Here is a 144179-nt window from a genome sequence, read left to right as displayed (position 1 = left end):
ATGTAAATTTCCATGTTACTCTTTTCATACATCTCACCCTCTCTGCCCCTCTCCCTATGTCCATAAATCTATTCTCTCTGTCTGTTTCTCCATTGTTACCTGTAAATAAATTCTTCAGTATCATTTTTCTAGATTCCATATATATGCATTAGAATACGATTTTTATCTTTCTCTTTCTAACTCATTTTACTCTGTATAATAGGTTCTAGGTTCATCCACCTCATCAGAACTAACTCAAATGTGTTCCTTTTTATGGCTAAGTAATATTTCATTGTGTATATGTACCACTTCTTTATCCATTCATCTGTTGATGGACATCTAGGTTGCTTCCATGTTCTAGCTATTGGAAATAGTGCTGCAATGAACAATGGGATACAGGTGTCTCTTTCAATTTTGGTTTCCTCAGGGTATATGCCTAGGAGTGGGATTGCTGGGTCATATGGTGGTTTTATTCCTAGTTTTTTAAGGAATCTCCATACCATCCTCCATAGTGCCTGTATCAATTTACATTCCTACCAACAGTGCAAGAGTGTTCCCTTTCCTGCACATCCTCTCCAGCATTTATTGTTTATACCCTCTTTGATGAGGGCCATTCTGACTGGTGTGAGGTGATATCTCATCGCAGTTTTGATTTGCATTTCTCTAATAATGAGCAATGTTGAGCATCTTAATATTTAGCAGTTTTCATTGCTCAGTATTGAACCTACCTTCCAGTTTAAAGAGATTCATTGTTTTGTGATGTTAATCTCCAAATGGATAATTACTTATTTTATCGTTCGAGACACATGATCAATAATTTAAAAACAGAACCACGAAGAGGTAGAATGTGCTCTAGTATGCACAACCCTGTTGTAATTTTTTTTACTTTGGAAAAAGTATCAAATGTTCCCACGAATATTAGAGAACAGTAAATATCAGTTTAGGAAACACCTTTTGAAATACATGTCACCAATTTAAAAACTAATGATGCCTCAATTCTGGAAATGACAACCAAATGAAAGGTATTTTCAGGTCCTTGGAAGCACAACACCATGAGAGGGAGGGAAGGAAAATAGCTTCTTTGGGCAAACACAGGCACATCCACACACACATGGACATCTACACAGTAACCCATGACAATCCACCCATGTTCCTTCACACGTGTGTATTTGTGCCTCTGAATGTTCTCATTGCTAAGTTTAGCTTTGTATTTTCTACGGGCCTATTCATTTAGCTATTTTTCTAAGTCAATAATTAATGCAAAGCATTTCACTCTGTCTCTAACACCCAGACCAAACCTCTAGAGCACAGAACATTCACAATTAATGGGCTTCATGTACTTTTGTTTCCACGTATTGAGTTGTGTCTTGACTGAGGTTCATTTTTACTTGTCTCAAACCTGTAATTACAAACATTACAAGTGAAGCAAGCGTAACAAGGAAGAAATTTGCTATGTCTATGAAAATTCAGTTTAAAGTTTTAATATGTTTTAAGAAGTGGAATCATTAAAAAAATGCTTTTGAATTAATTGTGGGCAGAAAAGTTGTTACAAGAGATCAGGGAATAAAATGTTAACATTTTATGGAGATTCTGCACTCTGCTTTCCTTAGAAGTGTCTCTGAGTTCTTACTCCATTTTTTTAAAAAATGGGGCTAGTAGTTAATCACAGATATGAGAAATATAAGAAAGATAGTGACAAGCTCTATCAGTTGATCTATTTCTAAGAAAAAGGGCTTGACTTTATATCAGAAGATCAATTAAAAGATGTATAATTTTTATGTTTTTAGTTAAAATAAAAATTTTAAGATGTGTATACATCATGTTTTCAGAAAAGTTCACATTTAATTGGATATTTCAACTAATCAATTACCTATTAGCCTGAATCTCATCATAGAAAAGTGCTTTTAATGTAATTAATTGATGCTGGTCCCATTCCACAAAGTATTTGAATCACCTTTACAAAAATACAGATGTTTTTATAAAGTTATATAAAACATATATATGTAAAATGTGCAAAATATTATGTAAAAGTATAATGTCAAAGCTGAGATTTTAAGGAGAAAGGGAAAAAAGGAGGGAAAAAAATAAAGCTAGTTTTATTTCGTTTTTGAGATTAAGTTCTTGATTTCAGACACATTAGTTTTTGAGTGGCCTAAACAAAGAGAGAGATCAACCGCAAAATTCATAGCATCCACATTAAAATAAAAGAGAAAAATGAAAGCAGACTAGTTGCTTAGGCAAAATGCAGCTTTTTCTGATATTGAGAAAAATCTGATAAATAGCCGGTCAATCTGACATGGTTGTTTGAATTCTAAAATAGAGCTGAAATAAAATACAATTGAAAAATTCCAGAAGACTTTATGGCATGGCAGTATTTCAGTGTAAACTTCCAAGACAAGCTTTTATGAATATCAGGTCATTTCTGTGTATTCACATTTATCAGAAACAGTTCATGGCTTGCATGAATTATCTCATTATTTGTCACTGCAATCAGAGTGTAGGTGGCATCATAATACCATTTTAAAAACAAGAATGTGATGCCAGAGGCCAGGGTTGGAGGGTTAGCAAGCAGGAGACCAAGTCCCAGGATGCCACACCCCTGCCCAACATCAGGCTGACACTTACTTCTCAAGTATTTTTATTCCATTCTACTGAACCTAGTCCTTGGACAGTTTCCCTGAATTGGTTTTGCTTATATTTATAATCAAAACTGCTGGCCTATTAGAATCACCTGGTTTTAAAATATACTTTCGGGCTTCACACTCTAGCCAGAGATTCTGATTCAGTCATTCTAGGGAGGGACTTGGCATCAGTATTTTTTTTAAATCACCCTAGATTGAGACCTGTGGACGTGAGATAAGCATTTCTTTATTCTTAATGATAAATGATGCTTTGAAAAATAAGATCCTGATCTGTATCTTCTGGGTTTACTGTCCCCTCAGGATGTATCATAATCTTTTTTCTCCTCCTTTCCCTACCTCCTTCCCATCCCAAACACCTCTGTGCCTTTTTATGACTGAGTAGTATTCGATTGTATATGTATGTGTACCATAACTTCTTTATCCATTCCTCTGTCAATGGACATTTATGTTGCCTCCGTGTCCTGGCTATTGTAAATAGTGCTGCAGTGAACATTGACATGCATGTATCTTTTTGAATTATGGTTTTCTCAGGGTACATGCCCAGAAGTGAGATTTCTGAGTCATATGGCAGCTCTATTTCTGGTCTTTTAAAGAGTCTCTGTACTGTTCTCCATTGTGGCTGCACCAATTTATATTCCCTGCAACAGGGTTCTCTTTTCTCCACACACTCTCCAGCATTTATTGTTTGTAGATTTTGTCATGATGGTCATTATGACCAGGGGAGGTGATACCTCATTGTAGTTTTGATCTGCATTTCTCTAATAATTAGTGATGTTGAGCATCTTTTTCTGTGCCTTCTGGCCATCTGTATGTCTTCTTTGGAGAAGTGTCTATTTAGATCTTCCACCCATGTTTTTGATTGGGTTGTTGTTTTCTTGGTATTGAGCTGCATGAGCTGTTTGTATATTTTGGAGATTAATCCTTTGTCAGTTGCTTTATTTGCAAATATTTTCTCCCATTGTGAGGGTTGTCCTTTCATCTTATTTACGGTTTCCTTTGCTGTACAAAACTTTTAAATTTAATTAGGTCCCACTTGTTTATTTTGATTTTTCATTAGTCTAGGAGGTGGGTTAAAAAATCTTGCTGTGATTTATGTCAAAGACTGTTCTTCCTATATTGTCCTCTGAGAGGAAATATTAATGCATGTATGTGGAATTAAAAAAAAAGAAACAACAAGAAATAGGTAAAGACAATGAAAACAAAATCAATAACAGTAATTTGGGTACTTATCACTTCGTTTTTCCTCTAGAATTAATTATTTGATTATATTTATATTCATTGATAAATGCTTTGATAATATCAAAGAAAATTTTCAAGAAAATAAAAAAGATCACCCAAATCTCATATCCTAATACAGCTATTTTGATTCTGATTCATACCCACACGTATATATATATTTCAATTGTAAACTCTTAATAAATGTAGGCTATTATTATAATTCAAAAAAAAAACTTAGTGGTGTAAAACACCACCATCTCACAATCCCCTCAGATTCCAGGGGTCAGGGATCTATCTGGACAGGGATGGCTTATCTCTGGTCCATGGTGTAGGTTCACATGGCTGCAGGGGACTTGAATGGCAGTGGGTGGGAATCATCCAGAGTTATCTTCCCTCGGGTCTCTGGGGCCTGGGCTGCAATGACAAGAAGGCTGGCTGCAGCTGAGACTCACTGGTGCCTTCCACATGCACTCTCCATGTACTCGGGGCGTCTCCACAGCTCTGCCTTATATGGCAGCTTAAGGCTCTGAGAACAAAGGTTCTACCTGACATTCAGTGGCCTTTCCAGCTTTGGATGGTCACTCTGCCTCCCATCTGGTGAACTCTATTGACTGAAGCAGACACAGACCTGTTCAGAGCCCAGAGGAGACCAACATCCCACAGGTGCTTTAGTCTCAAGAATAAAGTCTCTTTATGTCTCCCTCAAAGTACATAGGGCATCCCAGATGGCTCAGTGGTAAAGAACCCACCTCCCAATGCAGGAGATGTGAGTTCATTCCCTGGGTCGGGAAGATCCCCTGGAGATGGGGATGGCAACCTACTTCAGTATTCTTGCCTGGGAAATCCCATGTACTGAGGAGCCTGGCAGGCTACAGTCCATGGGGTCGCAGAGTCGGACATGACTGAAGTAACCTAGCATGCAAAGTATATAATATCTACCTTAATGAGAACTATATCTAAATATTTTTTGAGCTAGTACAGCTGTTATACCATTGTTTACAATGATTTTTACACCTACTGGAAAATAATAAAAGTGAATTCTTTAAAGTGCACTTTACTTAGCAAGCAAACTGTCTAAGTGAGCTCCCCCACGTAGTCAGAGCAGAGTATCAATGAAAAGATAGCTACACTATGATCTCAAATCCTTTTTTATAGATGTGAAACATCAATTATAAATGGGATCTAGATAAAAAGAATGGTTCAAATAAAGCTAATCTAGAAGACAGATTAAAACCCAGGATTCTATGATATTGTTACTTAGCAGTATCTTTGATAAAACACAGGGCAAAATTCAGGATTTTTAGGGATCATTTTTTAGTTTTCGTTTCATTTCCATGAAACAAGTTACAATTACAGGGCATCTCAATAATCTTTTCAGGAAGCCTGGCTCCTGGTTTTAATACAACAATGAAAAGTCCCAGATTTGTATCAGTGCGTTGGATTAAAATTAATCAGTCAATGAATTTTTTCCAGACCTATTCCCTATTTACTATAACTGGTTTAGGTAATTAGTTGGCTCCCTACCAATTTTTAACTAAGTTTAGTTTGAAGTTTGTTTTAACATTGCAACACAGTGAATAATACCCCTCTCCCCAAAATCCTAATCCCTAGAACCCATGAATATGTTACTTTACATGATAAGAGACTTTGCAGATGTGATTAAATTAAGGAATTTGGGATGGAGAGATTATCCGAATGGGCCCAATGTCATCACGGAAGTCTTTATTAGACACAGACAGGAGATTAGATGAGTAGCAGTAAACAGAAGCCAGAGGTTGGAGTGATATGAAGAAGTCATGAGCCAAAGAATGCAGGTGGCTTCTAGAAACTGACAAAGGCAAGAAATTCATTTCTCCTCCAGTTCCAGAAGCAACTAGTCCCGTTTACACCTTGGCTTTAGCCCAGTGAGCTGATTTTTGGGCTTCTGACCTCTGGAACGATAAGATAATAAATTTGTGTTGTTTTAAGATATTAAGTTTATGGCAATTGGTTATAATAGCAACAGAAAACTAATAAAAACATTCAGGATAGACATCTGTACCTTCCATTAGATTGGTCCAAATACTGGTGTTAATATTGATTCCTACACCATCTACTTCATCACTGTAAAAATATTAATGTCAGCTTTTTTTGGTTTAGGTTTCATTAACTACTTGAGAAAATACTGTATATGGCCATCTTGGACAAAATTTTAAAGTCAAAATCCAGGATTAAAAAATCAGATAAAGGCTGGCCCTTTTACCAAAGGATGCTTTGTTTAATCAAGGGCAGACTTATTGCATGAGTCTTAAATATTGAGCCATACTAAAACTTTCTAAAATGAGTCAGCTTAGAAAATTGCAGCTTGCTTCCCAAATTTGGGAGCATTTCTACTGCATAAAGAAATCAAGCAAGGAAGGAAGTGATAAACAAAGATAAAAATAAAAAGTAGAAAAATTTTAAAAATGAATGTAGTTTCTTTTTGAGCACACAGAACTCTACAATAGGCTTGGCATTATTAACCTTTATGCTTTCCTTATATTCCTGAAATATACTGAGTTGTAAAAATTAAGATAAATGATGTGGTGATGCCTGGCTTAGCATCTGGCTCATGATGGATGTATAAGTAATATTAGTAGAGTGTGAACAGAGGTGGTGTGGCAGCTACAGGGCAACAGGCTATTTATTGGAAGGTGATGGCTGTCATCCCCAGCTTAGAGCAGAGAGAGAGAGAGAGACACCAGCTTTTCCTTTTCCTTTTCAGAAAGGAGAGGGGAAATAGGGCCCCTTTAATCTGGCCCTGTGCCAGGGCCTTAAGCTATTAATATTAGCAACCATAAATAATTTGTGTTGACACTGACACACTTCTCAACCATCCTGCTTTCATAATGTTAGTGAATCCACAAACATGAAGTGAGTTTTTAAGTATTTGACCTATGTGTTTTACTTCAGAGCTCTCATAACAGTGAGCTAACAAATGGAGTAACAAGTGGTGCCTTTAGTAGACCATTGTTGTTCAGCATTTGCCAAAAGGCAAATGTCCGATTAATTGCTCTCTTTTTCTCTTGCTGTCTCTTTTGTCAATAGAGTATTAGTAAAAACATTTTTCACCAATACTGCAGTGAGAAAGTTTTTCTCAGAATCCTGTGGTGTCTGTTGTAAGCTGACCTACTGTCGCTGAGTGTAAACGCAAGCTATTCCAGAATTTAGCTAGCTAACTAGAGGGTTGAGAAGCTGTGCGTAGTGGGTGAGGAATTTTATCTCGAAGTGATGTTTGTACATTTGCACTTTATGGAAGACAGAAGACACACCCTAGCTGGATACTTCCTGATCTGGGGACATGTTGGTGCTTCCTCACAGTTCAGGTCTCACCTTTTCTAAGCTTGTACTGATGATGGTGAAGACAAGTACCGATTCCTCCCCACCCCCCACCACAACAGCAAAGACTCCATCTTGACCTGGATTCTGAGATTTTGCTTAACTGAAGTTTGAACCATTGAAAAATGGAATATTGACAGTACTTCACTCTTGGAACAGAAAGAAATGTGTCCAATAGTAATAAGGGTCTTTCTGACTTATATTCAGTGTATGACTTCAAGATGCAGGAAGAGCTCTAAGATTCCTTTTAGATCTAAATGTGTATGATTTTATGTTTTAAATTAGTTTTAAATGTTAGTCATCTTTTCTAACACAGTACTATTACTTTTTAAAGCAGTGGTTTCCAGCTTGGGGTGATTTTGCCTCCTACAGAACATTTGGCAATTTCTGGAGACACTTGTGGTTGTCATGACTGGTGGTGTGGTGCTACTGGCATCTAGTGGGTTGCAGCAGACTGTTAGTGGCCCCCTCATTCATATGTTTGCATACCTTATTTATTCATTCACGTAACTGATGTGATAGTATTGGAGATGGAGCCTTTGGGAGGTAATTAGGTCATGAACCCCTATGATGAAATGACTGTCCTTGTAAAAAGAGGAAGAGTGCTAACTCTTGATCTCTTTTTACCAAGTGAGGATCTGAAAAGACAGCTCTCTATAAACCAGGAAGAAAACCTTCACCAAGAACTTAATCATGCTGGCACCCTGGTTGTGATCTTTTAGCCCCCAGAACTATGAGAAATAAATGCATAGTGTTTCAGCCACCCCGTCTGTTATATAGAGTATAATGTGTGTGTGTGTGTGTGTGTGTGTGTGTGTGTGTGTGTGTGTGTGTTAGTTGCTCAGTTGTGTCTGACTCTTTGCAACCCCATGGACTGTAGTTCACTAGGCTCCTCTGTCCATGGAATTCTCCAGGCAAGACTACTGGAATGGGTTGCCATTTCTTTCTCCAGGGGATCTTCCTGACCCAGGTATTGAACCTGGGTCTCCTGCATTGCAGGCGAATGCTTTACCATTGAGCTACTAGGGAAGCCCCAAGGTATAATATAGGGTATTATAATATATAATATAGGGTGTTCTAGTCTAGCAGCCTGAGCTAAGACATGACCAGAGCCCAGAGATGCTGCTGAAGAATTTTGCAGGGCACAGGACAGCTCCCCACAACTAAGATCAATCAGTCCACAAATGGCAGTTGTGCTGAAGCTGAGAAACCCATGAACGAGAGTCTGCAGGAGAAGGTTAAGGAACGCAGCTTGTTATGAGCAAAAACTCACAGTTGTATTTCCTGGGAACATTTTGCTAGTTGCCTAGTTGCAAGTTTTGCAATGTTGATTATTACTTAAGAGGAAGCAAAGCATGCTCCAAATGAGTGGGAGAGACAGACGCGAACTTTCTGAATTACGAGGTTCCTCTGCCAAGGACACTCAGAAGTACAATTTGGGTGCTTACACAAATAGAAGACATTTAAATGTATCCACCCTCTTAATTTTACTTTTTTTCTGAAAAGAGCACTCACAAGAAATTCCATTTACCTTAGGCACAGCAAAATAATTTTCTGATGGGAACTCCTTACCATTACCAGGAAAGAATGAATTCTCAGTGGGAAGTCTTGCATACCTTTCAGATGGAGGCTGAGATCCATTCCCACAAGACCAGGGTGTTGCCTAATACACACTTGATATTTGAAACTGTAGGCGAGCTACATGGGTGCCACCTGGGAGCTTGTTAGCAGTGCAGAATCTCAGGCCCAGTCTTGATTTCCTGAATCAGAATCTGCATTGTCCCAAGATGTGGGTGGGAGGTGGAGGTAGATGGCTAAGCATGTTCATGATCAGGATGCACTGCTAGATGATCTTCATTCTATGGTAATCAAGCCTTAGTTTTTGAGCCTGTGAATGAAATGCATTTCACTCTTCTCAAAATATGTGGGCATTTATTTATGACCAGTTCTGGGCTTCCCTGTTGGTTTAAATAGTAAAGAATCTGCCTGCAATACAGGAGACTCGGGTTTGATCCCTGGGTCAGGAAGATCCCCTGAAGAAGAAAACGGCAACCCACTCCAGTATTCTTGCCTGGGAAATCCCATGGATGGAAGAGCCTGGTGGGTTACAATATATGGGGTCTCAAAGAGTTGGACACAACTGAGACTAACGTTTTCTCTTTCTGTTGTATTGGGCAAATCAGTTCACCTTTTGGGCTTCAGTAGTCTCATTTTTTGAAAAGAGGGAGTGACGTTTAAAGGATCTCTAAGTTCTATTCCACTTCTAACATTGTAGGAATAAATATAACTTTTTCATCCAAAATAAATATCATTTATAACCACTAGAGTTATCCTGGTGAATGTAAACTTAAAGAGAAGGTCTCTGGCCAGTACATACAACCAATGCACATAGAAAGAGACCCATGTCAATTCACAGCCACTGAATTTTCATGTAAAATATTCTACCTCCCACCTACTGAAGTCAGGGTGTGCCTCCTCTTGACTGACACTTGGATCTGCTCTCTATAGGAGCATTCCTTGCCCCCCTGGTTACCTGCATCCTGTGTAAATGAACCATGACCAAACACCCACCTTGGTGGGCTAGGACACTAAACAATCTGCATGCAGTGCAGGAGACCCAGGTTTGATACCTGGGTCAGGAAGATCACTCGAAGAAAGAAATGGCTACCCACTGTAGTATTCTTGGCTGGAGAATTCCATGGACAGAGGAGCCTGATGGGCTACAGTCCATAGGGTCGCAAAGAGTGGGATACAATGAGCGACTAACACTTCAAGTAACAGCCTTGTCTGTACAAGCAGGTTCCACCTGGTTGTGCCACGTGGCCCCCTGTGCAATGCCTACTTGTTCCTGGCCACCCTACTTAAATCCCAAAGCATAAGTCACCCAGCTGCTTTCTTCCAGCCTGTTCCACTTGAAAACAGGAAGCCTGAGTTTAGGAAGATCTTTCAAGACAACTCACAAAGAAGAAAAGTGTTTGCAATCAGGCTTCTTTCAAGAGCTGCTACTGGTGGGTGATTTCGGAGATGCTAGTTCGGCTTTTTGGTTTTGCACAATCCAAGAGACCACAAGATCACAGACACCGGCCCAACCACAGACACCACCACATCTCTAAAGCACAGGCAGGGCAATCAGAGTTCTTTTTCCTCTGGAAAAGATCGAATAATTAGGCAGAAGGGTGAGATTTCTTCTTACCATAAACCAGAGCATAGAAAAATATAATGGTTTATTATTGTTTAGGTAGCCAGTGCAAACTGCTCCATGATCTATAGTTGGAAATAATGTCACATTTCTTCATTTCCCAAATCAAATTAGAATTGGGCCCAACTACCAGCCATTCAGTTCAGTTCCGTTCAGTTCAGTCTCTCAGTCGTGTTCAATTCTTTGTGACCCCATGAACTGCAGCATGCCAGGCGTCCCTGTCCATCACCAGCTCCCAGAGTTTACCCAAACTCATGTCCACTGAGTCAGTAATGCCATCCAACCATCTCATCCTCTGTCATCCCCTTCTCCTCCTGCCTTCAATGTTCCCCAACATCAGGGTCTTTTCAAATGAGTCAGCTCTTTGCATCAGGTAGCCCAAATATTGGAGCTTCAGCTTCAACACCAGTCCCTCCAATCAACACCCAGGACTGATTTCCTTTAGGATGGACTGGTTGGATCTCCTTGCAGTCCAAGGGACTCTCAAGAGTCTTCTCCAACACCACAGTTCAAAAGCATCAATTCTTCTGTGCTCAGCTTTCTTTATAGTCCCACTCTCACATCCATACATGACTACTGGAAAAACCATAGCCTTGACTAGATGAATCTTTGTTGGCAAAGTAACGTCTCTGCTTTTTCATATGCTGTCTAGGATGGTCATAACTTTCCTTCCAAGAAGTAAGCATCTTTTTATTTCATGGCTGCAGTCACCATCTGCAGTGATTTTGGAGCCCAAAGAAATAAAGTCAGCCACCATTTCCACTGTTTGCCCATCTATTTGCTATGAAGTGATGGGACTGGATGCCATGATCTTAGTTTTCTGAATATTGAGCTTTAAGCCAACTTTTTCACTCTCCTCTTTCACTTTCATCAAGAGGCTCTTTAGTTCTTCTTCACTTTCTGCCATAAGGGTGGTGTCATCTGCATATCTGAGGTTATTGATATTTCTCCCAGCAATCTTGATTCCAGCTTGTGTTTCTTCCAGCCCAGCATTTCTCATGATGTACTCTGCATATAAATTAAATAAGCAGGGTGACAATATACAGCCTTGATATACAGTACTGTATATCAATATACAGTACTCCTTTTCCTATTTGGAACCAGTCTGTTGTTCCATGTCCAGTTCTAACTGTTGCTTCCTGACCTGCATACAGGTTTCTCAAGAGACAGGTCAGATGGTCTGGTATTCCCATCTCTTAAAAAATTTTCCACAGTTTATTGTGATCCACACAGTCAAAGGCTTTGGCATAGTCAATAAAGCAGAAATAGATGTTTTTCTGGAACTCTCTTGCTTTTCCGATGATCCATCGGATGTTGACAATTTGATCTTCGGTTCCTCTGCCTTTTGTAAAACCAGGTTGAACATCTGGAAGTTCACGGTTCGTGTATTGCTGAAGCCTGGCTTGGAGAATTTTAAGCATTACTTTACTAGTGTGTGAGATGAGTGCAATTGTGTGGTAGTTTGAGCATTGTTTGGCATTGTCTTTCTTTGGGATTGGAATGAAAACTGACCTTTACTAGTCCTGTGGCCACTGCTGAGTTTTCCAAATTTGCCGATATATTGAGTGTAGCACTTTCACAGCATCATCTTTTAGGATTTGAAATAGCTTATCTGAAATTCCATCACCTCCACTAGCTTTGTTCCTAGTGATACTTCCTAAGGCCCACTTGACTTCACGTTCCAGGATGTCTGGCTCTAGGTGAGTGATCACACCATCATGATTATCTGGGTCGTGAAGATCTTTTTTGTATAGTTCTTCTGTGTATTCTTGCCACCTCTTCTTAGTATCTTCTGCTAGGTCCATACCATTTCTGTCCTTTTTTGAGCCCTTCTTTGCATGAAATGTTCCCTTGGTATCTCTAATTCCCTATCTTTTTGCCTTTTCATACCAGCCATTAGATGAGCAAAACATCCACAGTTAATGTCCTTGCCCAAGGGTATTTAAGAACTCAGAGAGCCTTTGCAGGTGGCAAGGTGGGAGACTTGGAGGGGTGGGCATCTGGACTGTGGCTCCTGCAGACCTAATGGTGGTCCTCACATCAGGCTTTGCTCACACACAGTCCACCTAGCCTTGCAGCCGCATCCATGTGCAGTTTTCTGCCCAGGCCTGTGGGGTCTCCTCAGATGGGATAACCCACTTCCCCTGTCCCTTAGAAAGATGTCAGACCTTAGAGAAGTCGAGCTCTTCTACACCTCAAGCAGGAGAAAATGTATCTTTCCTTCATTCCTTGACATGTTCCAGTCTGCCTTCTATCATAATTGTAGGAATTATAAGATGATTATTAATATTTGGTGTACTTTTGAACACTGTAGTAGGATTTACATTGCTACAATCTTTTCAGAGGGCACTTTGGCTGTTATCTTTCAATATTTTAAATGTTCATATATTTTGTGTTGGATATTCCAATATGAAGAATTTAATAAATATCTCAAAGTATACAAAGATATACATATAAAGATGATTATTCCTTCCTTGTTTGTAAAATAGTTAGAAAAAATTGTAAACAACCTAAGCTTCCATTAATAGGGGATAGTTGGATAATTTGTGGCATGTGCATACAGTAAATCACTACCCAAACTCCTAGTAAGGAAAAACTGAATTATAGGCACAATCATTCCATAGAAAATATGTTAAGTGAAAAAGCTTCGTACACCCACACACAAATGAAACAGTGAAATGATTACATGTAGAGTATAATAGTATATACATCAATGCAGCAGGCCATTAAAGTTTTGCAATTTAAAAATGGTAAATTCTGGAAAATGGTTTGAAAAAGATGAAATTTTGACTTTTTGTTTTATGCATTTCTCTAAACACTTTGCAACAGCAGGAACTACACTTGCAAATATAGGTTTATATTTGGCTGTTTACATTGAAAATATATTGCACCTGTAATCTGAAACAAATAATAAAGATGAACATTTTTTCATTATATAGTATTAGCAATCCCACCACTGTTATGTAATGAGCGTACTATCAGCCCTTACTCATTATGCATAATTTATTATGTCAAAGGCCTCTCTTCTCGGTCACTGTGTGAATAACTGTCTCCTTTCCAAGTGACCCAACCTGCTTGGTGATCTTTTACAACTAGGCTCCACAGAGTGAAGAACTATTTACTTATTTCAAGCGGCTGTTGGAAAAGAGAAAGATACAGGAATTAGATGTGCTCAGTGGTGTCTGATTCTTTGCAACCCTGTGGACTGTAGCCCACCAGGCTCCTCTGTCCATAGGATTCTCCAGGCAAGAATACTTTCATCTTGGGGGAAAAAAAAACAATTCTCTGATTCCTTCCTCCATTTTTTAATTGAGCATTTGTGGGTTTTTTTTTTTTTTAACTATTGGGTTTCTATATATGAAATTTGATGAATCTCATGAAAATTTTTCATGAAATTTTTTTACTATTAGGTTACTATACATGAGTTCCATGTATAGCTTGGATATTAACTTTTTATTGGATATGGGGTTTGACTTTTAGTTTCTTGATTGTTTCCTTTGCTGAGCAGAAGCTTTGTAGTTTGCTGCAGTCCCACTTGCTGATTTTTACATTTGTTGCCTTTGCTTTTGGTGTCGAATTCAAAAAAATCATTACTAAGGCCAAAGTCAAAGACCTTAACCACTTCCATTTTCTTTTAGGATTTTAAGAATTTCAGATATTACTTTCAAGTATTTAATTCTTGTGTATGGTGTACGATGGAGGTCCAGTTTCATTCATTTCATTTAGTTGTCCAGTTTTCTCAATAACTTTTATTTAAGAGACTATCTTTTCCCACTGAGTATTTTTGGGTCCCTTGAAAAATATTTGTTGACCATATATGAAAGGGTTTATTTCAGGGCTCTCTATCCTGTACCATTCATCAATATGGCTGTTTTTATACCAACACCACACTGTTTTATTTACAATAGCTTTGTAATATAGTTTGAAATCAGGGAGTGTGATATCTTCAACTTTGTATTTAATCTCAGGATGACTTTGGCTACCTGGGGTCTTTTGTGGTTGCATACATATTTTAAGGTTTTCTTTTTTTTTTCTATTTCTGTGAAAAATGACATTTGAATGTTAGAGATATTGTATTGAATCCAGAGATTGCTTTGGGTAGTATGGCCTTCTTAACAAAATTCTTCTAATTCATGAGAGCAGAATATCTTTCTGTTGTGTCTTCTTCATTTTTTTCATCAATATCTTATAGTTTTCAGTGTATACATCTTTCACCCTCTTGGTTAAATTTATTCCTAAGTAGTGTATTATTTTTTGATGCTATTGTAAATGGGTTTGTTAATTTCTCTGATAATTCATTGTTAGAATGTAAAAACGTAACTGATTTTTGTACATTGTGTTTGTATCCTGCAACTTTACTGCATTTATTAGTTCTAACCATTATTTAGTGGAGGCTTTTGAACTTTCTTTTTCTAAAAAAAATTAATTGCTTTATAGTTGCTTTACAATGTTGTGTTAGTTTCTGCTGTACAGCAGAGTGACTCTGCTATATATATATACACACACATATATATACACACACACATATATATACACATATGTATCTCCTCCTTTTTGGGTTTCCTTCCCATTTAGGTCACCACAGAGCACTGAGTAGCATTTTCTGTGCTATATAGTAGGTTCTCATTAGTGATCTATTTTATACATAGTATCAATAGTGTATATATTTCAATCCTAATCCTCCAGTTCACTCACCTTTCCCCTTGGTATCCATACATTTGTTCTCTACATCTGTATCTGTATTCTGTATTTCTGATTTTTAAATAAGATAGTCTATACCAAATATTTTTCAGATTCCACAATATGAGCTAATATGACATTTGTTTTTCTGATGTCACTCTGTATGACAGTCTCTAGATTCATCCACGTCTCTACAAATGACCCAATTTCATTCCTTTTTATGGTTGAGAAATATTCCATTGTATAGATGTACCACGTCTTCTTGATCCATTCCTCTACTGATGGATATTTAGGTTGCTTTCATGTCCTGACTACTGTAAACAGTGCTGCAGTGAACATTGGAGTGTGTGTGTCTCTTTGAGTTATGGTTCTATCAGGGTGTATGCCCAGTAGTGGGATTTCTGGGTCAATGGTAGCTCTGAGTTTTCCTTTCTGAGGAATCTCCATACTATTTTCCATAGTACCTGTATCAATTTACATTCCCATCAACAGTACAAGAGTGTTCCCTTTTCTCCACACCCTCTCCAATTTATTGTTAGTAGATTTTTTGACGATGGCCATTCTGACTGGTGTGACGTGATATTTCATTGTAGTTTTGAGTTGCATTTCTCTAATGATTAGTGGACATTTCATGCAAAGATGGATACAATAAAGGACAGAAACAGTATGGACCTAACAGAAGCAGAAGATATTAAGAAAAGGTAGCAAGAACACACAGATGAACTATACAAAAAAGATCTTAATGACCCAGATAACCACCATGGTGTTATCACTCACCTAGAGACAGACATCCTGGAGTGTGAAGTCACGTGGAACTTAGGAAGAAGCATCACTATGAACAAAGATACTGGAGGTGATAGAATTCCAGCTAAACTATTTCAAATCCCCAAAGATGATGCTGTGAAAGTGCTGCACTCAGTATGCCAGCAAATTTGGAAAACTCAGCAGTGGCCACAGGGCTGGAAAAGGTCAGTTTTCACTCCAATCCCAAAGAAAGGCAATGCCAAAGAATGTCCAAACTACTGCACAATTGCACTCATCTCACATGCTAGCAAAGTAATGCTCAAAATTCTCCAAGCCAGGCTTCAACAGTATGTGAACCAAGAAATTCCAGATGTGCAAGCTGGATTTAGAAAAGGCAGCGGAACCAGAGATCAAATTGCCAACATCCGTTGGATCATACAACAAACGAGAATTCCAGAAAAGTATCTACTTCTGCTTCATTAACTATGCTAAAGACTTTAACTCTGTGGTTCACAACAAAGTGTGGAAAATTCTTCAAGAGATAGGAATACCAGACCATTTTACCTGCCTCCTGGGAAATCTGTATGCAGGTCAAGAAGCGACAGTTAGAACCAAATATGGGACAGTGGACTGGTTCCAAATTGGGAAAGAAGTACATCAAGGCCATATGTTGTCACCCTACCTGACTATTTAACTTGCATGCAGAGAACCTCATGAGAAATGCTGGTCTGGATGAAGCACAATCTGTAATCAGGATTGCCAGGAGAAATAGCAATAACCTCAGATATGCAGATGACACCACCCTCGTGGGAGAAAGTGAAGAGGAACTAAAGAGTCTCTTGATGAAACTGAAGGAGGCAAGTGGAAAAGTTGTCTTAAAACTCAGCATTATAAAAACTAAGATCATGGCATTGGTCGCATCACTTCGTGGCAAATAGATGGGGAAACAGTGGAAACAGTGACAGACTTTATTTTCTTGGGCTCCAAAATCACTTCAGATGGTGACTGCAGCCATGAAATTAAAAGGTGCTTGCTCCTTGGAAGAAAAGCTATGACAAAGCTAGATAGCATATTAAAAACCCGAGATATTACTTTGCTAACAAAGGTCCATCTAGTCAAAGCTATGGTTTTCCCAGTAGTCATATATGCATATGAGATTTGGACCATAAAGAAAGCTGAGTGCCAAAGAATTGATGATTTTGAACTGTGGTGCTGGAAAAGACTCTTCAGAGTACCTTGGACAGCAAGATGATCAAACTAGTCAATCCTAAAGGAAATCAGCCCTGAATATTCATTGGAAGGACTGATGCTGAAGCTGAAACGCCAATATTTTGACTACCTGATGTGAAGAACTGACTCATTTGAAAAGACCCTGATGCTGGGAAAGATGGGAGGCAGGAGGAGAAGGGGACGACAGAGGATGCGATGGTTGGATGGCATCACTAACTCGATGGACATGAGTTTAAGCAAGCTCTGGGAGTTGGTGATGGACAGAGAAGCCTAGCATGATGCAGTCCATGGCATCCCTAAGAGTTGGACATGACTGAATGACTGAACTGAATGATTAGTGATGCTGACGATCTTTTCAAGTGCCTCTTGGCCATGTATCTCTGTGTCTCTGTAGAAATGTCTATTTAAGTCTACCCATTTTTTGATTGGGTTTTTGTTTTTTGGTTTTTTTGGTATTGAGCTGCATGGGTTATTTGTATATTTTGGAGATTAATCCTTTGTCAGTTGCTTTATGTGCAAATATTTCTCCCATTCTGAGGGTTGTCCTTTCATCTTGTTTATGGTTTCCTTTGCTGAGCAAAAACTTTTAAGTTTAATTATATCCCATTTGTTTATTTTTGTTTTTATTTTCATTACTCTAGGGAGGTGGGTCAAAAAAGATCTTGCTGTGATTTATGTCAAAGAGTGTTCTGTGTTTTCAAAACTCTGTGACACAGCTGATCTGTGACAGATTGAGTTTTCTTTATGAAATAGCACAGCATCTGCAAATAGAGACAATTTTATCCTTTCTGATTTTGATGGCCTTTATTTATTTACTTGGCCTGATTGGTCTGACTAGGATTTCCAGTACTATATTGAATAGAAGTAACAAGAGTGAGCATCCTTGTATTGTTCCAGATCTTAGAGGAAAAGTTTCAGCTTTTCACCATTGAGTGTGGTATTAGCTGTGGGCTTATCATATATGGATTTTTTTATGTTGTGGTACATTCCCTCTCCAGCAAGATGTTTGGAAAATTTTATCATGAAAAGATGTGAAATTTTGTGGAATGCTTTCTCTATGTTTACTGAGATGATTATGTGATTTTTTTTCTCCATTTTGCTAATGTGGTGTATCACAATATTTGATTTGTGCATGTTGAACCAACTTTGCTTTACTGGAGTAAATTCCAATTGATTATGGTATATGATCCTTCTAATGTATTGTTGAATTCAGTCTGCTAACATTTTGTTGATGGTTTTTACATCTATGTTTATTGAAGAAATTGTCCTGTAATTTTCTTTTCATTTCAGTGTCTTTGGCTTTGGTATGATATTAACGCTACCCTTGTAAAATGAGTTTAGAAGTGTTCTTTCAACTTTTTTTTCTTAACAGTTTGAGGAGGATTGGTATTAATTCTTATTTAAATGTTTGGTTGAATTTGCAAGTGGCTATTTGCTGGAAGGTTTTTGATTTGTGATTCAATCTCAGTAGCAATTAGTCTATTAAGATTTTCTATTTTTTCATGAATCAGTCTTGGTAATTTGCATGTTTCTAAGAATATATCCATTTCTTATAGGTTGTCTAATTTGTTAGCATAATAATTGTTCATAGTCCTCTCTTATGATTTTTTGTATTTTTTGGTATTAATTACAATACTTCCTCTTTCATTTCTAATTTTATTTATTTGAGCACACTCTCTTTTTTTCTGGGTTAGTCTGCCTAAAGTTTCAGCAATTTTGTTTATCGTTTCAAAGAACTAGCTCTTAGTTTCACTGATTTTTTCCCATTTTTTTTAGCCTCTATTTCTTTAATTTCATCTTTGTATTTCCTTCCTTCTTTTGACTTTGGGCTTTGTTCTTTTTTCTAGTTCCTTATATTGTAAAGTTAGGCTGTTTATTTGAGATCTTTCTTGTTTCTTAATCTAGACATTTATCACTATGAAATTTCTCTTAGAACTGCTTTTTCTGCATAGCATAATTTGGTATGTGTGCTTTCATTTTCATTTATTTCAGGATATTTTTATTGCACTTTGATTATGTCTTTGATCCATTGGTTGTTCAGAAGTATAGTGTTTAATTTCCACATACTTGTGAACTTTTCCAGTTTTCTTCTTGTAATTGACTTCTTGTTTCTTATTATTGTGGTTGAAAAAGATGCTTGATATGATTTCAGTCTCCTTAAATTCATTAAAACTGAGAAGAATGTGTTCTGCTTTCAATAGAAATGTAGTGTAACCGTCTGTTAGGTCCATCTCTAACATAGCTTGGGTTCATTTTCTTATTGATTTTCTGTCGATGAGAACCTTTCACTGTTGAAAGTGGGATACTGAAGTCCCTTAGTACTTTTGTATTGAAATTTATTTCTCTCTTCAGATAAGTTAATATTTTCTTTAAAGATATAGTGTTCCTATAAAGGGTGCATGCATATTTATTGACATAATATCCTCCAGATGAATGGACTCCTTTATCATTATGCAATAGCTTTCTTTGTCTCTTGTTTAAGTTTTTTGGTTAAAAATCTATATTTTCTGATATAAGTATAACTACCCCTGCTTTCTCTTGGCTTCCATTTCCATTTTCCATCCCTTAAGTTTCAGTCTATGTGTGTCCTTAAATCTAAAATGAGTCTCTTATAGGTAGCATATAGCTGGTTCTTGTTTTTTGTATCCATTCTGTAACTCTGTGTCTTTTGATTGGAAACTTTAGTTCATTTCTATTTGACTATTGACAGATATGGACTTATTACCATTTTGTAAATTGTTTTCTGGTTGTTTGATAAATTCTTTGTTCCTTTCTTCCTCTCTTGTTCTCTTCCTTTGTGATTTGATAATTTTCTCTACTGGTATTCTTAGATTCCTTTTTCTTTACCTTTTGTGTATCTACTATAAGTTTTTACTTTGTGGTTAACATGAGTCTTAAATAAAACATGTTATATTTATAACAGTCTATTTTAAGCTGATAACATTTTCAGGTGCACACAAAAGCTCTGAATTTTAACTCTCTCTGCATTTTGTGTCTTGATGTCAAAATTTACATATTTTAACTTTATATACGGGCTTCCCTCATGGCTCAGCTGGTAAAGAATCCATCTGCAGTGCAGGAGACCTGGATTCGATCTCTGTATTGGCAAGGGCATGGCAGCTCACTCCAGTATTCTTGCCTAGAGAACCTGGCGGGCTACAATCCATGTGGTTGCACAAAGTCAGACACGATGGAGCGACTAAGCACAGCACAGCAGCCCTGTGTATATAAGTTAACAAATTATTGAAATTATAGTCATTTTAATGGATTTGTCTTTTAATCTTTGTACTGAAATTATAAGTGATTTTCCCACCCCCTTTACCATATTAAAGTATTCTGATGTAAATTGTATATTTATTTTTTACCAGTGAGTTTTATACTATCATCTGTTTTCATGTTATTAATTAGCATCCTTTTGTTTCAGCTTGTAAAATCCTCTGTAACTTTTCTTGTAAGACTGGTCTAGTCATGATGAACTCCTTTAGCTTGTGTTTGTTTAGAAAACTTTTTGTTTTTCCTTCAGTTTTGAAAGGCAGTTTTGCAATAGAATATTCTTGTTGGCAGGTTGTTTTCTTTCACCATTCTAATTAAGTCATGCCACTCCCTTCTGCCTTGCAAGTTTCTGCTGAAGATTTTGATCATAGGGTTCCCTTACATGTAAAAAGTTAGTTTTGTCTTGCTGCTTTTTTTCTTGTTTTTAACTTTTGACTATTTAATTATGATGTATCTTGGTGTGGTCTCTTTGGATTCCTTTTATTTGGAATTCTGTTGCTTCCTGAATCTGAAAGTCTGTTCATTTCTGCAGGTTAGGGAAGTTTTCCGTCATTATTTCTTTGAATAAGCTTTCTGCTCCTTTCCCTCTCCTTCTGGGATCCCTTATGGTTTGAATATTGGTCTGCCTATTGGTGTCGCATAAGTTCCTTTAGCTATCTTCATTTTTTTCATTCATTTTTCCTTTTACTCCTTGATTGGATGAATTCCACTGCCTGTTGTTGAGTTTCCCTATCTTTTCTTTTAATTGATCTAGTCTGCTGCTAAACCCCTCTGTTGAATTTTTCAGCTGAATTATAGTCTCAGCTCTGTGATTTTTCACTATTTTAAAATAGTTTCTGTCTCTTTGTTGAAATTCTTCCTTTCTTCATGCATTGTTGTCCTAACCTTGATGAGCATCTTTATGATCATATTTTAAACTGTCTATCAGGTTAGTTACTAATATCTGTGTCATTAAGATCTGTTTCTGGAGGTTTATCTTGCTCTTTTGTTTGAAAAACATTTTCCTGTTTCTTCATTTTTCTTGACTGTCTGTGTTGGTTTCTATGCATGAGATAAAGCAGCCCTTTTCCAAGTCTTGACCGAATGGTCTCATGAAAGAGATGAAACTCATCAATCAGTCCAGCCTGACATCTTGGTTTTCTCTCAAGACTTTGTAGTTAACCAAGTTGCCCTCTTTGTTCTTAGGGATTCCCATGAGCTGAGGGCATGCCAAAACCTGTCAGTGTCCCTAGAAGGAGGATCATGCTCAGGGCCTAGAATGTAGACCCTCAGGTGGAAGGGAATGTATGGAGTTAAGTCCCTCTCAAGGAGAAACCAGAGATGGGCACTTTTTTCCCCTGCTTCCCCTGTATTGGATCCAGGCATATAGTTGCAGGGATTTACCTGAGATTGTCACAGTCTTGTTGGACATGTGAAGGGAGGCCCCTGGTATGTCAGGCAGTGACATACCAGGGACTTGCCCCTTGGGCAGCAGTTGCAAAACCTGGGGCATAGACGTATGTATAAGCTCCTGCCAGGGAGATACTGGTGACTTGGAGCAAGCTACCAGGAGCCAATGAGAGAGGTGTTAGTTAGTTTCCATGGTTTCTGAGAACTTTCAGCTATCCCCTACATGTGTGCTAAATTAAAAGTCTACATTTTAGGCAGCAGTTTTCAAAGTATACAGATGGACTCCTTTGGGGGGAAGACTAGGAGATGCACAACTTTGTCTGCTCTCTCTGTACCAAAACCTGGGAGAAAAACTCTATTGCAAGCACTTGCACACTTGTTAACAACTATTTCTTTATTTGCTATAGTCTTGTGGATCCAAGCCTCATTGGCTTTAAGAATTAGAAGTTTTAGGGAGTGTATACCTCAGTTGAGAGTTTTAAAAGTTGGGGTATTAAATGTTGGACAAACTCTTTGCTCCTCAAGGAGAATCTGGAAGTTAGGAGTTCCCTTGCAATTGTATGGTGCTGTGTCAGATTATGGCAAGCATGTATCTCAGCTTTTCCTAGCCTTTTGATGCAGGCTATTTTCTGATTTGCCTGATACATGGGGCTTATTCCCTAGTTTCAGATTTCTTTCAGAGGTAATTGCTCTTTGTGTAGCCATAGATTCAGTGTGTACATAGGAAGATGCGAATTCAAGAGGCTCCTCTGTTGCCATCTTGGCTTACCTCCCTGTTCATAATTATCTTAGTGATTTATATCAAACCATTAGATACTTACGGATTTTTAAATGAATCAATTAAGGAGGATTGAAGAATTTGGCTCCTCTATTTTGTATGATGGCACCATTATAAAACCAGAAAAAAATCTGCTATCATGAACTTTGCCGACATGCATTCCAAATTGAACGATGAATGCTAACTATTCACCCAGTATCAGTTAAGTCTGGTACCACAGCTTCTAGTAATCAAGAATTATTAGAACCAGAATTATTTTTCTTGATTTTTTTGCATGCTTTCTTTTGTCACTTTATCAAATTACTCCAAAAAGAATAAAATAAATTTGATTAAAATGAGAACACATAAAATAGTATAACATGAGCAGAAAAACAAATGCAAAATGACAGCAGAGAAATAAATTGGAGTGAAAAGTTAATACAAGTTAGGGAGAGATGAAAATAGAACACAAATGTGCAGTCTGTAGGAGCATAAATCATTGATCTAGTTGTGCCCTGACTTGGCTTTATGCTTCTTGGTGTTCAGAATAAAAAGAGACTCCATTATAATTTGATGAGGTGAAAACCTGCTGTTTTCCTAGTTCTAATATTTAAAAAGGCAAATGGATCTTTTTTGAAGGGACTTAACTACAATCTCTACAGTAATTACCATAATATATCTCATAAGACTGCTTCTCCTACTACCTCTCAAAAAAAACTAAAATCAAGACCTCCCAAGATAAGCTCAGTGAAACTCTTTCTGCATATGGTTCAAAGTAATAAGGCTAAACGGCAAAGTTTTTTGATGGTCAAGCTGGATCAAAAGAAAAGTTTGTGATATTTTTATAGGTGATATAGAGAAGAGCTCCTATAGTGAGTACTTAAGATGTAGAAATAACATTCAACTTTCCACATAGTAAAAAGCTGGATTGAACAAATCTGTGTGCTTAGACAGAAATGACAGATAATTTCAACGTGGATAGGTGCATCATAGGTCTTCCAAGTCGTATTTATAAAGGACTCTGAGCCATAGGTACAATCCAAGAGAAGAACCTGAGATCTTTTACCATAGGTCATATTTTTCTCGAAGTACTTTCCTTGGCACACTAACAATCATGTAATAATGAGGTCTGAAAATGGTTCCAGTGTCAAATAAGTTTGGTAAATATTGCACATCAGTTCCATTTCTTGGAAAAGTAGTAGTAGTAATACCCAGTAGTACTACACACAAAAAAATATGACACAGCACAGTAATAAATTAGAGAACCATAATGAAGGAATCTGATTAACTTTTCTTTCCTGAGTGTTTCTCAAACTTATTTGATCATCAAATCCACATGTTAATATTTGGTGTGACTAATATTCTATAAAACAGACCCTGAAAAACATCTCATAGTTTCTGATGACATTAACTCAATGTGTTATTAAGATTAAAACCACTTTAAAAAACATCATTGTGGAGAACATTCTAGGAAACAAAACTGTAGACATTGGTGCAGAGCTCCTGCATACAGGCAGCCAGAATAGGATTCTAGTACATCTACTTCAAACAAGTATAAAATGGACATAGGGCTTCCTCAAAACCCCAGAAGGCTAATGAAAATTTATATACTGGATATTTAGAACATGGAAGGTAGTGAGAAGTCAAAATTCTTCTATATGATAAAATCTTTTTGGTAACTTGATTTTTAAATGAATTTTAAATTCTGTAGTTAGTGAATTCAGGGCAAATATGTAAATCTATTATCTCAGTGTTGTCATATTTTTTTCAGACTAATTTTATTTATTTATTTTTTTAAAATTAGTTTATTTATCTATTTTTTAACTTTACAATATTGTATTTGTTTTGCCATACATTGACATGAATCCACCATGGGTGTACATGTTTTCCCCTTCCAGAACCCCCCTCAAACCTCCCTCCCCATCCCATCCCTCCAGGTCATTCTGGTGCACCAGCCCCGAGTGCCCTATATCATACATCGAACCTGGACTGGCAATTCGTTTCACATATGATAATTTACATGCTTCAATCCCATTCTCCCATAGCATCCCGCCCTTGCCTTCTCCCACAGAGTCCATAATACTGTTCTATTTATCTGTGTCTCTTTTGATGTCTCACATACAGGGTTATCTTTACCGATTAACTAAACACCATATATATGTGTTAGTATACTGTATTGGTGTTTTTCTTTCTGGCTTACTTGACTCAGTATAATAGGCTCCAGTTTCATCCACCTCATTAGAACTGATTCGAATGTATTCTTTTTAATGGCTGAGTAATATTCCATTGTGTATATGTACTACAGCTTCCTTATCCATTTGTCTGCTGATGGGCATCTAGGCTGCTTCCATGTCCTGGCTATTATAAACAATGCTGCGATGAACATTGGGGTACATGTGTCTCTTTCAATTCTGGTTTCCTCAGTGTGTATGCCCAGCAGTGGGATTGCTGGGTCATATGGCAGTTCTATTTCCAGTTTTTTGAGGAATCTCCACACTGTTCTCCATAGTGGCTATACTAGTTTGCATTCCCACCAACAGTGTAAGAAGGTTCCCTTTTCTCCACACCCTCTCCAGCATTTATTGCTTATAGTCTTTTGGATAGCAGCCATCCTGATGGGTGTGAAATAGTACCTCATTGTGTTTTGATTTGCATTTCTCTGATAACGAGTGATGTTGAGCATCTTTTCACGTGTTTGTTAGCCATCTGTATGTCTTCTTTGGAGAAGTGTCTGTTTAGTTCTTTGGCCCACTTTTTGAATGGGTCGTTTATTTTTCTGGAATTGAGCTGCAGGAGTTGCTTGTATATTTTTGAGATTAATTGTTTGTCTGTTGCTTCGTTTGCCATTATTTTCTCCCATTCTGAAGGCTGTCTTTTCACCTTGCTTATATTTTCCTTTGTTGTGCAAAAGCTTTTAATTTTAATTAGGTCCCATTTGTTTATTTTTGCTTTTATTTCCAACATTCTGGGAGGTGGGTCATGGAGGATCCTGCCGGAGAGTGTTTTGCCTATGTTTTCTTCTAGGAGTTTTATAGTTTCTGGTCTTACATTTAGATCTTTAATCCATTTTGAGTTTATTTTTGTGTATGGTGTTAGAAAGTGTTCTAGTTTCATTCTTTTACAAGTGGTTGACCAGTTTTCTCAGCACCACTTGTTAAAGAGATTGTCGTTTCTCCATTGTACATTCTTGCCTCCTTTGTCGAACATAAGGTGTCCATAGGTGCGTGGATTTATCTCTGGGCTTTCTATTTTGTTCCATTGATCTATATTTCTGTCCTTGTGCCAGTACCATACTGTCTTGATGACTGTGGCTTTGTAGTAGAGCCTGAAGTCAGGCAGGTTGATTCCTCCAGTTCCATTCTTCTTCCTCAAGATTGCTTTGGCTATTCGAGGTTTTTTGTATTTCCATACAAATTGTGAAATTATTTGTTCTAGTTCTCTGAAGAATACCATTGGTAGCTTGATATGGATTGCATTGAATCTGTAGATTGCTGTGGGTAGTATACTCATTTTCACTATATTGATTCTTCCGATCCATGAACACGGTATATTTCTCCATCTGTTTGTGTCCTCTTTGATTTCTTTCACCAGTGTTTTATAGTTTTCTATATATAGGTCTTTTTTTTTCTTTAGGTAGATATATTCCTAAGTATTTAATTCTTTTCGTTGCGATGGTGAATGGAGTTGTTTCCTTAATTTCTCTTTCTGTTTTCTCGTTGTTAGTGTATAGGAATGCAGGGGATTTCTGTGTGTTAATTTTATATCCTGCAACTTTACTATATTCATTGATTAGCTCTAGTAATTTTCTGGTGGAGTCTTTAGGGTTTTCTATGTAGAAGATCATGTCATCTGCAAACAGTCAGTTTTACTTCTTCTTTTCCAATCTGGATTCCTTTTATTTCTTTTTCTGCTCTGATTGCTGTGGCCAAAACTTCCAAAACTATGTTGAATAATAGTGGTGAGAGTGGGCACCCTTGTCTTGTTCCTGACTTTAGGGGAAATGCTTTCAAGTTTTCACAATTTAGGATAATGTTTGCTGTGGGTTGAACTCCCCAGGTCAGTAGGTGCCCAATATGCTAATGGAGATCAGTGGAGAAATAACTCCAGAAAGAATGATGGGATGGAGCCAAAGCAAAAACGACACCCAACTGTGGATGTGACTGGTGATAGACGCAAAGTCCGATGCTGTAAAGAGCAATATTGCATAGGAACCTGGAATGTTAGGTCCATGAATCAAGGCAAACTGGAAGTGGTCAAACAGGAGATGGCAAGAGTGAATGTTGACATTCTAGGAATCAGCGAACTAAGATGGACTGGAATGGGTGAATTTAACTCAGATGACCATTATATCTACTACTGTGGGCAAGAATCCCTTAGAAGAAATGGAGTAGCCATCATGGTCAACAAAAGAGTCCAAAATGCAGTACTTGGATGCAATCTCAAAAACGACAGAATGATCTCTGTTCGTTTCCAAGGCAAACCATTCAATATCACGGTAATCCAAGTCTATGCCCCGACCAGTAACGCCGAAGAAGCTGAAGTTGAACGGTTCTATGAAGACCTACAAGACCTTCTAGAACTAACACCCAAAAAAGATGTCCTTTCCATTATAGGGGACTGGAATGCAAAAGTAGGAAGTCAAGAAACACCTGGCATAACAGGCAAGTTTGGCCTTGGAGTACAGAATGAAGCAGGGCAAAGGCTAATAGAGTTTTGCCACGAGAATGCACTGGTAATAGCAAACACCCTATTCCAACAACACAAGAGAAGACTCTACATGTGGACATCACCAGATGGTCAACACCGAAATCAGATTGATTATATTCTTTGCAGCCAAAGATGGAGAAGCTCTATACAGTCAGCAAAAACAAGACCAGGAGCAGACTGTGGCTCAGATCATGAACTGCTTATTGCCAAATTCAGACTTAAATTGAAGAAAGTAGGGAAAACCACTAGACCATTCAGGTATGACCTAGATCAAATCCCTTATGAGTATACAGTGGAAGTGACAAATAGATTTAAGGGACTAGACCTGATAGACGGAGTGCCTGATGAACTATGGACAGAGGTTCGTGACATTGTACAGGAGACAGGGATCAAGAAAATCCCCATGGAAAAGAAATGCAAAAAAGCAAAATGGCTGTCTGAGGAGGCTGTACAGATAGCTGGGAAGAGAAGAGAAGCAAAAAGCAAAGGAGAAAAGAAAAAATATTCCCATCTGAATGCAGAGTTCCAAAAAATAACAAGGAGAGATAAGAAAGCCTTCCTCAGCGATCAGTGCAAACAAATAGAGGAAAACAACAGATTGGGAAAGACTAGAGACCTCTTCAAGAAAATTAGAGATACCAAAGGAACATTTCATGCAAAGATGGGCTCGATAAAGGACAGAAATGGTATGGACCTAACAGAAGCAGAAGATATTAAGAAGAGATGGCAAGAATACACAGAAGAACTGTAAAAAAAGATCTTCACGACACAGATAATCACGATGGTGTGATCACTTACCTAGAGCCAGACATCCTGGAATGTGAAGTCAAGTGGGCCTTAGAAAGCATCACTACGAACAAAGCTAGTGGAGGTGATGGAATTCCAGTTGAGCTATTTCAAATCCTCAAAGGTGATACTGTGAAAGTGCTGCACTCGATATGCCAGCAAATATGGAAAACTCAGCAGTGGCCACAGGACTGGAAAAGGTCAGTTTTCGTTCCAATCCCAAAGAAAGGCAATGCCAAAGAATGCTCAAACTACCACACAATTGCACTCATCTCACATGCTAGTAAAGTAATGCTCAAAATTCTCCAAGCCAGGCTTCAGCAATACGTGAACTGTGAACTTCCAGATGTTCAAGCTGGTTTTAGAAAAGACAGAGGAACCAGAGATCAAATTGCCAATATCCGCTGGATCATCGAAAAAGCAAGAGAGTTCCAGGAAAACATCTATTTTCTGCTTTATTGACTATGCCAAGGCCTTTGACTGTGTGGATCACAATAAACTGTGGACAATTCTTCAAGAGATGGGAATACCAGGCCATCTGACCTGTCTCTTGAGAAACCTGTATGCAGGTCAGGAAGCAACAGTTAGAACTAGACATGGAACAACAGACTGGTTCCAAATAGGAAAAGGAGTATGTCAAGGCTGTATATTGTCACCCTGCTTATTTAACTTATATGCAGAGTACATCATGAGAAACGCTGGGCTGGAAGAAACACAAGCTGGAATCAAGATTTCCGGGAGAAATATCCATAACCTCAGATATGCGGATGACACCACCCTTATGGCAGAAAGTGAAGAAGAACTAAAGAGCCTCTTGATGAAGGTGAAGGAGGAGAGTGAAAAAGTTGGCTTAAAGCTCAACGTTCAGAAAACTAAGATTATGGCATCTGGTCCCATCACTTCATGGGGAATAGATGGGGAAACAGTGGAAACAGTGTCAGACTTTACTTTTTTGGGCTCCAGAATCACTGCTGATGGTGACTGCAGCCATGAAATTAAAAGACGCTTACTCCTTGGAAGGAAGGTTATGGCCAACCTAGATAGCATGTTTAAAAGCAGAGACATTACTTTGCCAACAAAAGTCCGTCTAGTCAAGGCTATGGTTTTTCCAGTGGTCATGTATGGATGTGAGAGTTGGACGGTGAAGAAAGCTGAGTGCCGAAGAATTGATGCCTCTGAACTGTGGTGTTGGAGAAGACTCTTGAGAGTCCCTTGGACTGCAAGGAGATCTAATCAATCCATCCTAAAAGAGATCAATCCTGGGTGTTCATTGGAAGGTCTGATGTTGAAGCTGAAGCTCCAATACTTTGGCCACCTCATGCGAAGGGTTTACTCCTTGGAAAAGACCCTAATGCTGAGTAGGATTGGGTGCGGGAGGAGAAGGGGACGACAGAGGATGAGATGGTTTGATGGCATCACCGACTCGATGAACATGGGTTTGGGTAGACTCCGGGAGTTGGTGATGGACAGAGAGGCCTGGCGTGCTGCAATTCATGGGGTTGCAGAGAGTCGGACACGACTGAGCGACTGAATTGAACTGAACTTGCTGTGGGTTTGTCATATATAGCTTTTATTATGTTGAGGTATGTTCCTTCTATTCCTGCTTTTTGGAGGGGTTTTTTTTTAATCATAAATTGATGTTGAATTTTGTCAAAGGCTTTCTCTGCATCTATTGAAATAATCATATGGTTTTTATTTTTCAATTTGTTGTTGTGGTGTATTACATTGATTGATTTGCGGATGTTGAAGAATCCTTGCATCCCTGGGATAAAGCCCACTTGGTCATGATGTATGGTCTTTTTAATATGTTGTTGGATTCTGTTTGCTAGGATTTTGTTAAGGATTTTTGCATCTATGTTCATCAGTGATATTGGCCTGTAGTTTTCTTTTTTTGTGGCATCTCTGTCAGGTTTTGGTATTAGTGTGATGGTGGCCTCATAAAATGAGTTTGGAAGTTTACGTTCCTCTGCAATTTTTTGGAAGATTTCGAGTAGGATAGGTGTTAGCTCTTCTCTAAATTTTTGGTAGAATTCAGCTGTGAAGCCGTCTGGTCCTGGGCTTTTGTTTGCTGGAAGATTTCTGATTACAGTTTCAATTTCCGTGCTTGTGATGGGTCTGCTGAGATTTTTTATTTCTTCCTGGTTCAGTTTTGGGAAGTTGTACTTTTCTAAGAATTTATCCATTTCTTCCAAGTTGTCCATTTTATTTGCATATAGTTGCAGGTAATAGTCTCTTATGATCCTTTGTATTTCTGTGTTGTCTGTTGTGATCTCTCCATTTTCATTTCTAACTTTGTTGATTTGATTGTTCTCCCTTTGTTTCTTGATGAGTCTGGCTAATGGCTTGTCAATTCTATTTATCTTCTCAATGAACCAACTTTTGGCTTTGTTGATTTTTGCTATGGTCTCTTTTGTTTCTTTTGCATTTATTTCTGCCCTAATTTTTATGATTTCTTTCCTTCTACTAACCTTGGAGTTCTTCATTTCTTCCTTTTCTAGTTGCTTTAGGTGTAGAGTTAGGTTATTTATTTGACTTTTTTCTTGTTTCTTGAGGTACACCTATATTGCTATGTATCTTCCCCTTGGCCCTGCTTTTACAGTGTCCCATAGGCTTTGGGTTGTTGTGTTTTCATTTTTGTTCATTTATATGCATATTTTGATTTCTTTTTTGATTTCTTCTGTGATTTGTTGGTTATTCAGCAGTGTGTTGTTCAGCCTCCATACGTTGGAGTTTTTAATGGTGTTTCTCCTGTAATTTACATCTAATCTTACTTCATTGTGGTCAGAAAAGATGCTTGGAATGATTTCAATTTTTTGAATTTACCAAGACTAGATTTATGGCCCAGGATGTGATCTATTCTGGAGAAGATTCCGTGTGCACTTGAGAAAAAGGTGAAATTCATTGTTTTGGGGTGAAATGACCTATAGATATCAATTAGGTCTAACTGGTCTATTGTATCACTTAAAGTTTGTGTTTCCTTGTTAATTTTCTGTTTAGTTGATCTGTCCATAGGTGTGAGTGGGGTATTAAAGTCTCCCACTATTATTGTGTTATTGTTAATTTCCCCTTTCATACTTGTTAGCGTTTGCCTTACATATTGCAGTGCTCCTATGTTGGGTGCATATATATTTATAATTGTTATATCTTCTTCTTGGATTGATCCTTTGATCATTATGTTGTGTCCATCTTTGTCTCTTTTTACCGCCTAAAGTCTATTTTATCTGATATGAGTATTGCTACTCCTGCTTTCTTTTGGTCTCTATTTGCATGAAATATCTTTTTCCAGCCCTTCACTTTCAGTCTGTATGTGTCCCTTGTTTCGAGGTGGGTCTCTTGTAGACAACATATATAGGGGTCTTGTTTTTGTATCCATTCAGCCAGTCTTTGTCTTTTGGTTGGGGTATTCAACCCATTTACATTTAAGGTAATTATTGATAAGTATGATCCCATTGCCATTTACTTTTTTGTTATGGGTTCAAGATTATACACCCTTTCTGTGTTTCTTGTCTAGAGAAGATCCTTTAGCATTTGTTGGAGAGCTGGTTTGGTGGTGCTGAATTCTCTGAGCTTTTGCTTGTCTGTAAAGCTTTTGATTTCACCTTCGTATTTGAATGAGATTCTTGCAGGATGCAGTAATCTAGGCTGTAGATTATTTTCTTTCATCACTTTAAGTATGTCCAGCCATTCCCTTCTGGCCTGTAGAGTTTCTATTGAAAGGTCAGTTGTTATCCTTATGGGAATCCCCTTGTGTGTTATTTGTTGTTTTTCCCTTGCTGCTTTTAATATTTGTTCTTTGTGTTTGATCTTTGTTAATTTGATTATTATGTGTCTTGGGGTGTTTCGCCTTGGGTTTATCCTGTTTGGGACTCTCTGGGTTTCTTGGACTTGGGTGATTATTTCCTTCCCCACTTTAGGGAAGTTTTCAACTATTATCTCCTCGAGTATTTTCTCATGGTCTTTCTTTTTGTCTTTCTCTTCTGAGACTCCTATGATTCGTATGTTGGTGCGTTTAACGTTGTCCCAGAGGTCTCTGAGGTTGTCCTCATTTCTTTTAATTCTTTTTTTTTCCCCTCTCTGTTTCATTTATTTCTATCATTCTATCTTCTACCTCACTTATCCTATCTTCTGCCTCCATTATTCTACTGCTGGTTCCCTCCAGAGTGTTTTTGATCTCATTTGTTGCATTGTTCATTATATATTGATTCTTTTTTATTTCTTCTCAGTCCTTGTTAAGCCTTTCTTGCATCTTCTCGATCCTTGTCTCCAGGTTATTTATCTGTAACTCCAATTTGTTTTCCAGATTTTGGATCATTTTCACTATCATTATTTGGAGTTCTTTATCAGGTAGTTTCCCTATCTCTTTCTCTTTTGTTTGATTTGGAGGGCATTTATCCTGTTCCTTTACCGCTGGGTATTTCTCTGCCTTTTCATCTTGTTTATATTGCTGTGTTTGGGGTGGCCTTTCTGTTTTCTGGCAGTTTGTTGTTCCTCTTTATTGTGGAGATTCCTCGCTGTGGGTGGGGTTAGATGGGTGGCTTGTCAAGGTTTCCTGGTTAGGGAAGCTTGTGTCGGTGTTCTGGTGGGTGGAGCTTGATTTCTTCTCTCTGGAGTGCGATGAAGTGTCCAGTAATGAGTTTTGAGATGTCACTGGGTTTGGTGTGACTTTGGGCAGCCTGTATATTGAAGCTCAGGGCTATGTTCCTGTGTTGCTGGAGAATTTGCATGGTATATCTTACTCTGGAACTTGTTGGCCCTTGGCTGGTGCTCGGTTTCAGTGTAGGTATGGAGGCGTTTGATGAGCTCCTATCCTTTTATTCTTCCTGGATTCAGGAGTTCTGTGGTGTTCTCAAGATTTGGACTTAAGTCTCCTGTCTCTGGTTTTCAGTCTTATTCTTACAGTAGCCTCAAGACTTCTCCATCTATACAGCATCAATGATAAAACATCTAGGTTAATGATGAAAAGTTTCTCCACAGTGAGGGACACCCAGAGAGGTTCACAGAGTTACATGGAGAAGAGGAGAGGGAGGAGGGAGATAGAGGTGGCCAGGAGGAGAAGAGGGGAATCAAAAGGAGAGAGAGCAAGCTAGCCAGTAATCACTTCCCTATGTGCTCTACACCGTCTGGATCTCTCAGAGATGTTCACGGAGTTACACAGGGCAGAGAAGAGGGAGGAAGGAGACAGAGTTGGCCAGGAGGAGAAAAGGGGGAATCAGAAGGGGAGAGACAGATCCAGCCAGTAATCAGTTCTCTAAGTGTTCTCCACAGCCCGGAACACACAAAGAGATTCACAGAGTTAGGTTGAGAAGAAAAAGAGGAGTGGGGAGATGGAGGCGACCTGGTGGAGAAAAAGGAGAGTTAAAAGGGGGAGAGAGCAATCAAGCCAGTGATCTCGCTCCCAAGTAAAAATGGGTGCTGAAGATTGGGTTCTTGAAGATACAAAGTTGATAACAAATACTAAAAGCAAAGATTGAAAATCTAGCGTAGAGGTTAGGTTCTCAAAAATACCATATTAAAAAAAGAGAAAAAAAGAAAAAAAGAAAAAACCCACCAGAGTCACAAAAATTATAAAATATATATATATATGAAGTTTGCTTTAAAAATAAGGTCTTAAAAAATAAATAAATATAGGGTCTTATTTTTTTGCAAGGTTATAAAAATGAAAATTGAAGGAGTAATAGGGGATTTAAAAATAAAAATAAAAAAATAAAATAAAAATTTAAAAAATAATAAAAAGTTTTAAAAATTAAAAAAACTGATAATAGTAAACATATATCTAAGACTTTCTCTGGAGCTCTTATGGACAGTGTGGGGTCAGTTCATTTTCAGATAGTTCCTTGGTCCAGCTTGTACTTCTCAGGGTCTCTAGGCCCCTTCCTATGTAGTTGGTGCTAACTACAGGGTTTTAATCTGTTGCATCTGTCACTTCCAAAGCAGTTCCCTCTGTTTCTTTTAGCTTCTGTTTGCTGGTCTCTTCAGTGTCTAATTTCCGCCATGACACAAGGGGGGCAGTGGTGGCCACTTTTTTTTTAGTCTCACTTGTTCAGTCGTGCTGTGGGGAGGGAGGAACACTGCAAACAAATCTCACTGGCGTGTGCTCGCATGTTTCAGTCACACTGGGTGTGCCCCGCTCACGGCGTGTGTGCTTTCCCAGTCTACACTGCTCAGGCTCTAGGTTGCACTGCCGGGAACTGTCTGAAGCGGCCCCTGGGGTTGCCTATACTTCCCAGGTCTAAGCCGCTCAGATTCTGTTTCCCGGGTGCTTCACACAGGTGCAGACTTGGTTGAGCCTGGGTTTTGTGCTCTTCCCAGGTCCGAGCAGCTCCGGTGACCAGGTTTTTGGCTAGCGCGGTTGGGGGCTGCGTCTTTTTCCCTTCCCCCATCCCAGCTGCTTGGTTTTCTGGGTGTACAATGGGTGCACCTTCCCAGGTGTGCTGTGCTCTCTGCTGGGGAGCTGATCTCTGGCTGTGACTCTCTTGGCAGGTGTCGACCCTCCAGAGTCCGAAGAAGTCCTGGTTAGCAGTGAGGTCTGTTTGCAGTTTGGCATAGAATACCTCTCTGGGGCCGCGATTCCGCCCTTCCGGCTCTGGCTGCCCTCACCTTCCTGTCTCCTGCAGGGGAATGGGCTGGTCTGCAGCCGGCTTGCTCTGCTCAGTCCTTTGTTCTGTGAGCGGGTCTGGTGGTGTCTTAGGTTAAGGCATTTTGCAGGAAAGCTATCCCACGGTCTAGGTTGCTGTCTCAAGCTAGTTCCCTCAGATTGCCCTCTGGGCATTCAGGCCCAGTCCTTACCCAAACCAGTGCAGCCCGCCCCTCCCTGCCCAGCTCCCGCTTGCTAGTTGGGGGTGCACACATCTGGGCTGCACGCCGGCTGGGATTTGCTGTTAGGTACATAAACCGCGGGTTTTAATTATTTATTTATTTTTCCTCCCAGTTATTTTGCCCTCTGCGATTCGAAGGCTCGCCACAGACCTGCCGGAGAGAGTGTTTCCTGGTGTTTGGAAACTTCTCTCTTTTTTAAGACTCCCTTCCCGGGACAGATCTCCGTCCCTACCTCTTTTGTCTCTCTTTTTATCTTTTATATGTTGTCCTACCTCCTTTTGAAGACTATGAGCTGCCTTTCTATGTGTCTAATGTCCTCTGCCAGCATTCAGAAGTTGTTTTGTGGAATTTTCTCGGCGTCTAAATGTTCTTTCGGTGAATTTGTGGGAGAGAAAGTCATCTTCCCGTCCTATTCCTCTGCCATCTGAGGACCGCCCCCTTTGTCATATTTTTAAAGTGAAGTATTCCCAAGATTTTTAAGTCCAATTGGCAATTTAGGTGACTTCCACAGTTTTTGATCCTACCAATTACTGGCAGTGTGGGGTTACATAATCTTCTTGAATTCTTCTTTTTCCAAAAAACCTCACCTTATTATATAGTCATTGGCAATTCTGATAATGGTTGTGAAATTGGTGTCCAAATACAGCACTGTGTGTCCAAATACACTGCCCTGCATTCAGCAAAGAAAAGCTTTCAGACAGTTCTGGGTCACTTATTCTCTTTGAATGGTCTTTTCTTCAACCTATCTGTGTGATGACATCATGGTCTAGCTAAAAACGTGTTTTTTCCCCATAGAACCATAGATGTGTAGTTGAAAACTGCATTCTCAAAATGGCTTTATTAATTTTAAAAGAACCAACACAGCTGTATATCTGATATTGCTTATATAACGTCTAACTTACTAGAGTAAAGCCATTCTTCTCCTAGGAATCTGGCCAATTTTTCAGGTTATTTGCAAAGACCAGACACATTTATCAGGACCCTTCTTTAGAAACAAATGCAACGTATTTCCTGGCCTCTGACATGAGCTAAATATCTAGAAAAGGCAAAGCTGTAATGAAACTGTGTTGGCTGTGTTCTCCCATGCTTCTTTGCCATGCCCAGGCAAGACTGGAGCTTACCAGACACCACCATCATCCAAAAAGTGGAGGTCCTTTTGCAGGACCAGATGTAGCTGAGGTGGAGTGCAGGGATGGGGACTACTGCAGAGTGGCAGGAGATGGGCAGAGAATGGCTCTTCTGTTTGTTTCGAGACATGATCGTAAGTGTAGTGTTAGTCATTCAGTTGTGTCTGACTCTTTGCCACTCCGTGGACTGTAGCCCAGTAGGTTCCTCTATCCATGGTATTCTCCAGGCAAGAATACTGGAGTGGGGTAGCCATTGCCTTCTCCAGGGTATCTTCCCAACCCAGGGATCGAACCTGGGTCTCCTGCATTGCAGGCAGATTCTTTACTGTCTGAGCCACCAGGGAAGCTCTAATTATAATCAGACATGATAATAATGGGGGAGTAATTGTTTTCTTCCCAAATGCCTTCTTTGCCTTCTTAATATCCATAACCACTGTATTAGTTTCCTGTTGATGTTGTTACAGATTACCACAAACTTAGTGGCTTAAAACAATACAAATTAATTATCTTAAAGTCCTGAAGGTCAGAAGCCCTAAAATCAAGCTGTAAACAGGGCTGCCTCCCTTCTGAAGGTATGAGGGAAGAATTGGTTTCCTTGCCTTTTCCAGCTTCTAAAGGTTGCCTGCATTCCTTGAACTGTGATCCTCTATCTTCAGGCCAACAGCAGAGTATATTTAAATTTCTCTCTCTTTCTGTCATCACCTCTCCTCTTTTGACTCTGACCCTCCTCTCTTCTTCTTACAAGGACTCTTGTGATCACACGAGTCCACCAAGTTAACAGAGAGCAACCATTCCATCTCAAGGTTCTTCTCTAGTAACATCTGTGAAGACCCTCTTGCCATCCAATCTGGGATTATAATATGCACATCTTTGAGGGCACCATTATTTTATCTACCACCACCATCCTGGTTGTTTTGATTGCTTTTTAAAATAGTTTCATTGTGTGTAAAATTGGGACAATGATATTCACCCCCTGGATATAAAGTCAATGAGATAGCCTGGCTTCAGCCATCCTAGTAAAACACTTGCATAGTGGCTGTTAGAAGATTAAACTTTTTACATGCTCTTAATTCAGAGATACAGAGTTGAGATTCTGCTCTCACTGCTGCCTGTTACCTGAAGAGGCCACTTTGCCCTTGGTTTTCTCATTTTTTAAATGCACAACTTTAGTTTTTGCATCAATCTATGAGTAATGACTCAAGTTTCAATATAGCCCCACCTATAAAAGAAAGGGGCTTCCCAGGTGGCTCAGTGGTAAAGAATCCACCTACCAATGCAGGAGCTGAGGATTCAGTTATTGGGTCAGGAAGATCTCTTGGAGAAGGAAATGCAACCCACTCCAGTATTCTTGATTGGGAAATCCCATAGACAGAGGAGCCTGGTGGGTACAGTCCATGAGGGCCACAAAAGAGTCAGACACGACTTAGAGACTGAACAACAACAACAAAAACAAGAGTTTTCTCATCAGCCTGTGAGTAATGACTCGTTTCAATCTGACCCCACCTATGAAAGAAAGCACTTTGAACCTCCTCACACTCTCACCCACTTCTTTAGAGGCACTGTCTTGCATATATCCACACACCAGTTCCCCCAAGTCCTTTCTACTCTGGGCCCTTTTGGTTCACTCAAGTCCAGTAAAGAGAGCGGATAATCCGCGGAATAGGAACTAGTAGAAGATACAGGAAAACTGTGATTGGGACTATTAGATGAGTCAAAAGTCAAGTATTTCAAGCACAGTGCAAATAATTTTAAGTTTGCAGTGTCAGAGAGAATGATCATGATAAAATGTCTTCACCTCTGTGACAGGCAGATGAAATTGAACCTGTAATTCACAATCATCATCCCTTCATTTGAAGGCTACTTCTGTCCTGAGCCAATCTGTGTCCTGTTAATGCTCCCAAGTTTAATTGGCTAATATTTTCTCTAAAAGCACCCGTGGATAGCGTATTTATCTCTATCAGTGCACTCACTGACTGTATCTTTATAAGGATAATTTATATCCTGCCTTAAAAGAATTTGTGGCAGCTGACATGAAAACTTAAAAAATATTGTCTAGAGGGAAGTGATGGATAAAGCAGGGAGAGTCGTCAGCGAGCATGCATAAGTCAGTTCAGTCCTGTCTGACTCTTTGGGACCCTGTGGACTGTAGTCCACCAGGCTCTTCAGTCCATGGGATTCTCAAGGCAATAATGCTGGAGTGGGTTGTCATGCCCTCCTCCAGGGAATTTTCCTGACCCAGGGATCAAACCTGCATCTCTTACCTTCTCCTGCACTGGCAGGTGGGTTCTTTACCACTAGTGCCACCTGGACACCCAACGGTAGTCAGGCAGAAGCACAAATAACTTTGCCAGAAATACAGGCCAAGGGAAGCTGTTGCACTGAGTACAAATCTGAACTCTGTGCTTTCTGGCAGCATGGAGAGGTAGATGAAATAAATTAGACAGCACTTTGCCTGAAGATAAATCTCTTTTCTCAGTCTGAACTCTGACTTAGTTCTGCATCTCAAAGGCGCCACTGAACAAAATAATGGACAGTGGAAAGGGCCCTAAACTGAAATTTTTACCAAATTAGGTTGCCTTATAATGATAATGATGATGATAGTTATGATGGTCAGGTTTGGACAGAAAAATCTTTTCTGTTACTTGGGTTTCTATGAGAAAGGATGAACACATCTAGCCTCTTGTCTTATCCCTTAATCTTCCCCTTGGAGAAAGGCTGGGTGGGAGATGGCCATGGTTCAATTTCCTCAAATATATGAAGCAAATCTCTCTATAGTCCTGAATATGAGGAATATGGTCCCTTCCCCCTTTCTTGCTCTCTCTGGCACTGTAAGAGACAGCGACATGGAAAAGCAGGCTGGCTCTGCCCACTGAAAAGAATCCCAGAATAGTCTACACAGGGGTCTAGACTAAAGACTAAGGAATGGAGTGGTCAACTCCTGTTTGACTCTTCTAAGTTATAGTTTCTAATAATGATGACATTTTCCTCCATTACTTTTTTCTTATTCCTCAATAGCATCAAAATTCAGATGGAATAGAGACGTGTTATTTATTTTTGGTCTTGGTCCTTTAGGTTACCCACCAAAATCTATTTCTTATTTTTCCATAAAAATAGAATTTTTGCTGGGCAGATTGTTGCAGCCAGGTATAATCTGAGGACTAAGTCCATGGGTACCAAAGTTGGACAGAAAAAAATGTATGCAAGTTGTGACTTTAGCTCTTAAAGATCCTGGGCCTGAACAAGTTCCTTCCTTTCCTTTCTCCTGGTAGGAAAAGGCAGTGGCTGGAGCACACTGAGGCTAGAAGAGTTGCCTCACAAGCCTGGGCAGCATCCTGGAGCAGAGCCCACATCTACTTACATGAGAAAAAGCCCAGTTTTGAAATAACTCATTCTTTGATCTCTTCATTATACCAAGCTGCTCTTTACCTAACTCATTCATATGGACTCCAAAACCAATAAGAGCTAACAATTCTTTTACACTTTTTTGGAGTTTTTTAAAAAAATTGTTTTATATCAACATGTAGTTGTTTAACAATTTTATGTTTCTTTCATGTGTACAGCAAAGTGATCCAGTTATACATATACATGTATCTATTCTTTTTCAAATTATTTTCCCATTTGGGTTATTACAGAATATTGAGCAGTTTCCTGTGCTAAACAGTAACTGCCTGTTGCTTATCTATTTTAAATATAGCAGTGTGTACATGTCAATCTTAAACTCCCAGTCTATCCCTCCCACTCACCCTTCCCCACTGGTAACCATAAGTTCATTCTCTAGGTCTGTTTCTGTTTTGTAAATAAGTTCGTTTGTATCATTTTGTTTGCATTCCACATATAAGCGATATCATATGATATTTGTCTTTCTCTGACTTACTTCACTTAGTATGATCATCTTCAGGTCCATCCGTTATTTCATTCTTTTTAATGGCTGAGTAATATTCCATTGTATGTATGTACTACATCTTCTTTATCCATTCATCTGTTGATGGACATTTAGGTTGCTTTCATATCTTGGTTATTGTAAACAGCCTTGTAATGAACATTGTGGTGCATTATCCTTTTAAACCATGTTTTTCTCTGGACCATATGGTAGGTCTATTTTGAGGAACTCCCATACTGTTCTCCATGGTGGCTATACCAGTTTACATTCCTATTTCTCTGCATTCTCTCTAGCATTTATTAATTGTAGATTTTTCGATGATGGCCATTGTGATTGGTGTGAGGTGATATCTCATTGTAGTTTTCATATGGATTTCTCTAATAATTAGCAATGTTGAGCCTTTTCCCATATTGGCCATTTGTATGTCTTCTTTGGAGAAATGTATTTAGTCTTCTGCCCATTCTTTGATTGGATTATTTGTTTTGATGATATTAAGCCTTATGAGCTGTTTGTAAATTTTAGAGACTAATCCCTTGTCAGTTGCATCATTGGCAAATATTTTATTCCCTCTTGTGGTTGTCTTTTTGTTTGGCCTAGGGTTTCTTTTGCTGTGCAAAAGATTTTGAGTTTAATTATGTCTCATTTGTTTTGTTTTATGGCCATAACTTTAGGAGATGGCTGAAAAAATATTGCTATGATTTATGTGTCAAAGAGCATCTGTTTGTGTCATTTTCTGTTTCTTTCATCAGTATCTTATAGTTTTTGGAGTACAGGACTTTTGTCTCCTTAAGTAGATTTATTCTTAGGTATATTATTATTTTTGATGCAGTAGGAAATGGGATCGTTTCTTTAATTTCTCTTTCTGAACTTTCATTGTTATTGTATAGAAATACATTGGATTTCTATGTATTAATTTGTATCCTGCAATTTTACTGAATTTATTGATGAGCTCTAGTAGTTTTCTAGTGGCAGCTTTAAGATTTTCTCTGTGTAGTATCATGTCATCTGCAAACAGTGACAGTTTTACTTCTTTTCCAATTTGATTCCTTTCATTTCTTTTTCTTCTCTGATTACCATGGCTAGGACTTCTAAAATCATGTTGAATCAAAGTGGTGAGAATGGACGTTCTTGTCTTGGTCCTAATCTTAGAAGAAATAAATAGTTTTAGTTTTCATCATTGAGTATGACATTAGCTGTAGGTTTGTCATATATGGTCTTTACTACATTGAGGTATGTTTCCTCTATGCCCATGTTCTGGAGAGTTTTTATCATAAATGAGTGTTGAATTTTGTCAAAAGCTTTTTCTGCATCTGCATCTATTGAGATGATAGTATGGTTTTTATTCTTCAATTTACTGATGCAATGTATCACACTGGTTGATTTGCAGATAATGAAATGTCCCTGAATCCCTGGGATAAATCCCACTCGATCATGGTATATGATCTTTTTAATGTGTTGTTGGATTCTATTTGCTAGTATTTTGCTGAGGACTTTTGCATCTATGTTCATCAGTGATATTGGCCTGTAATTTTCTTTCTTTTTTTTTGGTAGTATCTTTGTCTGGTTTTGGTATCAGGGTGATGGTGGGCCCTTGAGTGAGTCTGGAAGAATTCCTTCTTCTGCAATTTTTTGGAATAGTTTCAGAAGGGTAATAGTTAACTTTTCTCTAAATGTTTGATAGAATTCGCCTATGAAGCCATCTGGTCCTGGAATTTTGTTTGTTGGAAGTTTTAAAGTCAGTTTCAATTTCAGTACTTGTGATCAGTCCTCTTTAAACTGAATATCATGTGCCAGCATCTGTGTGGAGCACTGTACATGTGTTATGTCACCTGGGTCTCATAAATATCCTCTAAGATAAAGTCATTAACATTCTTTTTTGAGAAAGGAACAAAGACACAGAAAGGTCAAATAAGCAATTTACACTACACACACAGCAAAGGAGCTGAGTCAGAGTTCCAACACAGTATCCCCTGCCTTGACTCTTAAAACATCATGATGTCTTGCCCTTTACAAGGACTTGGTGCAGAGAACTGAAGGCAGGGTTTCTCTATTTCCATGGAGAGTCAGAACAATGTGACTTGAGGATAGAAAATGTTTCAGGTTTGCCATGCACTCCCTTGCAAGCCCTGGAGAGGGGAAGGGCTACCCACTCCAGTATTCTGGCCTGGAGAATTCCATGGACTATATATATAGACCATGGGGTTGCAAAGAGTCAGACATGACTGAGCGACTTTCACTCACTTCACTCCCTTGCAAATACTTGAAATTATCTGAATTGTCTGTGAAGTTAGAACAGGGAGGCAGTCAACAGAGGAAGGATGAGAATTTTAGTTAGAAGGGCAAGCAGAACCCATCAGGATAAGTGCTGGAGACCATTCTCCATGGGGCTCTTGCGTTTCTGAATGTGTTTGCAAGCAGAGGCTTTTGTTCTGAACCATCTTTTCAAGGAAGTTTGTACAGTGAACAGCCTGAGAAGATGTCAAAGGTGTTTCCCTTCAGAGAAAAGCGTCAGGCATGTCTACCACCATCTTAAAAGATTTGGGTTCCTTAAGTTCAGGGCTCCTTTCCTGTAACTGTGTGTGGGGATGTTTGTCTTGCCTTGTGGGGAACCAACACAAATGTGTATGCTGGCTGCTATTACTATTGTAAGTAATCAACCACCCTTTGCCTCTGACCCAGAAATCATATGTCTTTTTGAAGCTAGTTAAGGTGTTGGCTTGAATGTGGGGGAGAGTCTTAAACTATTCAGAGTTCTTGACAATAAAGTAAGTTTTTCTATTCCCTTTTAATTGCAATGAATCACTCAGTATTCAAAGGCAGTTGGTCTGGATTTTCTACCTGTCAGTTGATTGAATAAGGAGAAAGAAAAGTCTTTAAAGATAATGGAAATTAACACCCTTGAAATAGATATTCATTTAGCCAAAATTCATGTTTACCCAATTCCAAAACACATGACAAAGTTCCAAAATTAGATTTCAGTACTTTCAAATGTCAACAAATACACCGTTTTTGAAGATACAGCATGATGGGGAAATGGAGTTGATAAATTTTTAGACATTCCACAAGGACTAGGATGTCCAACTTTACCTGAGAGGAGGGTGAAACTATAATTCTGAATAGAAAGAAAATAAAAATTTCATACATGGTGATTACAAAGTAATGTTGTTTGAATATTTTGATTTCCCTAACTGGAGAATAAAACCAATCTCTTGTGTTGGGAAAAAATTACTGGATTAGAACTCAAAATAGGTGAGATCATTTTATCAACTAATTGTGCAACTTCCACAAGATAGTATCTGGGCCTTGTTCTTTCTTCAAGCATAAAACAGGGGTCATGAAATACATCATCTTGAAGCTCATACCTAACATGGAAGTTAACGGAATCCTAGACTCTCAGAAGTAGAAGGAAACAGTAGTGATAAAGTGTAATGTTTCAGAATTTTGAATTATTTTCTCAGCATAAATTCTAAGTGGTGTTTCTAGAGACAGGAAGATCATTACATTTCAATGAATCAGTTTATTTCATCTGTAGAAATATTTCAATAATGGGCTTCTTTATATAAAAGTAAAATCTGTCGTCGTCATTCAGTCACTAAGTCATGTCTGACTCTTTGCAAACCCATGGACTGCAGCATGCCAGACTTCCCTGTTCTTCACTATTTCCCAGAGTTTGCTCAAACTCATGTTCCTTGAGTCAGTGATGCCATCCAACCATCTCATCCTCGGTTGCTGCCATCTCGTCTTGCTCTCAATCTTTCCCAGCCTCAGGGTCTATTTCTGATGAGTTGACGCTTCACATCAGGTGGCCAAAATATTGGAGCTTCAGCTTCAGCAACAGTCCTTCCAATGTGAATATTCAGGGTTGATTTCCTTTAGGACTGACTGGTTGGATCTCCTTGCAGTCTATGGGACTCTCAAGAGTCTTCTCCAACACCACAGTTCAAAAGCATCAATTCTTTGGTGCTCAGCCTTCTTTACGGTCCAACTCTCAATCCGTATGTAACTACTGGAAAAACCATAGCTTTGACTAGATGGACCTTTGTCAGCAAAGTGATGTCTCTGCTTTTTAACATGCTGTCTAGGTTTGTCATAGCTTTCCTTCCAAGGAGCAGGCATCTTTTAATTTCATGCCTACCATCACCATCCACAGTGATTTTGGAGGCCAATAAAATAAAATCTGTCACTGCTTCCATTGTTTTCCCATCTATTTGCCATGAAGTTAATGGACCAAATGCCATGATCTTCATTTTTTGAATGTTGAGTTCTGAGCCAGCTTTTCACTCTCCTCTTTCACCTTCATGAAGAGGCTCTTTAGTTCCTCTTGTAACTTTTATCATTGATCCTGGATTTACTTTTACTTCTGGATCATAAATGACAGGAATAATCTCCTTTTCCCAAATTCTAGTTTATTAGTTATTTGAAGTAAGTAATCACATCACAGACCTCTTCTCTTTTCTAATCTATTAATCCCTGATTTCTATAAATTTTTCTACATATGAGTCTGTGTTCCTTCAAATTCTGGCTGGCTTTAAATTGTAAGCTGTTTCATGCAGGCCCGTATACTTTAGACACCAAACAGAATTCTTTCCATCACTCTTCCTGAAACATTTTTCTAGAAGTGGAAGAAATAGTATCAGAAAATGACCCCCAGGGGCTGTGGATCCTGTCTAAGGTGGTGATGGTGGGGCTGGAGGTTGGGTAGGAAGCCAGGACTGATTCTGCCTAGTGGAATTTAAAAGTCTAAACTCATCAGCACAGGAAAGCTAATGGGACCAAATTAAATTCTATCAAGCATGTGCACATACCAGGTAAGAGGGCAGTTAATGTAATAAACATGATTTTCTCAGTTGGGAGCCAAAGGATCAATTGGGGTCACTCAAGTTACAGTGTAGCTTGGGAAAGCCCTCCCTAGTCTAATACTTATGTTGTAAGATTATCCTGATGGTTTTCATATTTTAATGTAACATACATCTCATCAGAGGAGCTTGTTAAAAGGTAACCCTCAGAAACCATAGATTCATTCTCTAAGTCTGTGAGTCTGTTTCTGTTTTGTAAATACATTCATTTGTATCATTTTTTTAGATTCCACATATGAGATATTATGTGATATTTGACTTTCTCTGATTTCACTTGGTATGGTATCTCCAGGTCCATCTATATTGCTGCAAATGACACTATTTCATTCTTTTTAATAGCTGAGTAATATATCATGATATACATGTACCACACCTTCCTTATCCATTCACCTATCTATGAAACATTTAGGTTGCATCCATGTCTTGGCTATTGTAAACAGCCCTGCAATGAACACTGGGGTGCATGTACCCATTCCAATCATGTTTTTCTCAGGATACATGCCCAGGAGCAGGATTGCTGGATCATATAGTAGTTTTTTAAAGAAGTTCCATACTGTTTACCAACAATAGTACAATAGAGTTCCCTTTTCACCACACCCTCTCCAGCATTTATTGTTTGTAGCTCTTTTTCATGATGGCTATTATGACTGGTGTGAAGTGGCATCTCATTGTAGTTTTAATTTAGATTTCTCTAATAATTAGTGATATTGAACATCTTTTCATGTGCCTCTTGCTCTATGTCTTCTTTGGAAAAATGTCTATTTAGATCTTTTATTTGGGAGAGAGAGGGGGACCAAGAGCAATAAAACATTATCATGTTACAGAAGCCAAGGTAAGAAAGTATCAAGGAAGAAGATCTTTTGACTTAAAAGAACATTTTTACAAATTGGTAGTAAATTCATACTGTGAAGATTTAAGAAATAGGAGGTCAGTAATGAAAGCAAGTCATAGCAAGCTGCTCTATTTAGATGTAGAACAATAAAAAGGAATGAGTGAGTGGACAGAAGGAAAAAGAATGAAGTAGCAGTGTGATTTATTGTCCTTAGAAGAAAATGGATGATGCTTGTGTGCTGGAGAAACCAACACATTCGATGTCTGAAAATGCAAGAAAAAGGAGTAGGGAAAGTCTGGGAGGATAACTGATCAATAAAAACATTGAGGTAAAAAAAGAAGGAAACTGGTGATCACATCAGACTGTCTTTGAGTCAAGTCAGAGATAATATCATTGGAGACAGTGAGAAGATGGAGATAACTGTGGATGGGGGATAGGGGTGGGATAGATCATAAAATGATGGGTTAACCAAGTCAGAAATCTTTTTATCTCTTATATGTAAGAAGTCACGAGGCAGGCAGACAGGTTTTATTTTGTGGTTTCAAGTCATGAGGGACCCTGGCTTGTCCTGTTTTTGCTTCACCACCCTAGTTTAATGGCTTCTGTCTTCACTGTTCAGAAGAGCTGCTGAATCTCCACTGATCACACCCACGTGTGCTGGCTAGAAAGGAAAAGCAAAAAAGCACAAAACACTTCTTGCAGCTGCATTAGGTCTATTTCAGCATCCTTGTTGGAAGTATCACAAAAGTTTTGCTTTCATATACTTGGCCAGATCTTATATTAGCTATACCTATCAATAGAGGAGTCTGGAAAATGTAGTCCTTTTTTTCCCTCAATGATCAGGGAAAAATCAGGGTTCTCTTACAGAGAAAGAAGGAAAGATGTTACTGGTGTTAGGTAATTGTCAGTCTCTGCCATATACATGGTGCAAGTTTGTGTGTTGTTCAGTCTCTCAGTTGTGTCTGACTCTGCAACCCCATGGACTGCAGCACACCAGGCTCCCCATCCTTCACTATCTCTGGGAGTTTGCTCAGATTCATGTCCATAGAGTTGGTGATGCCATCCAACCATCTCATCCTCTGTCTTCCCCTTCTCCTCCTGCCTTTAATCTTTCCCAGCATCAGGCTCTTTTGCAATGAGTCAATTCTTTCCATCAGGTGGCCAAAGTATTGGAGTTTCAACTTCAGCATCAGTCCTTCCAATGAATATTCAGGACTGATTTCCTTTATGGTGGACTGGTTAGATCTCCTTGCAGTCCAAGGGACTCTCAAGAGTCTTCTCCAAAACCACAGTTTGAAAGCATCAATTCTTCGGTGCTCAGCCTTCTTTCTAGTCCAACTCTCACGTCCATACATGACTACTGGAAAAACCATAGCTTTGATTATATGGACATTTGTTAGCAAAGTAATGTCTGCTTTTTAATACACTGTCTAGGTTTGTCTTAGCTTTCCTTCCAGTTCAGTTTGTGGTGAGGCCATTATTCCAGTTTTGTCACTTTGTCTAGCAAAACTGCTTATCAGGAAAAGAAGTGGCCAGGCTATGTGCTGTGCTGATGAGTTTTGGCCAGGGCTATGGTTTGGAATGTCAGTTACCAATAAGGAAGTGAGCAATTTCAGGGTACAAGCAAACACATTGCTGACACCCTGAAAAAGAACATTGTGTACTCACAGGGCTGGAGATCACAAGAAGGGCAAAGAGCTAGTTGAACAAAGAAGAAAGGATCAGGAAAGTAGAAGATGGTGTGATTAGAAAAGGAAATTTGAAGTTGGCAAAAATAAGGCAGTTACAAATGCTCAAAGTTTGAGATATGATTGTTTTTAGCTGGAATGGAAAAATAGATTATTATATTGATGTGTAAGAGTTCTGGAAACATGGCTAGAAGGATCATTGATAAGGATGATAATCAGGAGATTAAAGTAGAAAGGAGTATTGGGGACTAAAAACCTAGATATTCATGAAATAAATAGGAAACAGAATGAGAAGGAACAGTACCAATGTAGAGACTTACCTACAACTGAGGTTGACTGGAAATCACAGGGAAATAGTAATCACGGACATTTATTCAGTACTTGCTATGTGACAGTCAACAAACTGTTTTTAATACAAAATGATTTTTAAATAAACTATTTAGGAATAATTTTAGATTTACATAAAAGTTGTAAAAATACAGAGTTCCTTTATTCTCTTCATTCATTTTCCTCTAAATTTAACCTCTTACATAACCATGGTACTTTGGTAAAACTAGGAAATGATACTGGTCCAATACTATCACCTAAATTTTAATCTGGCTTTCTGCAGGTGTTCCATTAAAGCCTCTTTTCTATTGCAGAATGCAGTCCAGATATTCTATTTTGTATTTATCAAGTTATGTCTCCTTAGTCTCCTAATCTGTGAAAATGTCTCAATCTCCGGTTTTGACTGTAACACTTTGAAGAAGAAGAACACTCCCAGAAATCTTGTGGAATCTCTCTCAATTTGGGGTTTCTCTGACATTTTCTCATAATTAGACTAGGGTTACGTGTTTCTGAGAAAACGCCACAGAGCAGAAGTGTACTGATCATACCATTATATCTGAGAGGAACACCATGACTTATCACTGTCAAACTCAACTGCTTGGTTAAAGTGGTGCTAGACAGATTTCTACAATGCCAACTTTTAACATTTTCCCTTTCTCTGCTGTATTCTTTGGAAGCAAAAGGCTGAGTTTAGCCCACACTCAAGGGAAGGGGGGGTGGGTATTAAGCTTCTTGGGAGCTTAATTATCTATTAGAAGGCATAGTTATCTATGCTTGGGATTCTTCTATTAGGAAGATTTGCCCTTTTCCTCCATTTATTTATGCAACCCTTTATATCAGCATGGATTCATGGGTATTTCATTTCTTGTAATCCAAATACTATTATTGTTTTGCTCAAATGGTTCCCATTTTGGCCTCCTGAGAACTGTTTTTACATAAAGTCTCTGTGGAATCCCCCAACGATACAGTGAAGCATTACTGTTATCCTTATTTTGTAGAAACAGAAACTCATGCTCAGAGAGAGGAAGAAACCTTCCCAGTGATTCACATTGTATGTGTGCTGAAGCCAGGAGTCTGACCTCAGTGTCTGAGTGCTTAGCTCTACTCTGCTGCTCTTGGGAGGGAAAGGATGCTCTACGAATATAGATCAGAGATAAGGTGTCTCTATCACCGTTTCAGAGGTAAGATCTGTTTTTAAGAGGGTTCATCACAAAAGTAGTAGTTGCAGAGAGGATGTGCTTCCAAAGGGTCAGTATGAAGAGAAGGAACCACACACAGTGATCAGAAATGAGACTCTTGCCAGGTGGGAGGAGAGGAGAGTAGTTGAAGGAATAATCAGATGCAGGGTAACTAATAGCACAGAAGCGAATGGAGGAAAGAAATTCATTGAGGCTACAATATATTTGGCTGCAGGGCCACAGAGAACTAGCCTATGGTAAGAAGGAAGTTAAGTGAACTTCAACAGAGCAACGTAATGGGAGGAAAACAAGATTTCAGGAGCTCAACATTGTTGTAGAGAAAGGAGGCAAAGAAGTGATAAGGAAAGGTATGCAGAAGTAAGTACATTTTTTCCAGGATAGAAGATGACCTGTCCACAGGTAAGCTTACAGGAGAGAGAAAAGATTCTGGAAGAGGAAAATACAGTGATTTACAATGTTGTGTTACTTTCTGTTGTACAAAGTGATTCAGTTGTACATATACATGTTTTTAAAATAATCTTTTCCATTGTGGTTTATCATACTGAATATAGTTCTCTGTGCTATACAGTAGGACCTTGTTTATCCATTCCATATATAATAGCTTACATCTGCTAACCCTCCTCATGGACATAAGAGAATAGACTTGTCATTCCCAAGGGGGTGGGCGAGGGTTGAGGGAGGGATGGAGTGGGAGGCTGGGGTTAGGAAGGGTGTTTAATCTTAAAGGCAAGGGATCTTCTCCTTCTCCCTCATTGGAGGTTGGCTTAAGAGCAGAGGCCAGTGGTACTGCCGGGGTCAAAGTACATAGTCACTTAGGATGTGCTGTGGGGTTTTGATAGTTTCAGTTGTATTAGTGGAATTGGAAGCATGGTCCTCTGCAGACATTGGGAAAAAATTTGGAGCAATATTCCTTAGTCTAGTGAGTAGCTAATAACATCCCTGGTCAGTGTCTGATAGGCTTGATAACAGGGGGGCAAGCTGAAGTCATTCATGCTGATGGAAACCAATTGACTAAATGAAAGCAGGCATCAGGAATATGATTATCTGGATTTTTCTTGGTTCTTTGAGATCAAATATTTGAAACTGAATATATTATGCACTTCTTAGACAAAAGACAGTGTTAGTCTTTCTCAAATGTTCAGACTCAGGTGTAATGCGAATTTGCTGTGTTACTATCAAGTTGTTATGATTAAGAATAAGTGTAAAATTAATGTAAACAATTGTTACTGAGAATGAAAACTTTTTCTCAGGAATTTTTCTTCAAGTAATGCCAACTGCAGAATTCAAGGTGAGTGTTTAAAAGTTATGCATGTAATACCAAAGGCTTAACATGCCATTTATATTTGATAGAGACATAAGTTCGGGCAATAACTTTTCTTATCTAAGCACAAAACAGAACATGGTTTGTTTAAATTGTTTTCATAAATATTCTTAAAATACTATTAAAATGGAATTGATACTACCACCACTAAACTATAACACTGATTGTACAAGGTTTAAAAGAACAGTCCACTGCAGAAGCATTTTAATCTATGAGTTTACTTGAAGTCTTTTTTATATTCCAGTAAAGCCCAAAATATCCAGGGGGGCAAAACTTTGTAAGAAGTTTAGAAATTACTGACATAACCTATCCTTAAATATTATAGATTGCCTTCATCTGACATAATTATAATACTATACTATAAGTGCTCATTTCCTTTATGTGGACCAAAAATAATTTGTGTTAAAACATACTATTCATACTTGGTGATTATTTTATTACCATAAGTTATTGTATACAATTTTTGATAAGGATATTATAAATCATATTTTAAACAAAAATGTATGCATGGCATATGTAAGCAGTAACATCTTGAAGGAGAAAACACCCATGAAAAAACATTTACCTAAAATTTAGTAATACTGAAAAACACTAGATTGTGCAGAGTAAAGATTAAAAGCTATATATAATACATTGGAACACTGGTAAATCTTCAGGTACGGGAGGGACAACCTGGCATAGGAAAAAGATCAGAGTAGAAACATCCACATCCTTAGAAGTGCACGTCATCTAAAAATAAATCCCTCAATATAGCATTACACAAAGATTCTTCCTTTGGCACTTAGCAATACAGACAAAGGTGTATTGGGTTTAATGTGATTTTATTATTAGGTAAATTTTAGTTACTTTATATAGATAAAAATATACAGTATTGCTTTAAATTTTTTAAGTGTATACTTGATTGTCATCATATTCACATATAGTTTAGAAGCCTGTTTTTTCCCCACTAAACAGTTCATCCAGTAACACGTGGAAGAGACTAACAAAAATGATTTAGATGAAGACTTTTCATGAAAAGTTTCAATGTAAAAACAGAATATTAATCTGGACTAATATTAGTCTGGTCTAAATCTTTAGTGATTCCTCCTGCTACAAACAAATTATAAAATGTTTTAGACAAATTTATTTTTTTCAACACTTGAATTCATTGTCCAGGTTCAGAATTCTGTCGGAAAATGCATAAAACTGACTTAGCTATTGTGTCTGAAGTCACTTTTATATACATTGATTTACTAAAAAAAAAATGTATTTTGATACTACATTTCAGTTTTGGATTTCATTGTGTTTGATATAATACATGCAAAACATGTCTATGCTTTTCAGCTGTCCTATTTAAGTAAAAGAAAGTCAGATGGTGGCACTTTTAAGTCACCCAAGGATGGTAAAGTTATTAGTGGTGTGATTAATTTGCGATTAAAAGACACAGTGATAAAATATGTTCAGACCCAAACAAGTTATTTATGTGCATATATAAGGTATGCACTATTTTTAAAGACTGAAAACATTTTACGAATATTGTTGTTCATTATAAACTATACAATGCACCATTTTTTCACTCATACCAATACTTTGCACCAAACGTTGCTATATTCAATCTTAACACTCCTCAAATATGAGAAAAACAAATAGTTTCCACTGTACTAAGAAGTGAAATTTATAAAGTCAACATACTACATTTTAAAGGATTACACCTCTAAAAGTTTTTAAAGAATTTATACATATTGAAATGGGTGCTTTACTTATTAAAGAGCTAAAAATAAAGCTGCTTCTCTTCATTTTAAGTTAATACACAGGGTTGCATTTAACAGCAGATTCTTTACAGGGCAACATTCAACTATTAAGGTGGAGATTTTAGTAAAGCTAAATGGTGTATCTCTTACTTCTGAAAACTCTTGAAATTTTAGTGCTGCTCTCTTACAATAACTAAAAAAAAATTTGGGAAGATATTTCCACTTCCAAAATTTTTCAACGTAAGGCACACGGCAACATTAAAATCTAGAAACAACTAGAGTAATAAATATTTCTGTTTTCAACAATTATTTGCTCTTTACCTGAAGAAAGTGGGTGAGTAGTGCAGTTGAAACATGCCTAGATTAATAAAAATGACTGAATTTAAGAAATACCAATAATATTTGTGTGCAGAATGTTATTAATTTTAAAAAGAAAAAGTATATTTTATGTAAATATGTATTTTACATAAAATATACTCCCTACAGTGTTATAGGTAGAAAAAAGTGTGAGGCACTTACATTACCAAGGAGGGAGGAGCATACTGAGATTATCTTTTTATACAAGCACCAAACCACTTGTTTTAACCTCTGAGATAAAAGCAGAAGCTAAAAGTAAAAGCAAATAGTTCATATTTGGTACACTAATAATCTACAAGTTCAAAACTCAAAGTATTTGATTTTAATCTGATGGAAGTAATTCCACCAGAGAAAAATTTTTCTTATTTAAAAGTGTCATAATATCTCCCTGAAAAAGCTCTGTATATTCTGTGGTATTATTTCAGAATACTGTAAACTGTAGATGGTATTTTACTCCTCTGTGACAGCATACTATTCTAATGATGGTAGTATAGGTGATTAACTCCTCTTATTACAAACCAGATTTTAACGTTTTTATAACAGTAAAAAGAACACGTACATCAATGCCTCCACGTGAACTTGCCGACATCCAACAAGGACAGTCTTATTCCTCTGTGATGCTTCACAAACTACTCAAAAACCAAGGTGAGGAGTGGGCTTGGAATTACAGGAATCCACTGGCTGTCAAATCAGGGTAAGGTCTGGCTTCTGATGGGTGAAGATGGGTGGCAGGCTGAGTGTTACTCACGCTATTTAATTCAGCTGGATACATTTCATTTAAAATTGCTCCATTCTGAAACTGCAAACAAACAGCAACGCAACTTATTAGAACAGATTCTTCATATATATTAAACCATTATATATGTGAAAATGTAGTTCTAAAATCTTTATCCTCCGAGTTGTTATTGTTAAACTATCCCTTTACTGCTATTTTAACTCATTCAGTGAAGACATATTGAACACATGTATTAATTGCACTTACAATCTTTCAGTTTGTCCGTTAGATAGTATAGGTGAGTGATATCATTGTCTCACTTTAGATGTGGCACTCCATACATTGACTATTTGATCAATGAAATGCCTTTGGTTTGGGCAGGAACCACTGGATCAGAAAGTACCAGTCACGAACCACAGGTACTATTCTCTGTCAAAAGTAAGTCTGCTTTGACCAGATTGTATCTCAGTAAGTTTTAGGTACCAATAAACTAACTACATTCAAGATCACTACACTGGACTACAGATAACCCAGAACTTTCTGAAAAGAGGCAAGTTATGATTTGCAAGAGGTTTCTTAATATTCCTTATATACTATATACCATGGGTATGATTTTTAGAACCAATTTTATTCACAATATGCTTTCAAAGTACTACTAAAATTATTGCCCTAATTATGGAAATAAAAATTACCAAAGTAAAGTGCTTGCTCTTGCCTTTTAACAATGAAATTTAGTCTCATTTCCATAACTGCTACTGGAAAAAAAGGAGGGGGAGGGGAGGACCTTGAGACACACAGTTCTGTGGAATTACAGGAATAATTAGTTGGTGATGGACGGGAATCCTGGCATGCTTCAGTCCATGGGGTTGCAAAAAGTCGGACACGAGTGAGTGACTGACATGAATAATTTGTTATAGTTCTGTAGGTTTTTATAGATTATAGAACCTTTTGAATCTTAGTATAATTAGTGAAAGTAATGGATTATAATCATACCTAAATTGGTTCAAATGAAATTTACCTTTCTAAAGCCTATGTAACATTAGGTTCCAGTCCTTCTAAACTTTGTCAAGTTTTCAAAGGGAAGGTATTAATCGCCCAGCAAAAGGTAGGTTTGATAAATTACTTTCATCACTCAATACAATGCACATCAGCAACTGTCTTGAAAGAGACTGTGTGCTAAGTCACTTCAGTTGTGTCCTACCCTTTGGGATCCTATGGACTGTAGCCCACCAGGCTCCTCTGTCCATGAGATTTCCCAGGCAAGAGTACTGGAGTGTGCTGCCATTTCCTGCTCCAGGGTATATTCCCAGCCCAGGGATCGAACCTGTGTCTCTTATGTCTCCTGCATTGGCAGGTTCTCTACCACTAGCGCCACCCGAAAAAAGACTGTCTAGAGCAGTGCTAGCCAACAGAAATATAGTGTGAGCCACAGATGGAGTTCCAATTTGTTTTAGATTTAATAACAACTCCTTGTTGTTTTTTTTTTTTAAGTTGCTCAGTCATTTCCAAGTCTTTGCCACCCCATGGACTATAGCTCTCTGGGCTCCTCTGTTCATGGAATTCTCCAGGCCAGAATACTGGAGTGGCTAGCCATTCCCTTCTCCAGAAGATCTTTCCAACCCAGGGATCGAACACAGGTCTGATGCATTGCAGGCAGATTCTTTACTGTCTAAGCCACCAGGGAAGTCCAGTAACTCCTTGGGGGAATATATAGGTCCAGAATTCTTACTATTCATAAGGAAGTAACACAAAACAGTGGGAAAGAAAACACTGTAAGGAACTGGTGCTAATGCAGGCCCTCTTCAGAATATAATTTTACATAATTCACTTCTCTACAGTTTACAAGTTACCTACCTGTGCTTATTCTGCAGCAATGTTGTGAGATAGACTGTAACTCATTGTTAAATTTTAATATTACTGAACAATGTCAGGAATGAGGATAAGAAAAATTTTCACAGTCTTTTTTCTAGGGAAAAACTCATATGTAATGAAACAAACCAAGTGTATAAAAAAGGTCAGGAAAAAACAATTAGTGAGAAAGCTGCAAATGACATTTATAAACTATTATTACAGTCTTATTGGGAGTTGCTTCACAACTAAAATATACAACATGAACTCAGTATTTTCTAATGGAAAAGCATAAAGGCAAGCATGAGACATTCCTGGGTGGTCACAAAGAGCAGCAATCATCAGGAAGCACTTTAAGTTACCATGTTGGTAGAAGGGTCTGAATGACACATTTAAACGATAAAGATAAAACATCCAGTTTGAGTCTCATAATAGAAAGCCAGATAAGTTACCTTTCTTATTTTTCTTAAGATACCAGGGGAAAAAACTATTTTACCTTGAAGGATAAAATAATGATGATAGAACACCGAGGAGCCTAGGACTTTTACCAGAGATCACCTAGGACAAAAGTATTTGAAGGAAACACATTGATACTGGTTTAACCCAATTTCAACAGGAAGAGAGTTGATATTTAATGAGTATAATCTATAAAAATACTGAGTCACTGTGTTGTATACCTGAAAATGTAAATCAGCTGTCAGTAAAAAAAAAAAGAGCTTTGAAAAAAACTATTTTTAAAACCTTAAAGCTTTCTAAGTCAGCATGTTTTTAAAAGGTCAGATTTTTAAAAAATCAACTTTATTCTAAACAGTGTACTTTTAACTAATTTTACTTGGTAATTTTACTTTTAACTTATGGATGTATTCATATGGCTTTTGTCCTTGATTTCTTTTAAATATGATATACTTGTATTAGTAACATGAAAGTACCAGCTTACACAAAATAGTCACAAATAAAATTAGAAATGTTCTCCCATACATGCTACAGATAAGAGGTTAAAATCAGTCACTGACGGAAAACTCATAATTTACATCTATTTATAATGTACAAAGAGGCATTTGTAAGGACTTACTCAGTTTGAGAACACCCTTACCTTGTTTACAAATGCCTGTGAGCCCAGCGTGGTTGGGTTGTATGGCATCTGAGCCACCTGGCTGGGCTGAGGGTCTGGCTGGCATTGGTACATTGAAACAGCCCCGGTGTAACACGTCTGAGGAGCTACCATGGCCGACTGTGGATTGAGTCCATGCTGTTGGTTTTCAGGAACTTGTAAACATGAGACAAAATCTTCTAAATTAGAAGCAGTAGTAGGGTACGGGGCTGGTTCAAAATTGCCCATGGGAAAGTCTAACTGTGTACCTGGAGGAGGCGGTGGCAACCCAGGCTGCCTACAGGGAATCAAGTTCTGGGGGTAAGGCATAGGATCAAGCTCAGGTTTGTAGGGAAACTCTTGACTGGTCCCACCTAAGTCTGCAAAGACACTGTACTGCTGGAGGTCTTGCTGAGGACAATTCAAAGGCACGGATTGGTTAGAGTTCCAGTTTGCAAACATGCTGTCAACTTGCATATGCTTCATTTTCTGACACAGTTGTTGCTGCTGCTCCACTGCCGGGTGCATCTGATGGGGCTGCAGCTGCTGCTGGTCTAACTGGACCTGCTCCTGGACCATACAGCTAGGGTTCAGAGCCATGGATGGCTGCTGAGGGTACCCTGAACACCCGAAGGTAGGCTTATTTAAAGAGTCTTCAACGTAGGTCAGAATTTCATCTGTTAAGTCAATATCTCTGAAGTCATCTTCACTGGAAAAGTCAGTTCTGAAAAATTCCTCATTCTGTTGCATGTGTTGGATGTCTTCAAAATCAATGCCTAGGTGTTTCATAATGCTGTACAAGTCACTGTTTCTGTTATCTGCAAAGAGTCCGGCATGATCTCCAGAGAGAGTTGGGTTCATGTCCTGAGACTGGCTGATCTGCTCATGTTTCAGGATACTGTCACTCCCCATAGGTACAACACTGTTTTGCCAGTTACTGCACTCATTCAGAGAGTCACTGAAAAAATTCCTTTCGAAAGGTGTACTAGTTGAGGCAGAACAGAGATAAATAGCCTCGTCTTGTTGCATTATGGCATTCAGGAGGGAATCCTTACTTAGAGTTGATGTGATGGTTGACTCTTTTCCACCAGCATCATTTTTATTTTTTATTGGTAAGGGATCCATTATGGAAGAAAAAGGGCTGCTTATCTCATATAGAATGGCGTCTCCAGTGGTGAACATAAATGGCAACTTCATATTGCGTTTGTTTAAGTGCTCTGTTCCTTCTTCATCTCTACAATTGGGCACAAGAAAGTTTGCATGTATTAGGAAAAGCTGTATCATAAACATTTCCAAAATAAGAAATGAAAAAAAAAGAAAAACTAGCACACAAAATACACAGTAGTTAAGTTTGCTAGAGGTGAACATAAATTTGAGAGAAACCTTTCTGATGACAAGTACTTAAAATTGTTTAGATAGAATTTGTCCAAAAATTTAATTTCACTCTCACATTCCATCCCTACCTGAAAAAATAAATTCTGAATGGACTACAGATCCAAATATACAAGTGAGGCATGCTGAAATATAAAGCTCTAAAGGAAGACTGACATATGAAAATTAAAATTTTTGCATAGGAAAAGAATTTGTAAGTTAGGTTAAGGCATGGAATAAATGTCATAGTTTCATATATACTATGTAGTGTGTATATGTGTAAAATTTAATGTTGGTAATAGGTAAAGAGCTACAAATGGGTCTAAAGAGCTCCAAATGGGTCTAACAACCTCTTAATAACTAGTAGAACAAGCAAACAAAAATAGCAAATGTATAAAAACATGATCAAAACAAACCAGACCACTGATATGTAAAGAATACTGTACATCCAAAAGAACATGTATTCTTGACAAGAGTATGTAGGATATTTTATCAACACTGACCATACACTAGATTATAAAATGAGCCACAACAAATTTCAAAGGACTGAATTCCTTCAGGCTATTGTCTAACCTCAGTGGAATTAAGAGTAAAGTCAAGTAACAAAAAGATAACTAGAAAATCCCCTAGTATCTAACAGTACATAATACTATGTTTCTAAATAATTCCTGAATAAACAAGTCAAAATAAATACTGGCACATATTTTCAATTGAATGATAAAGACACAAAAATAAGGACAGTAGTTAAAATCATACTTACTTAAAGAAAAACTAATACCTTAACCAAATACATTAAAAAAGAAAAAAGTGAAAAGAAATTCAAATTATACCCAAGAAGAGTAGAAGGAAGGAAATAATAATGAACAGACATAAATGGGTAACAAGTGTATAACAGGAAAAAATCAAAAAACCAAAAGCTGATCCCTTGAGAAGGATAATAAAATTAATGGCCTTCTAGGAATATTGACTAAGACAAGGGCACAAATTCCTAATACCAGAAAATATTTCTTAAAATTATGTGAGTACAGAACTTATAGAACAGAAAGAAAATAAGAGCATAAAGGAGAAAAATCATAATGTTGATGAATTCAAAGGAAGCATTTGGTGTAAAAATTCAACAACCACACCTGATAATGATATACTTCTGGTAAACTAAAGAAAGGGATGCTTTTAAACCTGAAACAAAAATACCCAGTATTTACAAAAATAACAAAAGACTACTTACAAATATCATATGAAATGATCAAATATTTGAAGTCTTTCTCCCTTAAAGTTGGGAATAAGACCAAAATGAATTATCATTATTTGCACTGCATTCTACAGAGGGCCTGGCCAGTACAATAAAGAAAGAATAAAACTAAGTCTAAAGGTTAAAAGAAAAAAATTATTTGCAAACAACATAGGGCATATTAGAAAACCTTAAAGTCTACAGACACCTTATTAGAATTAATAAGTGAGTTGAAGTAAGGTCACTAGATGTCAAACATCAATATTAAAAACTCAACCATTTCTATATATCAAAATTATATATAATATATATACACACCATTTAAAACATCATAGAACATATCTAGGAATAAAATTAAAATATGTGTAAGACTCAGGTAGGAACAATACAGCCCATTATTAAGATAAAAACATGAGTACATACACATGTACCACCATTTTCATGGGTTGCAAGATTCAATATAAAGATGTTAATTTTTCCAAAAGGAACTATAATTTCAATATAGTCCCATTCAAAATCTCAACAGATTTTCCCATAGGAATTGGCAACTGATTTCTAAATATATATGGAAATATAAAGGGTAAAGAAGAGGCCAAGACTCTATCCAAGGAGAACAAAAATTCTGAACAAACAAGATGGTGGACATAAAGATATCAAGGCATATCAAGATACAGAATAGTTAAGACAGACAATGTGCTTTGGTATGAAAACAGACAACTCGACCAATGGAACTGAGAAACAGAACCACAGATACAATCCTCTGATTGAAATGTAGTGCAGTGAGGAAAAGATGGTCTTTTCAAAAAAATCATCTTTTAAATAAATGTTACTAGTCGACTAAATGTCCATATAAGGGAAAAAGACTAATTGTGATCCTTACTCTCAAAGCCACATACACAAATCAGTTCTCCAGAGTAGAGAAAATGTGTGCAATGTGAATATTTGACAACATACTCACTTCTAGAATATATGAGAAACTTAAGAATCTCTGCCTGCTTATTAGCAAACACATGCTAAATAAAGCACTGTTACGTATTTATTTTAACAGAAGGCACTGGCTTTTCACCCTACTTTCATACAGCCAGGATGAACCCTTGGAGTTTTCATTAATTATTCTCTTCAATAGTTCTACATCCATAGTTGTTCAAGAAAGTTGGTTAACTCTGATTTCTCAGTGTCCTTAACTTACCTATGCTTCTCTCTATACATATTACCTTTTTGTTTATTTCCAGTGTAAATTCTCCCAGAATTTACTTTAAGGTTTTCATGTAAGAGGATTTCTAAACCAGAGTGTTAAAAATAAAAAACCAAAACATAAAACATTCTAGGTCTTTGTGCTTACGTTAGAGGTCTCTGAGTTGCAATGATATAATCTGGTCTTCCATTTTTATAAACTAAGCGTGCATTTGACTGCACCCAGGTCCATCGATTGTCTTTCGTAAGAAGCCTGAACACTATCATGCCACTCTCTCCAGTCTTAATCACTAAAACAAACAAACAAAAAAAATTAAATTAGAAAATCTAAAATCAACACAATAAAGAAAATCTCTGTAATATTTCTGGATGTAATTCACGTATCACCAAAGATGATAAATACACTGATGACTTCTAAGCACAGTATATTAAAATGCATCAAGATAGTTCTTCAGCATTGCTGTTTTTTCCTATTTCAGACTAAATTTATTATTTAAATAATTCAAGGAAAGATTAAGTCAGACAATTCAAGTAATATGTGAAACTATATGGAGTACAGTTTGGGGGGAAATTGTTTTCATTTTTAAAAGGGAACATGTCCTACAGTATAATATTTTACAATACAATTTTAAAGTAGAATCTGGGCTTCCATGGTGGCTCAGATGGTAAAGAATAGGCCTGCAATGCAAGAGATGCAGGTTCAATCTCTGGGTCAGCAAGACCCCCTGGAGAAGGGAATGGCAACCCACTCCAGTATTCTTGCCTGGAGAATTCCATGAAGAGGAGCCTGGTGGGCTACAGTCTGTGGGGTTGCAAAGAGGCAGACACAACTGAGCAACTAACACTTTCACTCTATTAACAAAGTTATGAAATACACTGATGAGACAAAATAGCCATTTTCAGAGTAATTAAGCTATTCCATTCCTGTGTGGCAGCTAAGGAATTAAGAGTGTAACTCCAGTTACTTACAGTTGTGTGATACTGAGTAGAAGCTAATCCAGATAGTTTCCTTAAACACTTTTCATCAGTAATAATCTGAAACATGTCCTAGAGTATAAGGTATTTTCTCAGTCAAGTTCATAAGAAACTACAACTTACTCCGGACATGGTAGTCAGCACAATAGAGCATATCAGCAGCATGAACAAACTGATACCCTGATCCTCTCATGCACAGCTCTGCTTCGGTATAGCCTAAAACAAGTCTTCCTCTGTTTAAAGGGAAAATAACAAAATTAAAATTTAACACAAATGAAGTCACCAACATAAACTCTTTAGTTATTTTCTGCACTATGTTGACGCTCAGAATTTTACACTAGCAGGTAGAAATGAACACATTTCTATAATTGCTCTCTTTTACATATGCCTGCAAATTTCAGTTTTAGATAATTTTCATGGTCTTCATTCAGGAGAATAATCACTGAAGGTGAGTCTAACAGAGTAGATTATATAGATGAAATACAAAATCTTTAATTATATCCCAGAATACTTTTACTCCATTTGGAGGGGCAGGGTTTTTCAAACCTGTGTGCATTCCTATACTAGGAAGGAGAAAAGCACTAACCTACTTTGGTTACTGAACTTCCAGGGCTAAAAGCCAAACTTCATACAATGTAAAACAAGCCAGCAATAAATGGATACTGGATCTTATTAATATAAACACATCATCTATAATACAGAAATTGTGACAATACTGTAAGATATAAAATAAATGATCTGTGAATGTGATGAAATTATTTTAAAAGGCTATGCTACAAAGTATGAACTAATAATAGCTACTATAAAAATAAAGTTATAAACTATACCATATAGAAAATATATATATATAAGACAGACTTACTGTAACAAAATACACGTTTGGTAAAATAAACCTGAAAAAGTTTCACTTACTTGGCATCACAACCAGTAGGTGTGAAGTCGAGTTTGTGTTTGGTTCTAAAGATGAAATTTTTGGTTCGAATTTCAAGTATGGATGGTGGCTGCAGTGGAGTAGCTATTGCAAACAAAGCCAACTGAGGTGGAAGTATTGATCCATCTTTCCCTTTCTTGTTCTGTCCATGAAGATATTTCAATCTCCCTTGAAAATTCATTGCCTTAAGAAACAAAAAGTTCATTAAGATTAATGATGTATAAAGGTTCCATACCACCCCAGTCTGATCACTATGACAGAAAGATATTTTCTGAGCTGTGAGTTTGCCCTGGGGTGAAAAGTGCCAAGAGTGGGAAGCTGAGTAGGCATTATAGCCAATAGGAAGCTTTTGGGACTGGCTGGTTGTTTCTACAAAATGTCTGTTAGATCTTCATCGTATATGCCTGTCCTCTGGGGATGGTTGAGAGACTTAGTTCTCAATCAGTTTTTTCCAGGGGAAAGGAGTAAGCCACATTTCTGCTCAACTCCAGTCTGAAGTTAAGAGGTCTGAAGAAAGAGCAAAGCACACATAATGGAACCCCGCTCTTGGAGAATATGAAAAATGGAATTTCCTTACAACTTACCTGTGAAATCAGCATACAATCACTTCAGTTTCAGCTTTTTAAAATAAAAGTTTTGTTTTTTTAAACCTTCGAAAAATAAATGATTCCTTTTTAAAGGGTTCAATCAAGGCCATTTTCAGTGTTTTTGATGATTCCACAAAAGTTCATGAGGCTATCAAATGCTATTGTCGTTCCCTTCTTCCCAGGAAGCCCATTAAAAATATCCTAAAAGATAGTATGAGACTGGCCTCAAGGGACTGCTAAGTGACCCACTCCTTGTTTTAACAGGTCACAATAGGAAGACCTATATAGTTTTCTGAGTTTGCAGCTGCTCTAGCATCTGTGTCTAGCATGGGTCCGTGCACACTGCATGCTCAAAATCTATTTCCTGAACAAATGAACTGTGATAAAGTCAGCAAGTACTCATTAATTTTCAAATACACATGGGCTAGATTCCATAGCTCAGAGTATATTTCAAGACTCATGGGGATCTTTTCTGTAAAGAGAAAACACAACTGTTCAAAAACAGTAAAATGAATCCTAAAACCATATAAAGAATGCAGACAGCTATTAAGATAAAGAATAATTTTAGAAGACAGAGGAAACAGACAATCATGACCATGATCAATTTGGTAGCTTAAAACAGTACTGACCAGGCCAAGGGATGACTCTGATGTCAATATGACACCAGTACAAGGGAGAAAGACCCAATTACACAAAGAAATTTCACCTAGAAATACATGCTAATTGATCATCAGTACAAGGAAAACTATCTCAAAGCACAATTCTAATTCTGGGTAAGCAAAATTCAGACATAAACACACCAACAAAAATCATTTTGTTAACAGATTTGTGGTGGAGTGCACTATCTTAAGGATACAAATGAGAGCCTGGACGATCTACCTCCACTCCTAGAGTTCTCCCTTTGCTGGTCATCCTGGGAATTCACACAGGATGTTGTGATGGAGTTCACTCCAGTGCGAGAGTTCACACTACACATGAGTGTCTCATACCAGATGAGGATCCTGCAGTGATGAATATGCAACCATTTTTCTAAATGGCAGTTATTCTAGCCATGTGGAAAAGGCCATGATAATTTTTCCATCTAGCAGGCGTTAAACCCAAAGAGGATAATAAGCAGTCTGCCACCAAAAAAGCACTACATAATTATCTTATACCTACAAAGTCCAAAAGAAGGGCAAAATAAATGGTCCATGTTATTCCACTCAGTCTTTGTTATACTGCATCCTAAAGGATAGAGACTCTGAGTTATGGAAGATATTTTCAAAAATCTAAAAAGACTGGAAAAAAGTTACTTTCCTTTATAAAACGATTTAATTAAGTAAATTTTTATAACCTAAACTCAAATACAGTCAAATTGGTTTCATTTTCTTTTTAATTTTCTAAAACTTCATAGTAAATGCCAGTATAAGATGATGCACCTTACCAGAAAACCAGATGAATTATCTAGCAGACACCTGAGTCGGCAGACAAAGCACCTCTCCATAAATGAAGAGTTCTCTGGAGGAATCTGGTCTGGGTTATAATACATGGCTGGCTGGGAAAGTCCATTAGCTTCTATAGAAATAAATAGCAACACAAAGTTACTTTCCATTCTGCTAAAAATTGTTTGAATGGGCTTCTCAGGTGATGCTACTGCTAAAGAACCCACCTGCCAGTGCAAGAGACATAAGAGACACGTGTTGGGTCCCTGGGTTGGGAAGATTCCCTGAGAGAGGGCGTGGCAACCCACTCCAGTATTCTTGCCTGGAGAATCCCATGGACAGAAGAGCCAGGCAGGCTACAGTCCACGGGGTCACAAAGAGTCAGACAAAACTGAGCAACTTAGCACAGCACAAGTGTCTGAGTAGCTGAAATTTGTGTTCATTTCTAAACCAAAGCTATATTCTGATTACCAAAAAATCACTTTCAGAAGAGGAGCTAGTGAAAAGAAATTAAAACTTATTGAATAATACTTTTACTACATAGAACTTTACCTATTTAGCTGTTTTTATTTCTATTGAGGTATCACTCTCAACAATTTTTATATTTTCTAACATCTTTTTTCTCCCTTTTAATATTTTTACAGATGTATGAAGACACTGCTTTTGTTGAAAAAAGTATTTTTTAATCCTTCCATCTGCCAGTTTGCTTTTATATTTGGTGCATTTTAAATACAGAACAATATATACACACTCCAGAATTAACCTTATACATTCCATCCCCTCTTGCACAATAGTGTAATAATTATTTTTATACACTATATTACCGAGTATATGGCTATATTTTATCACTTGGAATTCATCAATGGCTGTCATATCTCTAAGTCCTCCTTAGGTCATCAGGCTTCTAAAGGTTCTCTGCCTCCTTTCAGAGAATTCAATTCCCAACACTACCTTTTGGTAAACATTCTTACCATCAATTCTTTGTCCAGAGTCTGGACACTGTTGAGGGTTTAATGCCCAGTGCAGCTGGCGCTGAAATTCAGCTCGGTCTTCGGTATGGATCAGTTCATACACACTCTGATGGATGACATCAGACTAAAGAAAAAAGAAACAAAGAAATTAACAAGTAGTGCTGATTTTTAAAAGGACTTCCTTGGTGGCTCAGTGGTAAAGAATCTGCCTACCAATGCAGGAGACACAGGAGACATGGGTTCAATCCCTGGATTGGGAAGATCCCCTGGAGGAGGAAATGGCAACCCACTCCATTATTCTTGCCTGGAGAATCCCAAGGACAGAGGAGCCTAGCAGGCTACGGTCCATGGGGTTGCAGAGTCAGACGTGATGGAGCATGCATGCACTGATTTTTAAAAATGTGGTGTATTTCCTTGTTAATTTTCTGTTTAGTTGATCTATCCATATGCGTGAGTGGAGTATTAAAGTCTCCCACTATTATTGTGTTATTGTTAATTTCCCCTTTCATACTTGTTAGTATTTGCCTTATATATTGTGGTGCTCCTATGTTGGGTGCATATATATTTATGATTGTTATGTCTTCTTCTTGAATTGATCCTTTGATCTTTATGTAGTGTCCTTCTTTGTCCCTTTTCACATCCTTTATTTTAAAGTCTATTTTATCTGAAATGAGTATTGCGACTCCTGCTTTCTTTTGGTCTCCGTTTGCATGGAATATGTTTTTCCATCCTTTCACTTTCAGCCTGTGCGTGTCCCTAGTTTTGAGGTGGGTCTCTTGTAGACAGCATATATAGGGGTCTTGTTTTTGTATCCATTCAGCAACCCTTTGTCTTTTGGTTGGGGCATTCAACCCATTTACATTTAAGGTAATTATTGATAAGTATGATCCCGTTGCCATTTACTTTGTTGTTTAGAGTTCGTGTTGAAACATCCTTTCTGTGTTTCCTGTTTAGAGAAGATCCTTTAGCATTTGCTGGAGAGCTGGTTTGGTGGTGCTGAATTCCCTCAGCTCTTGCTTGTCTGTAAAGCTTTTGAATTCTCCTTCATAACTGAATGAGATCCTTGCTGGGTACAGTAATCTGGGTTGTAGATTATTCTCTTTCATTACTTTAAGTATGTCCTGCCATTCCCTTCTAGCCTGAAGGGTTTCTATTGAAAGATCAGCTGTTATCCTTATGGGGATCCCCTTGTGTGTTATTTGTTGTTTTTCCCTTGCTGCTTTTAATATTTGTTCTTTGTGTTTGATCTTTGTTAATTTGATTAATATGTGTCTTGGGGTGTTTCGCCTTGGGTTTATCCTGTTTGGAACTCTCTGGGTTTCTTGGACTTCTGTGACTATTTCTTTCCTCAATTTAGGGAAATTCTCAACTATTATCTCCTCGAGTATTTTTTCATGGCCTTTCCTTTTATCTTCTTCTTCTGGGACTCCTATGATTCGAATGTTGGGGCGTTTCATATTGTCCCAGAGGTCCCAGAGGTTTTCCTCATTTCTTTTGATTCTTTTTTCTTTTTTCCTCTCTGCTTCGTTTATTTCCATCATTCTATCTTCTACCTCACTTATCCTATCTTCTGCCTCCGTTATTCTACTGTTGGTTCCCTCCAGAGTGTCTTTTATCTCCTTTATTTCATTATTCATTCTATATTGACTCCTTTTTATTTCTTCTAAGTCCTTGATAAACATTTCTTGCATCTTCTCAATCTTTGTCTCCAGGCAAATCAAAACCACAATGAGGTATCATTTCACACCAGTCAGAATGGCTGCTATCCAAAAGTCTACAAGCAATAAATGCTGGAGAGGGTGTGGAGAAAAGGGAACCCTCTTACACTGTTGGTGGGAATGCAAACTAGTACAGCCACTATGGAGAACAGTGTGGAGATTCCTTAAAAAACTGGGAATAGAACTGCCATATGACCCAGCAATCCCACTGCTGGGCATATACACCGAGGAAACCAGAATTGAAAGAGACGCGTGTACCCCAATGTTCATCGCAGCACTGTTTACAATAGCCAGGACATGGAAGCAACCTAGATGTCCATCAGCAGACGAATGGATAAGGAAGCTGTGGTACGTATACACAATGGAATATTACTCAGCCATTAAAAAAATACATTTGAATCGGTTCTACTGAGATGGATGAAACTGGAGCCCTTTATACAGAGTGAAGTAAGCCAGAAAGAAAAACAACAATACAGTATACTAATGCATGTATATGGAATTTGAAAGATGGTAACAATAACCCTATATGCGAGACAGAATAAGAGACACAGATGCATGGAACAATTTTATGGACTCTGAGGGAGAAGGTGAGGGTGGGACGTTCTGGGAGAATAGCATTGAAACATGTATATTATCATATGTGAAACAGAACACCATTCCATGTTCGATGCATGTGACAAGGGCTCAGGGCCGGGGCAATGGGATGATCCAGAAGGATGGGATGGGGAGGGAGGTGGGTGGGGGGTCCAGGAAGGGGAACACATGTAAACCCATGGCTGATTCATGTCAATGTATGGCAAAAACTATTACAATATTGTAAAGTAATTAGCCCCCAACTAAAATAAATAAATTTATTAAAAAAAAAAAAAAAGTAAAAAAAAAAAAAAAAATGTGGTGTATTAATTTCAAAACCTAGCTGCTAGATTACAGGGTGCTTTTTAGTGGTGATATATGCAAATCAAACAATTGCAAAGCTCTCCTGGAATTCAAGACAAGAAAAGCTAGAAAGACATAAGCACTATAGCTGACAAATCAAAGGTTATTTGCCATGACTTCCCTATGTGAACCACTTTTTAGTCAAATAAGTCACCTTCCTGTTCCTTGTCTTCCCTGGTGGCTCAGAGGTTAAAGCATCTGCCTCCAATGCGGGAGACCTGGGTTCGGTGGCTCAGAGGTTAAAGCATCTGCCTCCAATGCGGGAGACCTGGGTTCGATCCCTGAGTCAGGGAAGATCCCCTGGAGAAGGAAATGGCAAACCACTCCAGTATTCTTGCCTAGAGAATCTCATGGACGGAGGAGCCTGGTAGGCTACAGTCCACGGGGTCGCAAAGAGTCGGACACGACTGAGCAACTTCCCCTTCCTGTTCCTTAATTGCAACACATTAGGTTCTGCTGATTTTTATTTATTGATCTTTTAAAATAGAGCCTCTTATACAGAGTGAAGTAAGTCAGAAAGAGAAACACAAGTATCATATATTAACACATATATATGGAATCTAGAAAAACAGTACTGATGAACCTAGTAGAGAATGGACTTGTGGACACAGCAGGGGAAGGTGAGGAAGGGATGAATTGAGAGAATAGTACTGACATATATATGCTATCATGTGCAAAACAGATAGTGGGAAGTTGCTACATACCACAGGGAGCCCAGCCTGGCGCTCTGTGATGACCTAGAGGGGTGGGGTGAGGGGAGGGAGGCTTAAGAGGAAGGGGATACATATATATAAAATTATGACTGATTTGCATTGTTGTACGGCAGAAACCACACAACTTCATAGGGCAATTTTCCACCAATTAAAAAAATTTTTTTAAGTCCTCCTGTGACAAAACTTGTCTGAACATTCAGTTAAATTTGACTTCTCTCAGCTTGAAGTATTACGTATTTCCTTCACTGCTCTCTAACAATTTTCCTGACATGAAATTTTGACTTCTAGTAGATTCCATAAGACTAAGGGATTATGCCTTTACAAAGGTCAGAGTCTTTCCTCCACCTCTTGCTTCTCAGCATTTACTACAGTGCTGAGGCCTTAGCCTTTCCACCATTAGTGTTCTAACTTTTTATGGCAACTCACAGCAAGAAGTATTTTCCATCCATTGTGTGTGTTTGTGTGTGCATATAGACATGGAAAAAAGTTCCACAGAGTGCATTTATGTGTGACAATACTGTGTTTCCTATTTTATTTTAAGCAGCTAAAATGAATGACTGGTGATCCTGTACATCAACTTCATCATCCACTCATGAGTCACGACCTGCAGTTTTAAAAATGGTGCCATAAACCACCATCAATGTCAGATATAAATGTTTTCTTAAAGAATATCCAGGTTAGGTGTACATATGAAGAAAAAAAAACAGATTGGGAAATAGTCTTTTCAATTTCTTAACTGTTATAAATCAATCAAATAATAATTAAGCTAGTTATGTAATGAAGTTTATAACAGGTTTTTCCATGGACATTAATATATTTCCTTTAAAATTCAAAAATACTTAGGTTTGGTGTCAGGAGCCAGATTCCACCACTTTAGCTATCTGGACTTGAACCTTCCTATGAACCTTTTCTTCTAACATGAAGTCATCTCTATGCCATCCATTACACAACTGCCAGAGTTATCTTGTGAAATATAGATTGGAGCACATGCATTCCCTTCAGCAAAAGTATTTAATGGCTTCTATAGTGTGTATGACATAATTTAAACTTCAGGCTGTGTAACAGTGCAGACAGTGTTATTCAACCATCAGTCTTGGCATCACCTGTTGAGCCTGTTAGAAATAAAATACATGGGCTCCACTATGACGTACTGAATCGGATTATATGGGACTGAGGCTCATCAATTTTATCACGTTTTATCAAGTTCTTCAGTGATTCTTAAGAACATTAGAAATTAAGAACTACTGATATATAAGAGTAGTGAGCATTCAAGTGTACTTACAAACTGTTCCCAAATCGTATTGGATGTTTTTGCCCCTCAAATACACAGAACACCTTACGAATCCATCTTCACCGTATATTTAGTAACATTAAACCAGACATACTCACCTCCTTCAAGGCCTTCCAGCCTACTGCCTACAGTATGGCTAGCTTTTCTTCTCTGCGTTCCCTCCACAACTGTCCACTCATCTGGACCCCACACTCTCTTCAGATTAAATACCATTTCCTTCAGGAAAATTTTTATAATCCACACAAGTCGGAATTAACGGGATAAGCCACAGTATTTTGCTTGTACCTTTACATATCACCTCATTCATTTCACAGTTACCACTTGCCCTCCAATTCCCATAACTAATTTGATGGCAAATATTCTCCTGTCTGCCCCCATCCAAACCCCATCTGCTCTTTCTTACACATAAGAATTCTTTACAAATGAAAGAAGAAACACAAAACCCATGAATCACATGTACCTTTAAGGAAATTATAATGCAGTAAAATATTAAAAGCATAAAAATATATTAGCTGCAAACATACACTTTTTATTCTATAACATATGTATTTCAATTACATTTTTATCTAAAAATGATCACTTGTGTCCCTAAAGTATAAGATAAATAAAAAGTAGTACGTTAATTTTCAAAAAAGAATTTTTTAATGACCTAAGGCAACTATATTTACCTGCTGAAACCCCAGGTAATCTTGTATAGTAGAAGAAGCATAGAAAACCAAAGCATCCGTAGTGACAACCAGTACAAAGCCATTTAGTGCCTACAAGGAGAAAAGTTAGAAAATTAGTAATATGACTAACAATATATCATCCCTTAAGTACTGACTTCAGTTAAGGTTATCAGTTTTACTGATGAAAAATCTCTTAAATCGTTAAAATGATTACATTCCAGAAATACAGAGATACCACACCCCTAGTGGTGAAAAGAATCCATTCTTTTGGTTTGGCCAAAGAAAATCTTAGAGCTCATTTAATACTCAATCACAGTAACTTGAATAAAATATTGATTTCTTCTTCCTCATGCTCTATAGATTTTGTTTTTAATATATTGGACATGTTTTCTAAACATAATTGTATACATAGCATTTACTGCAATCTGTCACACTGCTTTTAAAGGAAGATAGCATGTCAAGATATTGATTAGAGCTTTAAAAGAAATTTGATAGCAGAAAATCTCTGTGTAAAGATAGTTTAAGCACTAATGCAGTTTGAAATTTGGATACTCTCAAAGTATTATAAAACATTGAAAACATTTTTATTTTAGAAAAGGAATACAAGTGGACTAAATGTTAGAACTAATGTATACATGTAAGACAAGTATACAGCAAATTAAGTTCATTTAAATTTAATATAATTACTAATATATTTAGGCTTAAAGCTATCATATTTTATAGGTGTTATTTCTATCTGTTAACCTATATACTATGCTACTTTTTCCATTTTGCCTCCTTTGGGCCAATTGTTTTTTATTATCCCTTTTTCTTTCTTTTAGTTTAGAAGTTATACTCTCTTTTCCTATTCTTTTAGTGGTTGTTAGAGTCCTATGTTAATATCTCTATATGGTAATAAAAGTATTTAGATCACCTTAAGAATTAATTGTGATCACATCTTTTAAATCTCAAGCCCTCATTATTGACTGCTTGATTTTCTTCATGCTATATGTGCTGGTTGTTAAACCCTCCTGAGACACTCTTTTCTGTGTAAAACGAGACAAGGAATGGTTTAGTTTAAGAACCACATAGTCTGGAGTCAGAATGTGGACTAGATTCTTCTGTCTCTTACTAAGTGTGGTTTTGTTATTTACCCGTTGGAGCTTTAGTGTCACTGACTGAAAAACAGGCTCTTTATCAGGTGGACAGGATGACTGTGTCTCACCTGTACCAGTGCCTGGTACAGAGCTGGCACTCAGCTCATGTGAGGCACCATTGTTATAATACGCAGCTGTGGAAATGAGCAGGTCAAGTATTACCAGGTCATGCTTTGTGAACTACAGGGACACATAAATGATAGCAAGTAGTTTACTCAACACTTAATAAAATGTTACCCACCAGACAGGACACATGCTCAGTACTGAGACTCACAAACAAACAAGCCATCACCCCTGTGCTCATGATACCCACACACTAGTAAATACCCTCACTGTTAGACAGGGTGAAAGAAGTACAGCGACCGTCTTCCTTTCCACTCCAATCCCTTTCACCTTCAGGATCCCTGGTCTATATTATACTTCTGAGAGCGAGAGCCTGATTATACAGACAACAAACAGCACCTACTCTTTAACAATCACTTTTCTAAATGGTTTTTTATGTATTCAAGTAATTTGTAATTCCCTAGGCAATCCACAGAAGCAGGTGTCAGTCCCATTTGTAAATCGAGGACATGGAAGTGAAGAGCCGAGAGCTAGCAACAAGCTGAACCAGAAAGGAGAGATTGGCTCTGAAGTTTGCCCACTTAACATCGTACGTCGTATCATGATCTGCTACCTTTAAGCGTTACTAATGACCAACTGTTGCATGGCTGTAACTCACACAATCACAACTGGGATGTGAGATCCTTGAGTTCACATATTATGCCTTATCATGCCTGGCAATTTCCCCAGGATGAAGAATGGCGATGGCACCCACCAAGAACTAAAGTGTCTAATGACTAACACCCCCCAAATTGAGCATTCTTAAATTTTACTTGGTTGTAGTAGGGTTATGTCCATTACTGCATTTTTTTTTTGTTCTGAAAATATCTTCCTTTTAGACAACAGTATCCATTGATCAGATGCATATTATTTTGTAGAATATCATGTTTTCTGAAGAGTGGAAGAAATTTAGTACTTTCCAATAAGCCCATTAGTGTATGCCAGGAGACACGAAGATAATTTAGGGTATGCCAGTAACTTTTAGACAAATGTAAACTGTCAGAAATAAACCAAAAAGCCTCTTAAAAATACATATGTACATATCAGTTTTATATATATATATATATATAAAATGATCTGAAATACCATGCAGAATAAAGTTATACTGAATTACTATTTTAGCAAGTTAAAAGAAGGAATAAATTTGGTAATTACATATTAACAAGATTATTATTATTAGTCTCAGTCACAACTATCTGAAAATCATGTTGAGCTACACTTACTAGTTAATAAGAGAAATAAACTGCAATTAATACTGTTACGTATAATTTGAACTGCTGTTATTTCAAAAATGAAGCTGTAGATTTTAATATCCACAATATTAGGTATCAATAGACAGAACATATATACATAATGAAAAGATACAAAAGTTACTTATTGTTTTATTTCCATTCCTTATAAAACTAATAAATTTAACCAAGAAAATAAATATTTTAAACTTTTGTTATATTATTTAAAAATATTTTCTTCATGTGACTCCTTTGTTAAAACCAAAGGCAAAGACTCACCAAAGTTACAAGCTAAATAGTGTGCTGTACCTCTGGACATATCCTCTTTGGTAACTAGTTGATAACCAAACATTATGGCAACTGTACATAATGAAATATCCCATCTTCACATGTCTACAATGCTTTTGGTCATCTACTTCATATGGGATAACAGGTACTGTCCTAAGTAAGGGCTTCCCAGATTGTGGTAGTGCTAAAGAACTCACCTGCCAACGCAGGAGACCTAAGGGACAGAGATTCGAACCCTGGGAAGATCCCCTGGATGAAGAAATGGCAACACACTCCAGTATTCTTGCCTGGAAAATCCCATGGACAGAGGAGCATGGTGGGCTACAGTCCATTGGGTCAGAAAGAGTCAGACATGGCTGAAGTGACTTAGCACGTCCTAAGCAAATTGTATAGTACGTGATGCCTCTTCCTGGAGAATAATCTACAAATGGCATACAACAGAATTAATGACAGACTATTCATTTTAAATTTTAAATGCTTCCAATTTTTAGAAAATTAAAAAGTGAACACCAGCTTGAAGCAGTACATTTTTATTCTGGGCCCTTGACATAGGATATGTTGACAATCTGTCTAAATGTTCTAGGGGGAAAATAAAAATCACTGGCCCATAATTTAAGCCAGTTTAAGATAAGAAGTGTGAAGCATGCCACATTTGTCTATTTTCACCTGAGATAAAGAACTTCCTTATTACGTTACTACATAAACCGAGTCGTGTTTAATCACTGTGTGTGTGTGTGTGTGTGTGTGTGTGTGTGTGTGTGTGTGTGTGTGTGTGTGTGTGTCTGCATGCGCACGCACGCATGCGCATGCTCAGTCGTGTCCAACTCTTTGTGACCCCATGGACTGTAGCCTGCAAGGCTCCTCTGTCTATGGGATTTCCGAGGCAGGAATAGTGGAGTGGGTTGCCATTTCCTTCTCTAGAGGATCATCCCGACCCAAGGATCAAACTGGCATCTCCTGTGTCTCCTGCAATGGCAGGCAGATTCTCTACCACTGTAGGACCTGGGAAGGCCGCTGTGTTTAATCATATTAAGCAGCAATTATTAGAATGCTTTCCTGTGACCTAAGGGGTCTTTGTGTTTCAGCTAATATATCAATACATAGAAATCCTCAGCCAGAGGCAGGAGGATGACTCATGTTGGAATATATTTAATTTTTTCTAACATAATGGAAGCAAAAGTTAACTTTCCCTATCAGGCATTTGAACACAATTATAAAATTATAATTTGTTATATACAATTTTATAAATTGTTATAAATTATAATAAGATGTTATAAATTGCCACGTTACACTTAAGCATTTACTGAATGAATGGAGTTACTGAAACTTACAGCTACTTTTTTATCACAGTTGCAAATTAAGTCCACATCTCAGTTCACTGGGTAGAATTTAAAATCGTTATGTAGAATTAAAAATTCTGTAGAATTAAAAATCTGTACACAGCACACATCTTTTTAATTTTGAGTTTCTTCTCTTTAATACTTTTAAATTGAAGTATAGTTAATTTGCAGTACTGAGTTAGTTTCAAGTATACAGCAAAGTGATTCAGTTATGCATATGTACACTCTTTATAGCATACATCATCATTCTTTAACAGAATAAATACCTGAGAATTTAACTGAGAATCGAGCATTTTATCGGATCCAAGAGAAACAAAAATAGGAAAAGATTTAAAATACTTTTACAGCAAATCTACCAGAAACTCTCAGAGTTCTAATGCATACGATAGGGCTGACAGAGGCTAAAAAAAAAATCTATAGCATGTTGGTAAGTCTTACACAGCTGCTAAAAGAAAATATAGTTACAAGAACACATTGTTCAGGTTAAGAACAATTTCGAGCTATTAAATAAAATTATTTTAATGGAGCTATATTCCTAAAAACATATACCTAAAGCCAATGTCTTAAATGAGAACCTTTAAAATGATCTAGAATTTCTTGCTATTTAAAGAAATGCAACAGGGAAAGTGATAACTAGACTTCTAATAAATCTACTTCATAAAATCCCATTTATTCATGTACTAGCATTATACCTGGAGAAGGCAATGGCACCCCACTCCAGTACTCTTGCCTGGAAAATCCCAGGGACAGAGGAGCCTGGTAGGCTACAGTCCATGGGGTCGCACAGAGTCGGACACGACTGAAGCGACTTAGGAGCTGCAGTAACAGCAGCATTATACCACTACTGTAGTTCAGAGGAAAGTGGTATGAATCACTGAGTCCTAAAGAAACTGCTGCTGCTAAGTCGCTTCAGTCGTGTCCGACTCTGTGCGACTCCACAGACGGCAGCCCACCAGGCTCCCCCATCCCTGGGATTCTCCCGGCAAGAACACTGGAGTGGGTTGCCATTTCCTTCTCCAATGCATGAAAGTGAAAAGTGAAAAGGAAGTCGCTCAGTCATGTCCGACTCTTAGCGACCCCCATGGATTGCAGCCTACCAGGCTCCTCCATCCATGGGACTGTCCAGGCAAGAGTACTGGAGTGGGTTGTCATTGCCTTCTCCCCTAAAGAAACTAGGGACAGTTAAAAGGCTGTTAACTAATTTTCCATTTATAATGGTTCTAATGAAAAAGAACTATATTTACTACAATTTACCTGTAGTAAGAATTCTCCTTCCTGCAAGTTCAGGCCTTCTCTGAATTTGGTTCTACAGTTGTCCTGGACTCCATTTCTGTCAGCTGGGGAAGACTTTAATGCAACTAGGAAAAAAAGAGGGAAAAACAATGATACAGTAGTTAGTTTTTAAAATAAACAATTTCAAAGAGCTCTAAGGAAAAAATCCTATGTACACTGAAAAAAGAGACAATTTGAAAAACTTGTATCTACTGGTACTACAATGACTAAGTAAATAATCCTTTGCCAATGGGTGGTTTCTAATGTCCGTTGACAGATTCTTAAAGACAATTTTTGATGAGTTCACTATATGATTTTCGGCATACTACTTAAGAAGTTTCAAGTAAACTGTTTCCCAGGTGGCATGACTGGTAAAGAATCCTCCTGCCAATGCAGGAGACCCCAGTTGGACCCCTGGGTTGGGAAGATGCCCTGGAGAAGGAAATGGCAATCCACTCCAGTATTCTTGGAAAAGCCCATGGACAGAGGAGCCTGGTGGGCTACAGTCCCTGGGGTTGCAAAGAGTTGGACATGACTGAGCACACATTATCATTATTCAAAGAACTGCATGACATTGCTATACACACTCCTCTGATACTCCTCTATTTAGAATAATAAGGTTCCTCACAACCTAATCTATAAAAAAAAAATAAATCTCTCTATATATTCATCTAACATCTGTGAACTTGGGGCAGTAAGAGAAAGAGTCAACCAAACCCCTTATTAAAGAGATATATGTCCATTAAAATTAGGATCCTCTAGTTTTAGGGTAAAAAAACCTCTTAGTATTGTTATTAACTTCATATGAAATTTATAAATCAATTCATGGAGTATTAACATCTTTATGATGTTGAATCAGTCTGTCCAAGAACATGTATGTTTCTCCATTTGTTCAAGTTTCTATTTTTTGTCCCACTAGAATGCTTTGAAGTTGTCCACAAAAAGATTTGCACATGTATTTTTATGTCTGTTCCTAGGTATTACACCTTGTAACGTGGCTTCTCTTTCATTAAGTGAAGTGAAGTCACTCAGTTGTATTTGACTCTTTGCAATCCCATGGACTGTAGCCTACCAGGCACCTCCGTCCATGGGATTTTCCAGGCAAGAGTACTAGCTAACTGCTTGTGGACTGCATATGTGAAGGAGAGGTGGATGGGATGGTGAGACGCTTACAGTAGAAGATAGCATGCTCTCAAGCAGCATGTATCACCACCTTCCCATCTCTCTGCTATGTGTGCGTGTGTGTGTGTGTGTGCGCACGCACTTAGTCTGGGAGACAGCACAGCTGAACAGAAATAAAAACAGCCACCATTTACTTATTTAGCATTTTCCTGAGCACCGTCAAATATTCTCTCAGTTAAAAAATGTGGACACTGGTATCACAGAGAATTGAGTTCAAATCTCAGCTCTGCCATTTCCTAAATGTGGGAGCTTTTTGAGCCAGTCTCCTGGTATGTAAAATGGTAATTGAGAAAACAAAAAACTACCCTGCAGGAGCTATTTCCAGCACAGAGGAACTCAATATTACTTCAGTAAATGGTAGCTTTAATTATTAGCAGTACTTTCCAGAGCTTATGGATTGCCCTGTTATAAAGTATGGACTTTTAGACACTATTACAATACCTTTCTATTTTACTGATCTTTTTGTAACCTGTGAAAACCTTGACATTCTTTTTAAGATCTCTTACTTCATGAAATTTTTATGTGCTAAGGATAATTGGGCTCAGTGATAAACTAGAGATTTATTAATAACCAGATTTCCTCTCAGTTTGAGAAAAGCATTGCGTATGAAACATTTTCATGTTTGAAGTATATTTTCTGGTAAATCACCAACGCATGTGTCACATTTCAACCTTATGCCAAGTTCTGGCCTTTGCAGAACTTTTAAAACATGTCTCTGAAAGAAGAGGCCAAAACACTGGCCTCTGAATATAACAATTCCAAAAGGCCACAGAACAGATTTCCTTAGGCCAAAAAACAGTTTGAGGTAAACTAACTGATCTAACAGTTCGCCAAAACCAAAGGAAAAGGCTCAATCTCTTCTCACTGAAAGGTAAAGGACAGAAAGGTCCTTCTCCCCTTTATATCCTGTTTCTCCCCTTTATATCCTGTAAGCTCTCTTGCTGTTTGCTTTCTAGTGGCTCCATTTGCTGGAATCCATTAAAGCCTCACAATGTCAGGGTTAACTACACTCTCCTACTTTTCCAAAAGCTCCAGCGTGAAGCAGAGGAGCGCTGACAGAACTCTCCAGGCAAGAATACCGGAGTGGGTTGCCATTCCCTTCTCCAGGGGATCTTCCTGACCCAGGAATCGAACCCAGGTCTCCCACACTGCAGACAGATTCTTTATTGTCTGAGCCACCAGGGAAGCCCAATATATACACTACCATGTGTAAAATAGCTAGCTTCTGGGAAGCTGATGTACAGCACATGGAGCTCATCAGTGCGCTAGCATGACCTAGAGGGGTGGGACGGGGGTGAGGTGGGATGGGGGTGAGGTGGGATGGGGGTGAGGTGGGAGAGAGGCTCAAAAGAGAGGGTGTGTATGTATACTTATGGCTGACTCACTTTGTTGTACAGCAGAAACTAGCACAACACTGTAAAGCAATTATACTCCAATAATACAATACAATAAAAGGCAAAAAAGTTATACCAAATATAGGTAAGATTTGTTATTAAGAAAACAAAATCCAAACCCTGATATTATGAAAGAAGCAAAGTCATCCTAAAAATAGACATGAAGAGTGTCAAATTTAAATGTCTAAATTTTATCAGGAATCTTTTATTTATTTATTTATTTATTTATTTTTTTGCAGTATTTTTGTAGCTTTATTTTTTTTCATTTCTCAAGAGACATGTTTCCTCCAGAAGCACAGTTGATAAAACATGATTTATTTTTATAATTTCAGCAGAGAGAAGCTGAAAATACCTAGCCAGCTTCAATAATCCTGTAAAATTTACTGCCAGTGATTTTCTTTCATTTTATATTCTTATTCTTAGCCTTGTTTTATTTTTTTTTTTATTTTTTTTTAAATAAATTTATTTATTTTAGTTGGGGCTAATTACTTTACAATATTGTAATAGTTTTTGCCATACATTGACATGAATCAGCCATGAGTTTACATGTGTTCCCCTTCCTGGACCCCTCACCCACCTCCCTCCCCATCCCATCCCTCTGGGTCATCCCATTGCCCCGGCCCTGAGCCTTTGTCTCATGCATCGAACATGGAATGGTGTTCTGTTTCACATATGATAATATACATGTTTCAATGCTATTCTCCCAGAACGTCCCACCCTATAACGATAACCCTATATGCGAGACAGAATAAGAGACACAGATGCATAGAACAATTTTATCAGGAATCTTTTAAAATTAACTGTCAATCAAAAGAATCTATGTCAGTTCCCACTAGCGTTACTGGACTGCTGAGAAGCTGAATAAAAAATGAAAGAGGCCATTCATCTCAGTAACTTATTTGTTTTTGGTCTTGTATGGGAGATATCAGCCAATGTAATTAGACATTAGACAGACTCTGCCTTTAAGTAGGGCATATAAGCTATGGAAATAAAGAACTAGAAAAGAATGCCAAAAATATTAAGTACCAGCATGGAATTTAATTAAAATAATAGAGAAACTTGAAAGAGACAAAGTATAAACTCTTTCTAAACAACAATACTTACAGTTCTAACTGCTGGAGGGACAATACTTAATAGGTATAACTACTGCTTAAGTAGGAAAAGTGATGAGTGCATTTTGGAGAAGGATCACTAGGGTTCTTCCAAAAACAAACAAACAAGTACTTCTGTTGCTCTCATGTTTAAGGCTAATAATCACTTAAGAATTTAAGTAAATATTGTGCAAAGATGAGTCCAGGAAGGGTACACTCCCTTCCCATTCTCACCTAAAAAAATACTAATATGACTTTTTAGAAAACTCAGATTCTAGAGACTTGCCCCAAATTATGTAATTTTTGCCCTTCCATGAATCTGTCCTATATTTCTTGATTTCATACCTACCACCTCTGCCTTCTAGAAGATGTATTAATTAATAATACTCACCTTCACATACACATTTCTTGCCTTGATTAGAAAGCAACAGAAGAGTAAGAAGCAGAAGTGGGGAGATGACCTTCCTACCATCTGAGTGCCCTTCAATAATTTCCTTAGTAATAATGTGTGATACTCAGAGGTCACACTCTATGCCAAGCCGTTTCCAGGTATTACATTTTATTTAATCTTCACAAGAGTTCTATGAGACTGGCCTTATTGTCCTTTCAGTAGATTAGGAAACTGAGACTTAAGGAGGTTAAGAAACTTTCCCAAGGTTATACCTTGAAATGGTAGAGCCTAGATAAGAACCCAGGTAGCTAGACCCCAAGGGCATGAACTATTACTAACCACCTACCAGACTTCTCCCCAGTGCTAACCACCTGTGATCTTTCCTTTCCTCATCTTTAAATCAGGACAGTGATACCCTTGGAGACAAATTCTTACGAGGGCTAAAATAGCATGCGGAGTACTTGGGTAATGCCTGAATCTATAACTGACAGTCAAGTATAGAGAGACTAGGCTGTACACTGAGTTTATACACCCTCAAACCATGAAGGCAGCTGACACTAAAAGTTACACACCAGGGATATTGAGTGTTTTCTCATCTCTAACCAGGGAGCATTAATGAGTGTCTAACAGGACTGCTATGGTGAAGGACTGCTATAAATTTGAAGGTATTTCAAACTTATAAATTGCTATAAAAATTATATGCATAATCAGATGGAGAAGACACTTTAATCATCACACCCCTGGAATTAAATACATGGAAGTTTACAGAAACAAAATATACTATCTGAAAACAAGTCATGAGTCAATTCTGCTACTGGGAAATCTCTGCCGTATTGCACAGACCTCGTTAAAACCCTTCCCTCATCTGTAGGAACAGCACACCTTCCAAAGTGTGCTATAAGGCTCTGACTTTGAGCATTCAGTGGGATATTAAGATAATAGGCCATCACAATATTTCAACTATTTCCTCTTTGAGAGATCAATGAAGCAGCTGTATAAGAATTTAATTGATAATAGAATTTAGAGTGTAAATATGTCACAGCATTATCAGATTGTCAGATTTTAATTATTACCAACTGATTCAAGTCTTTTCCCCATATTCAAGTCTTATTTCCATGTGCACTTAACTGTATCCATGTCTCTTAACATGGCACTTTCTTTCCTTACATATCCAAGCTGAGATTTCCATTTCTCTCTACAAGCCAAATATTTCCTCTTCCTAAACATGCTCTGAATTGTTCAAGAGAGAAATTCATGGGGAACAAATATTGGCATGTAGTAAACTACACTTTTTGTATTTTGTTACTGTAGTTGGCATTTAAACAGAAGGATGTCACGATAAATGCCTTGCCAGGAAAAAGCGTAAGTCTTTTTAATCTCTGTTGATATAAATTCAATTTCTTTTACAATAATATTTATCATCCCCTTTATTACCTCTGGCAGGAAAAGTTTCAATTCTATTCCCACATTCATATACGCATATAAGAGAGCAAAACTATCACCAAAAATTAAAAAGGGCTAAATAATGCAGTATTTCTTGAATACAAGAAATATTATATTACTTAATACTACATTCCCCAGTTGAGTATGGATGAGTATTTACAAATAATTTCCAATCATATATAAGTGTATCCTAAGGGAGTTTCTTCTAGAGCCTTTGAGGTAATAAGATATTTTGCTTCAGTAACATAAGTTTGCTTTTTGGTAAAGGAAGTATTGGCCTTTTGTGAGAAAGAAGAAACTGAAATTTTAAAAAACCCATGTTATATTCTAGGAGAATATATACATATTATATTTTCCTAGGTCTCTAGGAGACAAAGATGTATACAGTTCAGTGCTTTCTGATGATATTCACAGATTATTTTTTCTGCCTGGAAGTTTCTACTCACCAAGGCAGAATAAAAGTAAATTTGGTTTTTAAAAACGCAAATGTTAGTTTATAATGAGTGAATGTAGGCTAAAGTGGTGGTTACTGTCTTTTTTTAGCAAATCTAAAAAAAAAAAAATCTATTCTAAAGTTGAAAAAGTCCTTAAAGTTAGATCAAGTGGAAACTATCTAACTTTCTCTCCATCAAGTGGAAACTGACTTCGAAAGATATTACTCAAAATTTTTCAGTTTTACATTTTAGTTACATGCAATTCTACTGTAACTACATGTTAGGCCTCTGAATTAATGAAACCAACTAGAGCAATTCATTTACCTTTTCAGTGGGAACTGAGTTGCATTTGGCTTTCCATGTAAACAGTGACATTAAAACTGCATTCTAAGTAGGAGAAGTTAATCAACCACAGCAGTGATTCTCAAACTTTCTCAGACATCAGAAGCATCTGGAAGACTATTAGAACACATTGTAGGACCCCAACCTCTAGAATTCTGATTCAGCAGGCCTAGTACGGGGCCCCTCAGTCTGCATCATTAACAAGTTCCCAAGAGATGCTGAAGAGCAGGTACCACTGCTCCGAGTGACTCAGAAAATCAAGACTGAGGAAGTAACTCACAATGTTCTGGATCTCATTCCCTCAAATCCTCTAAAATTATCATTCATCTGCTTAGAGAGTTCATTATTAACATGAATGTCTTCAGGAAGGAATTCTCACCTCAATTCTATAAAGATGAAAGTAGAACCACAGAATTGACTGAAACACAGGGCGGTAACAAACAATTCTATGTGTACAGCTGACCCGTGAACAACACGGGGTTTGATCTGGGAAGGTCCACATATATATGGGTTTTTCCCCAGTAAATAACACAGCACTACATGATCCATGATGGGCTGAATCCACAGATGCAGAGCTTTGGATACAGAGGAGCCATGGATGTGGAGAGCTGACTATAAACTTACATGCCTATTTTTGACAAATCTTCATGTTGTGCAAGGGTCAACTAGAAACAATTTTAATTTCAGAATCTGGTTCACAAAGATCTTACTATTTAGGATAAATCCACTACAAACTTACAATATCAGGCAGGCAAGCATTCGTAGTGTCCATGCTGAGACTATGAAAACTCTGTGGACCAGTGAGGATACAGGTCTAATCTAAAGCCACAGGGTTAGGTAACTGAACCACCTCCATGTCCCCTTCCTGCTGCTGTTCTCCTTACACAACAATCTCCCTCTACTGGGCCAGGACAAACAGAAGGGAGCTGCCTCTGTGACACAGAGACTAGACACTATCAACAGTCCAGTGGACAACAGCATATTCTGTAAAACTGACCATAAAAGCACTCTCACACCATGCAGGCAAACTTAAGGCTGAATGAAGTGAAAGTTGCTCGGTCATGTCTGACTCTTTGCGACCCCACGGACTGCAACCTGCCAGGCTCTTCTGTCCATGGGATTCTCCAGGCAAAAATACTGGAGTGGGTAGCCATTTTCTTCTCCTGGGGATCTTCCCGACCCAGGGACTGAACCCAAGTCTCCCCCTTTGCAAGCAGATTCTTTACCATCTGAGCTACCAGGGAAGCCCAATTTAAGGCTAAAAGAATTCAATACGGACAACTTTAGGTTCCAGCTGATCCAATTTTACTGTGTCTCATCTCAACCTCCCACTGTGGGCACCTAGATGGCTTAATGTTTTCTATGGACAACCAAGAATCAGGAATTACTTCCTCTAGTACTATTATTATTCTGTGGACTTTAATTTCATTTTAGTTTATACTTTCAGGTGTAATTTTCTCCTTGACTCTCTAAGAATCTGAAACACCAAATGAGGTCATCTTTGAGCAAACATCACCATAATGACGTTTGCTGAAACTGTATCACAATTTCATGTTACACACACACACACACACACACACACACACACACACACACAGATGTGCTTTCCTCTCTGCCCATTCTTAGAACATTTTATCTTTGGTATTTTCCCTCTTATTCTATAGGCTTTCCCCAGGAATATTTTATTCATTTGCAGGGTTTAAAACACTATTCCAATGACACTATGATGACTCCCAAATTTAAATCTCCAGCTATGAACAAATAAATGAATTTGAGCAACAGATTAAAAATGATTGATCACCCCATGCACCTATGGTCAATTAATCTATGACACAGAGGGCAAGACTACACAATGGTGGAAAGACAGTCTCTTCAACAAATGGTGCTGGGAAAGCTGGACAGCTACATGTAAAAAAATGAAATCATTCTTTAATACCATTCACAAAAAATAAGCTCAAAATGGATTAAAGACTTAAATGAGAGACTGCATACTATAAAACTATAAAACACAGGCAGAACACTCTGTGACATAAGTTACAGCAAGATATTTTTGATCCGTCTCCCAGAATAATGGAAATAAAACCAAAAATAAATGGGACCAAATTAAACTCAAAAGGTTCTGCACAGCAAAGGAAACCACAAACAAAATGAAAAGAAAATCCACAGACTGGGAGAAAATATTTGCAAATGATGTGACTGACAAGGGATTAGTCTCCAAAATGTACAAACAGCACACGAAGCTTAATACCATCAAAACAAATAATCCAATCAAAAAATGGGCAGAAGACTTAAATAGATATTTCTCCAAAGAAGACATAAAGATATCCAAGAGGCACATGAAAAGATATCCAATATCACTAATTATGAAATGCAAATGAGGTATTATCTCACACCAGTCAAAATGGACACATGAGCCCTAATGTTCATTGCAGCACTGTTTCCAAGAGCTCAGACAAGGAAGCAACCGAAGTGTCATTAACAGAGAAATGGATAAAGAAGATGTGATACATATATGCAATGGAATATTACTCGGCCATTAAAAAGAATGAAATAATGCTGTCTGCAATAACATGGATGGACCTAGAGATTCTCATACTGAGTGAAGTAAGTCAGACAGGGAAAGAGAAATATATGGTATCCATTATATGTGGAATCTAAAAAGAAATGATACAAATGAATTTAATTACAAAAATAGAAACAGACTTACAGACTTAAGAGATAGAACTTATGGTTACGGGGGGCAGGGGCATAGTTAGGGAGTTTGAGATTGGTATGTGCACACTGCTATATTTAAAATGGATAACCAGCAAGGCCCTACTATATAACACAGGGAACTCTGCTCAATGTTATGTGGCAGCCTGGATGGGAGAGGAATTTGAGGAAGAATGGATACATGTATATATATCACTGAGTCCCTTCACTGGGGCAGGGGCATAGTTAGGGAGTTTGAGATTGGTATGTGCACACTGCTATATTTAAAATGGATAACCAGCAAGGCCCTACTATATAACACAGGGAACTCTGCTCAATGTTATGTGGCAGCCTGGATGGGAGAGGAATTTGAGGAAGAATGGATACATGTATATATATCACTGAGTCCCTTCACTGTTCACCTGAAACTATCACAACATTGTTAATCAACTATACACCAATATAAAATAAAAAGTTTTAAAAAGGGTACCACAAAAAAAAGTTGATCAAAAAGTCAAAAAGCCATAAGAGCACTAAAAAATAATACATATATATAATTACTGAATAAAAATGATTAGTGATAGTGTTATTGTGTCTCATTACAGACCCTCAAGGGATTAATTTTACATTATATGTGAAAATAGTTTCTAAAACAGTATAACAGGGCAGATGTATATTTCCATTAACTAACAGTAAAGTCTCACAAAACGTCTCACAAAGTCTCTCAAACTAAAACTTAACTAAAGACATTTAAAACCTGTACTGGGGAAAAAAAAAAAAGAAAGAGAAAACTACAAAAGCTGGGCTGGCTTTAATATTTCCCCAGTGGTAATCTTCCTTTAAAAAGAAAGCTAAGCCCATAAATTTATAACCAACTGGAACTGCTCATGGCCAAGCAAGTAAGGATCAAGGATCCTAGAGTCATATAACACTAGGAAATGATCAAAGAGAAAACCCATTAAAGCAGTAAATTTAAAAGAGACAAGAAAGAAGCAAAACATACTATAAAGAACATAGTGAGTGCAGGTTCTGATATGCATGTCACTGTGTTTTTTAAAGAATACTTGCCAAAGCAAAGAAAAACACTCTAGATAAAAGTATCCTATATAAAATATCATAAAATGATCTTGTCATTTTATTTATTTATTCGTAGAATTTAAGGGCTTCCCTGGTGGCTCAGTCAGTAAAGAATCTGCCAGCAATGCAGGAGACTTAGGTTTGATCCTTGGGTTGGGAAGATCCCGGGGAGAAAGAAACGGCAGCCTGCGCCACTATTCTTGCCTGGAAAATCCCATGGACAGAGGAGCTTGGCAGCCTACAGTCCATAGGATCACAAGAGTTGGACACCACTTAGAGACTACGCCACCACCCGTAGAATTTAATACTTTTTTTGCTGTAAGTTAGACTAACTGTGGAAAAGAGACGTGAAATTCCTGACCCATATAGGTGATATTATTAAATATAAGAGCCAAGACTTGAATGTACTACACCCTGACTCCGTAAGAAAGTCCTACAATTCTTTTCATGTTTCCATTTGCATGGATCTGATTATATTAAGTCCATAAATTAAAATTTAAAAGAATCTCTCAATTTTATGAGTTTATTTATGGAAGGTATCATGAATGTTAGAGTTTCATGTTTTCAGGTTCTGGGAAAAAAACACATAAATTACCATCTGAATGCAGCAGGTTAATGAAACAACACTATTAGATGATTTTGAGTGTGTTGATCTTTTAGGACATTTATAGAATTAAGAAATTACAGTTGCTATGATACTGGAAGTTTTGTGAATTACTTGGCATACAGTATTTTTTTTTAAAAAAGGAAATAAAGTTAGCATACAAATCCAGTGAATGTAAAAAACACATATACAAACACCTTAAACTTTTATATCAATCCTTAAAAAGGCTTTATTACTTAGTTGGTTTTTACTGCCTGTTCAAGTTCATTCTTCAAATATATACTTCAAATATATATGTACTTTTCAAGATAATGTTCTGAAATCGAGAGAAACACACCAGCTAAAGATGAATAAACACAATAACTCTTTTTTGAAAACCTAATGAACTCGAAGCGAATTATTAAATATCTACAAAAGGAAGACCAAGAAAAAATCACATATAATTTCTAATTTAAAACAGTCTACCAAGATCCATGGTAAACACTGAGGTTGAATAAATTTTAGATCATCACATAACAGAAGTTAATGCTTCTCATCCTCTCTTCTCACAGCATTTTTATACTCTATGAATTTAAAATACTCCAATGTGTAAAGTGTTTATGCTTTATAAGACAGTGATTATTTAAGCATGCACAATGATTCATGACTCATTGCCCCTATGTTATTCAGTTTTATGTGTTGTGTGTACTAAGTCGCTTCAGTTATGTCACTTTAGCTTTGCAACCTTATGGACTGTAGCCCACCAGGCTCCTCTGTCCATGGGATTCTCCAGGCAAGAATATGGGAGTGGGTAACCAGTCCCTCCTCCAGGGGATCTTCCCGACCCAGGGATTGAACCTATGTCTCTTGCATCTCCTGCATTGGTAGGCGGTTTCTTTACCACTAGCTCTACCTGGGAAGCCCCATCTAGTTTTACAAATAACCAGAAAACTGTCCCCTGTGACAGCTGCAAATGCAGAACTTTGAAATTACAAACTCAGATCCCCAAACTCACCTCTAGACATAATCACCTTTTTCCTGTTTCTGAGTGTTCCTTTCCACAAATAAAATCTGTACATCTTCATTGTAAAGATGTCATGAAGAGTAACTCATGACTGCGGTATGATGAAGGATGTAAGATTTCACAGGTAAAGACTATATTTAAAGGGACAATGAGTACTATGGATGTTTTACAGAATGAACAATTCTACATGTCCTTGACACTTGCTATTGTCTCAAAGAAAGAAAACTTTTCTTTTTTTTTTTACTTCATTAGATATTTGTGTTTCAACACAGAAGTGGATTAGTCCTTCTCATTAATTTTGGGGAGGGTTGTCAAAAAGTAGATTAATGTAAATGATACTTACATGATGATGAATATTTTTAAAAATGATAATGAAAACTAATTTACCATTGTTCACAAGTTGAAGTTACTTTTACTAAGTAAGAATAAAGCATTACCATACTGATTCAGACTGGCTAACAAGCACAATGTCCACTGTTTGATCCTGGCTTTAAGAGATACAATGAAGAAGGAAACAACCCTTTTCCTTCACATCAACCAATTTCAAAGACTAGGTTACATGCAACCCCCTAAATCTAAGTCTCTCTTAATAAACTATTATCGATCACAGTCATTAAGTTATTTAAATTTTATTCTAAATATTTTCCATCTCAGAGGTAACATGATATGTGTGTTTAAAACTTGTTTGTGACATAGGTCTTCCTTTTATTTTCTACTTTAAAAAAATTAGAAAAAGACAGTTTAATTCTAACATCTGAAATCTGATAGAAAAGTATGAGCATGATGTTAAAGATTTTAGGCTTTCACACTGACTTTCACAGGTCCACTTGGTCATCTTCTGTCCTGAGGCTTGCTTCTCTTGGATTTAATCTATCAAGCGGCAAAAACTGCACTTTCCTATGTTCCTATTTAATTACTAACATCAGAAAACAGCAATTTGGAATTTTTAAAATTTGTTTTCTAAAAATAGAGAAGACTCTACAGAAATACTTCACAGATACATAATTTAGAAGAGCTTTTCAACCGTTAAGCTGGGAAGAATGGAAGGTAACACAGAAGAACAATGCTGCTGAGGAAACTGAACAGAACTTAAAACACTTAAAATTTCAATTAATCTAGTATTAATATGTTGTTGTTCATCCTTAAACATGTCTAAATGTGTCCATTGTGCAGAAATTAAAATATCACTATACTCTGGGATTTTTCATCTATCTAATATATAAAGAGAGTGATTTTTCCTTTTAAGTTCAGAGTCCTATTTGTACATCCCATCGGGGCTGACAGAACTTGAAAATACACCCAAGACTGGCAGACTACTGGGCAGTGCAACAGGGACAGCCAACAAGGAAGAAAACGACCACTGGCCCAGGAACAAGATAATAAACACAAAGGGAAGGCAAAGAAGCAAGGACACAAGGGGCTGTAGCGAGAGCAGGAGAAAGGGCAGTGACAAAGTGAGTTCAAAGCACACTGGGTCCTTCAACATTTCCACATGTTTCACTATCTGATTCAGCCAACTGATTAAAGACCATGTAAAAATCTCTTACTGCTCTAGCTCCTTAAAACAAACATTCCATGCATCTGTATATTTAGAAATAAGAAAATAAAATAATTGATAGAACCAGTCATAATCATTGTAAGTGGCTAGTCCCAGAGAAATTATCTGGAAATTGCAAAATATTAACATCATAAACCAAGCCCCAGAGACATAGTTCATATAAAGTATAGAATTCAGAATTTCAACATGAATTTTACATTGTTTTTCAGATACGCTAATACAATTAATAGACTTTCTGAGTGCCCACTCCGGGGCAGGCACTGTCCTAAGTGTTTAAGGTGTAACAATAAACACAATATTCTCAAGGAGCTTCTATTCTAGTGAAAACAATAGGCAATATGTGGCATGTTTCAATGCACCAGAAAAATATAAAGCATCGTATTATGAAAATGAAAATTCTGTAATGATTACTTCATCAATAAAATAAATAGAGATTACAAACTGAAAATTCTCTGGGCTTTACTATCTACAATACCTGTAGTTCAAGAGTTTTCAAGGATTAAACATTCAAAGACTTCCTCCATTATTTCCTTAGTTGAAACCAAAACTAATAACTAACAAGCTTCTAATCCTTTTCCCTCCTTGAAAATACTCCCTAACTGTTGCATTATAAACATTTCATGTGCACATTTTTAAAGGATTTCACATACAGTATTTGTCACAGTTTATAAGATACTCGATCTTGAGCTATTAGAAGGCAGAAAAGCCTCCCCCTCACCTTTTTTCCTCTTCATGAATTTAGCACAGTGCACAGTATTTAGAATAAATAAAGCACAATCTTGAATTACAAAATGTATTTAAAAACCATTTTAGTTTCATAATGGTACAGAAACACCTTCTAACTTTACCATAATGACTGAGTTTTGTTCAAGTACTCTAAAGTTATAGTTTAGAATGTTCTGATTAATTAAAAATGGATCAAGATTAATGTTGTACTTGAAACTTGAGTGCTGCTTTTCAGACAGTCATAGAAGTAGAGTCATGGCTTCACAGTTTAAGAAGATCCCATCCAAGCTGGATTATTTAAACTTGCAATAAATAGATGTATTTTCTTGGAAAAATATCTATTGTTACAATAGAACTTGAGTTTCCTTTCTAACAAGATTGTATGATTACTCGTTTATATTGTTCTTTCCGCAGGAATTAACACACCCCTTGTTTGCATCCTGTTATTCACTTAGAGCTTCCCTTCGCTCTACTCTTTCCCTAACAGTGGGAGAGTGGTTTTCACCACACACAGAAATCCTAATCACTGTCCTCATGCTGCACGTTTCCCTGTTTGCACTTAGTATCTGTTTAGGTCATGACGATCACCTGAAGATTTTATTCTCTGTGTGCTTTCAAAATACTGCATTGCCTTCCTAGACCACTGGCAGTCTGGGGGAGACTTTGAGATCTTTTCACCGATTATTTCCCTCACCTTCCACCTAACTCTGTTCCTGTATTGAACAACCCTACAATAACTTAAGAGTACACATTCCACTGAACCTCAAGCAAACACACGTAACTCTTTCTAAAACTGTCTACATCTGGATTTGTCTTTCTAAAGGCAAACAAAAAGTATTTAAGTAACACAGGGCATAAAATCAGATTAAATCATTGTCTTAAACTTATCTAGATTGCTTATAAAAATACAGATTCCTGGGTTCTGGATAAATCTACTCAGAATCAGCAAAAAGAAAGGGAACATCCTAGACTGTGCATTTAACAAGCTTTCCAAGTTATGCTGAGGCATACTTAAGTATAAAAACCAGTAATTCAAAGGACCTCAAATGAAAGATACTGTGATTGATGAAGGAATGACACTAACAGGGTAACAAGATCCTACAGTCAAACACACTGAACCAGAATAAAACATAAACTCATTAGTGAAGAGCCCAGAAAACCCTTTTTAACAAGTAACAATTCCATAATGAGCCCTGCTAAACTATGACATTCTTTATAAGGTAGATTTTGGGAATGCTTTTACTTGGCAGATAGAACAGGATACACATCCAATCATGAAAAAATATGTATATATAGTTTTTCATTAAATATGCATATATTGTGTGTATGTATATGTGTAAGCATAAACACATGTACACACACAGAGAGAAAGACAGCCTCGAAAGCAGTAAGTATCAATATATTAGTACTTAAATGGCACACTGGCTTTCCTCTAAGCAGCTTCAGTTCTGCTCCACTGCTTCTAAACAGGAAAATCCTACACATTTTTTTTTCCTCTTTTTAACATATAAGCTGATTTCCCGTGAGAGAGGAGCAGGAAACAAAAAGGCAAAATGATCATGTCAGTACATTTTTATCAGAGTGAAGGAATAATGCCTCCTTGTTTCTAGACTATAAACTCTCTAAGGGCAGAGACCACATCGTACGTGTCACAGAAGCCCATCATAGGTCTGACAGCACTGCATGTGAAGAGATGCTGAAGGTCAAGACTGCATCCCAAGAAGCTGGGAGTGCCCTTGAGGTTACAGTCTACAACAGGGGCTCCCAAACTTGCCACCACACCAGAGTATTTGATTCCAATGGGCTCAGTAAGGCTCAAGATCTGGCATTTCTAACAAACGCCCAGGGGACACCTAATGCTGACCATCTGGGGACTAATAGTTTGAGAATCACAGATCGAGGGAAAAGTCCTCAGGATTTTGCCATGTATATGGTTCCCAGAAGACAGAAGTAACTGAGATGTGGTCTGCAAAAACAACAGAGGGAATCTGGAAGTTAGTTTCTAGCACACACACACACACACACACACACACACACACACACACACACACACACACACACACACACACACACACACACACACACACACACACACACACACACACACACACACACACACACACACACACACACACACACACACACACACACACACACACACACACACACACACACACACACACACACACACACACACCACCCAATATCTCATAACTCACCTCAAAGATGAAGGGTCTGGAAAATTCAAAGACTTTTTATACAGAACAGAGAAAATGTTAAGTATCTGCTATGAACCTTTAAATATATAACCCTCCCTGAAATTATCATCCTGAAATCAGTGTATACTGCCCAGATCCTCAATGACTAAACTATATAGTTTTTTAACCCAAAATAAACAACACATGGCAGGCAAACAAACCTATAAATAAAAACGATGCTCAGACTAAACACAGCAAACCATCTAAACACAAACCTAAAGGGAAATAACTGTCTTCCAATATTCTGCACACAAACTGCAAATTCAAGCATCTGTAACTGTGTCAAGGGCAACACGGTTAGCATCATCTGACCGTCTGTAAGAAGTGCAAAATCTCTGACGACAGCGAAGCCTACTGAATAGGCATCTTCATCTTATCAAGGTCCCTATGTGATTGTGAGCACGTTAAAGGTTAAGAAGCACTGACATAAGTCATTGAGATTTTATCATTAATTCTCTACTGCTGTTGGTCAAATGGCATGATACATTTAAAAGACTGAACAGTTTCTAAAAACTCTATGTCTGACATAAACAGAAAAACAGAAGACAAACAAAAGAGAAATCGAGGAACTGTTTTGCATGAAGAGACACACTGAAACATTATTTTCAAACCAAAACTTCTATTTAAAATACTTTAGCACTACGATAGACTGTACGATTAACAAAGGTCACCTAGTTCAAATCCCTTGCTTTTGGCTGAGTAAAGCGATGCTAAAAGATTAAAGTAAAATAGTTGTCAGTGGCACACCGGAGACTGAAAGCCAAGTCGACTGCCTCCAATAACGAAATGCTCTTCCCAGTGGAAGAAGATATTTTAATTACATTTTCCTGGAGTAAACATATAGTTAATTATAAAGCAGCAGAACTATACATAACTTTTAAAGGACAAACGAAATGATATATCTGTGAAACACAGTGAAGGAAACCCAGCAAAAATATATCATAGGAGTTAATATGTCTCATTCTTTCCATTAAAAAAAAAGACTTTAAAAATTTGAGCTGGAAGGAGAAGAACAGGAAAGTGTCATACTTAACATGTGTTATAATTTTCAAAGAATGACATAACGTATCCTTTAAGTGGCAGCATCTGTTTGATGAAGCAATCGGGAAAGCTGATTTTTAGAAATATTAAAAATTAGGCTTTGCTACCTAAGTTTTATTATACAGCAATAAACAAAACTTTTTCACATAAGGTGAATTTTTTCAGTTTTCAACACAGAAGTGCTAATAGCCATAAGCAACATAAATACTTGGTAAGCGATTACAGAAAAATTAAATCCTTCTGTCTTACCATCAAAGAAGCTCTTGGCTCTGAGATAACTGACACTAAGCCTGAGGACGGAAAGTTTGTCCAGCTTGTTAATAACATCTTGTGGGAAAGGCAGCAGGCTGGCCAGACGGTCCAGTTCTGTATTAAGTCGGTCTCTATGCCTCTTTGAAGGATTCGATTTGATTCCTTCAGCTGGGACTGGCTTGACACTGAAAAACAAACAAAATTCCGTAAAATACATGAAAATCTAGAGAGCGAAAATTTTTATCGCATTATAACATCTCCTCAACTATTTTTCTAACAAAACATCTAAAACCTACTGCAAGTTTATATAAGTCTTTTCAAAATGCTTCTTTCACATCTTAATTAAGAAAAACAAGATAATAGGTAAACTCTTTTGTAATGTTTTCTTAAAAACTATGAACCCATCACAGGAAAATGTCAAGTACCTCTTCCACACCTCATACATCTGTGGTACATGGTTCCCAATTAACAAATCTACTAGGATTTTTTTCTCCCTCAAACACAGCCATTGTTAGGGGGAAGAAAGAAATCTTCCATAAGTTATGTAAAATTATGCCTCCTTTGCTATCTTTCACAAGAATCATCTTGGCATCATGTAGGTTGTAGATAAACTGAAATGACCTTAAATAAAAAGCTGTTTCTTTATCACCCTCAGCTTCCTGTATTAAACACTTTTCATCCTGTCAGTGAGAACTTTTCAAAGCCATTCCTGCATCTCCACAGGGTCCTCCAGCCATCTAACGGGGTCCTCCAATATTGAGGCAAGAAAAATTTGATCTCAGTTATTAGTATTTGTTGACCAACAAATATTAGAGGTTAATTGCTTACCAGCAATTACTGGCAAATTTTATCTTTATGACATAATTTGTGTCTCAATTAGAAAATCCAATGAAATTCCAACATTTAGCATGATTTTCATCTGAGAGAAAAGATACTGATGGGTAGGAGAAGAACTTGAGTTCAGAAATGAGAAACTGAACTTCACACAAAGGCCTTACCCAGGATTTTATAACAGAAATCCATGAAAGTGAATTTACAGATCATCAGAGACCCAATGTTAAAATATAGAGAAGATATTAAAAAAACAAAGTCATTTTTAGATCATGTCTCTGCGCTCTTCCATTTGCCAGAAAAAAATAAAGAATATTAAGAGCATTCTTAAGATGAAGACTTCTTCCTCCAGTTTTACTGGAGAAGACAAAGTATTTTTGATGGTTCAAATTATAGCATTTTAAAAAGTATAAATTGGCTTGAGTATAATGCTATTAATTTGATTCAATCAAAACATTTCTAGATAACATGCTTTCAATGTTACATGAGGCAACATGAAGATGTAATACTTTTTTTAAATAAGTAATACTTCATGCAAGAATATGATAGAAAGCAATAGGAAAATTCAGCGTATTTTTTACACTGTCCCTAATGGGTAATTTCTTCAGAACTGGTCTATTTCTTTTTGTTTCTGTTATAGTTCATGTTATTCCTACAAAAAATAAGAGTACGAGATTGGTAAAGTGGCATAGATACAAAATAAGTCATAGATACTTTCCTCCAGACTTTGTGCATAACTCCATATCTAATCGAAACTGGTGACTATCTCTCTAGCTATTTTCCCTAATCACATGTAAAATGAAACTCAAGTCACATCTAGTTACTGCATTTCTCCAATTAATCAACCGAATTTCAACTTTTACTTATAATGCATGTCCACCCCATTGAATAATTCTCTACCAACCAATCACCTGTTAAATATTTGTTTGCACCTATCATGTCCTGGGCAGTCCCAGAAAACATTCTTCTCCTCTATACTGAAAAAGTGTTACAGGAGCTGAGGACAGTGAGCAACTGCTTGAAAAAAGATTTTTATACAAAAGGTAGTATATGAGCTGAACCTTGAAAGGTGAACAGGACTTCAGGAGGTGGTACAAGTGAGAAATGGTGAACAGTGAGAGGAACTATCTGAGCAGCTCAGAGTACAAGAGAGAGAAGGGGAAGCGGGTTAGGGCCAACTCCCTTCAACAAATATTGACCACCCACCACGTGCCACACCCAGAACACTGAGCAGTGAACAAAACATACTCAAGCCCCTGTTCTCCTGAAGCTTACATTCCCATGGGAGGATCCAGAAATACATAAATGAAGAAAGAAACAAGTAAGCATATAACTTTCCAGGCTGCTAAGCATTGAGAAGAAAAATAAAGCAAGATAAGGAAGTAAGGAGTGATGTGGCGCTGGTTTTGATCAGCAAGGAAGGTCTCTTGATGCGATAGTTTAGCACATACCAGGATATAGTGAAAGAGTGAGCCATGTGGGCATCTGATGGAAAAAAAGTTCCTGAAAGAGGAAACAGCAGGTTTCCCCACAGAAATGGTATGAAGTTGGCCCTTGGTATCTGAAAGTCAGCTTCATAGTACTGGTTTACATGATCAGTCTTGGGCTGCCCTGACTCTGGTGATGGAGGGGATGGGATGCAGGGCAGATCACAATACAGCCAGTCCTCCTTTCTCAAACATAAATCTGTCACTCCTCTGATCCAAGCCACTCCGCAGCTCTGCACAGTCCACGTTCCTTAACCTCACAAACAAAACCCTCTCTTGATCTTCCTATGGCCCCGAACTCTTCCTCTGGTCTCTGATTCCCCAGGCAAAACCTTCCTTGCCTGTTATTCGCCAGAGCAAAGAAAGACAGGACTTCGGTCACCAATATGTACTCTGATGTTCTCATACGTGTCACTCCCCAGAATCCCCGTGTTCTGTCACAGCAGCTTCAAAGTGCTGCTCAGTTAGATCATGTTTGTTGTCTTCCCTGACCCACTCCTACTGGATTTCTCCTATCTGACTAGGTACTGTGTGCATCTTATGCAAATGCCTTCAATAGCCATTCCATGAGGGAGTATTCTGGGCTGATAGCGTTTCCCACAACTGAAAATAAAATCCAGTTGTGTGCTCTTGGGAGCTTTCCAGTAATGATTATAAAACACTGGGGAGAAGACAATAACACAAACACTGAAGCAAGACAAGCTGCTAAGACACAGAAAGAAATAACAGAACAGTCGGAGAAAGAGGTTCAGCAGTGCTTCTACACTGATATTGCTGCCTGTCTAGTACTGGCTCTTTGCAGAAGTCAGGCCTACACTAGCAGAGACTATTTCTTTATGCACTGCAAACTGTCCACAGTACTAATGTATTATTATGCACATACTGGAATATTTAGCAGAAGATCAAATTTCCTAAGTGTTATGCAACCTATATTGCATATACTTATGTGTTGCTCTTATTACAATGCAAACTTCATCATTTTGTATCTCCAGTGCTCAGCATAGTACTTGACACAGAGGGGACTCTCGATTGATGGCTGCTGATCAGAAAAGTCCAGAAAGGAAACGAGTGGAGCCTGACCAAAAGGAGTGATTGTGGGGTAGTAAGGGTAGCCTGGCTTAAGACTTTTTAACAGCACTTTGAATCCACCACAAAGCTCATACGTAGCCAGACTCAAATGGTCACTCAACCAAAATGACTTGCTGACTTCCTTGGTATAGGGAGTAATGGGAAAAAAAATTGGTGAGGAGAGGTCACAAATGACTGGGATTTGGAGCCTGAGATAACAACTACATTTTCTAACAGAAAGTATGCCAAACAGAGAGAAAATACTCCAGCACAGACGTCAGTGATGTCAACATTTAGGTATAAAGTTGAGGAAAGGCAGTAGGCAAAAAGAGGACACAGAAGAATCATTAAGGCAGACAGGAAAAGAACCAGGGTAGAATATTTTGCAGGTCACAGAACAAAGTCAAATGCACAAAGTTACTAAGGAAAGCCAGGGCTGAGAAGTACCTACTGGACTTGGTATTTCAGATCCACTGTTGTTAAAGCTGAAGGAATAGATCTGACAAACCTTTTCACTGATTTTGTGAGAAATATTCACAACTATTTTGTGAAAATACTTCACACTTATCCATACCTATTTAAGATGCACCAAACAGTAAAAATAGAGAGTAATTCTACATCAATCACACTTGACTTGAGTTATGCAAGTATTACTTCTGTATTCTCTTCAAGTCTATGCCAAAACATACTGCCAACTGTCTATTTAAACAAAAGGCTAACACTTGAAATATAAATAAATGTCCCCAAAAGACTGCATTTGAGATATTTTGAATTCAGACATCTTCTGAGAGACGGTAGATGCTGATCATGTAAAGGAGTCAATTTATTATTTTTTTAAGCCTTAACCTCAGAAATCTTGTCCCAACCTGTAAACCAAAACTGTTGTGAAAGCAAGCCTTCAGCTGACTGCATGCCACACTTTGCTTTAGAAGCCGTGCGTGCCGTAAGTACTGGTGTAACAGGCCCAATGGTATGTCCAATGCCAGCTCACATGCTCCTTGTAAAGCCTTTTTAATATCCCAAGCTAAACTGTCTCTTAGGCTCATAATTGAAACACAGTTATGAAGCAGTATTTTGTGCTCAGTATTTGAAACACAGTTAAAAAACATAAGGACCCAGTTTAACCATAAAGTACTATAATCGTAGATGTTCATATTTTCATGTGACATTTACCATAAAACCTCAAAATGACATGCAAAGACAGTTTCAGTAATCCTATGAGATTAAGGTGACATTTTCTAATGGAGATTACCTATCACAGGACTGAGTCTGCGCTATCAGCTTTTTCCTGTGGATGATTTAATCTACTCTCACTGCTTCAGGCTACTTACCAATAACTTGTTTATTTCCAGTCTCTGTATCTGAATGTCCTCAAGTTCATGTTTTTCAGAATCTGAGCACCCCTTCTCTGCATCTACAATGGTATGACTCTCATTCCAACAGCTAGGATATTGAAGTATTTCTCGATAAATCTCTCTACCATATCCCATTAAGCCCAGCTCCAAACACATTCATTTTTCATTTCCTCCCTATGGCTCCAGTGCATACTTATTTATATCTAAATGTTGAATATTTACCATCATAAATTATATACTTAATGTGATACTGGAGAGGGGAATCTATGACATGAATAAAGTCAGATTTCACATTAAGCTCAATACAGCTGGATATCTACTTCCCTATGTGAGGCAAAAAAGGTCTACAAAAACTTCTGAGCATTCTGACTGGCAGTTACTTGTAAGGAGTCTGAATTTCTCAGTTACTCTCCTATTCCCACTCTATAGCTATGATGGCTTCTTCCCTTTCCTGCTTCTGCTATACTTAAGGAAAAGTGATGAGGTACAAACAGCATGTAATCTTTAGCACAAGACTTTAACAATGAAAGCCAGAACATGAAATACACCCTGGAAACCACCGTTACTTCCAAAATCCTAAAAAAACAAAAAAAAAACCTAAGGATGATCGCTTTGTCCTCTTCTGTTTTGAATATGCACTTTTTTCTATGCATTTTCCTTGGAACCCATATAGAATACATCTACCATACGTAAAGCACTAAAACATGAAAAATTTTAAGTGGTGGGCAATTGTTAAATTAATAAAGTGTCAGATATCTACTATGTGCATGGTACTAGGAAGCTCTGGTTGCTACAAAGAAAAGACACCTATCTTTACAGAGCTTGTCTTTCTTACTAGGAAAAGATGCATTCTATAACATGGCAAAAATCAAACATAATGTATTGCTCAATCATGTAGGTGTCTTAAAAGTTATGCTGGAGAGTTAAGGAAGGTAAGATTCAGCTATAGGTAGAATAAAGGGGGAAGGTTTCACAGAGATGTGGCTTCTCAATCAGGTCTTAAGAGATAGGTAAATCGCTTCCAGTTCCATGAAGGCTGAGTACATGGCTTTCTGCAACTATCCTTCTCTTCCAGAAAACCATGCCAAACAAGGAAATCAGAGACAGAAACACAAAATCTGTCTTGGATAAAGCAAAGACATAGCTAAACCCAAATATAAACAATATGAAGATGAAAAATAGCTTAAAAAATGAAATCGATGACAATGGAGAACCGAAAGGAAAATGTAATCAGAGTGTACCACTTAACTCAGCAGTAAACAATATATATGGTTTAAAAAATAATGAAACACTGCAAGTGAATTGAATCCAAAACTGTGATAAAACTATATTGGGAGGATGAAGAAGAGATTAAATAGCATTGATAACCATAACTGTCACAATAAAGATCATCAGATAATGCTTAGTATGCCAAACATTATACATGTATTTTTGACTTCTTAATGTACATGTGTTGTTTAAAATGAATACTTTTCAAAATAGTATTTCATTAAAAATAAGGTAAAAGAGCAAACTGAAAAACATAAGACAAAGAAAACTAGTATGTAAAGGACATCTCTAATAGAAAAATCTGCAAACATACTATTATTCCACACATACAATCTCAACATAGAAGTTCAATTGCCCACCCCATCTTTTTTGCCTATGAAGTTGACAATTAATATTTGTAAAGCAAAAATGCAAGGATATAGGCACTCCTACAGACTATCAATAGGAATATAATTTTTTTGTAATCTGACAGTATGTTTCAGAGCATATCTGGCTCAATCTTAAAATTACATCATATCTTCATACCCCAAATTTCCACTTACAGGAATTTTTCCCAAAGGAATGAACTAAAAATTCATACAGAAATTCACAAAACTCAAGGATATTCTTTGAAGTACTACTTGAAATATTTAAAGATTGGAAAGAAAGAATTTCTGCCTCAAAATAAATTACAGAACATTAGCAGAAGCGACCAGTATGCTGCCACTGAAAACAGTGTTTTGCAGGAGGTGAGGCTGGTAGTACCTCAATGAAAATAGAAGGAAAGGAACTTAAGAAGACAGGGCATGAATGTACATATGGAGTGAAACAAACACACCATCAGGTAGGGGCAATGTTGAATAATTTATTTCAGAACACTATTTGAGAAAAAACTGAGCATTATAAGGAAATCTCCATATATGGGTGTACCATACGCATCAATGAACATATTCACCTGGACAGTATTGTGAACTTGGAACAAACACAAGCTTTGGAGCCAAAAGACCTGGAATCTGATATTCAAACTCAGCCTTTCATTTACTACCTAACAACTTTGAATGTGAACCTTAGGTCCCTATAGAGAAAACTGAAATAATAATACAAACTTTTAATATTACTGCTATAAAAATGAAATAAAATGATGTCTGCAGAGCACTGTGCATGCCTGTGTCACACTAAACACTAACAAAGAGTAGTTTTTTGTTACATTAAACCAGTGTGCAAAAAAAATCAATTTTAAAAGAAGTGTAGAAATAGAAAGGTACTGGTGTCAAAGATCTGCATGGTATTAAATTCTAAGTAACTGTCTTAATTATGAGCATCAACAAGCACGTACTATGTTAAGTTTTTCACTAGTGGAGTACCACATGTCATCACCCACAATTGAGAACATATTCGTAGACTGCCTCTTACTGTTTCACAGGAGAAACGGCTGTTCTGTGACAGTGTAGGCTAAAAGTATTTAAGAATAGAATTTAAGAGTTTCTGTTTCATCTCTATCATTAGCAGCCTTTACAGATTATAAAACACTTTTCTCCTGCTAATTTTAGTTGTGAGAGTGGCAGTGAAGGTGTGGATTGCCCTGCCTTATTGATCAATCACTTGCCCGGACCAACAGAAGCAAGGAAACCAGACTGCACCTTTTAGTTTAGAACTAGTGTTTTTCAATTTATATCTCACTATTTCCTCTTTTCATCACTTATTTTGAATAGGTTGCTGCTGCTGCTGCTAAGTCACTTCAGTCGTGTCTGACTCTGTGCGACCCCATACACGGCAGCCCACCCGGCTCCTCTGTGTCTGGGATTCTCCAGGCAAGAACACTGGAATGGGTTGCCATTTCCTTCTCCTTTAATAGGTTACCTATAGCTAATCACTTTCACTCATTTATTTCATAGTTCCAACATGTAACAGCCTCTATAGCCACTATGTGTAAACTATCTAAAGGAAGCTATTTGAAAGAAAAACAACAGTGGAGAAATAAGTATGTAACTAAAAACACCTTTTTTTTTTCTTTTTTAGAAGCTATTTAGGTAATTGTATCATAGTACATTTATATCAAACATTTTCAAGAAAACATAAAATTTTATTCAACTAAGTAGGCATTAATATAACTGAGATTCATTTAGTTTAGTTAGAATGAATAGCAATTTCATAAACACAGCAAGGAAGACACTGCTTTTCTATTACTATTATTAGTGTGTTACCAAAGTTAAGTAAGTAAATAAGTAAGTAAAGTTGCTCAGTCGTGTCTGACTCTTTGCAACCCCAGGGACTGTAGCCTACCAGGCTCCTCCCATGGGATTTTCCAGGCAAGAGTACTGGAGTGGGTTGCCATTTCCTTCTCCAGAAGATCTTCCCCACCCAGGGATCGAACCCGGGTATCCTGCATTGTAGGCAGACGCTTTACCGTCTGAGCCACTAGTCAACTAAAGGCTGAGAGTTATTTCTAATTCTGACACTTCATGATGGCTGGTTTGATCATCACTACTGTAGATATCATTTTCAGGTGTAGATTTTATTTACTCAACACCTATTATTTGCCAACATTCAGCACTAATTTTCTGCAGAAATGTAAACTGAAGTACCACTAAAACTTTTTATGTATTAGTAAAGCTTAAAAACTACAAAAACACATCCAAAGTTATTTTCTTTGGGGGGGGGAAATCCAGACTCTAATTCAGCACTGTGTTTTTCATCTATCTTCATGATGCAAAGTAATTAAAGAAATGAATAACAGGTCTTTCACCATCAGAGAAAAATACTGATAAAAGAAGAGAGTTTAGGTAAAAACACTGCTTCTTCTTAAATTTAAGGTTGGTTTTTTTTTGAGTAGGGTTATTTTAAGGAACATTTAAGGCAACAGAGTATAACCTATTCCTAAGATATCTTTGAAAATCTCTTTAGGAACATAGATTGGATTCAGGGCTACTTCAGGTCCTTTAATTTTCTATCCTTTATTACCCTAAAAAGAAAGGAAACACTTATTGAGTGTCTACTATGCACAAGATACTTTAGTGGGATTAAACTGAACACGTTTAAAATCATTTTGTGCTATCAATAATGATAATTTTGAATGTTGGACTTCACCACTAGGGGGAGTTTATCTTGCTTAATAAATACCATCGAAGACAGGGAGATCTTCAGGTTAAAATGATGTTACCCATTTGATTCCAAAATTTTACAGAATTCTGTACTTAAATGGTCATTTTATTAATAGTTCTCTATGATTATGCTACAACATATTTTCTTCTAAGTAAAATACAGTGGCTCACAGGGTCAAAGTTAAACAGATCTTAATATCATTTTCAGCTCAAACAAGATGAATTTTTCTGACAATGTGCCATCGTATTAGAATGTCTATTAGTTATAAACTAGTAATTTAACTTAAAAAACATTAAATTTAATACTGGGTTTATGGCTCCATTCTTGAAATGGACTCTAACTGCATTTTAAGTTAATTATTTTTCATTCAGTTAAAAACAATTTATAAACAACTTCCCATGATTCTGTAAATGTCAGCACTAGGCTTTTCTTATGGAGCAGTGACATTTAAGGTGTTTGTAGGATTAGAAGCCATGCATGATGCTCAGTAAACATCTGATAAACATCTCTACTAACTAAATAAAATAAGGGTGAATGTAGAAATGCTTTGGTTTTATTACAGGAGATATTAAACACAAATATATTAAAGTCTTAGAAAGCATATTTAAGTGTTAAGATCAAATAATAAAAGGTACATCTTTTAAAAAAAGAAACTGTGCAATAATATGTTTAAAGGGAAAATCTTTAATAAAATGTTAACAAGAAGCCCAAAATGTTAAACTTTATAATGAATACAAAAATTAAAGCATTTCATTGAAGTCTTCTAGGTCCTGTGTAACACACTTCCTGAAATGCGATAATTTACAAATTCTCAGGTTTTCTAACTATACAAATAAAACCCATGATATACATATATATGTATATAATACATTATGCCAAGTGTGCTATCGTATTAACTAAAATACACAGAGGTGTCTGTGATGCCTTTCAATTTTAAATAACCATCAAGGACAAAGTCAAATTAGACAAGCACATTTTTTATAAGAAACCATTCTATAAAACACAAGTATTGTAAACCAATGTCAACAGAATTGCCAAGACAAAAACTGCTGACTTGACAGTATTCCTAATGTCAACCACACTGCACGGTAAGTCTTCCAAATTTTAATCAGTCTATTTACAGATGAATATCCTCTGTTAATGCCAAGTCTAGATCTGAAGGACTGCAATTACTGAAATTCTAAAAGGAAATTAAAACCCCAGAATACTGAAACCTTTAAACTGGTCTTTAATATTAATCTTAAACTGCTATTTTTCTGGTTTGGATTAGTGACCTAAATTTAGTCTTAAGCCACATGCACACTTCTGATTTGTTCTGAGTAACCATTTAAAGTGTTCTTAAAATTGTTTATGAAAGTTTGAAAAATGTGAAGTAAAATAACTCAAGGATAATAATTAGGAATAAACACATGAACATTGCCAACTCGCAAAAGTAAATCTGTGTTAAGCACGGATTTTTCTTTTTTTTCTGGAAAAAAATTAAAGTATTTGCCATAATCACACAAATATCCCACCAAAACAAACAAACCTAAGTTTGTACTCTGTCAGAATTGACCAAACTTTGAAGTAGAGGGAAAAGTGAATTAAGAGAATGATGCTAAGAATGAAAACGTCTGTTTCAATAATTCCATCTCCAAATCATCTGCAGACCCTAAAACCACCTCCAAAGTGATAAATCTCCCCCAAAAGATTACTTAAAATACCAATCTTCTATTGTATCCTGGCTACTACACTCAATCAAAGCGGCTACCACCTCTACACATTTTACTGATATGTTCACGCTGAGCGCTACAAAATTACTGCCAAATAAGTAAATAAGAGTACAACAGAAAGCCAGTTGCAGGGATCCAAAAAATACCTTCAGAGGCACTCAGCCCCTTTCTTGCACACAGCACGTGTTTAGCTATTTAAAGCATCTCGTCCTACCAGGAGTAAGAATGGTGACCGTCCTCTAACCTAATCGAGGAGGATATTAAATGTGAAAGGGGATTTCAAGAAGGGCTTAGGTTAACTAATCCACCAGCCCCACAGGGCAGAGGAGAGCTGTCAACAAATTAGGACCACAGCACAATGAACAGCGCTGCAAATGGCTGGAGGTGTGAAAGGGTGCGCTGGAGCTGGGGTGGGGGGTGGGGGCAGAGAACGGGGGCACAATTTTAAAAATGCAATCATTAATCACAGAAAAATCCAAGGCCTGGGTTTCTCGACCAGTCTCCAGATCTCGATTCCACAGACTGCACAGGGAAGGGACCTAATCCCCCGGCCTCGGGGATTTGGGGGCGGGGTGCGGCAGCCTCCCGCGTGCCTGAGCGCCCACCCACCGCACAGAGGACCCGCTCCGGAGACTCACGTTTTCTGCACCGGCTTCCGCCGCTTACGACTGGCGTAGGTGATGTTAGCGCTGCTGCTGTTCATGGTGCCTGGCTGGCTGCGGCTCCTCCCGGGCGTGGACGGCCCTGTCCCCGGGACCCAGCGGCAACTGGGACGGGGTTCCACGTAGCCGCGGCTGCTCCACCTGCGCCCTCCCCGGGCGATGGCGGAGACACAGAACCCCAGGAGGCGCGCGGCTTCTGCAGCCTCGCACGTCCAGGTGCGCGGCCCGGGCCCGGCGCTGGGGGGCGAGGGGCGGAGACCGGGGAGACTGGAGGCGCAGGTGCCGTCTATACCAGCAGAGGTGGCGCCGCGCTGCCCGCAGGTGAGGCGGCGCGAATGGAGGAGGAGCCTGGGCTGCCTGTTTGAAATCCCGGCCTGGGTCGCTCGCTGTGGCGGCGCTCCCCGTGACCGTCGCTGCGGCCCCTTGGGTAAGGTAGGCGCCGCCGCGCTGCGCTGCTCCCGGGACTTCCCGGATCCCGGGTGCTTCCCGCCTGCGGAGCTCGGACTCCGGCCGCCACTCCGGGTGCCACCAGCTTCCTCTTGGCTATGCGGCTACCTCTTCTCTGAGCCGGTGGTCCCAGTCACGCTCTCGGAACCTAGTGTCAAGTGGACTCGCCCTGCGAGGTCTCCCGCTGCTGCTTGCACCGGCTGAATAGCAGAAGCGCCCCCAACCCCTCTCCGGCCCCGCCCCGCCCCTCGTAGCCCCGCCCCATTCTACTTGGCCCCGCCCATCGCTCTATTTCCCTTGAGGGCCCCACCCTCCCTGCACGTGATGACGTAAGGCGTAATGACCCCCCCCCCTCCAGTAGCCATCTTCTTGAGGTCAAGGGGAGGAATCTGTGGACACATTTCCAACCCAGGAAGACATGTGACAACAAATTATGTGTAGCCAAACTCTTTGTAATTAGACATCTCAAGGAAAGAAATGCCAAGTAGTGAGCTTAAATTCACCTTTGTAAGAGACAGTGAGTCAGCTAACTTTTGGCTAAGAATTAACAGTGAGCTGGCAGATAACCAGTGGAACTATAATTCTTCCTAGAGGAGAAGGCTTCAGGAGGCCACATCTGAGTTGAACTTGAAGGCTAGGCATTTTCTTGTCTTTTTGTTTTGAGTTTGCTTTTTGTCTCCGTACAAGACAGTATAGTATCTTTTCCCCAGTCAGAATAACTGTTACTCTATAGTCAGATTTCAGGAAGGTGGGAAGGCAGGCAGCAGGAGGCATTTGAGAATAAGCAGTCTGGTATAGCTGGGGAGAGGAGCTGGAAGTGAAATCCAGGAGCCTAGGGTCAAATCATAAAACCTGATCAAGAGTCCAGACTTTATTCTGCAGTCAGTGGAAACCTTTGAAGGATCCACAGCAGGCAAGTGACATTCTGGTGTTTTAGAAGTTTTAAATGACAGTGCAAACTGGATTACAGGAGAGAAAGACTGGATGCAGAGAGAGTAGTTAGGAAGTTGTTGAAGTAGTCCAGGTGAAAGTCCAGGGAAGTGACAGTGGGATGGAGGAAAAAAGAGCAGATAATAAGGAAACAGACAAACAAGAGAGAGCTATCTCAAGTACCTCCAAGATTTCTGACTCCTTCTGTGCCTTTAACCAGAATAATAAACACAGGAGTATGTTTTGCTTGTCAGGAGAAGGGAAATCAGACTAAGAAGTCTAGATGAAATCTTGTACCATGTCCATTCTTACATTTCAAAATGTCATCAAGCCATTTCCATCTTGTGAGTTTGTTACCTCATATTAAGAACATCAGTAAATTGAACATTGTTTTCTTTAGCTGAAACCTCGCTGTCATATACTCAACCATTCTCCAATCAACCTTATGAAATATCTTCAACTCTTCTACAACTTACATCTAAATATTCCAACAAATACTATTAAACTTGGTGTATTGCAACATCCCTAATTCATCTTCTGCCATGTTATTCTTCAATAATAACACAAAAATTGCCCAACTCAAATGCTTTATCATTTGAGATTCCTACCCAAATATGATGTGCTTCCCTCCTAGCTCAGTCGGTACAGAATCTGTCTGCAATGAAGGAGACCTGGATTCGATTTCTGGGTGGGAAAGACCCCCTGGAGAAGGAAATGGCAACCCACTCCAGGATTCTTGCCTGGAAAATCCCATGAACAGAGGAGCCTGGTGGGCTACAGTCCATGGGGTCCCAAGAGTCAGACACAACTTAGCTACTAAATCACCACCACCACCATACTCTCAAGGTATATTGTAATGGAGAAGCACATAATTAAGTTTGATCTCCTAATAGAGAAATTTGACATAATCATGGAGACAAAGGTAGCTTTCCCAAAATCATGATGGTGGAGTTGAGGTCTGATGGATAAAGTCTTAGAAGAAAAGAGGGAAAGACATTGCAAGTCAATGAAACAGTACAAGCAAGATCCCTTTAGTGGAAGGAGCCTGGCAAGTTGTATGAGGGACTAAAACAAGTTCAGGATGAGCAAGAAAGACAGGAATGAATGATCAAATTTATGCTTCAAAATATCACCATATCTTCGGGGTGTAAAAGAGGTAGGAGAAGAATGCAATGGAAATGATATTCCATAGGAAGCCATTTGCAGTAACCCAGCCAAGAGATGGTAATTATTGATACAAGGGTGGAGGTGATAATGTAGATGGAAAAAAGTGAATAGGTTCCATAGAATTCAAGGAGGTCTTAAAAGATGGAATGGATGGATATATGACACTGAAGGAAGAAGATGTGTCAAAAACAACATTTTTTGGACTATGCATCAGGCTATGTGAAGATGGCATGTAATGGTGGGAAATTATTAATTTAGCTTGGATCACTTCTAGTTGAGGTAGCTCTGAGCTATCTAAGGTGTCAGGTAGGCCACGGGATATATAGGTTTGTAACTCAAAGATGTATGAGCTGGAGATATCAATTCAGAAGTCATCTGCCTTAAAGTGACAAGAGATTACGTAGGTTGTAGGGTGTGGATATATGCTAGAAAAGGAAGATGGGCCCAAAGGAACTTCAGTTTGTAATATCTAATAACTGTATAGAAGATGATGGTCCTGTAAAACTGTCTGAAAAGGAGTCTCCAGAATGTTAACAGGAGAATAAAGAGACTGTCTTGTGATGGAGGACAAAATGGAAAAATGTTGGAGTGATTCATAGAACTGAATGCTGTTGAGAGGTTCAAATAAGATGAGAACTGAAAATGTCCTTTTTGGCTTCCTACCATGGGGTAATTTTGTGACTTTAGTGAACACTGTTGGTGGGCTAATGGACCTACAAATCAGATGGAAGGGGAACAGAACTGAATTGGAGATAAAAAGTGATATCAGCAAACACAGACAATTCTTTAAAAAAAAGTCTGTGACAGAGACCTAGGATGGCAGCTAGGGGGAGTAAAGGGTTAAATTAGGATTTTTTTTTTTTTTTTTTTTAAGTGGGTGATATTTAAGCAGATGAGAAAGAGGGAGAGAAAGATTGAAATTGACTGTGTAAAAAAGACGAAAAACACTGAGAAAAATAGATGCTGAAAATAGTAAAAGAAGGAAAGAAAGAATGCTAAAGCAGAAGAGGGGAGTGAGGATTACTACTGTAGTTTAAACAATAGCAGAAACAGCTCCTCTAGTGCTAACTCTTCAGAGTGGTTCACAATGAGGTTATAAGAAATGCAGTCTCTGGGTGTCCTTACTGACTCAAAATCTGAATCCAACAAGATCTCCCAGGTAACTGAAATGTACATAAAGTTTGAGAAACATTAATCTACAGAAGCTGGGGGACAGAAGGGTGGTGGGTGAGATAGAATAGGCTGGTAATTTTGGATCAGAAAGATAAAGAAGGTGTGATGAGGAGGGATTTCTAGCATGACCTACAAAGGTACAGGTGTGTTTTGTGGTTGATCGTTCATGTTGTTTTTTTTTTTTTTTTTTAATTTTACAAGACTATAAGGTAAAAGTGATCCAGGATGTGGCAATAAGGCACTATGTGGACATCAACTCTCTATCTTGGATATGTGATGAGAGAAAATAAACAGATACTATTTGGGAGATGATAGCTTTGAAGAGAGCTAGCTTTTAGTTTAAGGGAAAAGATGAAACAAGTTCCCAAAGAAGACAGTGCATACAGGGGAGTTTGCTATTTACAGATTAGCAACTCCAGGTGTACAAGATCAACCATCTTTATCTTACCTTCTCTTTTATTTCCCCATCTCTGTATTTTTACCTATAGCTATTCTGCCTTAAAATGTATAAAGGATAATCAAATAATCTTCTCTTTGCCTAAAAACTTTAAGGGTAAGAAATGCATAACAAAACATAATTTACCAATACTGTATCTTAAAGCACTTTTCAGAAGACAGATATACTGAATGCACAAAATCCATGAGTCAATCTTAATTTACATTTTTTTTTAAAAGTCCACCTTTTTTTAAGGTTGTTATAGTTATTTAATGCAATTGTTCACTGTCTTATTTTGTCCTACACCCATATCCTTACTTTCTGTTCACTTTAGGATTCTGTTTGACTTTAGTAGTTGATTTTTATACCAGGATGAAAATAGAATATTAATAAGATTTTCAGAATTCATTTCAATAGTGACATCATGCACTTCCCTTAAAATTTGTGCTTCATATGTCAATAAAACCAGGCTTTGTAGTAGAGTGTCATTAAAAAAAATAAGTTGCCATTTTCTAGAAACTATCACTTTTCTACTTCTGATATCACTACTGTAGAACATGTTTCTCAAAGTATGGTCTGGACCTTTGATAAGATTTTGAAATTTTGTATATGAGCAACTTTTATGAAGTAATATAACTTTTTCTACCACAAAGCTAAATATAGATCAACAGAATGGGATAGAAAGTCAGGTATACCATGCACCTATGGGAACCTTATCTATGACAAAGCAGACAAGAATATACAAATGCGGAAAGACAATCTCTTCAATAAGTGGTTCTGGGAAAACTAGGCAGCTGCATGTAAAAGAATGAAGTTAGAACTTCCCTAACGGTCCAGTGGTTAAGAATCCGTCTTCCAATGCAGGGGACACAGGTTCAGCCCCTAGTCCAGTAAGGTTCCGCAGATGGTCCAAGGCAGGACAACTGAGCCCATGCACCACAACCACTGAGCTCCCAATCTAGAGCCTGTGCACCACACAACAGAAGCCACTGCAATGAGAAGCCCGCACAATGCATAGAGAGTAGCCTCTGCTCACAGCAACTAGAGCAAGCCCATGTGTAGCAACAAAGCACCTAGCATAGCCAAAAACAAAGTTTTTAAAAAAGAATGAAATTACAACATTCTCTAATACCATACACAAAAATAACTCAAAATGGATTAAAGACCTAAATGTAAGACCAAATACTATAAAACTCTTAGAGGACAACACAGGCAGAACATTCTCTGACATAAATCACAGCAGATATTTTTGATCCATCTCCTAAGAGTAATGAAAATAAAACAGAAACAAACAAATGGGACCTAACTAGACTTAAAAGCTTTTGCACAGCAAATGAAGCCATAAACAAAATGAAAAGACAACCCACGGAATGGGAAAAAATATTTGCAAATGAAGCAACTGACAAGAGATTAATCACTCAAGTATACAAATCATGCATGCAGCTCAATATCAAAAAACAAACAACCCAATAAAAAAATGGGCAAAAGATCTAGACATTTCTCCAAAGAAGACATACAGATGGCCAAGAGGCATATGAAAAAGTGGTCAACATCACCAAGTATTGCGTGTGTGCTAAGTCCCTTCAGTTGTGTCTGACTTTTTGCAACCCCATGGACTGTAGCCCACCAGACTCCTCTGTCCATGGGATTCTCCAGCAAGAATACCGGAGTAGGTTGCCATGCCCTCCTCCAGGGAATCTTCCCAACCCAGGGATTGAACCCACATCTTTATGTCTCCTGCACTGGCAGGTTGGTTCTTTACCACTAGCACCACCTGGGAATCCCCGCTAATTATTAGAGAAATGCAAATCAAAACTAGAATGAGGTATCACATTACATCACTCAGAAAGGCCATTATCAAAAAAGTTACAAACCATAAATGCTGGAGTGGGTGTGGAGAAAAGAGACCCCTCCTATACTGTTGTTGGAAAAGTAAATTGATGTAGCCACTATGGAGAAGAGTATGGAGGTTCCTTAAAAAACTAAAAATAGAGTAACCATATGATTCAGCAATCCCACTCCTGGACATATATCTGGAGAAAACCATAATTCAAATAGATACATGTACCCTAATGTTCATTGAAGCATTATTTACAATAGCCAGGACATGGAAGCAACCTAAATGTCCACTGACGGAGGAATGAATAAATAAGATGTGGTACATATATACAATGGAATACTACTCAGCCACAAAAGAGAATGAAATAATGCCATTTGCAGCAACATGGGTGGACCTGGAGATTGGCATACTGAGTGAAGTAAGTCAGAGAAAGACAACTATTAGATGACATTGCTTATATGTGGAATCTAAAGAAAAGGGTACAAATGAACCTGTTTACAAAACATAAAGAATAACAGATATATAAAAGAAACTTACAGCTACTAAAAAGGAAAGAGAGGAAGGATAAATTGGGAGATTGGGATTGACATATACACACTACTATTAAATATATATAAAATAGATAGTAAGGATCTACTCAATAGCACAGAGAACTCTACTCAATAGTCTGTAATGGCCTATATGGGAAAAAAAAACCTGAGAAGAGTGGAGAGAGAGAGAGAGATATATATATATATATATATATGATTCACTTTATTGTACACCTGAGATTAACACAACAGTGTAAATCAGCTATACTCCAATAAAAAATAATTTAATAATAAAATAAAACCACACCTTGCAAAAAAAAAAATGAAATTTTCTTGTAAAATTATTTTGCCTGTAAGAGTTTATGAATATTTGACTGTCTTATCCAAAGCAAGGTTATGCTTTTACTTAGTTTAGATGAGATTAGTTTCTGAGGTTTCCAATGCAGCTATATGTGTATGGGTTCCTTTTCCCTGATAAATATTATGAGAAAAAGAAAGCATTAGGAATGCTATTATCAAAAAGCAGCTGTTTTAGAATTAATAATTGAATGCTAACCTTTTTCTCTCAGAGTATGTGCACTTATTCATTTCATCCAGCAAGGTTTTAGCTCCTATAATATACTGGACTGTGGGATATAGTGCTGCTATCAGACATATTCCTAGCCTCTTAGAACTTAATTCTAACTAGAGAGAGAAGAATTCATCACGTAGTTATACAAATAAATGTATAATTGCTGTTCTGAGAGGTGGCATGAAATGACTACTCTGAATAGGTTAATTTGACTTGCTTAAGGGAGGTTGCCCTGAGGAAGTTTGAGCCGAATTGTGAGGTAAAGGTAAGCATTTTGTACGTGACATGGGGAGGGAAGGTGTGCCCCATGCAGACATTTATTACTATTTTTACCTTCTCTTCAGTCCTGCAGCTTCTTAGCCCAGGCCTTCAGAATGATCTATTTCACTCATTCTCTGTTTCTACATCTCAGATCACATATTGTTAGTTACATTAAATATGTAAGAGAGTATAGCCCATCCTTCACAAACTGTGTACTGAGGCACCCCAAGGGCATCACACAAAGTCAAAGAGGCACCCTCATGGGAAATTTAAAATTTTCAAGGCCAACAAAGTGACATCAGCTCGACAGTAGGCAAGACACTACCTTCAATTAGCTTAGAACTTTAACATGAAACTGTACTCAGTCCTTTTGATGACATCTTATGAGACAGAGTTTTGTAAGCTGCTGTTATAACACTCAAGAACCACGGGGAAATGACTGTGGAACAGGAAATGAAGGTACTGGTTTCCTATTCAATTCAAAGTTTTCAGAAAGATGTAAAGTACCCAGCGAACATGCACATACTGTTAAGAATATAACAAAATTTTAAAAAACTATACGTGCATTATTCTGTGAAATAGCAACTAAGTAGTTAGGACAGATATACATAATAAGTTCAGACCTAACTACTTAATAAATGGAATTGTTATTAACAGGTAGTTATTTTAGCCTCCATAACATGAAAACATTTCTGAGACACTAGGAGAGCCATGAACTGGGAAAGTTCGGGAATCTTTGGCATAGCTAAACCTTTCATTAACAGACGAAAAACCTCAGGGCCAGCAAGATAAAGTAGCGTGCTAATTAGCCAAGAATTCAGGTCTCGTGACCTCTATTCCAGTCAAAAAATATATTTTATCTCACTGTGAACTAGTTTGATTCATTTCTTAAAAAATAATCTGTTTACAAATTGCCTGCCTTGACTCTAACACAAAAGAACAGATATAAACATCTAAGGGCTATTTCTAAATGCTTAATGCCCTCTTCCCTTGCTTGGATATTCTATACAACGTCGTAATCAGAAGCGAGAAAAAAGTAACACCTTTTCGGTTAATGCTAACCTGAACACTGATAAGGAATTTTGTTATTCATCAAAATAATATGTAGGAATAATCTGTTATTCATCAAAATTATTTCTATTTACTTTGGAATAATACTTTGTTGTCAGAAATGTTAAGATTTTTTGAAAAAATGGTATCTGTAAAAATATTAACATGTATTAGGTTCAGATTTTGCCTTTTGCTTGCTGGGTCTATTATTCTTATGAATGTAAAATTTGATTATGGAAAAGTTATGAAGTTTTATATTTTACAGGCCAAGACTCATGTCTGACATTAAATTTGCTCGAGCCCTTGATATTCCAGGAAACAGATGGAAGATAAGTGAACGAAGACTCCAGTGAAATTTCTGCACTTCTCTGGTTTGAGAACAAACTTAAAAGTCCATGTCCCCATTTTGCAGCATCCACAGATTGAAGAATGTATGTGTACAGTAGTTACTTGTGCCTTTTGAGAATTTAGCTGCTTTAAGCTAACATCAAATTATTCATTTTGCTGTATCCACTAGCTACTTACATATACGAAACTGCTAGTAGCTTCCATTACCTTACAAATATTTTTCATTTGTTCTTGTATTGTACATTTGAAATTTCTTCTTTATACCCTTTTTTGCATATACTGCCTGACTTGCATAAGACTGTATAATGCATCGGAAGTCAGGATTTACATGTGTAAGACGTATGCTAAACTAATTGCTTTAAAAAATCTTTTGGGAAAAATGTTAACTTGCACCCCAAGTTAAATCTTCTCACATTAATGCTATGCAATGATGTGAGGGTTCATAGAACCTTCCTAAAGCAAAGTCTATAGCAAGCATCAGAAACATCTACCATTACCTGACTGGTTAAGTAGATAATGATAAAGGAGATCTGGTTACATAATTAATCAAGGGGATGTCGCTGAGGGTGGAGTGTCCTGTGTAACAGTGGGTTCTCCACCCTTCCCTCCTAAGGCAGAGTGAAAGAATTTCCCTTGTAAAACTTTAAACTTTAGTTGAGCTTCTTTCCTGCCTGAACCTAGATCAAGTTGCCATCTGCCTTTACAGTGGTGAGGAGTATTGAAGGGAATAGGTTAGAAGGATTCAATTTATTCCCAGCTTTTGGGTACATCTTACTCTTTACATCCCTGCTTTAAGTTGAATCCATTTTGGTTATCTGGATCTGTAAATAATAACATAAAGCAAATGGGTTTCAGAAAAAAAGCATGGAAATCAGTAATTGTTTTGGAGTACATCGGTATTTAATGAAATGCCAACTGGTTATTTTATAATGTAAACAATTCTTATCTAAATTCTTCAGGAAATAGGACTTTAAAAATATTTATTAGATACCGTGTCTTTCCATATTTCCTCATTTAAACTAAGATTTTGTGATCTCAGATTTATGTCATTTTTTTGCATGATTCTTTGAAGCAAAGCACCACTACCACCACCACCAAAACATACACCTGTGTTAGTAAAAATACCAACCTAAATCCAGCTGGAGTGTTTTGACAGTATATAAAAAGCATATGAAAGATTGAAAATGCAAACTTAGACTCATTTTTTCTTGAATAACTCGGAGTTGAATGCTAACTTTGCAAGAACTAGGTTTTTTAATGTAGCACCATGAATTTAACCCCTTCTTTTCATTGTAACACAGTATTATTAATAAACCTAAACAGAGATGTCTAAATAGACATTATCTAGTAATTGCTATTTTAATGTATGATAAGAAGTGTCTGTACCTCAATCATTAAATGTGCATATAAAAAAATGTTCCCAAAGTTAGTTTAAAAAACATGTAGAATGAAAGTTGTGATTATATTTATATTAATGAGATATTAGGGATACATTGAAATTTTTCCATTTATCCAAATATTTTATTTGTATATTCCATATTTTTAATTTTAATATTGAAGTATACACTTAGGGAGATTTCTCAAAGTGGAGTTTCAGCCTTCTGTTTTTCTCTTATGCATGATTAAAATTCAAGAGAATTTAGCATCCCAAGTTTTTTCCTTTTAAATGTTTTCCTTGTACTGTTAGCAGAAAATGCAAACAAATAAAGATAAGGAACAAATATTGCCAGATTGGCTGTTTTACCCAATAGAAAGAAAGCCACTAATGTACTCTAATGATGTCCTTTCGCCCATTTTAATAAGAAGGTTTGTGTTGTTCTGACATTAAATGGATTAAGCAGCAAGCCTGCTGAGAAAAATACTCAAAGGTATTAAACCCTTGCAGTGTTGGTTTAACTGTAAGTACTGTAAAATAAGATTAAGTCTGAGTTTGGAAGAAGAACTAGATTTGACATAAGACTAAAAGGTAACAATATTCACAGATGCCTGAATTAATGCTTCATTGAAAAATATAATTAGCACAAGATTTGAAAATATGTCTCCTTTGGCAAATGTCTTCAGAGAGTAATCAGTGCTAGAGACTGATGTAGTGGAAAGAGCACTGGGCAAATGGCCAAAATCTCTGAGTTCACATTTACTGCTCTAGCACTCGCTAGTTCTGTGACCTTGGATGAGCAATTTCGAAAGCCTTTGAATCGCATGAGGTGGATATGGCTGGTTGGCAACCATTCCCCACTGTGTAGTGTGCATCCCTGGACTGCTGAGGCTCAAAGGCTAAAAATTGCACTTCCCAGATCCCTGCACAGTTAAAGTTGCAGATGCAAATGATGTTCAACCAATTAGATGCATCGGTTGAGATTTAGAAGGCAGAAGTCAAGTGGAGGTCATCTTCCTGCTGCTTGTATTGTTTTCTGCTAATAAGTAAGATGGCAAAGACATGACTTATGTGTGATGGGGTCCAGCATCCAAGTTCTACATTTCATGGGTTTTGAGAGGCTGTTGTGGCAGCAGTGGTGGTTTCCTGATTCCTTAATTGTAGCTACAGTGGGCACTTTTCAACTCAAATTCTGTAGTGACTTCTGCATTCCTCACCTTTCTGACTGAAGCAGAAGTAGAGGTTCCCCTAATAGGTCAGCTCTGCAGTGTTCTGGAAACATTCCTGGATGCTCAGCATACAGCCTCCATCTCTAGCCTTTCCAATTATTTTGTAAGCTTTTAATTCCCTGTATTTAGTTTCCATCTCCTTAAAGAACCTGAGGCTTATTCTGGTTCCTTTCCTGATACATACATATGAACATTTCATTCAAACCTCATAGGGTCATTGAGAAAACCAAACTGTGCTATTCAAATATATTGAATATTGTTTCCTCTTTAAAAAAAAAAAAAATGGGTGTTTGTGACATTACAAGCAGCTGTTAAAAATGTCTCATGGTACTTTCCTGTCATTAATTTTACTTGGATAATATTGGTCTAAACACATTTTGTGAAATATTGGTTCTATTGGGCAAATAACACAGAAGCAGCAATTGCATATTCTATAGGTATCTAGATATTATAAATCTCTAGTCCTAAGAAAGCCCATGACTTTGAATGGAATCTTTCTTATAAGTGAAATGAAAATCTTCACTTCAATTTTATATGTTTCTGTTATTATTATATTTCTAAGATGATAATAATTAGAAGCACTGTGGATGATTTTATAAGTGGAAATGGACTGACAGTCTGTCAAGATTTTGAGCAGATTTGGAAAACTTTGGCTCTGTGCTCTCTGACCTCATACTTTCTAAAGTAATAAATAATCTAACCTTTTTCTATCATCCTTTTCCCCACAGGAAGTTTTTGCTGCATCTATGGAGCCAAGAGAATTTTTATCTTTTAACCAGTCCATATGCCAAACCACCATGAAGGCATCAATATTTTTCAAATCAGGTACATATTTCCTGACTTTGCTTCACCACTCTCTGATGTTAGCCTGGCTACTGACTCATCTCCATTTCTGTGTGTGTCTTTTTCTGTGCCCCTGAGACAGACAGACAGACACACACAGACCCTTATACATCAATGTATACAGATACAGCTAGGAAAAATTTTGGTCACTCAGGACTTAAATTCATTTACTTGGACCTCAATTATGATAAACACTCTCCAGTTCTCCCCAGTGGGAGAATTGAGAAAACAAAAGAATTACACTGAATATTTATGACCTTCTTATATTTTGGGGGCTTGTGGCTCAGCTGGTAAAGAATCCGTCTGCAATGTGGGAGACCTGGGTTCAATCCCTCGGTTGGGAAGATCCCCTGGAGAAGGGAACAGCTACGCACTCCAGTATTCTGGCCTGGAGAATTCCACGGACTGTATAGTCCATGGGGTCACAAAGAGTCGGACACGACTGAGTGACTTTCACTTTCACTTTATATAATTTTAAATATTGGACAAAATTGCTCGCTGGCTTCAGTCATGTCCAACTCTTTGAGACCCTATAAACTATAGCCTGCCAGGATTCTCTGTCCATGAGATTCTTCAGGTAAGAATATTGGAGGAGTTAGTTGCCATGCCCTCCTCTAGGGTATCTTCCCAAACCCACATCTCTCCTATCTCCTGCACTGGCAAGCGAGTTCTTTACCACTAGCACCACCTGGGAAGGCTATGGAACAGAATAAACTGCATCCACTTGTCTAGTGTGCTGTGTATAAAAGCCTATTTATTTACCCCCATATATGTAAAATCCTATCATATAAACCCATTTTCTTGATTTCATGTAAAAGTTTGTTTTTGGCCAATTCTAAATCTTAGTAAAATAGTTCCTAATGTTCAGATTTACCTCGAATTCCCCATTCCATCTTAAATACTGCCACAAAGTTTGTTCTGAAAACACTTTGTTCTGAATAAATGTCACTTCCCTTCTTAAGAACTTATAATTTTTTCTTGTCTACAAATCAAGTTGAATTAGCCATACTAAGATATCCCAGAAACTAATCTATCTTTACTTTCTTATCTAATTGTTTCTTCTACATTCCCTAACATGTCTCTACTTCAATCAGACTAATTTACTTGTGATTTCCTGAATGTGTCAAATTCATACTTTTCTCTTCATCATGTTGGAAAACCTACTCTCCACTTATTCAACTTGAACCTATCAATCTCATAAAGTACTTCCTTGTACCATGTGTTTGATCTTTACATTAACTTCTATTTTATCATATTATTTATTTTTTAATTAATAAGCCATAATTCTCATGTAATTTTAAAAACATGTTGGTGAAATGTTAAGTACTTCATATGTGTTTAATTGAGTTGAATTTATATACTAAACACAACAGAGCCTAGACATTTGGACTTAAACATCCTAAAAATTACACTTATGTTATATTTAATTATTGGTTTGGTAACTGGCAACTTTTCTCAGCTACAATATTTCTGCTTTTCAGATGTCAATAACAAATTTGGTATATTACTTGTAATTCAATTCACATATGACCTAGGTAACAGTTTATATGTGAAGGCAGATCATTTCATTAATTGGACAGTATAATATTTATGTGGTTAACATAAAGGATGCATTCATCCCACAAATAGTTAAGTATCTGAATGCACTCAGTAATGGGGATAGCATCAAGAATGAGAAGACATGGTCCTTCTCTTGCTTTCCGAAAATGTACTGAGTATTAGGGTGAGGGGAGTGAACAGGAAATCACAACAGGGTGTGATGAATTTGAGGATTATGGTAAATACAAAGTACTCTGAAAACACATAAAAAGAACATACGATCTAATCTCAGGGGTTCTGAAGTGATAAGCTAAACTACTGAAAACTCGGCATTATCCAGCAACCAAGGCTTGAGGAAGTCAGAAGAAACCTGGGGCACAGTCTGAAAGGGAAGCCATGCTTGGCTCATGAAAAACTTAAAGTTAGAGGCAAAATTAATGACATTTTTTCTGATGGCATATTTCATTCTGATTCAGATTTCACTTGATTCTAGCTCATATTTTAAAACCTAACACAATTACCTCAAACCAAAAGAACACACTGGGAATAATATTACAATAATATTTCATTCACAATTATTATTCCTAAACTGTTCAAAGGGGAAAACTGATTTTCTTTCTGCCTTCGGGCATGTTCCTAAGGGCTTTCACAGAGGGAGTGCTTGCAGGAGAAGAGCGTGTGAGGAGCAGGATGCAGAGGGGGATGACTGAAGCAGGAGCCTAGGGCCAGCCTGGTCCTGTGGGCAACAATGGAGTGTGAACTGCATCACAAAGAGTTGGTCCTACCCAGAGGCAAGAAGACTGCTGGTGTCAGGGAGGAAGGAAGTGGGGATAACTTCCGGGATGTGGGACAGAGGTTTCCATAAGGCAGAGGGAAATGTTAAGGAGATAGGGAAGCAGTGAACCTGGCCGGCCAACACTCAGAACATTGGGGGCATGGGTGCCATGGGCCTGTGGCAGCTGGTAAAGAAGATCTAGGTGGGGAACCAACAAGACCCTCTAAACCTTCTTTCTTACATCTTAGGAATTCTGAGTTCCAACAAAAAATATGCGTTCAAATGTCTAGTATACATTCATGTTTCATAAAAATTGGTTTTGCTGATTTTTAGAAAAGTTACGCAAATAAAGAAGTTAGTGCTACATATTAGCCTAAGAGGGCTTCCCTGGTAGCTCAGCTGGTAAAGAATCTGCCTGCAATGCAGGCGACTCTGGTTCAATTCCTGAGTCAGGAAGATCCCCTGGAAAAGGGATAGGCTACCCACTCCAGTATTCTTGGGCTTCCATGGTGGTTCAGACAGTGAAGAATTCACCTGTGACGTGGGAGACCTGTGTTCGATCCCTGGGTTGGGAAGATCCCCTGGAGGAGGGCATGGCAACCCACACCAGTATTCTTGCCTGGAGAATCCCCATGGACAGAAGAGCCTGGCAGGCTACAGTCCATGGGGTCACAAAGAGTTGGACATGACTGAACAATTAAGCGCACACATGCATGTAGCCTAAGACACAGCTATATGACAGTATGAACTCAGTGATGGTGAGATCAGAGTCATTTCTTTTTCAGTTTTATTATACACTAGAAACCTGCCAAAATAGACATTGGCTATTAGGTTGGAAGAGAACTCTCACACTATCATGAACTGTTTTATAGCTGTTTTTTAAGATAAATCCTTCTTTTCTTTAGTTTTCCTTCCTATGATTTGTCTTCTGTCTTTTCTTATTTATTCTATTTTTCTCTTTTAGGTTTTTCTTTATTTTTTTTCCTCTTTCCTTTTCCTCTTTCCCTTCCTTTTTTCCTTTCTTTTCCCAATGTTAGAAACTGCCTATAATGGAATAAGCAAAGCTAAATCTGGAATCAGAAGTAACACAGTGTTTCAGGAAATTAAGTATGCTTTTTTTTGTTGTTGTTACGAATTTTTTTTTTTTAATTGAGCCAGGTCCCTAAATACAAAATAAATCTATCCACAGAATCCTATATACAAGGATGGGGAACACATGTACACCCATGGCTGATTTATGTCAATATATGGCAAAAACCACTACAATATTGTAAAGTAATTAGCCTCCAATTAAAATAAATAAAATAAAAAAATATATATACAAAAATATGAAAAAAGGAATCCTATATACAGAACACAGATTTTAAAATAAAAATTAAAATTCATCTAAAATATCAGGTTATCACAAGACAAAACACTAGAAATAAACCTACAGAAATAATAACAGCAAAGAATCTTTGTAAACAACCAAATGAATGATTAATAAGTAATATACCTAGATTGGAAGGCTCAGTATTGTAAAGATGCCAATTAGCTCCAAAACTATTTATGGATTTAATACCCCCCTTTTTTATTTGCAAGCATTTATTTGAAACTACAAGTAAGGATAGAGACAAGCAAAAACAAAAATCTCTAGACATCAAGGGAAGGTAAAGATTTAAGGCGATGTTAATTAAATTCCCTATGAGGCTGGTGAAGGTCCTATAGCAAGTTCCCACGACTGTGAAACGGACGCTGTGAACAATAATTCCACCTCTGACTTAGAAATTCACAAAAATACCCACGTGCTCTTCAAATACTAACGAGGACGGGGACATTCGGAGCTTCCAGACCTGAGATGGCCTCATAGTAACACACAAAAAAAGTCCCCTCCCCAGGCTGGATCAAGGGAGGTGCGGTCCCTTTGCGGACAGTAAACCAGATGTGAAGACCAAGCCATCACACCTTCCTGCGTCCCCATGGGCACCACGTGCAGGCTCACAAGGTCCTCATCCCCTCTGGCCCCTCGGGGTCTGCAGGACTTTGTGAGGACAGATGACCACGACCCTATAAATTCGTGAACTGCCGGGGGCCTGTGTCATTCTCATCCGCAAAGCTATCTCCCGTTTGGTACCCAGCCATCGGGGAGGAGAGCTCCTGGGATGAGAACATCAGGGCACAGTCAGGAAGTGGAAGAGGATCTGGGTGGTAGTTCGGAAGGTAGGGGTCCTGAGGCCAGTCCAGGCCCGGGGCTGGGGCTGGAGCAGCCGGGCCGTACACGTGGACGCCCTGTGCCGGGACCCACGTGGCCCAGCCACAGCTGGAGACGCCAGGCTCGGGCGCTGGGAGCACCTGCGCGGGGCTGGGGGGAGGAGGGCGGCTGTAGAATCCAGGGCCGTCTGGGAAACGGGGGCTCGCAGCTGCGGCAGCAGATTCCGGAGCGGGAGCCCGAGTCCGGAGGGCTCCGGGGTCCGTGGGCTCATGGCCGGCCCTCCGGTGTCCGCCCTCGGCCTATCGTTGCTCCAGACGGGAGCGTTGGGCCCAGCGGTTCTTGAGCCTGCCCTCTGTGCTCGTCCAGGTGGAGCCTGGCCTCCAGGCGCAGGCGGTCCTGGTAGCTCGGGTACTCGTTCTTCAGAAAGGCTTCTTTGAGCCTCCTGTGTCTTTTCATGCATGGAAATTTTAAATTTTGATGAAGTCCAATTAGTCTACTTTTTTCTGTGGCTACTTATGCTTTTGGTGTCTTTTGTAGAAAAGACTATTCTTTCCTCCACTGAACTGTGTTGGCACTATCCCTCCATTGTCTTCTTTTTAAACAGAGTCGGACACGACTGAAGAGACTTAGCAGCAGCAGTAGCAGCAAGGGCTTTCTCAGATCACTTCCAAGATTTTTCTTACCTTTTATTTTGACATTTCTGAAATCTCATCTCTTGCACAAAACAATTATCATACCAAGTAAACAAGTTAAGAAATATCATTTTACTGTATCCCCTGATGGGGATTCCCCGATGGCTCAGAGGTAAAGAGTCCGCCTGCAGTGCGGGAGATACAGATTCAATATCTGGGTCGGGAAGAACCTTGGAGAAGGGAGTGGCAACCTACTGCAGTATTCTTGCCTGGGAAGTCCCATGGACGGAGGAGCCTGGCGGGCTACAGTCCATGAGCTCACAAAGAGTTGGATACAACTGAGAACACACGCACTCATATCCCCTTGTAACAATCAATTTTTTCTTCAGATGTGTGTCACACTTGTCAGAGTTAAAGGCAAACTTCTGGAAAATAATGTAATCAGTGTAAATTCTAAAGTTTTATATATATACACACACACACATATATACACACACACACCTGTATATATACACACAGACACACACTCACATATATATATAAAGAGAGAGGAACAGGTCATATCAAAGATAAATTCTATTCTGGTTTCTTCTCTGTATAAAGATGTCTGATCTCGAAGGCAGACAAAGACTGAATACCATCCATTACACAAACATTTATTGAATAGCTACCATGGCTCTACCATCACTGATGCTAGGAAAAGTAGCATCTCTCCTCAAGGGACTTAGCTAGGAATAGAGAAAGATCAGTACACATAAGATCACATTCTAGCCCTGTGGCAGGGGCACAACTGTAGGAGCACAGGAAACAACACACCCTTTCTTGGGGAGTTACTCAGAAGGTAGCACTCAAAGAACTGACCTTGAAAATAAAAGACTTCGAACAAGAGGGAAGGGCATATGATTTTCCAGTCAACTGGGTGACATACAAGGCAGAGAAATATTAGAGGAAAGCATGACATATTGAGAGAAGGATCAATATTTTGGTGTGACTAGATGCACAACTGAGGACTGAGAGGTAGGTTGAGGCCATACTGTAAACTGGGCTGACGAGTATGGACTTAATCCTCTGGCCAGTGGAAATCACAGACATTTTAAAATAGGAAATGATCCTGTGCTTATCGTATTTGATGTTATTGCAGTGATCTGCTTCCAACTCTAAAACTCTAAAACTGCTATTATACTCTCTAAAACTTGGACTCTATAAATACAAATAGCAGTTCAAATTGATTCTTTTCAACTATATAGTTAGGTAATTATAAGTAGGTCTCATCACTTCATGGCTAATAGAAGGGGAAAAAGTGGAAACAGTGGCAGATTTTATTTTCTTGAGTTCCAAAATCACTGTGGACAGTGACGGCAGCCATAAAATTAAGACTCTTGGTGCATGGAAGGAAATATATGACAAACTTAGACAGCATATTAAAAAGCAAACACATTGCTTTCCTGACAAAGGTTCATATAGTCAAAGCTATGGTTTTTCCAGTAGTCATGTGATGGTACCATAAAGAAAGCTGAGGACCAAAGAATTGATGCTTTCAAATTGTGGTGCTGGAGAAGACTCTTGAGAGTCTCTTGGACTGGAAGGAGATCAAACCAGTCAATTCCAATGGAAATCAACCCTGAATATTCATCAGTAGGACTGATGCTGAAGCTGAAGCTCCAATATTTTGGTCATCTGATGCCAAGAGCCAACTCACTGGAAAAGATCCTGATGCTGGCAAAGATTGAAGGCAAAAGGAGAAGAGGGTGGCAGAGTATAAGATGGTTAGATGACATCATGGACTCAATGGACATGAGTTTGAGCAAATTCTGGGAGATAGTAAAGGACAAGAAAGTCTGTAGTCCATGGGGTTGTAAAGAGTCAGACACAACTTAGTGACTGAACATACACACACACACATATAATCTCTCTGAGGCTCTGTTTCCCCATCTGTAAACCTCACAGACTTGTGAGAATTAAATAAAATAATACAGGTGAAACTTGGAACATATTACATGCTCAAGAAATGATAGTTATATAAAAATGTCTTTGATGATTTTCCTGTCTTTCCAGTGCTAAATGCCATGAGTGGGACTTCAGTCACTATTTTGGAATGACAGAATGAGTTTAAGGGGTTAGTCCAGTAGCATTTCAAAATACAGGTCTAAAGCTTAAGAGTGAATCTGGGCCTTGTAGCTAATGGCCATGAATCAGAATTCATCTAAAGAGAAATAAGAAATGAAGCTCTGATAGCTGCAAAGCTTCACCAGAGACAGCAGTACATAAAAAGAGAGTATTTCTTAGGAAGGAATATTTAGAGAAAAACAACTCTCATTACATGGTGTAGGAGCACAGAACCTGTGTAAAATTTAAGAAAATTCTGCACCCTTTTCCATCCAAGGAGAATGTGCACATATGTAGAATGTTTTGTACGCAGTTTTAGGGGTTTATAGACATCATGCTGCTAAGTCGCTTCAGTCGTGTCCGACTCTGTGTGACCCCATAGATGGCAGACCACCAGGCTCCACCATCCCTGGGATTCTCCAGGCAAGAATACTGGAATGGGTTGCCATTTCCTTCTCCATACTCATCCCAATATCCCCTGATTTAAGAAGTAAGAAAATAATAAAGAATCAAAGTGTGAGACTTGGAAGGAGCAGATAAGGAAAAACTCCATACTGGAATATATATTAACATAGATTGTATCTGTGGTGATAATTTAAGAACCTGGCCTTTCTGCTGGTGATGTGGAATAGGAAATCAGAATAACTGTTCAGTGTGTGGATGGATATCCTTATTTATCAATATAGCAAAGTTCAAATCAAATATCTAGCAATCTTAAACTAGGCAAGAATAAGCCTCTTGCAGTGCTGACAACTTTGTGGTCAAACATTTCATGAATTTCCTCCAATTACACTACTAGTCAAATTTAAAGTTGACACCAAGCCAAGTGCATTGTATCTATATTGTTTTTCAAATGTATGTTTCTCATCACCCTAAGAATGGCAAGCCCATAGACTGTCCAGACAATGATGTTTTCTACTTCCTAAGCTTATGGAAAAATTCTGTTCAGACATAGTGGTTTATGTAGGCTTCCCAGGTGGCACTGGTGGTAAAGAACCTGCCTGCCAATGCAGGGATATGAGATGTGGGTTCGATTCCTGGGTTGGGAAGATCCCCTGGAATAGGGAATGGCAACCCACTCCAGTATTCTTGCCTGGAAAATTGCATGGACAGAGGAGCCTGGCAGGCTACAAGTCCATGGTGTCGCAAAGAGTCGGACACAACTAAAGCAACTTAGCGTGCATGCATGCAGACATAGTGGTTTATATAGACACAGTGGTAGAAAAATCTTCCTAAAATTCATGTTTCTTTCTAATTCAAATCTGTTTTCCATGCTTAATCTCCTTATCTCTTTCTAAAGGAAATGGAAAGAAAGGTTAAAAGGTCCTTAGAGTTGTATTTCTAACTAGTTCCTATTGATGAAGTGAGGTAATTCTTTTAGAGTAATTAGATTCTGCTCATTTCTTTAGGCTAGAATCCTTTAGCATCTTATTTTAACTGGTAGTAAAGTCTAAGGCTGGATGTGATTTTTTCTCTGCCTGTTATGCACAACTAAAATGAACTAGTCAAGGAAGCTTGGGTAGTTAGTTTCCCCAATAGTTAGAGGCTTTCCCAGCCTCCACTGCAGCTTTCCATAAAGCACATGCTCAGAAGTGGCACTAGTGGTAAAGAAGCTGCCTGCCAATGCAGGAGACACGGGGGATGCACATTCGATCCCTGGGTCAGGAAGAGCCCCTGGAGTAGGAAAATGGCAACTCGCTCCAGTATTCTTGCCTGGAAAATTGCATGGACAGAGGAGGCTGGCAGGCTGCAGTCCACAGGGCTACAAAGAGTCGGGCAAGACTGAGCAACTGAATGTATATACACAGAGGCAACTATGAAGGGATACAGGGCAAATAGACCACTATATATCTCCGATAGCCTCAGTTAGGCTCTGGAATTTAAAATGAACATACAATAATGTGAAAGATTATACAGTTAAAATACCAAATTGCTTGTGACTTCTGAGTCTGTGGCACAAAAATGAATTGGTGCACTTTTTAAAAAATGCTTTCTGAGAAAAACATTCACCCACACCAGTTTCTATACCCCAAACCAACAGATGACACACATACCCTGAAGCTAATAAAACTGATGACAGATATATCTATTTAAGACTATGGATTGTGACTCCCAGACAGCTGGAAAATGATTTACTGGAACAGTTTCTAAATACAGTAGCTGCCTTTTCCATACCAACATTACAACAATTGGCAACAACTGTGTCCTCAGAAGCTTGAGCTCAGGAAACTGGCAATGTCATGTCCCAAAGCTAGTTTTGGAAAGGGCGCTATTTCATGTTAGATCAGATAAATGCCAACCTGAAAATCCATTGGCGTGACAACTGACTCTGGAACTTTCCATTTCTCTTTAGATCGATCCACACATCTGCAATAGGTACTTATTTGAAGGAAGGAGAAAAGAGCTTAAAAAATAAATCTCTGCAGCCTTAACATGTTCAATTCAACATTTTGTTGTTGTTGTTCAGAACCTAACATTTGCTAAATGCTGTATTAAAAGGTTCAAGGTTTACAAGATAAGCAGGACATTTAGATAATATGTAGACCTTTCATGGGAAATGTAAGAGAAAAAAGCAAGAACATCAGAAAGTGAAAGTCACTCAGTCATGTCCAACTCTCTGCAAGCCCATGGAAAGTAGCCACCAGGCTCCTCTGTCCGTGGAATTCTCCAGGCAAGAATACTGGAGTGTGTAGCCATTCCCTTCTCCAGGGGATCTTCCCAACCCAGGGATTAAACCCCATGTTGTCAGATTCTTTACCAGCTGAGCCACCAGGGAAGCCAGAATTTAGGCATTTATTTTGGCATTGTTCCTCACTCCACAACTACTGTAAGGATCACAACCATGACCTTCTCTCGCCTTCAATTCTCTTCTACTTAAAGTTACTGCTTTTAAGCACTGGCAGGAGCACTGGTATTAAACTCTGACCTTCTGCAGGAGGTGGTACAATAAGCCTACACATTTAGTAAGACTTACAGCTCTGTGGTAGCTAGTTCAGGAGGTGAGCTTGTGCTTCCTTATTCCCTGGCTTTCTGCTTATGGGATATGGAAAACGCTAGAGTGCTGTTAACCAATTAAAACTCAAAAATTAAAGCTTGAGAACCTTTGGTACCCCAAATTAGATTTACTATGATACCTGATTCATCACAATTTCATCACTAGTCCACGCAATTTAGCTATTAGGAAAGAGTATTAGTGGTTCCTATGTTAGATTACTGATGTCATGCAGACGGGACCATGCCTGTGAGTCAGCACTGTGTCTTCTATATATGTAGGTTTAGGGTAACCAACTGTCCCTATCTACCCAGGACTGTCCCATTAGCAGGTAAAAGTCTTTGGAAAACCAGGAAAGCTGGTTACTCTAAATCGACAGGCAGTCTCTTTACCCCTGAGCCACCTGGGAAGCCCTTAGAATGGGCACCAAATATATATTTGTTAGATAAAAGGATGAGGAACTTAGTAAGTGAATAAATATCTAGAAGTTTTATAGACACTGAGCCAGAAGTAAAAAAATACGGATGCTTGGAATTAAGGAAAAAATGAATTAGAAAATTTAAACTCTAGAGATAGGAATGAACTCAATAAAATGGTGTTGTAACATAAAATTAATGTTATCTCATTATTGCAGTTAACATTTATTGGGTGCTTACTACGGGCTAAGCACTGTACCAAGTGATTTTTTTAAAAAATTTAATCCCATAACAAATATACGAAGCAAGTATTATTACTGGCCACAATTTTACATATTGAGGAAATGAACCTTTCAGAGGTTAAGCAACTCTATCAAGCTCTTGCTGCCAACAGGTAGTGGAACTGAAATGGTAATATTAATACCATATGCTTCCACAGAACTCAGCACTTCCTTATCAGGATACTCCTCACACTTCCCTGTAACTGCTTGTTTAGCGTTTGTTTCCCCCCTCTACAAAGGCAGAGTCTGTGTCTGTCATGTCTAACATTTTGTTCTCTGAACCAAAGTACTCGGCATTCAGTCATAGTAGCTCAATGTCTGTGTATGTGTGCTCAGTCTCTCAGTCATGTCCAATTCTTTGTGACCCAAAAAGACTGTAGCCCTAGACAGCATATTAAAAAGCATACTAAACCTAGACAGCGTATTGAAAAGCAGCAACATTCCTTTGCCAACAAAGGTCTGTCTAGTCAAAGCTATGGTTTTTCCAGTAGTTCATGTGTGGGTGTCAGAGTTGGACTATAAAGAAAGCTGAGCGCCAAAGAATTGATGCTTTTGAACTGTGGTGTTGGAGAAGACTCTTGAGAGTCCCTTGGACTGCAAGGAGATCAAACCAGTCAATTCAAAAGGAAATCAGTCCTGAATATTCATTGGAAGGACTGATGCTGAAGCTGAAGCTCCAACATTTTGGCCACCTGATGTGAAGAACTGAATCATTGGAAAAGACCCTGATACTGGGAAAGATTGAAGGCAGGAGGAGAAGGGGATGACAGAGGATGAGATAGTTGGATGGCATCACTGACTCGATGGACATGAGTTTGAGCAAGCTCCAGGAGTTGGTGATGGATAGGGAAGCCTGGCATGCTGCTGTCCATGGGGTCGCAGAGTCAGTCACAACTGAGTGACTAAACTGAACTGAAGACTGTAAGCTCACCAGGCTTTTCTGTCCATGGGATTCTCCAGGCAAGAATATAGGAGTGAGTTCCTATTTCCTACTCCAGGGGAATCTTCCTAACCCAAGGATCAAACCCATGTTTCCTGCATTGGCAGGCTGATTCTTTACCACTGAGCCACCTCTGAAGCCCTAGTAGCTCAACAGTTTTTGTCAAATGAATGAATCCATAAGTTGAAGAATCAATGAACCCATGAGACAACAGGATTTACAAATTATAGAGAAAAATAACTGATCGCTAACATTCTTCAAGGGTTACAGTACAGATTCCTATTCCCTGACATGATTACCCACACTTGGTTTTTAAAACAGATCACAGCTATAACAACCACACAGTGACACATGTTTGGCACAGAAAATAGACTTTCTAAGCAGAGGAGCCAAGTGCTGTCTTGTTGGAAGCTGAGCTGCGAGAAAGGCAGTAACTTTTTGGCAAAATGTAGACATGAAAACTAGAGATCATGAATTAATAGTTCATACAAGTAAGGATGACCTTGGCATAAAGACATTATTAAATAAACTCTCTTTGTCGGAGGATATGTTTTTCTACCTTCTTAATTCCTCATGGAGTTACTCCCAACCCAAATAAGAACAAACAAAAGACAGATGGATTTCTGTTGGATTGATCCTACCCTTTTGTAACAGAGGGCAGACGAGCACATAGAGTGAAGCCAGGTTAAAGGCAGGTGAGGACTAGCAGTTCTACCAAGTGAACTGCTTGATATACTCCTGCTAAGTCACTTCAGTCGTGTCTGCCTCTGTGCAACCCTATGGACTGTAGCCCGCCAGGCTCCTCTGTCCATGGGATTCTCCAGACAAGAGTACTGGAGTGGACTGCCATGCCCTCCTCCAGCTTAATATACTCAGGACCACTTAATCAACCTAATCCTGTGAAAACTGCACAGAATTTTTCTCGTACAGACCACTCATACGTAAATTTTTCTCAAAGAAGATTCAATAGGGGATGATGGTAGATGAATAGATGGATGGATTCAGGTGATGACAGCGGGTATGGAAATGAAGACATTCACTATGAAAATGGAATAAATAATCAAAAAGCTGTAATTCCTCAAGTATGTTTGTAAAGTGGGAGCAAAAATACACATTTGAAAAGTAAAAAATTAGAAATTTGTAGTTTTAAAAATTCTTTTTAATGGTGTATCAGAAAGGGGCACAATTTAATCAATGTGATGATGAGTTTAGTTTTAAGATATGTTAAGCGGGGATAGAGCACAAGATCTAGAGAAGAACAGTTGGAATTACAAGATTAGAAAGCTCATTTGAGATCTGGATTAGAGACCAAGATTTGGGGATCAACAACATGGATGTGATCACTGAGGCCATCAACATAGGTAAATCTGTCCAGAGATAAGAGTGAGAAAACCAGCAAGCCTTAGGAATATCCACAGAAAATAGAAAGATGGTGTAATTAGAGGAGTGGTCACGAAGTTTCTTGTTTAGGATTCTAGAATTCAAGTGTTGAAAGAGCAGGGAGTGCAATATTCAAACTTGCTTAATATAACAACGGGTTCAAGAAGGAAAAGATTAAGAGAAGACATTTGAATTTGTCAAGAAGGAAAGTCCCTGATAAAGAGAATATTGGTTTATGGAAAGTAGCCAAAAGCAAATTAAGGGGTGAGAGGTAAAGTGAAGGGAAGTGGTAAGTGTACACCTTTCAAGGAAGGACTTCGGGTATAAAAGGAAGGAAAGAAGTATAATGGTGGGAAATGTTAGGGGCACAAGGTTAACAAAATAAAAGGGCACTGATATAATAAAGAAGAATCTCCCTGAATTTGAAGCTATTCCCTCCTAGTAAATTAGTAGCCCTGAGAGACTCATTAAACTCTGGGAGGGCACAAGGGTATTGTTCCACGCATTGTAGCTGCAGCCTGACAAAGCATAGAGGCTATTATTCATGGCTTTAGGAAAAGCACTTCCTGTCACATTGGAGAGACTCCCTAGGAAATAAAGATACCATTATAAGAAACAGAAGCGGCAGTGTCTGCTTTTCCAGAAGGAAGATATATTTGAAGGTAACTGTCAAATCCTTTAGCATAAAGCTCATCTGCCATGATCAGATTTTAAACCTCTGGTTTAAAATCAACCTTACATCTGTCCTGTGTCATCTTTACATCCCCATTTCTTTAAGTAAAATAAGAAATTTGGAGTTGAAGAACTGTAAAAAATCTTTAAGCTTTCAAAAATCTATGTTATCTGATTCTTTAGCTTCTCATACATCACCTGTAAGGAAAGGAAGGGTCTTCATCATTCAAAATACCAAGAATGAACAGAGGAAGCTTTTATCTTCTTTTTCACTTCCTCTTCCTCTCCATTTTCTTTCAATTTGCCCTATTTGGCTTAAAAAATGTTGCTTGAAAACTTTATGTATTATGGGTCCCCCATGAATGTTAAAAGGCATCAGAGTTTCTACAAAGCTGACTTTTTATATATTTTTACAAAATGTTTACATATTTTTACATACTTTTTACATATTTTTACTTACCATGTAGCTCCTAGGATTTTTGTTAACAGCATTATCAGCTGTAATATCAGAAAAGCAGTGACAATAAAACTTATCATCACCATGTCAATTTCTTTGACCTACTTAAATTTTGAAGACAGAATGTACATTATTGAAATAGAGTTCTCATCTGTAGACCTTAGACTTTTGAATTTACTTGGAAGAGTGTAAGAATTCTGCTCTTCTCCATAATTCTATGTTGTACAAACTTTTAATGATGCACCTTGTAAATACTGGAGCTACAATATCAAATGTTTCCATTCATTTTGTCACACATTCATTGAAAACCCGTTATTGTCAGATTTAGAAGATAGCAAAATGAAGTCAGGCTAGTAACCTACATGAGCTAAGTATCTAATAGGAAAGGAGAATGGCCACATTTATAAGTTTCCTCCTGATCCTAATTCACACTGTAACATGCGCTTTCACCACCATTCTCACTTGACTCTGACAGCTGCCTTACAGAGTAAGCATGCATGTTAGTTTCCTACTTTACAGATGATGAAATCAAGAAAAAGAGAGGGAAAGTGACTTGCTCCAAGTTCGAGCTAGTAAAAGATGGACTAAAACCTTAATCTTCCCATTGAAAAAACATCAAGCTCCTTCTCCTCTGTATGGAAGCAGTGGTATCCAAGGAATGTTTGGACACTCTTAGTTAGAATAGATACATTGGGGTGAAATTGGAGGAGAGGGGTATTATTGGAAGAGATAATGTTAGAAAGCCAGACAAGGACAATTTATTAGAGAAATTTAAATCTCAATCATAGCAGGTTAGGTGATACTATGTATAGATTAGGAGCTAACCAAAGATTTTGAGCAGGGGGAAGACAAGGTTAGATCTAATTTTTAGGAAAGGAACCTAATGTCCATAGGTGGCTGGTGAGATGAGCAAAGTAGTGGAAGCAGAGTCTAGCTCTTACTACTTGGCCCAAGAAGGGGATGGGCGAGTCATTGCCGACTCAGAGACAGTGGGGTTGGAAAGGAAGGGAATGGACATGGTTTTTCTAATGGGAGGTACTAGCTTTGGATTTATAGGAATATCACCAGGCCTAGATTCAGGCCATATATCGTAGTATCCACTATCCCATCTCTGAATAAAAGTATTCAGTCTTACAAAAAATTTACTGTGAGAGGCAGGAGACTTAAAGATCACTTCCTTTAACTAGAATCTACTTGATGATTTCAAGTAATTAACTTGCTCAGCAAGCTTTAGTAAGTCTGCGTTCCTTTTTTTTTATTTTCTTCCTTACACTCTTCCTAAACTCTCTATATAATGGGTCATGGTGTAAATCAGCTTGTTGGTTTAATTTCATTCATTTCAGTTTCGTCACAGTTTTCTGGTTCCTTCAAAGCAGAAATCCTATTTTGGTGAAATCACATCCATATCATGTCCTCTATCCATATCAGTATGTGCCAAGTCACTTCAGTCATGTCCGACTCTCTGCCACCCATGGACCATAGCCCACCATGCTCATCTATCCATGGGATTCTCCAGGCAAGAATACTGGAGTGGGTTGCCATGCCCTCCTCCAGGGGATCTTCCCTACCCAGGGATCAAACTACAACTCTTATGTCTTCTGCATTGGCAGGCGAGTTCTTTACCACTAGAGCCACCTGGAAAGCCCCTATTCATACCAGTATAACTTTCCAAATACAATTCAGTTCCATTCCAGGGTTTGTAATAAGAATATATGTGACACTAGACATAATCTCACACTATAACCAACATCTATATCTTTACTCAATTGTGTAAAAAATAAATTTTGATTTTCCTTATGTACCTGAATTAGAATTGCTTAAACCTCCACTGGTCAATGCAGGACATTAGCCCCTCAACCCTGATACTCCACTCCCAAGTACCCCTCTGATGCCTAAAGATGCTTTTATATGCACTAATAAACAGATCTCTTATCTTACATCCTGGCTTCTCCCACAGCGTCTGCTCTCAGCTAGTGACCATCACAATTAGCGTCTGTGGCCTTGGACAATATTCTCTTTTGGCTTTCTGTCAAGGTAGCTAGATCAGGCCCTTTTCTCATTCACTAAACTTGAGACTAGGCTATAATGTTGAACAAGAAGGAGCAGAGATGATGGGAGAGTTCAGTTCAGTTCAGTTCAGTTGCTCAGTCATGTCCAACTCTTTGCGACTCCAAGGACTGCAGCACACCAGGCCTCCCTGTCCATCACCAACTCCTAGACTTTACTCAAACTCATGCCCATTGAGTCGGTGATGCCATCCAACCATCTCATCCTCTGTCGTCCCCTTCTCTTCCTGCCCTCAATATTTCCCAGCATCAGGGTCTTTTCCAGTGAGTCAGCTCTTCGCATCAGGTGGCCAAAGTATTGGAGTTTCAGCTTCAACATCAGTCCTTCCAATGAACACCCAGAACTGATCTCCTTTAGGATGGACTGGTTGGATCTCCTTGCAGTCCAAGGGACTCTCAAGAGTCTTCTCCAACACCACAGTTCAAAAGCATCAATTCTTCAGTGTTCAGCTTTCTTTATAGTCCAACTCTCACATCCATACATGACTACTGGAAAAACCATAACCTTGACTAGACGGACCTTTGCGGACAAAGTAATGCCTCTGCTTTTCAAAATTCTATCTAGGTTGGTCATAACTTTCCTTCCAAGGAGTAAGCGTCTTTTAATTTCATGACTGCAGTCACCATCTGCAGGGATTTCAATGTATAATTTACAGTTGCTGCTTCTCTCTATAGCCACACTCAGGACCCATCAGGTCCAGACTCTCCAACAGATGTAGCACCCTCTGGCTTCTAGAAAAACCTCAGATGAGGTTCATGAGCAATGAAGCAAATCCATACTGAGTAAGTGTTGAGACTAGGGATGGGGTGTGAATCTCTCTTTCAAGAACTTTGGCTTTCAGCATGTGTATGACTTGTACAGCATCAAAGGGTCAAATATGTTTCTGTTGTGTGTCAAAGCATGCCTCACCCTGACAGTTTTCTCAGTAACTTCAGAAAACACGATCAGTGTAAGCCCAGACTGAGACGAACAACTGAGCAAACATCTTTCAAACTGAGAGGGAATTGAGGGGGAGTTTTCTGCTTTCTCAGCTCCAGAGAATGTGACTCAAGAATTGTGTCATTATCATAAACTTCTTTAATTTAGTTTTGTTTGGGGGGAGGGGGAGGACTGGAGTACTAGTATTCTATGGGAGTTGTGTGAAGTTCCCACAGCCTTAATGGCTTAAGCAATACAAACGGGTTATCTTATAGTCTAATAGGTTAGAAGTCCAGCATGGGTTTTTCACTGGGTAAAAAATCAAGGTATCAACAGGGCTGAATTTCTTTCTGGAAGCTCTAGAGGAGGATTTATTCCTTCGGCTTTTCCAGCTTCAAGGGGCGATCACATTCTTTGACTCATGGGTATCTTCTTCCATCGTTAAAGGCAGCAATGGCAGGGCAAACCCTAAGTAGCACCTTTATAGCCTTTCTTCCACATCATCTCTCTCTTTCTGAACACGGGCAGGAAAGGTTCTCTGCTAAGGAGCATAATTAGATAGAGCCCACTCTAATAATCCAAAATAATCTTCCTATCTTGAAGTCAGCTGACAAGCAACCTTAATGCCATCTGCAACCTTAACTCCCTTCTGCTTGTAACACAACATATTCATGGACTCGAGGAATTTGGACAGGGACATCTTCAGGAGGTTGTGGTTGGTTAAAGACAAGGAGCTAAGAAATCAGGAAGACATAGGCATTAGAGTGAAAATTGGACCAAAACAAAACAGGCAACATTGGAGTTGTGAGGCATGGAGCTGTACCTCAGGTAGGGACCTCAGCCTAGTGGCTGGGGCTGGGTCCTTCATCCTGCCCATTATCCTAGGTGCTGACCTGAACACTCCTTGACCTGAATCAAGAAGATTCTTCCCCATCATGCTTGGCAGGCCTACACTAAAATGTCCCAGTAGGGGGATGCTGTATGGGTCTAGATGAATCAGAACTGAAGCAAGTTCTGGTGCTGGAGAAAGATCCAGAAGATCCCTGGCATGTTCCAGTTAGTGGCTTGACTGTAAGGAGGTCTACTGTTTCTCCAGGAAAAGGAACAGGGAAAATAAAGCAGGGATGTGTGTGATCAGTCACATTTGACTCTTTGTGACCCCATGGACTCAGCCCACCAGACTCCTCTGTCCATGACATTTTCCAGGTAAGAATACTGACTGGAGTGGATTGCCATTTCCTCCTCCAGGGGATCTTTCCGACCAGTGTTTCCTATGACTCCTGAACTGGCAGGCAGATTCCTTACCACTGCACCACCTGGGAAGTCGAAACCAGGGACACCAACCAGTACAGACATATTTAGAAGTTAAAACTGATATGGGCATGTCAGCTGAAAAGCAGCCATCATTTTGGTCCAGCCAAAGTACTAGGCAATTTTTCAAGTCTCAAAAATCCAAAATATATTCTCATAATCCTCCTCTAGGCAAACAGGAACTTCCCATCATATCTACTCTTCTAAAGCATGCTACCCTTGGTGATTCTAAAAGATCTGTATGTTCTTATCCTATAAAGAAATAGCCCTTTTCTCACTAAAGAGAAAAAAATTATGCAGGCTTTGTCTTTAGTGTACATCTTTCTATATCATGTTCATCAAAATATTTTATGAAAGGTATATTAGATTCTTAATGTATTTATCACTTGATTCCAAACTGAAAACTTTCTAAACATGGGGGCCCACAGGAGTGGCCCTGGGTAAAATTAATATTCCACTTTCCAAACTTCCATTTTAATCACTATGCCCATTAGAAGCAGATTTATTCATGCTAAACTGACTGATATTTCCAAAAATACTCCCTCAGAGTTGAGGAATATCTAACATTGAATTACCCCGATTCTCTTATAAAACCAAAAAATCTGATAAAAGTAATATTGATGTGATCATTCACGGCTATCCCTAATATCTGTTCGTTGATAAAATAGGATAACATAGTAAAAAATCAGCAACAAATTCCTAGAAGCTTTAAGAAATACCTGGGGGAAAGACTGAAGGAAAAAAAAGAGATAAAAATATCAGAGGTGCAAATGCTATGGTTTTCCTGTAAGTCCCTTGAAGTCAATATTTATTCAACAGATTTTTACTGAAGCTACTGAGGCAGGCATCACAGTACATGCTGGAAATATAAATAGGACAGGCCGAGATGATTTTAAAGATACAAGCTTTACTCAGGAGCAGTTTTTGATAAAAAGTGATAATAAAAAATGGTGAGAATGGAAAAAGTTTAGCAGAGGAAATGACTAGTCAAGATTTTGTGGGTTTAAGAATACACTATTTGTATTTGTACAAAACCGTTTTACACCTACATCCTCTTTCTAATGATACCAAATCTTATGCCAGGACTGGTGTATCAGTCATTAAGATTGAAATGTCTAGACGAGACTGATATTCTCAAGGTTCTTAGCAGAATGACTCACTTGGGTATGAAACCACATATACACAAAATAATCACACTTTGCAGTCCAAGGTGGTAGTCTGGCATTTCTCGACATTTACTGTCTTAGAAGTGAGTAACCACAGAATGGCAAGTTGCTATACAAGGTAATCTGATAAAACACTTGAGAAAGATGCCCAGAAATTAAAATGAGTTTATGTCTACACTTTCTAGTTCAAACATCCTTTCCCACTGATATGACTGTACTTACAGTCAAAACAGGGTCTACCACTTTTTAAATGATTAAATCACACAGTTGAATTTTTGGTTCACTTACTCTGAAGCCTGCAGTGGATAACCTCAAATTTAAATTTTTTCCTTTGCCAAAAGTGTATCTATAATTTAATTCAAGAGCTTAAAAACAACTAGAGTAGAACCACCAACTCTACCAAAAGGAGTTCAGAAAAAATGAACCATCCATTACTATAAGCATTCAGGATGTTGTCTCACACTAAAAAATTAAACAGGTAAATGTAATCAAAAGCCACCAGAAAAATAAAAGCCATCTTAAGTTTGTAGATAATATCAAACAGTGTTCCGTGAAGAATTACAGTATAGGTTGTAAATGGCAGAACTTGCATCCTGAAAGGCAAATATTTGGTATTAAAATCACCACTGTTAACTGAGTGCCATAAAGAAAATAAACACAATGGAACACAAAAGAGGCATCTAAATGCTAATATATTTTGGTCAAAACTTTTACAAACTCAGATAGATTTTACCTTTAAGATGCAGAAATTAATATGAACAACTTAATAAATAAAAGTAAACATTGTGTTTTTAGAACATCAGAAGGCTAGAAAATGTAACATGAGTTACCTACAAAGACAAAAATACAAATGTGGGAAAAAATCATCAAAAGGGCATTTTAGTGCAGTGAAAATACACTGTGATATGATAATAATGACATACGTCATTATACATTTGCTCAAAGCCACCGAATGCACAACACCAACAGTGAATCCTAGTGTAAACTCAGGACTCTGGGTGATTATGATGTGTCAGTGTAGCTTTATCCTAACTCACCATTCTGATAACGCTGACAGCAGGGAAGGCTCTGCATGTGTAGGGGTTGGGGAACACAGGAAATCGCTACACCTCTCTCTCAATTATTTGTAAACCCAAAATTGCTCTAAAAAATTGTCTTAGAAAAAAAAGAAATGGCATTCAAATTTTAGAAGTCAAATAAAATTAATTTTTCTCTTAGAAGAATTTCATAGAGCATGGAAATATAATCTAGATATCTTCCTGTTAGACAAAGAATAGCATTATATGAAGTGAGGTATAAGGGAAAGGTCATGTGGTTATGTTTTTGCCCTTTCTTGAGAAGATCTGTTTTCCAACAGCATCTTGGGAATTTAAGGGAGATTAGGAGAGTTCTAGCAGAAAGAAAAAAAAGAAGAAGCAGCAGAAAAAAGAAATTGCCCGAAGGCAATATGCAGACAGACAATAATCTTGAAAGCCAGACTTTGAGAAAAAAAGAATTTCTAGTCAAAAAGAAAGAGGAAGAGGGAAAATTTTACACGTTGGGTCCCAAGGCTTGATAGGAAGAGAAAGGGAGGGGCAGGTAGAAGTCGGAGAGACATTTATAGCTAGATCTCCCCTTTCCAGGCTGAAGTTCTAAAGGCGAGAGGCGTGTGACATGGGACACCATGCCCTCAAAGGCTCCTGCATCAGCCTGCACCCCAAATAGCAGAGAAACTTGCTGGCAGAGAGTGACAAGGCAGAGAGAAGACCTGAGCTTGGTTACCTTCTACACCTGCTTCCTGTGTGTCCCAGATCAGACCCACACAAGCCTGTGTGCCCTAAGGGGGGCATGTGGAAGTTATGAGTTAGGCTAGGGGCTCTTTCAGGGAGCTCAGAAGTTGAGGCTCAGCAGCTGTGTAGTCAAGCACCTGTGAAGTCAGCAGGAAGATGAACATGCTCGAAAGACTCTAGGGTGTCTAGACTCTGTAAATTTCACAGCAAGTACCTGGACAATGCTCAGATCAGATGCTCAAGGAGCCCTTCCCCGGCCACTTGGCTCAGCCTGCTGACCAGTCAGGTGCTTCACAACAGAGGCCAAAGAGGTTCCAGAGGCTACTCCTGTCTCTACAATGTCAAATAAACCACACTCCCCAAAACCATTATAAAAACCAGCTTGGAAAGGGGCAGAGAAGACAGCCTCTAAGATACTGCTTATTTTACTTGAGATTAATATTATAGTGGATTTAGTTTTTGAATGGACCAAATTTTAGATTTTTCTTCCTCCCTTGTAGGTACATATCATGAAGATGATCTGATTGTTACAGAGAAAGGAAGAGGCTCCACTTTCCTTTCAAATCTCAATGAGAATGTGAGCCAACTTGCTACTCCCATTACATGCATCTCGTCATTATTGACTTCTTCAGAGTTCTAGAATATTTTCCTGGAGGCCCAGATTACCTATGCCCACTTTCCAAGTAAGATTCTCTTTCCTGGGCTCTCAGGACACTGCCCTCCTTTCTCTTTCCCTGTCTATGCAGGATCTGCAGATTTCTAAACTTAGCCACTTCTCAAGGCTCAGTTTTTGGCATCACACATGGATTCATTCTGTTTGACGTTTTGTTTCATGGGAAACAATTTTATATGCTATGTGGAAGAAACTACTGGATTGGCCAAAAAGTTCATTCGAATTTTTCCATAATGTTACTTTTGGCCAACTCAATGTTTCATAAACAAATATAAATTTTGTTATGACCAATTTATTCTATTGTCTATAATTCTGCCTTGGATACCTGTTCTGCCACTTTCCTTAAATGAGTTCAGGCGTGTATGGTTCAACTATATTAACCATATATTGATGACCACTCAAGAAGAGGGAATCTCATCAACAGGATATTGCTCAGTGATTTATTTACTATAGGTACGTACTAGAAAACTGAACTGCTTTGGTTGTGATAAGTACACTAAAGAGACATACAAGAGAAGTAAGAAAATATTTTTGCTTTAAAGTAAGAAACAGTACATATACACAATGGAATATTACTCAGCCATTAAAAAAATACATTTGAATCAGTTCTATTGAGATGGATGAAACCGGAGCCCATTATACAGAGTGAAGTAAGCCAGAAAGAAAAACACAAATGCAGTATACTAATGCATATATATTGAATTTGAAAGATGGTAATGAAAACCCTATATGCGAGACAGAATAAGAGACACAGATGCATAGAACAGTCTTATGGACTCTGAGGGAGAAGGTGAGGGTGGGACATTCTGGGACAATAGCATTGAAACATGTATATTATCATATGTGAAACAAAACACCATTCCAGGTTCGATGCATGAGACAAATGCTCAGGGCCGGGGCACTGGGACATCCCTGAGGGATGGGATGGGGAGGGAGGTGGGAGGGGGGTTCAGGATGGGGAACACATGTAAACCCATGGCTGATTCATGTCAATGTATGGCAAAAACCACTACAATATTGTAAAGTAATTAGCCCCCAACTACAATAAATAAATTTATTTAAATAAATAAATAAATAAAGTAAGAAACAAATTGCCAAAGTAAACCAATAAGAAATGCATGCCTCTCAAAGAAAGATAATGGACGAATAAAGAAAGATCTGTCCAACCATTCAATTTTTATATGACCTCATGAAGTTGACAGGTTCAATTTTAAGCTTCTGTGTTCACTTTCTTTATTCCAAATGGATGGAGCGTTTGAGAAAAAGTTACAATGAAACAACAGTTTGCAAAGTCCAGTGAGCAAGAAAAGTCAATTTTAACGAATTCAAATCAGTAAATTTCAACATAACCAGGATTGGCAGAGCATGTACTACTTGACAGATAAATATATAGAGGAACAAAGCATGATCTTGTCCTCAAGGAACTTTGCATTTAGTAGGGGGAACAGAGAATTACAACCAGGCAGAACCTCAGGACTCTGACAGAGGTGCAAAAAAGGGGGAAACTTTCTTTTATTTTCAGGTAATGAGAATGGCTTCTATAAGAAAATGACCAATGAGTTTGACTCCGAGGATGGGCAGACCGTGGGCAATATTCTGAGCAGAGAGAACCATTCGGACAATGGCATTTCCACAAAGCTTATTTCCTGCTCCTTTGCTTTTATGAATAGTAATTAACTATAGTAGTAAATTAACTCTTAAAACCATAATACAAATGTTTCAAAATTGTTTATCAACATATGTGATATTTATAGCAAAAATATAATTTCTAATTCAAAGTTAAAGAAAATTTCTATCATTACAGCATTTTATTTCACTGAAGTAAAATTCATGTGTAATTAATCATTTTACAGTGTACCATTTATGGTACTAGTGCATTCACAATGTTGTACAACCATCACCTCTCTTGTTTCAAAACTATTAAAGCATTTTAGAAGAAAGACTGAAATCATTTGAATGCTCATATATGTATATGATTTAAACTCATTATCATTCTCTCACCCAACACTAATTGGTCCATATTAGAGCTCGAGAGCTATGTATTTCCTGAAGAGTGAAGTGAAACTTGCTCAGTTGTGTCAAACTCTTTGCAACCCCCATGGACTATATGGTCCGTGGAATTCTCCAGACCACAATACTAGAGTGGGTAGCCATTCCCTTCTCCAGGGTATCTTCCCAACCCAGGGATCGAACCTAGGTCTCCTGCATTATGGGTGGATTCTTTACCAGCTGAGCCACCAGGGAAGCCCTAGAAACTATCAAATTAGTCTATACTTTTAGGATTTCACACCTTCAAATTATTTTACTCAGTTCAAAAATTTTCAGTTTTTAATGTTTTTAGATAATATTTCCATACTGTTTAGGCCATAAGATGCACATTAAAAGTCCTTATCTGTGGCATATACATATAATGGAATATTATTCAGCCCTAAAAAGGAGGAACTTTTGATATATGACCACAAGATAGATGAACCTGGAGGATGAGATTATAAATTTAAAAAGTCAGTCACAAAAGGACAAATACTGCCATATTTCACTTACATGAGGTAACTAGAGTAGTCAAATTCACAGAGACAGAACACTGGGGTGGTGGTGTCAGGGGCTGGGAGGAAGGGGAAAACAAAGTTACTGTTTAATGGGTACAAAGTTTCAGTTTGAAGAAGATGAAAGATTTTCTGGAGATGCATGATGGTGACAGTTGCACAATAATATGAATATATTTAATGGCACTGAACTGTATACTTAAAAATGACCAAAATGGCAAATTTTATATTTCCCACAATTAAAAAATTTAAAAAATTATCCAGATAAACAACATTGTCCCACTAAGATGCACTGAATAAACATTCTCATTGCTATGAGAAAACACAGTAAATGTCTTTATTGTGCTATAGACATATCATCTTCGTGGTTATATTAACAGCTAAGGGTCATTCCAAGGGTGGAAAAATACATGAAATTGATCTAACTAGCAGGAACACAGTATCTCTGGGATGATAGTCAGCTCACATGAGAAAGACAGTTTCTGGTAAGAGGGATAAGTCTTCCATCTTGGGTTCTTTTGTTCTAAAACTGCCCTTGTGAACAAAAGAGATCAGTATATCCTGACTTACTGCATGTCTGACATATAATGAGTTAGGAATGATTGTCTTTTAAGAAAAAATAATTCTTGAAAAGTCTTCTAACCACAGAAAAGTGTTTTGAATGTGTACTGCTCCTGGGAAAGAAAACAAAACTCTGCTTTTAAAAATAAAAACCAAAACAAATATTTATGTGTCAGACACATTATATATATTATCTTGTTGACTTTGTATTTCTATTGTATGATGGTCATTGGATTACAACTACCCTAAGGAGCCATAATATAGATTTGGGCATTTAAAAGCACTGCTAGGTATCTGAGGAAATGACTAATTTAGAAGACGTATATTAATAATTCAAGAAACTTAGGACTAAGATAAAATGTTATAAAATCATAGTCTTTTAAACATTATGTTTGTATGAAAACTGTTCAAAGGCAAAATTATTTTTCAGTGATTTTTGTTTATAATGAATAGTATCATTTAGTATGGCATATCACAAGTACACAAATTATCTAAGTGATGAATGATTAAGAATATTTTTTGATGGATGTTGACTTTAAAGTTAATTTAAATGTCTTTTTTAGAACTTTCAGGAAAATGATGTCTTGAGCATAAGTTCATTGAAAACTCTCTCAAAATAAAAAGAAAGACTAGAACAGATAAAAGTATTTTTGGCTGGTGGTAGGGGTAAAAATTGGGGAACAAATAATTCCTTATATCCAGAGCAGTTCTTTTGGATTTTGAGCCGCATGAGCTGTTAGTAAATTTTAGAGACTAATACCTTGCAAATACTATTGTTTGCAAATATTTTCTCCCATTGTGTGGGTTGTCTTTTCATCTTGTCTATGGCTTTCTTTGCTGTGCAAAAGGTTTTGAGTTTAATTAGGTCTCATTCGTCTATTTTTATTTCCATTACTCTAGAAGATGACTCAAAAAAGATACTGCTGCAATTTATGGCAAAAAGTGTTTTGCCTATATTTTCCTCTAAGTGTTCTGTAGTATTCAGTTTTACATGTAGGTCTTTAATCCACTTTGATTTTATTTTTGTGTAAGATGTTAAAGGATGTTCTAATTTCATTTTTCAACTTGTAGCTGTTCAGTTTTCCCAGTACCACTCATTGAAGAGACTATCTTTTCTCTATTGTATATTCTTGCTCAACCCAATCAAAAAATGGGCAGAAGACCTAAATGGACATTTCTCCAAAGAAGACATACAGATAGCCAACACACACATGAAAAGATGCCCAACATCACTAATTATTAGAAAAATTCAAATCAAAACTCCAATGAGATAACACCTTACACTGGACAGAATGGTCGTCATCAAAAAACTACCTAAACAATAAATGCTGGAGAGGGTATGGAGAAAAATGAACCCTCCTACACTGTTGGTGGGAATATAAAATGGTGCAGCCACCATGGAGAACAGTATGGAGGTTCCTTAAAAATCTAAAAATATGGCTAGCATGAAAGAAAGAAAGTTAGTCGCACAGTTGTATCCGACTGTTTGCGATCCCATGGACTGCAGCCTGTCCTGCTCCTCCGCCCATGGAATTCTCCAGGACACAGTACAGGAGTGGGTTGCCATTTCCTTTTCCAAGGGATTTTCCCAACTTGGGGATCGAACCCAGGTCTCCCGCATTGCAGGCAGCTTCTTTATCAGCTGAGCTACAAGGGAAGCCCAGATCATAGCTAGCGTATCATCCAGTAATACCACTCCTGGGCATGTATCTGGAGACAAACACAGTCTGAAAGGATACAAACATTCCAATGTTCACTTCAGTGTTGTTTACAATAGCCAAGACACGGAAGCAACCTAAGTGTCCATCAACAGATGAAAGGAGAAAGATGGGGTACATATAGTCAACAGAATATTACTCAGCTGTAAAAAGAATAAAATAATGCCATTTGCAGCAACATGGATGGACCTGGGGACTGTCATACTAGTGAAGTAAGTCAGACAGAGAAAGACAAAAAGACAAATAATCATATATGGTTTACATGTGGAATCAAGACTCAAAAACAAATGATACAAATGAACTTATTTATAAAACATAAACAGACTCACGGGCTTAGAGAATGAATTTATAAGTTACCAGGTCGAAGGGTGGAGGAGAGGAATAGATTGGGAGTTTGGGACTGACATGTATACACTGCTATATTTAAAATAGATAACCAACAAGGACGTACTGTTTACCACAGAGAACTCTGCTCAATATACTGTAATAACCTAAATGGGAAAAGAATTTGAAAAGGAATAGATACATGTATACGAATAACTGAATCACTTCACTGTACAGCTGGAACTAACATAATATTGTCAATCAAATATGATCCAATATAAACTTTAAAAATTTAATAAAAAATAAAAGCAATTTGTTAAAGAAAAGGAGCAGATCTGCTTATCGTTCCTGAATTCTACATTAAATAATTTCTGCTTATTCTTGGGCTTCCCAAGGCCACCACATTAGGATGCTGCTCTACATCAGCAAAGAGGCCTCCAGTGAATACCACCAAGCTGTCTCCTAACCCTATCTTTGC

At 37.9% G+C, this 144179-nt stretch overlaps 1 protein-coding gene, 1 non-coding gene and 1 pseudogene across 2 annotated transcripts; 1 reads left to right on the top strand and 2 right to left on the bottom strand.

The window, feature by feature from the left end:
* Positions 1–50811: 50811 nt before the first annotated feature.
* Positions 50812–104712, bottom strand: AHR (aryl hydrocarbon receptor). The gene is made up of 11 exons (XM_081537666.1): positions 104047–104712; positions 92603–92790; positions 75101–75204; positions 69752–69841; positions 64426–64549; positions 63457–63587; positions 61428–61630; positions 60639–60748; positions 59689–59830; positions 55751–56981; positions 50812–52893 (listed from the first exon to the last, which is right to left on the bottom strand). Exons 1-11 carry the CDS (start codon positions 104109–104111, stop codon positions 52759–52761), a joined length of 2523 nt encoding a protein of 840 aa, XP_081393792.1. The 5' UTR covers positions 104112–104712; the 3' UTR covers positions 50812–52758.
* Positions 61664–61727, top strand: LOC145524930 (small nucleolar RNA SNORD31). The gene has a single exon (XR_014067960.1). It is a non-coding gene; the product is annotated as a small nucleolar RNA SNORD31 (small nucleolar RNA).
* A 15918-nt stretch (positions 104713–120630) lies between the features above and the next one.
* On the bottom strand, positions 120631–121231 carry LOC145523927 (uncharacterized; annotated as a pseudogene).
* Positions 121232–144179: the final 22948 nt, after the last annotated feature.

This window comes from Giraffa tippelskirchi, chromosome 10 (assembly GCF_054371585.1).
Source record: "Giraffa tippelskirchi isolate mGirTip1 chromosome 10, T2T-mGirTip1v1.2.pri, whole genome shotgun sequence".
NCBI lineage: Eukaryota > Metazoa > Chordata > Mammalia > Artiodactyla > Giraffidae > Giraffa > Giraffa tippelskirchi.
The sequence above is the reverse complement of the archived record's forward strand: the minus strand, read 5'-3'. Positions and strand labels throughout refer to the sequence as shown.

Excerpts from the sequence above, each read along its gene's own strand:
- AHR (XM_081537666.1), bottom strand. The coding sequence starts at position 104,111 with ATGAACAGCAGCAGCGCTAACATCACCTACGCCAGTCGTAAGCGGCGG. Across the intron at positions 75,205-92,602 it reads AGCCAAGAGCTTCTTTGATG|TTGCATTAAAGTCTTCCCCA; the intron begins GTAAGACAGAAG and ends TTTTTTTCCTAG. Across the intron at positions 69,842-75,100 it reads AAGGAGAATTCTTACTACAG|GCACTAAATGGCTTTGTACT; the intron begins GTAAATTGTAGT and ends TTCTCCTTGTAG.